A 117,896-nucleotide genomic window follows, 5' to 3' on the forward strand; every position below is an offset into this window, starting at 1 on the left:
CAAAAATCACTTATATGGTGAATCACTTCTCCATATAATCACTTTAGGTGGTTTTAAGTGATTTTATAGAGAAGCAGACGAGAGGTGTTTCTCCTCATAATCACTTAAAATCACTAAAGTGATTATACGGAGAAGCATGTGGGAAATGCATCTCCCCAAAAGTGATTCTGGCCTATCTAGAATCACCCCCAAACGAGCTAGTCTCATTTTTTGTCTGCTAATTAAGCAGTTCTCAAAGAACATATATATATATATGCTTTGTACCCTCCAATTAATATGATTTCCTTAAGCACATGAAACAAACCCCCTCAAAATCTTTATATGATTTCCTTAAGCACATGCATTAATTTAGAGACTCAATTATCTTATACAAATAATAAAGTTATTAATTTAATTTAATTAGCATGATAATATTGAGCTTCTAGTTCAATATTTACCAACTAAAAGGAAAAGAGAGGGACAAGCAAAGTTGGAACACAACTGGATTAGCTCCATCTAACTCAGCCGTATTATTATAAAAGAGAAAGAACAACACAACGCCTTGTCCCTAGTTATGGCTCTCTTACCACCATAGATATTAATTGGACGGTCCACAAACAAACAATCAGTGTACCCAATGAAACTTTATTATGTTTCTTCTTTTCTCCCTTCGTACTAACTCAATTAGTGTACCCTTCCATTGATCAATTGTTGTAAATGTCAACCAAGCTATGAATCACTAAAGCTAAGAGAAATTATATCCTATTAATCTTCTAAATAAGCACCGTTTGATTTTGAACTACGATGAAAAACACCGACAATCTGTAATTGTCGAGCGAGTATGAAATTCATTCTAAATTTTGTAACAATCATTGGGAAATAGCGTATGAACGATCGATGCTAGCAATTTATTAATTTTATAGTGGTGGGTTTGAAAGGAGGTTGGTACAAGTTGAATTGTTGAAGCAATTGATGGTGCAAGCACTGCAAGGCCCATAAGAGTGACGATGAGAGACTTCTTTACAGTTCATAATTCCATGCATGGATGACATCTTGCGGAGGTTTGTTGGGCGCAGAAAAAGCTGGAAACGCATACAAGAATATAAGTGAAGACAAGAGTTGGTACAAGTGGTCAGGAAAAAAGATGCTTATCTTGTTGTTTGTTTCCTTGCTTTTTCCCAAACACAAAAACTCACGGTTGGAAAATAGTAGGCTGCTTACCAACAAACAGCTTGATTTTGTTGCTGTTGATAAGTACCATGAACAACAACCACCAACAACGTTAACCTACCATCTATTAGTTACATGATTACCCATCCCATACTTAAAGTTTAATCAAAATACTCATTATATATGTCTATATTGCATAATTACTTTTGCATATTTGGTTCTAAGTAAATGAACATATCATATGGTATGTCTAATACTGTCTTGCATGCCATTAATTATAGCTTTGTTATTAATATACAAACCCACTAGGTTTTCATGCTTGCTAATAATGACTATATAAATGAAAATCTAATCGGGTGAGTGACTACATAAATTCTTCTGATTGCACAGTCTAATAAGATAACATGTTGACTTTGTCTAGAATATTTTCGTATATGTATGAACATAGCGTAGTATGTATGAACACGATTGGTACTAAAGTTGTTGAGAACTTTGAGATTTAAATGTGAATTAGTTGTTAACTAAGATTGTTTCATTATATTTCTAGAAAACATGAATGTTGTGAATGAAAGTTGTTTCTTTTTGGTCTTAAGCTGGATAGCTTGCAAGTTAAATACACATAAAAGTCTTAACTAATCAAATTAAATCATGCACCTACCATGGTCCCATATAAAAAAAAAAAAAAAAAAAAAAGAAAAAAAAAAAGACATGTATAAAGCATTCTCCTGTGTTGAGCTTCTAGCCTACTACTATTTTAAAATTAATGATGGGTTGGCAAGGGATATTTATGTAAATATCCCCCACAATAGAAATAATAAGAAAAAGGAAATAGAAAAGCTAATAAGCAGAGAAAAGATCCATCTGCCAAGCTAAGTGTAAGGCCCGCCAAATTACCAGCAACTGGTTTTGCACCCAAATATATTTCATTCTTAGCTGGTATTAAACAGTGGGCCATCCATGCAAGTGTCACACACTCTCTCTCTCTCTCTCCTCCGCAGTTTTATATATGAACCTTCCCTCACACTTTCCTCACACTTTTCTCTCAGACCCTCATCAAACACTTTGGTATCAAAAACCCAGCAAACCCTTTGAGCTTTAGAGAGATGGCAAAAGTGGGGAAGCTAACAAAGCTCAAGTCAGTCATAAAGAGATGGCCTTCATTCACCAAGCTCACCCGCACCACAAGCTCCATAGCTGCCGCAACAAGCGAATCAGATCATGACAGCAAGGTCTCCAAGGAGCTTCATGCTGTGTACGTGGGCAAGTCCAGGAGGAGATACTTGGTCAACTCAGACATCGTTGATCACCCCATCATCCAAGAGCTGGTGGACACGTCATCAGGTGAGGTGGTGGTGGCCTGTGAGGTGGTGCTGTTTGAGCACTTGCTGTGGATGCTGGAAAACTCCGAGACTCAGTTGGGCTCCATGGACGAGCTTGTTGAGTTCTACACTTGCTGAGTTCTGTGTGTTTTGACAAGAAATGAATTGAGTTAATTAGCTAATTTGTAAATTAAGACTATAATTAGGGAATTAATGTTTTGTTTTAGTTTTTGTGTGTGTGTGTGTGTGGCTGCTATTTGTGAATGCATGTCCATTTGGACGGTGAGGTTTGATTTAATTAACCCATTTCATTTAATTTTACTGCGAATGGAGATCGACCATGTTAAAGAACTTGGTTAATTATGTTATGAATTGTCATTTTATTTACCAATTGTTTATCATTAATCAAAATGATTGGGAGTATATTGAAATGAACTACAATTTTATTCTATTTTATTATTTATTTTAATTTTAATCTTCGATTATTTTCCACCTTTCACATATATATATTTTTTAAATCTGTTATGTGCCCCAATGCATCAACTTTGATATGAGGGATTGAAAAAAACTAATGATAATGTTAGGGTCTTCAGGATTTTGAGGGATTTGACTACAAGCTGGAATCAAGAATGAATGTATGCTCAATTCTTGCCCCAAAAGGGGAAGAAAAAAAAAATGTTAGCTGTGTGCAGACATCAAGTTCTTGTTAAATAAGAGAAAAAAGGTATGGAAATTGGGTATTATTGCTGATGTGCAAGTAGCTAGGAAAAATCCAGCCCACAGTACAAGGACGTCCTGCATTGGTCCCCTCTAATTTTGGTCCTACTACTACAATCTGAATCTCCCCTAGATTTTGCCTTTGCAAGTCTTGACTATGCCATAAAAAATAAAAATTAAAGGCACACCGTTTTCTTCTTTTCGTAGCCTTTATTTACTTGTATACTAAAGTTTTAATAGCGAAGGACCTACTAATGTAGTTGTTTAGAACAATTGCTCTTTGGAAAGGTTATGAGTTCGAGTTCTAATATTCGTCTATTGTGTATGAGTTTAGTATATTATCGCCCCTCTTAATAAAAAAAATCTCCTCTCAACGAAAAAGTTTTACCAAAGTTTATGGAGATTCAAAAGTGAGAATTAACTGTATAAGGTGGGGCAAATGTAAAGTACAATTGGTCATTAAATTTAATAGTTCGCTTAGAGCAGAAGAAATACATTGTTTATGTGCTGCAAATGATTGGGAATTATATAATATAAGTTAGAGATGCTTCTGTAACATACGCGCATCGAGTCCATTTTATTATATTATATTCTTAATCCTGTCTTACTTGCAATTGTGCAATTTGCAATCTTTTAGGAGGCATAGCTTTTCCATCTCTTGCGTGCTGCCAAAGGACCAATCAAATATTCTCAAAAGTTAATAGAGAAGAAATAGGTTGAGAAAAAAAAAAAAAAACACAGATCATCAGAATGAGTAATGTCACCACGGGAAATAATAGCTTACGCCCTCACGCTAATGGCATCACCAAACATATCTATACCATAGATACACCAAAAACTCAAAGGGTCTCACAAATTCTCTAAATTGTAAATTCTTCAATGACTTTTTAAAGAAAAAGGAAGTCTTAGCTACGATAATTATGTCATTGTGATTGAAGATACCATCACAATGAGATTCCCGTTGCATAGCACTATGTTGATTTTCCAAATTGTTATATGTGCCAATTCCACAGGCTATAAACCCCTCCAAGTTACAATAGGAAAAGTTACCTTATGCTTCAAGAAACAATAGGAAAACCGAATTCAACCAAAAATATGTGGTTTACCAAAACTTTCATATTTCCCCTCTTTACCCTAATGTCGCATGCCTAGGATGTACTATGAAGTAAAAAATTTGTTGTGTTTTGTCTCACCATAGATGCGGGATGAGGAATAAACAAAGAGCTTTGAAGATGGAACAGTAAGGAAGGAGAAGAAGTCGCAAAGAATGAGAAGTTGTGTTCAAGCGACCGGTCGCTTTGGCCGTTTCTTGGCCTAGAGCTTGGGTGCATTTATTGGCCGAGAGCTTGGCTTCGTGAATAGTGCAACGCGTGATTTCGACGTTTTGGCGTGTTTGATTTGGTTTTCCTATTATTCTAGAGTTTTAGCCTATTTTAATGGGGTTTTAGTTTCCTATACCTAATTAACTTGTAGCACAAATCCTATGCATTATAAATAGGACTCTTATGCCTAGGTTAATTTAAAGAGAGGAAAAATTCAAGAGTGAATTTTCAAGAGAGAGAGAGACACAAGAGAATTCAAGGGGGAATTCTAGGGTGTTTTTTCAAGGACATCAAAGGGTTTGAGCAAAAGGTGGGAGAAAAGAAAGCTAGGGATCTCGTGAGAGCTAAGGAGGTTCAAGTTATAACCAAAGTTGTTCTTACATACTAATGAATTTATTGGGTGGATCACGAAGAGGACATAGATAGGAGGCCGTACCTCTATAAATGTTTGTGTCTTAGTGTATTTGTTCTACTCTCTTTGTAATGTGTGTATTTTATTCTCAAAAAATTTGTGTATATGCCATCATATAATCTATCAACGAAAAAATATTAGAGTGTTTCCACACAACAAATTTGACAGGCAGATTTGACATCTCTAGATATACGCACTTAATTGCTAAGAGACGGAGAATAATAATCGCATCAATGGCTCAAGGCACAAATGGCCAATGCATGTTGGCGTAGGCCTACAAAGTCTACAAACTGAAATGTGTGCGTTACCATGGGCCTTGCCCACAGGATACAAAGATTGGGACAAAATTTCTTCAAATCAAGATATAGACAAGTTATTTAATTTGATTTTTTCAGAAAGAAAAGTAATGGGAATTGAAAATTTCCCATGGGATAATACATGCTTGTGACACATGTCGGAATATAAGAACAAAAGTGAAAGACTAAATTTAGTTAGCCAAAGTTATTAAATATACACTAATGGGGTGTTAGTTGAATTAGTCTATATTTTTAACGTGCTTTCAAGTGATCTTAAATTCAAACATCATGCATATACTTGTGAACATGTTGGAATATAAGAACAAAAGTGAAGGGCTAAATTTAGTTAGCCAAAGATATTAAATATACACTGGAAGGCATAATATAGAAGGAAGAATTGTTTTGGCCCACAGCAGAATGGGCAAAACAGATGCCGGACCCATGACTGGCAACAATCAGGACAAGTTGTGACAAGGCCAGAATGCGACATCAAATTGATGCTTGTGTAGAGAAAATTGCTCACGTATATCTTATACATTTTTGTGCTTCATTTCATGTATTTTGCTTATGTTGTCATAAAATTGTAGTCAACATGAATGATCCAATTCACACCCCAACTTCAATTTTATATGGTTCTAGAGTGAACACTTGGGTTCTCCCTTATCCTCACCATCCACCACTTGCGTGTATTGTATGAACATTTAAGTTAGAGCTAATCCATAATCAAATTCAGAAATCAAATCAAATCAAATCAAATAGTTAAAATGTGATGATTTTGGGAGAATTCATGCATGTATGCAACACTTTTCTTCTAATTATATATCTTTCTTAGCTTAATCACGTGACCTGTTATTAGTTCACATATAAATTGCGTGATTAGTTATTGTGAGAGAAATGTTGTATATACAGATGATATGTAAGAGTTTCTCCGTGATGCTAAGAGATCACCAGATGGAGCACAGGTAGATCCTACCTTACCAAAATCCAACTATGATGAACAACATAAGCAGGAAGTTGGAAGGAGGTGAAGGGGGCCTATGAAGTGTTTTTCTTTTGCTGCTGATGATATTGAGCTATAAGTTTGCTTGGGACACTGAATTTACTTTCCATCTTGAAATAAAATATCCCATTGGCTGTCACTCACTAAAGCATTGGCTTAAAGAACAAGCACCATTAAATTTCTTTCCACTCCTTATACACTGAAGATTATTCGACAGAGTCTGCAAGATTATATATTGTGCAGAGCCTGCAGATTATTGGGCAGAGTCTGCAGACCATCTAGATACAGAACACTCCAGCTCATTTAGAAATATTCTGACCATAAAGAACAGGCCTCCCACCTTACAGCTATAATTACTTTCTAACAATTAGGCAAAAAGAAATGCAGCCAATTAATAATTTTCATTTCACAAGCCAGAAGAACAGTGCAAATTGACACCAACAAATTGATCCCCGAGCTAAGATTGGCAAATGAACATCAAATTTTTCCTAGATAATTACATCTAACCAGGAAATGAACTGAAAAAACCCATGACTAATTAAACTGGTTCAGCCTTGTAGATCTTGGGTTTGGACCTCTTGATCATCCAATACTCCTCAAAATCCTTGGCCTCATATGGGATCCTCAAAACCCCATCATTGCAAAAACCATATTCCTCAGCTGATCTGTAAAGCAGCTCCAAGAACTCTGCATGGCCAAGCAACTTGGTATGCACCATGAAACGCCTAGTATCACCATCCACACCGACACAAACAGGCACATAACCTCTCGGTGCCACCGGAGGAGGGAATTTCAGTCTTTTAGCTCCTCGAGCGCCGATGAACTGGCTCAGCTTACTGCTTCTCACCCCCATTAGCAAATAAGAAAGTAGTCTCTTCATCTAGTTAACGTTGTGGATTAGTGATTCAATTAGTTCCAAATATATAACGCGGTACTCCCTAGCGGTACAAATTTAAGGCTGCCATGCGTACTCTGCGTCCTTGCTATGCTACCCTAGTACTATTTATGTCCCCATTAGGCGTTGATTAAAGATATTTTTCGCTGTCCTAAATTAATAACTTGATGATTGTGACATTAAAATCTTAATTAAATTGCAAATGTTGAAATGTACGTACTTGTTACTATTGAGGTGCATTGTCTTATGAGGAGGCAAGCAACATGCCGTGGCTACAAAGTTGAAAATAGCTTTAATAATTTATTTTTCCAGTTACTATTATTTTAGTCTGTAATTGTCGTGTAAATTCACCTTGAAGCTGCCTGATTAGCATATTTTATGTCTTTGCCATCTGAGACTTATGTGCAACCCGTGAATGAGTCAATGAGATATCACTAAATTAATTCAACCTTGCCGACCCTCAATCTAGAAATTTCGAAAGCTGACTAATTATAATCTTCCAAGGTTAATGAATATAAAATGATTCAGTCTGTTTCCTTTAATTTGTTGGCATTCATCATGTACAAGAAGGAAGCTTATTTGTACTGAAGGAAAGTTTGCTTTGGGACAAATCGTAACTTGACAAGTATTGGAGCCAGCTAGCCACTCACATGAGACAATTTGAAGGCTTTGCAAATGAATTTTTCCGGAGTGACGATGTGTGCAATGCAACTAATAATAACGTACCGTACTTACCAAAAGAATCTGGAACACCAAACACAGAACAGAAGATAGTTTGAAATGAAGGAAAATTGACAGCATTTCTAATTTATAATTCAGATTGGCTAGACTACTTTTATTCAATATGTTTTAGTTAAGTATATACGGTATCCAAAAACCAAAAATATTAAAATTAATAAAAGTAAAGGATATACTAGTGTATGGTTTGGAGCAATTGCTCCCCCAAGTAAAGTGCTGAATTCGAGTCTTAGTATCTGTGTAGTGTGTAGTTTAGTAAATTATCAACTCCTCTATAAAAAAGGTCCTAAAAAAATAAAAAAAATTAAAGCATTGGAAAGAAACAAATTAAAGCTAATGCAAACTACTACAAAGCGTACATCATGAAAATCAATTATGATCTCAACACAAGCTAAAACAAAACCCAAAACAACAAAAATTAAAAAAAAAACTCATATTTTTAAATAAAAACTATCACCACCACCTGAATTATTACCGTCGTAAAGTGAAAAAATAAAACTTGGTGTCCAAAGAGAAATATTTTGAGCTGGAATAAAACGATGCATTCTTGAAAGACTAGTAATTAATTTTGAGTGTCCAAATAAATAAAGGTAATCGGAAACAAAAATTGAGTGCAAACAAATTTCCTCCCATTTAAATTGGGATACTAGGGTGTAATAGGTTTCCCCTTCTATAGAGGATTATTGTGCAAAGGATTTAGGCTTAACGGGCTAGGAGAAACTTGAATCGGCAAATCATAAACCCACAATTGCTTATTCCTTTAACACTAATTAATTTTGTGCAAAAGGATTTAATCAACATGAGAAAGGTAAGTACGTAATTTTTGGGTGAGATTAAGTACTTTGCTTAAATTGAAGACAGGATAGTACATATATTTATGATAAAAGATTGTACAATCTCCATATCCATATTTTTAGCCTAAGCTTTAGAAATTAACTACCCAAAATCACACCTTAATCATATCCTTCACAACCAAGTCACTGGATCTTGCCATTGTATAAACCACCTACCTTCTTCATAAGCCAAAACTTAGAGCTTTACCTATATTGCTTGACAATATTTTAGGGTTTTCCATACCTTCCTTCTCGATCTCTAGGGTTTTCCATTAATATAACGAGTGCTAGTACGGCCATGGCTAAGACTAAGATTCCCAAGAGTGAGATCTCAGACAATAATAATACTAGTGATGGAAAAAAGAGAAGCAAAGGTCGAAGAAGAATTGAAATCAAGAGAATTGAAGAGAAGAACAAGCGCCACGTGACCTTCTCCAAGCGCAAAAAGGGTATCTTCAACAAAGCCGCCGAGCTCAGCGTTTTGAGCGGTGCAGAGATAGCGACGATGGTCGTGTCGAGCAACGGCAAGGTGTTCTGCTTCGGCACACCCAACTACGACGCGGTCATCAACTGCTACCTTGGCCACCACACTGCCTCCTTGGCTGCAGCAGGTCAACCAGATCATCGTGCTTTGCTGCAAGGTAAGACAATGCGAAGTAGTAATAAACAAGTTGAGAACTATGTGGAAGCTACGAGGCACCTCGAGGCAGAGAAGATATCAATCAAGGGTGAGGAGAATAATAATAATATTAATTTTGCTAATAATAATAATAATAATAATAATTATAATAGTGATTATGAGGGACGAGAAGGAGGTTGTGGTTATGGGTGGTGGGAGAGGCCGATCCCGATGGGGATGATGAGTAGTTTGGAGGAGTTAGAAGAGTACAAGGCAGCCTTGTACAAGTTGAAACACAATGTGGAGGTTCGAACCAATCAGATGATTAGGGGAAGTGCTCCTTCTAATTACTATTCATCGCTTTTGGTTATGGGTGATTAATTAGGAGCAAGGGTTATTGGTGATGTATAATAAACTAGTAGTACTATATATGTCATTTTATCTACCTTGATTATCTATGACATGAGGTTTGGGATGCTTCTTCTTTTATCTCTAACTTGTATATATATATGCGTAAAGAGAGCAGGCACTTCAAAATAGTCACAGTGCACTCTTCACTAGTGAACGAAGATAAAGAAAAGAGATAAGTGTAAGATGACTATTTTGAAGTGCTAATAATAATTTCATAAATAAATGTATAATGTTCTATCACTGCGTTATATATGCATGTTAGACTCAATATGAAGAGAAATTATTGAAGGGTTCGAGATGCTTAGTTGTTATTTGTTTTTCTTAAATCCTTAATTTTCTGATTAAAAAACTGGATATGTATAATTTCTCTATCTGTTCATTTTGTCCGGCCAATATATGTGATTGTTGATTGTTTGATGAACGAGTATATATATCATTGATCTCATAGTCATCTCTAATGTGTTGGTTATGCGAATAGTTATTATTATTACAAGTGTCCTCAAAATTGGTGTGCCCTCTTTTCTAAACACACAGTAGCTCTGCAACTCTCTTTGGTTCCAGGAGTTTTTCCCTAGAACCACCCACCCATTCGGCTAATAAATCAAGCCTCTATCTCCCCCTCATTATGTTGTGGAGAGTTTTCCCTCCCAACTTTATGTTGGATTTGTCTCTTCCTTGCTTTTGCAAGGGTACTGTCTTCTGTTGACTTAAGCCTCTGGTGCATGTGGCCACACAATTTCGATTTCAATTTCCTCCAATTTGTTAAACCTAATAGCATAATATATCTTAACTCATTGAGTTAAAGGAAGATGACAGAAGGCGCTTCCTAAAATAAAACAAAAATTGCACTTTTTAATGAAATATAATGGAATGCCTATGAATTGTAAACTTTGCAGTGATCAATTTAGCTAAAAAAATTTTTCGGTGACAAAAATAAATTTTCGTGTACACCCCAGTGACAAAAAAAGTATTTAACTCTATATTTTATAATTAAATTTTTTAAAAAAAGGGAGAATTTCACTTAAACCCCCTGAGGTTTGGTATAATTATAGTCACACCCCACAGGTTTCATTTATTACAATCACACCCCCTAAATCTAACAGAAATTAACTTAACAGTCCAGGGTAGGCCTGTCTTTTTACTTAGGCTGCATAAAATATGAATGAAAAAAATAAAATTAAAACTTATTAAAATTAAAAAATAAAACTTAAAAATTTCAATTTTCTCTCTCGGCAGCCAGCCAAACTCCAAACTTGAGGTGACTGATGGGGTTTACAAACAATATCACTCGATCCCAAGACGTGTTGATGCTCAATGGTGTGTCGGTCATTTTTCCGGAAGTGTATCACAATGGCTGGCTTTCGGTTCACGGAATCAGAGCGACTGTGGCTCCGTTTTGCTAGGGACAGAAGAACCCAGAAAAACTGCACATGTGCCTCATGTGTGCAAATTTGACGGCTTAGGCTGGATGGAATCTAGTCTAGGCAAAGTGAGACTGAAATTGAGTTACAGGGGCATTTCAATAATTTAGCCTCTTTTTTTTTATCAATTTTAATGGGTGACAGCTGTCGAAAGATCATTGGACTGAAATACTTGGCTGGATTGCTTACCCAAAACGACACCGTAGCCTTTATTTAAAACTCTTTGAAGGATTTTACAAGCTAGAACGGCTCCACGCCAACTGGGGATTCAATTCGGTGAGACTGAGAACGAACGGTGACTCAATTCGGTGATGCAGTCCAACTAGCTTGGTAAGCTCTCTATCCCCAACCACTTCAAACCACAAATTCTAATTCCATACAAATTTAACAGAAATGGGTCTTTTTTTATCTGTTTGTTTTTGTTGTTCTTGCTTCTGGGTTTATGCTGAATGGGTTTTTCTCAGGCAGCCAACCCAGAAAATGTAGGATGAGGTTGAAGATTCATTTGGTTTATTTATTGGGTAAACTATGTAAATGGGCCGTCGTTAATCTTTTGTTATATTGGCATTGGTTGAAAATATTTTAGCTCATAATAGGGGAATTTAAGTAAAATTTTGTTATGTTGAGCTGCATAGATCAAGATTTTGATGTTGAAGGTGAAATCAATAAGACACTAGACTTCAGTAGAATTACGCAGCTACTTAATGCTACTAGGCAAGCATTTCTTAGATGAAATGAAGGGCTTCGTCTTATGTGTGGTATTGCAAGTTTTAGGCTCCTTTGGGAAATTATTGTTACTAATGGGTTTTGGATTTGGACTATATTAAAGTGTTAAGGCCATGCCATCCCATCATTTTAGTCAAACAAATCACTTACAAATCCCATCATTTTGAAGTTGTTTCGTACCTCAAATTACTTCATCCAAACACACTTTTTATGTTGGAAAACAATGGGATATTTAATCTGCAATGAAACTTCAAACACACTGGTGAAGAGTGTTTCCTCTCCCATTAGAGACAGTTTCTATTTTGGTACATGCTAAAATGTCTAAAGCATTTGGCTTTTTTTGTTAATGTAGGAACTCTGAGGAAAGAGAAATGTCCAGGTTTCGAGGACTATTGCAAGCTTCCTTAAATGCAACCAAGAAAGGTACTATTGCCATATGTTCCTTTTTTTTCCATCTTTTTCCATGATACAGTAGAGAATCTCATGCATATAAAATGTGTGTAACTGCCTTACATTCTATATGACTTGTCCCTATTTTTACTTTTATTTTTTTCCGGCGGAGTCAAATTTGTTTGATTAGTTGTGATACTTTCATATATTTCTAGAATTTTGAAGAATATATAAGAATTCACTTACTATGTCCGAATATATTCAAGATCATGGTTAATGCCTTATGGTACATTAACAGTTTAGCACCAAAAGTTTATGATGGTCAAACATTTTTTCATTTGTGTTCTTCCAGTTTTATAGGAGTTTGAAGTCTACTTCTTGATTACGTATCAGTAAGTAAGCACAGATGTTTCGCTTTTTCCACATTAATAGATGAAGTTATGCAACTTGTGATACTCAAAGTTATCAATATTGAAACAATTTTGTTGTATTAACATTATCCTGGTTTCTTTTATATCGAATGTCAATTTTAGCACTTACATGGAATGTTGAAGACCTGGTGCCTCCAACTGAGAGATATATTTTCAATTTCAATTCGAAGGATGAGCTCAAGAAGTGGCATCTATATTCTGATTCTGAATATGGAGGTATGGAAGTACATAATTTTGATGTCTCCTTTTGTGAATACATCAGAAAAAACTAAAAGAAGTTAGGAGTTATTCTCTAGTTTATTAGTTCCTTGGATGTGAGTGCAGTTCTAATTTACAATGGAGTTTTTCCGTGCGTGCAACATTGCTCTGTATCAGTTGATGGAATTTGAACTTTCTTTTCTGAATTTGTTTCACTTTTTTTTTCCTCACTTTCATTTTAGATGTGCAGTAAATTGCAATGAATGTAATATACTTTTCAACACCTATTTCTTTTGCAGGTTTGTCCTCGGCATCTTTAGAGATCCCAGATACTGGAAATGGACCCAACGGTAATGGACAACACTTACCTTTAAATGGAAACATGTCAAATAGATTCTATAGTTACTGGTTTAATTTATCTTTGCTCTAAACACAACTTTCATGCATAAAAAGGTTAATCAGGGTCTTTCAAGAAATGAAGGGAAAGAAACTGCAATTAGAAAATTTTATTTCAAATATATGCTTTCTTGTAATAAAAGTTACATTTTCATGTTCTGATACTAAATAAAGTGAAATGGAGAACTACTGCTTAGGTGATAAGGCAGGTTAATGCCTTGGTGTGAAAGTAGTAGGATAGTGTCTATACTTTGAATGTAAGATTCAGATAAGATTAATCATTATTCTAACTTACGAAATTGCAAAGTTTGTGAATCCACATTATACTACTAGCTCACCTACACTCATTAGTTCTCTACTGTTACCAATAGTTTATTTATTACGCACTTACATTCTGAAACCATTCTCACTATAAATTTTTAGGAATTTTCTCGGGTAACCTTTCGTTGGATTTCATTGAGGGTTCAAAATTGAAGATAAACAGGAGTGGCTTTTGTGGAATGCGGTCCAAAAAGGTAAGCGGTGAACAGTGTTCCAACATTTTAGGGATATAGTTGAAATGTCAGAAATGAAGACAGAAAAGTTTTCTTAATGATATTTGAATATTTTATTACTATTCTGTATCGTCTTAAGATTGTCCCCTTATTGGTTTTAAATTATTAGCTCATTCACAGTAATTGTTATTCTTGTTGTTTGTTGATTTCAATTTCATGTGTGAATGTGTGTTACTCCAGTTTTTCTTGTTCATGAAAGACACAAGTTATTGATTCTATATTCCTGAAGATGAGAGCAGATCTGTTTTCCAATTTTCTGACACCAAATAGACATTATTGTTACTCATGTTTGTGATGACCACAATACAAATTTTAGATTTATGCTTCAAAATCAACACAAAATGATGGAATGATTTAGTTACAGCATATAAGTACCCACTTAAATATTGTTAGCCCACCAAAGACAGGGTTTAGTTGGCATCATTTCGATATTTATTTGTTTCTTCTGCAGTTTGACGGCTTCATTGATTTGGACCCATATGATACCGTAGCACTGAAAGTTAGAGGAGATGGAAGATGCTACATATCTACGGTGAGTATTTTTGTCTTTGATCAATATGTGAGAGGAGTTGGAATGTAAGGCTTGTACATCCATACTTCTTTGTTTGTCATGTTCTGAGGTTCTTGCATATGCAGATCTATACAGAAAATTGGGTAAATTCACCTGGGCAAGAAGAAGATAATTCGTGGCAAGCTTTTGTTTTTGTACCCAAAGACAACTGGTACATTGCAAAGGCAAGTTATACTTACCTCAACCTTTGTTGCTTAGAAACTTTGATATGATGAACCCGGCTCTCATAGGGAGCCAAGAATTTCATGTTTCTTGGGTTGTGTTTGAGATCCCAAGAAACATGAAATTTAATTTAACGGAATGTCTTTGGGTATGCCAACTGATAACCCTCATGATGGTTTGAGTCTGCGACGGCAATTTTCTGGAGCTCATAACTGAATGCATCATCTTTTTCTTTTATCCTATCTTGGGTTACCATTCAACATCTGACGTGATAGCACCAGGACGCTCTGAAAACACTCAAACTTTTGCATTTGTTGGTGCAGTCATAACTTTAAATAATTGATGTATATAAATCAATTTCCCTTCTGCTAATTTTGTATGGTCTTTCAGATTCCTCTTGCCCGGTATCTACCAACATGGAGAGGAAATGTTATAGATGCAGAAATGGAAATGAATCCTTCTCGCGTTGTTGGTATGTCTCTATCAGTCAATGCAGAAGGTGGTCTCCCAGGTGCTAGAGTTGGACCGGGTGATTTCAAGCTCGAAATTGATTGGATCAAGGCTTTAAGAACACAGTGAATCCTGTAAAATATTTTGGAGAATGAAATTCAGTTGTATTCAAGTTTTGTTTTACGGTGGTAACAAAGCATTGGAGGGCTTGACAATTCACAGAAAATGAATGCTCCTGCCGCTTTCCTGCTAATACAGTTGAAAATTTTGCTCCGTTTGTGGGTTACAGTGATAGCAAATTTGAGCTTTTGCAATAATAGTTGGCCTCCATTATCTGGAAGGTCTTGTATATGATACTGAGAACATTTTGCAGTGAAGAATTTGAGCAAAACAAAAAGAAAAAGTTTCTAAAATAGGATCGCTAAAAATTGTTCCATTTCCATTCCACCGGAATGGCTGTTTCCGGCACTTGGGAAGGATGTTAACGTTCACTTTGATGATTAATCCAATTATCAGTTCTGGAAAATATATATATATATATATATCCAGGAACTTGAGGGAAAAAAGTTGGAACAAAAAAATACTGAAATGGACCTAAAAGAGGCTTTTTCATCAGATTGTCCCCTCTATGATTGAAGTTGCAAATTGTAATGGTTTTTGGTTTCACTACACCTAATTTCCCATCCTTTACTGCCTCATGAAGTTAGAAAATCTAGTTAACTGAGTGCCATGGGACCCCTGCCATAGCCGGATCCACATCATCAATCATCCATTCAAGCCAAAATTTATGCATAAGGCAAAGCAGTTTAATCCTTTTCTCCGTTCTGGGCCTAATCTATTTTGCTTTTTTTTCAGACCAAAAATAAATAAATCTATTTTGCTTTTCTTCCCAAGGAGGGCATCTATTTATGCATTTGGATTGTCAGCATATCTATGAGAAAAGCTGCTTTTCATGTGAATGATAAGTCGTATATGACAAAGAAATGCAAGACGACCTGTCCTAATTAACATATTCAAAATGCATGGCCAGCCTTCCAACATGCACTTGATTTTGTAGAGAAAATTAAAGCAGTCATAATTCACATATGGAAAATGCATGACAAGCCTTTCTTTCTTTTCTTTTTTGGGGTGATTAATGTATTTATTTTGTACGGTTGAAAACATAATGCAGTCAGTGGAAACAAGATATTTCTTATACAAACAAATATAATATATAAAATACATAATGGAGCAAAATATTTCTTATGCTTATATTTTCCATCAACTATACCTTTAATTCTATTACTTTTTCTTCTGTTATTTAATTTCAGTGGGTTACATTAAGGTCTATAATTCCAAAAGGACTTTCATGAAACGAGAACAACACTATTTTGCTATTTATAATAAATAATATTGTGACACGTATAACAATACTTTCACGTGACATAGCAAAATAGTGCTATTTCTCCTATAATTCACACATTATTAGATGTATTTATAATTTAATGAATGATTTTGGTTTTTCCCAATTCATTACATTACACACAGTTTCTGATTCCAATAATTTAATGCATCTGGGATGATATGAACTGACCAGAAAATTCCAAATTAATTTCCCAAAGATCAGTATGGGGACCACATGTGCTTTGTAAGAATATCTGCATATTGTGGCCATAATTCATTGTCCAACCACATTGATCTTGAGAGCCCCAAGGAACTATATTATATATCTCTTTAGGGCAGAACATAACTTCCACAACAAAATATTGTCCTAGAGCCAATCCAACTCTGTTAATAGCTTATTAATTTGATCATGTTGTTGGAATAGTTTTTATTATTATTTTGAGTACATGCTGCTGAATGTCAATTTCTAGTACCCAAGGAAATATCATAGCAAATTACATGATGAAAGATTAACAAATGAAGTTTCTTTCTAGAAGAAGGCAATACTATTTTGTCAAAATTTTAATGAGATTCATTTAGACCAAATGAACTGAATTTTCAACCCCAAAAAAAAAAAACTGAATTCAATTCTCCTATAAAATAAATAGAGTAATAGAACCAATTATATTCCTTAGTAAAAGAAGTACAGCTAGTGACACAACAAAAGTGAAAAAGAATGAGATTATGTGTGTGTTTGAAACAAACATGGTAATTGGGTTATTGGGCAGGCACTGCTGCTGATCTAAAATGAGTACAATGGCTGGCAATTTCCAAATAGTATAGTCAATAGAAAAGTAGCTTATTGGGAAGACTAGACCAAAGACCAGCCTCAGATACCACACATGACTCTGCAGTTTTGTCTCTGAGAAGTCTGAACACAGAAAAGAGAAAAGTACAGAAATTTGTGAAGAGGAGAGCTCTTGAGTCTTCTTCTTGGGTCATCTTCCATTTCATCAAAGGAGTTCTTGATCTCTTCCAATGAACAACAAACCAAGCTCAGCCACACCACCATCATCAAAGCCCACATGGGTCCTGCCCTACAAGACCCAAAACCTCACTGACCTCTACACTTTGGGCAGGGTACTTGGCCAGGGTCAGTTTGGCACCACCTACCTCTGCACTGAAAGCTCCACAGGCCACCAATATGCCTGCAAATCCATCCCAAAGCGTAAGCTTCTTTGCATAGAGGACTATGAAGATGTGTGGAGGGAGATTCAGATGATGCACCACCTCTCTGAGCACCCCCATGTGGTGAGGATCAGAGGCACCTATGAGGACTCAGTTTCTGTGCACTTGGTGATGGAACTGTGCAAAGGAGGAGAGCTTTTTGATAGGATTGTGAAGAAGGGTCATTACAGTGAGAGAGAGGCTGCAAAGCTCTTGAAGACCATTGTTGGGGTTGTGGAGGCTTGCCATTCACTTGGGGTTATGCATAGAGATCTAAAGCCTGAGAATTTCTTGTTTGATAGTGAGGAGGAAGATGCTGCTCTTAAAGCCACAGACTTTGGCCTCTCTGTTTTCTATAAGCCAGGTGAGACCTTTTCTGATGTTGTTGGTAGTCCGTATTATGTTGCCCCTGAGGTGCTGAGAAAGCATTATGGACCAGAATCAGATGTGTGGAGTGCTGGAGTGATTTTGTACATTTTGTTAAGTGGGGTCCCTCCCTTTTGGGCTGAAACTGAGATTGGGATTTTTAGGCAGATTTTGCAAGCAAGATTGGATTTTGAATCTGAACCATGGCCTAGGATTTCAGAAAGTGCTAAGGATCTGCTTAGGAAAATGCTTGAAAGAAACCCAAAGAAAAGGGTAACTGCCCATGAGGTTCTTTGCCATCCATGGATCATAGATGACACCATGGCTCCAGATAAGCCTCTTGATTCTGCAGTGCTTTCTAGGCTGAAGCAGTTCTCAGCCATGAACAAGCTCAAGAAGATGGCTTTAAGGGTCATAGCTGAGAGGCTGTCTGAGGAAGAGATTGGTGGGTTGAAAGAGCTGTTCAAGATGATTGATGCAGATGACAGTGGAAGCATCACATTTGATGAACTCAAAGAGGGCTTAAGGAAAGTGGGATCTGAGCTTATGGAGTCTGAGATTAAGGATCTTATGGAGGCAGCTGACATTGACAACAGTGGAACAATTGACTATGGTGAATTTCTTGCAGCCACAGTGCACTTGAACAAGTTGGAGAGGGAAGAGAATTTGTTATCAGCCTTCTCCTTTTTTGACAAAGATGGTAGTGGTTTCATAACCATTGATGAGCTCAGGCAAGCCTGCAGGGAGTTTGGATTAGGCGAGCTCCATCTTGAGGACATGATCAAAGAAATTGATCAGGACAATGATGGGCAGATAGATTATGGAGAGTTTGCTGCAATGATGAGGAAGGGTAATGGAGGAGGCATTGGAAAGAGAACCATGAGAAGAACAATGAATTTGGGGGATGCTTTGGGGCTAGGACTTGCTGACAATGGGCTCCAACTAACTGATTAGAGTTCAACTAGGAGTGATCTCCTTTTTTGGCGATACAATCATATTTTCATGAATCATGGGGAGAAATCTATGGCTTAATCTTAATTTTCATCAATTACTAGCAAAAAGAAATTACTACCTATGTGTAGAGATTCAGATTGAAATCTTCCTGTAAGCAAAAATATTGTAGTTGGAGTTACATTGTTTTCATTTTTCGTTCTTTTTTTTTGGGGCACATATGAGGCCGAAAACCTGGATGGATTGAAGGGGGAACCTCCAATAAGTATTTAAGTTAAGGATTGATTATATATTTCTAATCTCGACTGTTGGATTGCATTCATTAGATATGTTGGTAGATTTAATATGCAACATACATGCAATCTAATGGTTTGAGATTAAAAATATGTAACTAATTCTTAACATAAAATACTTATCAGAGAATTTTCCGTATTGAAGGAGTTCAAAAATCAAACTTTCGTTGTAATTGTAGGGAACCGCTCTAGAGTTATGAGCTAGAATGCTTGACCAAACAAATGCCTTCAAATTCTGGAATTTGTGCTGAATTCTCTCTGGTGAAGGTGTGGGCTTTTAGTATAGCGCAAGGCAGATTCTGTGTCTTGTCTTAAGCCCAATGCCGAATAGATTTGGTTCTTTTTGTGGGGTTTCAATGTAGGCCGGCATTTCTCTCTTGTTTTAGCCCAACGCCACAATTACAACTTACTATCACACCATCAAATTTGTGTCTGTGTTGCCCGCGGGGGGCGCGCTTTAAAATAGGGGGTGGGCATCAAAATTGGAATACCGAAACTATTTAGAAATAGTGTCAAATCGTGTCAATTTTGTGCCGTCTTGTTTGGTGTTGACGTGTAAACAGGATGACACCGTGTCATCTTGTTACTGTTTGGCACGACATCGATTCCATATTTGTGATCCCGGTTGGTGTCATACCGTACCGAATAGTACATTATTTTTATTAATCCTAATTTAATTTTAGTTCCAACCCTACTCTTCTTCACAGATATTTTGTCGACTCTCTCTTTGTTTCTCTACGTGCGTCCCTTCCTTTCCTCTGTCAAATTCTTCTATTCTCCCAAATCCTCCACCATCAATTGGTCTCACCTTCTTCTTCTTCTCCTCCTCCTCCTCCTCCTCTCTCTCTCTCTCTCTCTCTCTCTCTCTCTCTCTCTCTCTCTCTCTCTCTCTCTGTGTACTTCTCCAAACCAGTGGAAAAGGAAAGCCCCAATCCAAAGTCTCTCTGAGTTTCTGTGTAGAAAAATCAGGGGGTTGTTGAAGATTGTATTGTTGGTTGTAGACTTCTTCAAACCTGTTTCCCTCTGCTACCAATTTCAATCCGATCTCAGAGTCTCTGGTATTCATTTGGTTTGCAATTATTTGTTTTCAAATTTAAGAAATTGTTTTGATTTTGGTCCCCAACATCATTGATTTGCTGGTATTGTTCTTGAGCATTTCTACTGGTGATTTGGGTGTTATATGGTTGTTTGCTTCAAAGGAACTTAAGGATTCCATATGAGAAGGAGGTGTGGATTGTGAAAAGGTACAACACATCCGTAAGATCTACCATTTTTAAAAATCGGCACTGGGGTTGTGTCATGAAAGCTTGTCCTAGTTGTTTTGCAATGAGGTATGTAAGATTTTAATTTCTTTTTTTGGTCTCCTTGTTTTTCCTTTTTCCTTTTTTATATATGCCTTGAGTTCCCTAATTTTGCATCATATAAACTATTCTAGTACGAACTATTGTCATCCACAAGTTTGTTAAGGCCATGTGTTTTTGTCCATTGACTAAATACTAAGTCTACAATAGTTAGTTTCGATAGCACAAGATTTTTGTATTGAAATTATGTCTGATTACCTAAATATTAAGTCTGCAATAGTTGACCACCATTGAAATTCTATCTGATTTTTGTATTGAAGAACCCTTGCTTTCTTGTGTGAGGCTGCAAATCTTAATTATTTTCCATCAGTATCTCAAGTTTTATTTGAAGCCATTTGATCATTAGTGAGTTTTGCTTTGAGACTATGGAATCTTATGTAACTTGATTCGTGAGTGTGTATGCAATTTGATTATGTAATGCGTTAAGAATCACTAATCAGGATCTAATGCTTAATTTGATTTTGAGAGTTTCCTATACTTGTACATTGCTAATCATTTTCTGTTGCTCTGGAAAACTTACATGCTTGTCTTATAGTTAGACACCTTACAACCTGCAACATGCTTGTCTTATAATTGTTTATTATTTTAAAATGTTGCATTTGTTTATAAAAACATGTGTGAATTTATTTTTTGCAGAATATGCAAGTACTGAAGCTGCTGCCACCAGTATAACACATTAGGGATTGATTCAAAGGGAAAGGGACAATGCCATTTAAGATTTCCACTTCTTGCTTTGAAGTTTGTACTTAATTTGGCTTCATTTGTTTTCTAAAAGCCTATGTGAGATTTCCATTTCTTGCTTTGTAATTTGGCATGTCTTGAACTTGAACTCTTGATTGATTGTTTGTTTTGTTTGTATTAGGCTTGATTTGATGTAAAAGCCTATATGAGATTTGATTTCCATTTCACTTGAATTTATATTAGGCTTGATTTGTTGTAAAAGCCTATATGAGATTTGATTTCCATTTCACTTGAACTTTGTATGAGATTTCCATTTCTTGGTTGGTCTTGAATCAAGACTCTTGAATCTTGATTGAGGGTTTTGTTGTATTACACTTGATTTATGAAATTTTGCAGATTTTTTATGGTATCAACATTGATACCGAATCATACCGATCCAGTTTGGGTTCGGTATGGTTTGAATGTGTTTTCAAAAACTCTCATCTCGTGTCATCCCATCCCTATTCCTCTATTCGGGATTGACACTGGGATGATCTCCATCATGTGTCATCTCATACTGTGCCCAGCCTTACTTTAAAATGCATTATGTGATCAATACAACCATAAAAAGAAGCCTCTTTCAAGAAAGTTGATGCTTAAGAATATTCATCCTTATAATTCATTGACCTAAAAAAGAGAGCATGATTGTTGTTAATTTGGGGTGGTCTTCTTGTATATGTGCAAATGTTTTAATATTTGTTAATTTAAGCTTACCCATAAAACTAATCATGCTGCGGTAAGTAACAGAGATGGAAGTAACCTCTCGTTCCCAATTTTAGATCATTTTCTCAAATCGTATAACTGTCAAAAGTGAGTGACTATCTGACTATCTGAATTGTATAATCGTATTTCTTCAAATTTCTTTCTGTAATTTCGGGCCACTTTGGGTTGGAGATGGTCTAATAGACAAATAGACTTAAAATTTATTTTAATAAACGTAGGATGAGGGATTCAAACATTATGTTTAGATGAGGAAAAATAACTCAGAATTTAGCTAAAAATCGAGAATTTAATATGAGAAATTGACAATTCCCTTATTTGGCAACTTAAATGTGGATTTTATTAAATGATGCGAGGAAAAAATCGTGAAAATTAGGGCATAAAATTCCCGAGTTTAATTTCTGTCAAAATAGGCGTCATTTCACAATTTTCATGGTACCATTTACAAAATTCGACATATATAAATTCAAACACTGAAATCTTCAATTGTTAGAAATTGAAATGATGAAAATTTAAATTCCGTCATTTTAAAATTCTATATAATTTTCAATTACTTCACCAAAGGGAGCGTAGAATCTAACTAATGAAAAAGCTGACTTTTCTTTGTTTATTCTTTTTTTGGAAGTTCATAAACACTACATGTTACGTATTGATAGCCATGCAATAATTTTTCATTTTTCTTGCAAATTTTTTTTCATATAATTGGGACAAGTGGATTCTCTCTCCCCAAACGAAAATGGCACATGAGTAAATTTGTCAGAAACATAACCCAATTCCAACCAGTGGCTACCGTTTTCCATGCCATTTGAGTACCAAGTTGTGACAGCAACCGTGGTGGTGGTGTGGGACCCAGTCTCAGTTTCATCTCACAATAGGTTTCGTTGACGTCAAAAAAGACTTTGAAAAACAGTGAAAAACAGAACCTTCTGGATTCACAACCAGCATAAATATCTACCCGGCGATGCAATCTCAGCCGTCCATCAGGACTTCTAAATAAAAGATCGTCTTTTAATTGATTAGAATAAAAGTCACAAATAACCTATTTAAATGGGGCTGGTTTCTGGAGTGTTCTTGCACCTATTGTGTATGGTTACGGGAGGCTGCGAATGTTTCTTTTTTCCTTTCCTAAGCCTGAAATCATGCTAAGGTTCCGTGTTCCAATCCATAAAGATGTAGGCCAAGTGTTGTAACATACGACTTCTTCTTCTTCTTCTCCTTTGTGTCTGTCTGTGTGTTCGTGTTCTGTTTTAGCTTTTTGGGTCCTATAATTTGTCGACAAGAGCAAAAAACAGAAATTAAGAGCGTTGTAGGGTTTGGATTTGATTTCGAGGAGTTGAAGAAGAATGGCTAAGAGGGAAGAGAAAGGCGGTGACGACTTCTACGCAGTTTTGGGGTTGAAAAAGGAATGCACAGGCTCGGAGCTCAGAAAAGCCTATAAGAAACTTGCACTGGTTAGAGTTTTTAACCATTTCTGCTCAATTGAACCTTTTGTTTTTTTTACAATTCATTCAAATGGGTCCTATTAAAATTGAAATCCAGAGCTAAAGAACTAGTCTTTTCCTCCATTTAGCTTCTGGGTCTTTGACAAATCATTGAAAAAATTGACCTTTCTTCTATTGTTTGTTGTTCACTACTGGTTCTAAGCATCACTGGGTCCTTCAATGAAACTTATGGGAAATGGGTTTCCCAAAAGAAATTGAAGTTGAAGCATTTAAATCCCGGGAATGGGTTTTCAGTGAATGATCAAACAGGTTAGAGAGATTGAAAAAGCATTGAGATTTCTGGGATTTAAGGGAAATCCAGGGAATTGTGTAATTTTTTTTCTTTTTCCTTTACTTTATTGTACGTTGCAGTTAATTTTATGTCTTTCTTTGTTGCTATAGAGATGGCATCCAGATCGTTGTTCAGCCCCCGGGAATTCTAAGTTTGTGGAAGAAGCCAAGAAGAAATTCCAAGACATTCAACAAGCCTATTCTGGTAATTCCACCCTCTCAATCACATGTTTATTATTTTATTAGTATTTTGAGTAAATTGGTCATGAGGCGCATGTGCTCTGTTTTGGTAAACAGTTCTATCTGACGCGAATAAGAGGTTTCTGTACGATGTAGGAGCCTATGACAGTGAGGATGATGACGAAAATAATGTAAGCTATCTTTCTGTTAGAGGTCCTCTGTGTGTAGAATTTACTGCTTCTCTTTTACCTCTAGCTTTTCAGTTATTGGAAACATGTTGTCGGTGCAGGGAATGGGTGAGTTTTTGGACGAGATGGCAATGATGATGAGCCAAACGAAGCCTAATGTATGCTTCAAATTCACTCACCTTTCTTCGTTTTTAATTTAAGTATTTGCACCTCTTTTTCGTACATGTGTTTTAAACATGTTGAAGCAAGCAGACCAAGAAAAAATGGGATGGAATTGCTTTCCGCTTTTTGGGAAAACCTACGTTGTTGGTTTACTTTTTGCTTTTTTTATTAAGGCCTTTATTCTTGCTACGCCACTTGAGAAGAGTCATAATGGAGTTATTTTAGAATTAGAACCGACAGTTGATGGGCCTCTTAAGGGTCAATAGTTCTATCTAAATAGATAGGCCCAATGACTTGATGTTTTTATGGTGATTTGATCACTTGTATTCAAATATTAGGAAGTACGGGTTGACCATAGGATGGTTTAGCTAACAAACCTAAATCTCTGTGTGCCCCACTAGACCATTATGTAATTTCATTTGTTTAACTACAAAGAAGAGGAGGCCAAGATTAAGGGAAAGGATGAGATGAGACTATTGATTGGTAAATCGATGGTTATGAGACGATTTGTTCTGTGTGCAAATGCACAAACTTGCATTGAGTGATTAGTGCATATTTGTAAGTGTCAGTCGCCATGTGCACGTGAACAACTGTGAGCTGTTGATTGGTGTGAGTCTCCCTATGAGGTCCACGTACATTTCTGGCGAGGCTTAGTGGGCCAGTAACTCTGACAAAAATAGTAGGACATGGAGAAGAATGCTGACTGTTGTGGATTGGTTATGGGGTCTTAACTATTTTGAATTTGTGTGCACTAGTCATAATCAGCCATGCAGTATGATTAAGAGATTACTTTGATGATATTGCATGTTCTTTCATCTTTTTTACTGGGTTTTAATGAAATTTCTGAGCTGAGCGTTGTAATTGTAATCATAAGTCTCCCTGGTTGCATTTGGAATAATCATGATGATAGTGTTTCTGAGTACTACTGACATCTGGAGATTGCGTAATTGACAGGAAAATGGGAAGGAGAGCTTTGAAGAACTACAAAATCTCTTTGATGAAATGTTTCAAGGGGATATTGGGAGTTTTGGCTCTGGCCCTCAGCCTGCTACTTCCTGTTCTACTTCTTCATATGTGTCGTATTGTGAAAGTTCTGGTTCCAATAACAAGCGTAATTCCTCTGAAATGAATTATGAGAAGGCAACCTTGGAAGATTCTTCTGGCTTCAACACTCATTTTCAGAGTTTTTGTTTCGGGGTCAGTTCCCTCCTCTTTATGCTTCTCAATGCTTTTAGGTTTTTGTGTTTTTAATATGAGGCATATGGGATGACTCTTTGATTTTTCCATGAGACCGAAGACAGGGCAATGTGAGACTCTTATACCAATAAGCCTACAAACCGCCTATACCATGAACCTATTATTTAAATAAGTCATGACCCCATTGCAATGTGGAACTATTATGTGGCTTTTTTAGTAAAGGCATTGCAATGGGAAAGCTCACATTCAATATTCCGTGCCGCTTATAATGTACAAGGCTCCGGAATTTAGTCTTGGGTATGGGCTTGCTTTGAAGTCTTAGACAGTTTATGAATCTATTTACCATTAAAGTTAGTTACCAAAGGAACCCAATAACTCAACAGAGTTTGTGCCAAGTTTGATCCTTATAGAAGCTACCTTATTGATGAGTGTCAATGTTTTGTGTGCCCATTGTCAACTTTTGAAGGTAGTGTCTTTTTAACTAAATTACAATTGAGGCAAACAATTGGACTATGAACAAAAGCATTAAGGTATGAAAAAACATATGGTAAGTGTGTGTTTGTCTCTTTGCATTATAAGTATGCTGCTGTTGCCGCTTCTTTGCTTCTTTCCTCCTCTCTTTTAGCACTAGTTCTTATTATGTACAAGCCTCATATTGTTGGTTTGTTTGGGATTGATGCTATGAAGACAGGTGGAAAGCCGGCAAGACATCGGGAAGGGGAAGGCAGTAAGAGAAGGGATTCAAGGAGAAGCCATCGGTAAACGAAGGCATGGCAGGAAACAAAAGGTTACATCTGGGCATGATGTTTCCTCAAATGATTATTCTGGTATATCAGCTAGATAATGTTATTGATTCAGTTAGTCATGAACTGTTGGGGACTTAGTTGGCAAAATTTTAGATCACCTTAGGTTTAGCAGGGGGTTGAGCCTCATTGTGGCATTCCTTCCATGCCATAATATTCAATGGCAATGGCATTGTCTTAAAGTCTTGAATTGTAATTCACTCATTCTCCGAATCTCATGTCATTACTTCATGTTAGTTGATGGGATTTCATTATTTACAATGACTTGCTTGCCAAGGAACAATAATAAAGAAAAGACCTTGAAATGTGTACGGGATGTGTTGCTTTAGTAATAAAAGTATTTGTTCACAGCAAGCATTCAAATCTTGTTTGAGTAGCAAGCAATTGAAGTGATTGCATTGAAATTGTTGAATGGTTGGCCTCTCTAAAGATTTGGGTTTTCAAATATCCTCCACCAACCGACCATGAGGCTGCATATATATGCCTACCAAACAAAGGAGGCTAATCCTATAATGGCAGAATTGTAGTTTTGTTATTTTTGATGGGCCAAGTAGACCCACAGTACGTGGGTGAAGGCCCCACATGTGTGTGATCCTAAAACCCTACTTCTAGGAAAAGCCTCTTTCGTCTGCTTTATGCTTTGCGATGGTGAAGGAAAGGCAATTTGGACCCACTAATTCCGGCAAATTATTGCCCATCCAATTCTAGACTTGAAACCTTTTTTGTTGTAGGACCCAAAAGCCCCATGCAAGTTGCCAATATTTCAATCCGTCCATCCAAAACAGATGGTCGCCCGTCTTTGTCAACATTTTCATCACTAAGCAAGTGTTTAAAACACGGGTTGGGCAAAGCGTGTCGAAAGTGGAGAAGGCAAAAGAAAAATCAAAAGGGATGTGAAAAATGATGTCTGGGAACACCAAGTCATGCTCTTTACTATATTGTGGGTGATTAGTGGTGACATTAAGTTGACATAGCATAAGATCAAGATCTTGATTAGGCCTATTAGATCATCTTGATCATCCTGACTTAGAAAATCTAATTATATTATTACTTGTTTTGCCTGCCATAATCCCCATTAGCAAAGCCAGCTTGTGCTCACTCTAGAAGCTGCACACAACTTGCATTTTTATTTATTTTCTGAATCAACTTGCACTTTTGGAGAGTTTTTTTTTTTTGTTATGAATCAACTTGCACTTTTCTTTCTGACTGTCTGTCTAGTGGATGTGCTCATACAGTCATAGATAGTTGCTATATTTTGTAATTAAATTATGATATTATTGCATAGTTGTGTTTGGAAAGCATTATGGTCAAAGTTGGATCCTTGATGGCCAATGTAGGAAGATATCAAGACTATAATTGTTGACCTTGTATAATCTAGGGTGCATGTTGTTGGATATGAATTCCGAATCCAGTACGAAATATCCAATTTTGGCGCACTCAAATTAAATCCAACATTTGAAAAATTCCAAAAAAAAAACTTTCTGATAAAATTTGGACCAAGACGGGAACCATCTTAAAATTATGAATTTTGAAATATATTGGGTTTTAATTTTGAACTAACCAAAATAACTAACTTTATGGTGGAATGAATGAGAAGTAATGATGATCAAAGAAATATAGACAAGTAGAAAAGTATCACATATAAAATCGGGTAGTTATCTTTAAACCCTCTCTTCCTCTCTTTAATTGTGGGGTGGTTATAGTTGGTGTTTTAGTTGTAAGGTGATTGGCTGCAATGTCGATGGTGTTCTTTGTCTTTAAGGAGGCGACGACGTCTATGGTGGCAGTGGCAACAACGGCAGTAGTGGCTCTGTTAGTTTTTGGTTGTTTGTTTGGAGTTTTCTTATTGTGTAATAATTGCATCAACTTCTTGTGAGTTGAGTGTTTGATTGTTTTCTAGTCTCTACTTTTATTTTGTACTTGTGAAAGTTAAAAGTTGTAGTTGTGTTGGTAGATTTGGGTGTTGTGATTCATGTCCGGTTTGTTCAGACATGCGGCTTTTATGCCGAAATTTCTCTAGCTTTTTGTGGCTTGTATTTGGATTAACCCTATATGATTACTATGCTTCCATATTTGTATTACCCTTTTATGGGCATTTGTATTTGTTCTTATGTCTAATTTATGAATACAATTATCGCATTTCTCTCAATAAGAAATAGAGGCGAGTTGTTGCATGAATAGTATAGGTGAGCACTAGTATATGATAGTTTGTTTAAGCTTTTCAATATTCAGCCCATTTTCACATTTAAAATCGTTGGGCATATTCAAAATTGAGAACCATGATTGAATTAATTTCCAATCATGGTCGTTGTGGATATATATATATATATATATATATATATATATTCCCCTTTTATTGAGGGATCCCTCAAATAAAATTATTTGAGGGACACTTTTTAGGGTCCCCTATGAATTTTTTTCCAACGATCGAAACCATCTATTTTTTAAGTCTATATTCATAGATCATCCTTGAAAAAAATTAGACAAATCGGAAACTGTTTCGATATCCAATTGTGTCCTACAAAATCAATGAACATGGTGCTTCAAGAAAGTACTAAAATTTCAATAATTCAATTGAATGGTCAAATGATATCGGATTCAAGTGATTTTTTGTAGAGATGATCTTTGAATGAGTATTTACAAAAGAGATAATTTGAATTAGTGAAATACAATACAGAGTGGGCCCTACAATGATATCCCTCAAATAAACTAATTTGAGGGATCCCTCAATGGAAACTATATATATATATATATATCTCTAAAAGTTTCGAGTTTTTCAAATTTGAAATGTGAAGTTTTCGGGAAAAAAAAAAAGGTAGAAAATATTCATTCCAAAGAAAAAACTTTGGGTTGGACTTGGATCTTCTGATCCCAAGCCCATCCCTTTGAAATCCAACGTGAGTAAAGTGGGTTGAGTCCCATTCCAACTCTAAAACATTCATCAAGGCCGGCAATTTTTTTGTACCGTTGACTGATTCCATATTGGGAAGAATTTCTAACACTCAGATTTAAAAAATTAAAAAGTTTGCCTAAATAAAAAATTAAAAAAATTAAAAGCTATCCAAATTATAAAGGCTGCCCTAACTTATGGTAAAAAAAACCTTTGTAACCACATATTTTTTTGCCTATTTAACAAACTTTGTAACCACATCTTTTCATCCTATTTAACAAACTTTGTAACCTAATGTTGATCGGAATTTCGTTTCTTATTTAGTGATTTTATTGAACTTTTCCCAGGAGACTAACCAACCATATTTTTTTGATCTCTCCCATCAGGCGGAGCCACATACAGGCCTGCTATTGTCATGACCCCAAAACTCCATGAAATACCTATAATTTCTTAAGCAGCTGTTGCAATTTTAGTTAAAATATAACTTTATATAACCTTGAAACTATAGTACTGAGGTTGGGAGACTATTGGCTGGTTAGTTGGTTTTGGAAAATTCAACATATCAGTTCGAGCTGTTGGCATCAACTATTCCGTTGTCATGTCATCTTTCGGCTTAGGGAGTAGTTTTTCTTTCTTTGTCGACCTTAATTTGGTTCATTGTGTCACGGACCTTGTTACTAGTTTTGCCCAAGTCTCTAAGTTTTGATTGGAATTTGGATGTTATTTTTGAGGAGCAGGTCACTTGCTGCTAAATACATTATTTTACAAAATTTTGATCTTTTGTGCTTTGTGATTAGAATTATGATGTTGCTTGCCTCATTGCCTGTAAGAAGATGCTCCTTTTTCATTCGAATCACAGTTTGACACATATGCAAAAATAATTCATCAAAAACACAAAAAGAAAAACATATACACACATGTCACATTGTTATTGGCTTTTATTCCTAATAGTCACATTTGGATTATAAATTTTCTATTCTGACTCTCCATTTTACATCTTATGCTATTTTATTAATAAAGTATCCCCAATATTAAAAGTTTATATGTGATATTTGTTTTGGTCATCCAGTTTTAGAAACATGATGATATTTCTTTCATTGTCATAGCACTACCTAAACCAACCAAACTGAATTATTGGAAACAATCGTCTAATTTGAACTACAAAGCCATAGGCTCTATGTTGTCTTTTAAGTCTTTGTGGTTACTTTAGTTAGTCTTTGTGTGGGGGCTAACAAAAATCAGAGGGATCGAAGTCACTGGGGCCATTTTGACACTGTTGAGACCCAAAAAATTCATGATTGGGCCCAAATAAATTACCAGCCCGAAACGCCGTTTCATTAAGAGAAGGCATAAAAAAGAGGTACTCGAAAGCTTGCCACATGCGAATTGAAATTCATGCGACATGCTAATTCACCATGCTAGCTCTACGAGCCCATTTAAAGCACGCCAAGCGACATGCCATGCCAAGCATGAAATCGTTGTTCCACACCCAAACACGCTACAAGCCTAAGTGGGCCCAAGCCACTCAAAATGCCCGGGGCTTACTTGAGTGGGTTGTGGTATGGATGGTAACAGGTCGTCATGAGGCCCATTGATGGGACGAGAAATGGAGGTTCCGGGTTACTTGGGAGCCTCGGGACCCAAGCCCATTTCTTAGGCCCAAATATATGGGTGAGCAAAAAGGGGAAAATAACTCAACCAAAATTAGCCTAGTCAAATTTTGGCCCAAACAAAAGCTCAATGTTTAAATAGCCCACTTATTCAATGAAGTACCTTAGCTCATACAAAATTTCACAATAAGCCATAAAAGCCTTAGCCCTTTGCTAGAAAAATAGAAGCCACGTAGAAGAGGTTTACAGGATCACCAAACAGTGCTGCTGGAAAATGCCAGCACATGGGAATGGATCAAGTTCCAAAACAAAACACCAAAGAAACCAGGGGATATTAGCATATAAGTTGTCAGGAAGGGGAGTACCCTTTCAAACCAGCATATATACCCAGTTGTTTTCCTTTATTAGTGCTGCCCCAGGAAAGAGAAGGAAAAAGGTAGCCAAGAGTGGAGCTTCCTACTGAAGCAGCCGCGGGAAAGGGGGTCTTGAGCCCCAAAACTCCTGATTTTGTGCAAATGGATAAGGGGAAATCTCACCCAGATAGGAAAGTCAAGAAATGATAGGAAAAAGGGATGGAAAGACTTGCCAAGATTGGGAGAAACCATTAGGGTTTCTTGGGAAAGGATAGTTTCCCGCAGCTATAAAAGGAGGTCCCCTCCACCTAGCAAAACCAACCCAGGCTGAGAGAGCAAGCTTCCTCTCTTACTAGCAAAGTCCAGTAACCTTATTCACCCTTCTTCTTCATTCTGCTCTGCTTGACAGATTGTTTTCAGGATCTGTCAAGCTGCCGGAAGAAGCAATGTTCATCTTTTACCTCCTTTCAGCCAAGATCACCCTGCAAATCTGGTTTCCCTCATTTTAAACACTCACATTTCTCCTTAAGAAGCCTTATTTTCCTCTTTGGTGCTCAACTCATGCTGACCCTGCTCCCATGCCACAAGCTCTTCATGCTAAGCCAAAATCTCATCTGAAAGCAAGCACAAAACACCTGTAAGCAGCTCTCATTTTCATTGGTGAAGGTAACCAGAACACTTCCTAAGGTTTTGCTGCCCTTTCGAAGTGCTTTTGGGGCTTAATTTTCGAACTCCAGCACAGGGGGCAATTTCAGTGATTTCCCTCTTCTGGCAGCCCAGCCCATTTACAGCTGCCGGGAGAAAAAAGACCCCCACAGACACTAACATGATACTTAATGGTGGAATCTCAACCAATCCATTTTTCTCTCCCAGAAGAAAGGAACAATACGTTTTGATTAGCTTATGGTAACCTGATTTTGGGTGATTAAACAATTGACTTTAGACCTATAAACGGACTATCATGAGATTGATATTTTCAAGCAATATTAATCGATCAATTGATCATGACGAAAGAAATAGATCAATTTAGAGGTTAATTTTTCGCGCGTCATTTAATAAATTCCTCTCTTAAGTTGCCAAATAAGGGAATTGTCCTCTAAAATTCCTGACTTTTAACTAAATTTTGAGTTATTTTTCCTTATTCAAACGAAGAATTATGGGTAAATTTTCCTGTTATTACATGAGGCCACAAAGGAATGTTATTCCAACTAATTTTAAGTTGGAGCACTGACACTGTCCTAGGAGTTTGTTGGTCGAGGATTAGGAGGCGCATGCATTATTAGTGTGTTGTGACCTTTTTGATATTTAGGCCTTTTAGGGTTTTGTTCTATGCTCTCCCATAAAAGAACATTCTTTTATCAATTCAGTCTATTAATTCATAATGAGAAAAAACATGTAATACTTCTAAAACTTTAAAACAACTCCTACTACGATTGTAAAAAGATTGAATTTCTCTCTTCCACAACAATCACTCATACACACGTCAAAATTTTTATAAACTTTAAAATAAATTACTAACCGATTAACGCTTAAGTAAAATAAATCTTAAAACAATCGCATTCCCCGTCCGAAAAGAAAATATATATCTTTAAAGTTTTTGTGGTTCAAAATATAATTACAATTATCCCAAGTTCTATGATCTAACAAGAAGAAACAAAAAGCATAATTATTGAACCCATCGACAGACAGGGCCAATAATGCTATATTATATATAATATAATTTAAAGTGAAGAGCAATACAAACAAGAGCTCTTCTGAACTGTGAAACACTGAAAATGGATCGAGGGAAGGCGATGCACCATCCTTGTCACGTGGCATTGGATGGGGGCCCACAAATCCAACCTCAACGTTGAGTGTTTGGTGGATCTAGATTGTCTTCAAGCTTATCCAGTGACGTATAAAACTATCTTTAAAAGTGGTGGGACACTTGTCGACCCACTTGACCCAGTCACTCTCCCTCCTGCTTCCTTTCTTATATTATTATGATCTCCAAGCCTTCTATATCTGGCTTGGCTTCCCTTCTATATCTGGCTTGGCTTCCCTAGATTTGGCTCACACCATGAGTGTCTTCTCTCCCATTCATTTGGGATTTTTTCATATACTATATTTCTGTTGGTGAGTGTTACGTAGTTAGAATTTTAGTTATTTATTCGTTTGTTTAGTCTTTTTGCAATTGAAATTTACTAGTTTTATTTCTTTTAGTATTAACATATCTTTGTACTTATTTATAAATACCTTCATATTGAAAAAGAATACATATATATATATGAAAATTCTCATATACTGCAGTCTCTTGTTTTGAGGTGCTTCATGCCCAGACCATTACACGTGGCCTTAGATTATTCTAAAATCAACCGTAAATCCTAATTCCCAAATTTGAAATCCTCATACCTTAAGCCCCAAATTGACATAAGTCATGTTGTAGGTTCCAAATTACATAGAGTGAAGACGATGATGTCTAGGATGTCTACAAATTGAAGATTCGAAGTGGGCCCGCCCATTTTTCGTTGTTGCAATCAATGTCCTATGACAACGTCGTGGACTGACGACAACCATGTGAGAAGATTTTGGGGCTGCCTCGATTATGGGGTAAGAAGAGGTTGTGCATTCTTTGAATGGTATGATCCACGAGTATGCAAAAGGTCGAAGATTGTGATACCTAGGTTGTTGAAATGATTATGCAAGGAGGAAGAGGAAAATTGAAAATTGAAAATGGAGGTTAGAGTTGCCTTAAAAGCACAGAGATTTCTATGAGCAAGTCTACTAAGTTTGTGGATTTTTTTGATTATGTTGTTGGGAATTAGTACTGGAATGGAGAGAGGTTGTATCATCCAAGAATGTGAACTTAGCACTTGAATTTTAGTTGAAATTTATAAGACTTAGGTGAATTTTGTGTGGGCATTGGTGGAACCTTTTGGAGCATCAAAGTGGTTAATGTGTATGAAAGTAGTCTCTGTAATCTCCCATGTCAATTTGTATGAAAGTTGTTTATGTATGAAATGTTAGGCGATTTCCAAATGTATAGACTGATTTTGCATTTGTGGCTTTAGTTGTACACATAAATCCATTTCCACATATGTACTCAAAACCTGTACTTCACAAGATATAAATCCATTTCCAGAATAACTTAAGTTGATATGGAAGAATTCTCCTTTACCTTTACTTTGTCTTGCAATTGCTTTGCCTTGACCCTATTTTTTAGGGTTTGCTCTTGTATTTTTGTTGCTATCTTTACTTTCCTATATTCGTTTTTTAACTTGTGGTTGATGAAAATACCTTGTTTATTGTTGGTTTGAATTTTCCCTGGCCATCCCTACATCACTAGTGCTAATGATGTCTCTTCTCCCGTCACCACTGAAGGTTCTAACGACACTTAACTAAAGAAAATTTGGAAAATGAGATTATTGGTGTTTCTTTTGTTAATTATGAAACCAGCTTGTAGATATTTTGATCAAGGCAATCTCGAGTATGATGTTCTATGACTCGCTTGACAAGTTGTGCATGCGAAACATCTTTTTGCCAACTTGAGGGGGAGTGTTGGTAAGTTAGGGTTTTGGTTACTTACTTGTTTGTTTAATTCTATTGTAATTGAGATTTATTTCCTATTTGATCTTTTTTAGGGTTATTAACACATCTTTGTACTTCTATATAAATACTTTTCATATTGAAGAAGAATACATATATGAAAATTCTCATATACTTTGTTTAGCAACTTCTCATTTTGAGATTAAGATGTTCACTTTTTCTAAATTAAAAATGACTTGCAATTTCAATATTATTCAAGGATGTGAACCTATTTGTCCCAATTCACCCACTAATTTAAATAAATAATGTTAGTGTTATTAAATTATCATAATAAAAGAAAGAACTCGCACATAGTATACATCTTCTACTATAGAAAATTAGTGTTTTCTTATAGTTATACATGAAGATTTTTCGTCCCGTACATCTATGATGCCCCTTCATCTTATGGAAGGGTGCATCTCTAGTTTTACTTTGTTAAAACGAGTCCAGTGGGAGCCAATGGGGTATAGCTTAGTTGGTTGAGCTCTTCCACCTCCACACATATGGGCAGAGGTACAAAATCTCATGCAAATTTGTGTGTAAATTTAACCCCTCTCCAATCACTTGTACTAAAAAAAGAGCATAGTGGGAGGCAGAATAGTCTATGTTTGAGGATTACACTTTAAATAGTTGTGTAGTGGTCAATCATCAGGATTAAAAGCATGGTTTAAATAGGTACGATTTTGGGTAGATGTACTTGGACAATTGGCATGTTTACGGTTTTGGCTTAATATATCTGGAACATAGGTAATAGTTTTGAGTGATTTGTAGATGGAGGCGTGATTTGTAGGATTACACCTGGCAAACAAGTAGTTTTAACGGGTTTCGGGTTGTGTTCGTGTTAACCCGTTAATTTAATGGGTTGACACGACACGACCCGTTACAATTCGCGAATGACCCGACACGACCCGTTAACAATAAACCAGAAAAAATATATATATCCCCCAAAACGAGCCAGCAACCCCCTATCCCTGCCCTTTTTTCTCCCAATTTTCATCTTTCATAAAGACCATCCAAAAATTTACAAGTTCAGGATTAGTCTTGCATAATGATAAAACAAGAGAAGCAAAATAGTTGGTTGATTATATTATTTATATATATATAATAAAATAAAAAGAAAATAGAGAGGGAGAGAAGAAGAGAAGAAAAAAATGGAGAGAAAAGAAAGAGATGGAGAGAATAAGAAGGAGAAGAAAGAAAAAAAAAAAAAGGGGGAGAGAAGAAGAGAAGGAAAAAAATGGAGGGGAGAGATGGACAATTTCCAAAAGGGAAGAAGAAAAGGAAAAAAGTGAGAGATTGAGAGATGTAGAGAAGAGAAAAAAAGAGAGGGGGAGATGAGAAAGTCGACGAAGAGAGGAGGTGGAATGAAGGTAAAACAATATTAGAGAGAGAGAGAGAGAGAGAGGAGGAAAAGAAGAAAGAATTAAAAAGAAGGCATGATGTTTGGGATATGAGATATTTAAAAATATATATTTAATAAAAGAGTAATGTTATTTGGACACACAACATTGACCATCTTAACTGATCATTTTATGTGACAACTGATGTGTCATGTCATGTCAATTAATAAATGCCGCCATGTCAATTAAAAAACCATAGCATTCCTAGTGAGTGGCCTCATGACAACATTCATTAATGGACATGACATGATACATTAGTTGCCACATAAGGTGGTCAGTTAAGGTGGTCAATGTTGTGTGTCTAAATAGCATTACTCTTTATAAAATTATAGAATGACCCTCCTTAACAGGTGGCTAATAGGTTCACCCGTTTTCAACCCAACCTATTAAGCTCAACCCAAATACTAATAATTTGATGCGAATTCATGTCATGTTAACGGGTCGTGTGCAATATTACCGGGTCTATGTAGGATATGTCTAGTGTATATACCTTTTGTGTTTTTATTATTATGGCAAAAATTAATTTCTTACTTTACTTATGTTTTAGGAGCATAATTGGTACAACAAATTAATTAAAAGCTGAAAAAAAGAATACTTAAACATCATAAAATATAAAAAAGGAATGTAATCATATATGGTACAAAAATTAAAGGACTTATATCAATAACAATAAATGTGTGAATTTCACCCAACTTATATTTCCGGTTTTGAACTTATCCCAAATTTTCTAAAGATAATTTCTTAAGATTACGTAATTACAGAATGAAGAAAAATATGAGAGGCGACAATGGCATCGTTCATTATTAATGGAAGTTTCTTGCACGTATAGTCTCTTTCGCCCCAACGATATATAGTTACTTAAATTACTAAAAAGGAGAAGCAGCAAAGTGGATGGCTCCAAAGCAATCAAGCCATTTTAGCCGCTCGCTCTTTTTACTGAATTTAGCTTAGCCATCACCACCTCAATCCTCTCTCTCTCTCTCTCTCTCTCTCTCTCAAAGCCAAGAAAGCTTTTGTTTTCTTATAAGAACCCTGAAACCTCTTGTGTTCATAGAAAGGACCTTCTTTCTACGCATTAATTTTCACATCTTCTCTCTCATTTGCTTCGTTTTCCCCATCTCTTTGTAACAGTCGTATAGCTTGCAACATTGTCCCATATTACACAGCCAGCTTCATCGGTTGTTACAGAGAGAATTTAAATTAGTTAATATAATTAGAATATAAAGTCAATATGGGTTTTCTTCACAAGCTTTGGGATGAAACACTCGCCGGCCCGGCACCTGAAACCGGCCTCGGCAAGCTCCGCAAGTTTGACTCCTTGTCTAGCCCGGCTTCGCCGACTATGGTCTGCGATGAGGTGCCCGTCACTCGGAGCATTACAATTCTCAGGACCACTTCTTCCACGTTTGGAAACCTGTCACCGAATTCCGGCTCCCCCTCGGAGTCCCCAACTACACCAGGCACTCCGAAAAGCCGTAAGTTAAAATTTATTTTTATATTGTCAGACTGTGAATAAAAATCAAAAATAAAATAATGTGACAACCCATTAAGTTTGCTATGGATAAAAGAATTTTATTTTTTAGAACAAGAAAATGTCCTCCTACCTTTGTATTTTTCTTGAAAGTGTTGCTTTTTGGCTATTAAGAAAACATTGTTGCATATAATCGATTTTATGTTTCTTGCAAGTTTTACTCTTAAGGTAAAGGTTATTATGAAAGAATTATTGCATGCAACGGGTGTATACAACACATCTCTCCCCATAACTACCTCACTCTCACTGGGTTATATTATTATATACTGGGAAGGAAGAAGCTTTATGCAAAGATTTCTTGTCTATGAATCTTAGATGCTATAATTTTTTTTATTTCCTTTTTTTTAAATTCATGTGTTCTTCTGGTTTTTTATGTGCAGCGGGAACACCAGGTGCAATGACCAAGAAATTAACAAGGAGGAAGTCGTCAGCTGATGCTTTGGAACGCGCCGAACCTAGAAGTCCGACTGGTTACGATTGGTTGTTTTGCTGTTTAGTGTGTTTAAAAATGATAATAGGATTAAACTTGAGAAAATATATATATATATATATATATATATATATCTTCATTTGGTTTAGATCATGTCTCACTAGATTAAGAACTGAACAAGTCAACCCCCAAATAAAAACTAGATTGAGAGACTGTCTATCTTGGATGCTTAAGATATTTGGCATACTAATGTAAGGTCTAGCTAGTTACTATAATTTGGTATGTTATATTATCAGACTATCAATCATTGTCGTTGAGAGGGTAGATTGAGTCTAATAACATAACATGTAAGACTTTCTGACAAAATTCACATTATAACACGTAGGTTCTTTCGTAGATTAGATGATCGATCCAATCGTGGAGAAAAATGTTTAGCAAGTACTAATTACTTTAACCTCTTTTATTAATTCTTATTCAATTAATTAGGATTGTTTGTATTGTAGGATGGTAATTGCTGCTTTGGATCGTTGAGAGAGGAAGTGATGAAGATTTTTCTGAAGTATCGGCCTGCGACTCCACACCATTGTACATAGAGAACCTTTGTGGGAACTTGATGCATATTAATATATCCATATGGTAAATAGAGATGTAATCTAAGTACTACATAAATAAGGTGGTTCTGTCGGGGAACAAGAGAAGAACCCAATGCTCCTTGGAGATTATGAGGGAGATAGCCATTTTGCCTATTTGATGTTTCCATGTGATCTTCAAGTTTCCGTTTGTATATTTGTATATATATGGTTTTGTGTGTTGAACTTCAATGAAACTCCTGATCATGAGTTTACATATCAGCCTTTTACATTTAAACTAGTTTTTGGTCTCTGTTTGATTCTGACTTTTACATATTAATTGCCTTGTACATTTTAACCTTCATGTGAAAAAACTCACTAGTATAGTAGTTTGGGGAAAGGTCTTGAGAAAATGTCATCCACAAAAAAAAAAAAAAAAAAAAACCCTCATGCACAAAAGGATACTTTGACTTATATGCACCACACACAATTATGCAATTGATGAAGAATTATATCTTGAAGCGTTCAAGGTGTTGCTGTCTGAGAGTCTCTAAGAAAGTCTATAGGTAAAAGTTTGATAAATTTATTTGTCATAATCCATTCCATATTCCAAACGAAAATTATAGGTCATGATCTCGTTCGAGTTGTGACATAATAATCTAAAGGGAAAAATTAGAAAACAAAACTTGACTGGAAAACAGCAAGGAATTAATTTCCTTCACATCGACTTAAGTTGAAGTTGATTTCACTTTCTCAATCAGATCAGCAGCATCTTGAACGGTTGAGATGTTCTCTGCTCCCCCTTCCCCAACGGACACTCCGAACTTCTCCTCCAAAGCCATCAAGATTTCAACCTGTTTCATTTTTTTTATTCCATTGATCATCAGATAATTATTGAACAAAGGTGATTTTAGTCAAATACATGAAGGTAAATGTGATTTATCATCATTTAATTAATATTTTCAATTCTTAATGTTTGCATTAATCGACGGCATTTTCTAGTATTTTGAATGTTTTACCATTTTTTGCCTTTTGCTTTATATACATAGATAACCTTTTATAAGTCACAACTAATCAATTTTTTTCTTGTTATACTAAAGTAAAAAGTATGAAGAGTAGCATACTGTGTCCAGAGAATCAGCCCCCAAATCGACAAACTTAGTTTCGGGAGTCACAGTGCTTTCATCAATGGAGAGTTGCTTGGCAATTGTGCTTTGGACAGTTAGCAGAGTCTCTGGTTGAGCCTGCACAAGGTAATGAAATCAGCATATATAAAAAATTGCTATCAAGTTACTAAAAACGCTTCTGGTAACATTTGATCGAGCTTGTTATACCGATAATAAAAGCGTTACTTAAGTAAAAACGGTTTATACAAAATACTCCCAAACATAATCAAAAGTGAAATAAGATATCTACTCACAATGGAACATGAGATTGCAGTCTTGAGGCAACTAGGGATTGGAAATGATCTTTCTGCTGCCCTAGTGATCTTGATCTTGGGCACAAGTCTTAGTCCCTTAACCATTGGACCTCCCTGCAAATATGAAACAATCAAGCATGTGAATTAGTAAAAAATACCACCTATGCATGCACCAAAATTTGAAGAAAAAAATTGCAATAACTATGGGCACTCTTACAATGCTAGATAGGCCATTAGCCTGGCAGGTTATGCTTCTGCCCTTGGTGCAAGGTAGAGTGGCAACAGTGATTGGGGAAACTGAAGCAAAAGAAGCCATGGCCAAAGATTGGAAAGAATTAGAAATATGTAAATTTAAACAACTTGTTCTTGTAATGCCCTGGACAGCAGGGCTTAAAGGGTTTGTTTCATTTATAATGCAGAGAATGCATAAAAAAGAAGGCCTAGGGTTGGTCGATGAGAACAATAAAATCAAATGGTAATGAGCCATGTCTTCGGCGGATTATACCATGTAGTGTGTCTCTTGTGCTTGTAAAGCTGGCGATAAGTAGACTTAGGAGAGAGAGAGAGCCCTTCGTCAAAGGCAAACTATTTGCTTTGACCAAAAAAAAAAAAGTCTAGTATTTGCAGGGCTTACCCCCTCACTAGAAGCTGTGTACTTTGTTATAAACTTGTAGTTGAGATCATTCAATCTGCCTTAATGGGAATGTCCAAGCATTTCTTCGTCCATCCATAAATCCTAGTTAAGTTTTGGGGTTGAGAGATAGACTTTCAATCTAGACTCTCATTTAAGTTTTGGACTCGGACCAATTGGGAATTTGGCCCAAGATTATGGTTGGATACATGTCAAATTGGGTTATCTTTTTCTTTAGTCCAAATGGAGAGGAAAAGTATTTGATGTAGGTAGGGTGTGTGTGGTTGGGTTAAGTTTGATTAAGATCTTAAATTATACACTAAATAAATGTGGTATGACAATTCAGATTGATTTGGTTTAGGTTTGAAACTAGTAGCGTAATCGAATCAAACCAATTTACTTGATGACTCTCTCAATCTTCAATAGTAAGAAGTTTTTTCAACGATTGTTCAATATACGCTATGAAGTCATTATATATATATATATATATATATATAGTCATTAGAAAAATATAAAATATTTACTTGATCGATAGAGTTATGCTACTAGTTTTGAGATCTAAATCGAATCAAACTTGACCGCGCGCCCACCCCTTCTTGGAGAAGCACGACCATCGCATTTGACGTATGTTCACTTGTGCGCTTCAAATGTCTCACAAATAGTTAGAGAAAGTTTAACTCATCTAGAAATGATCGCTTTCATATAGAATTCTTATTATTAGAAGAAGAAAAGTTTGATACTTTAATATTCAAAGACCTAAATTTAAAAGGCCACCTAATCGCGCGAGGGGGCTTGGGTTCGATACCTTTGCATCTACACTGGTGACTTCAAATTTAGCACACAGACGCTCGACTTCTGCCTGAAACAGATCATAGAGGTCCGTCCGTCGTCCGTGCTCCTGTCTCTTTCTTTATAACAAAAAAGTGAGTTTTGAGTTTTGGGCGCCAACCATGTGTTTGCGTTAATGCCGCTGAAGTAGATCATTATCAATCTTGATATCGAATTTCCTCCGAATTCATACGAACTACGCTTCATTTTCGTTTTCGATCTCATAAATGATAGTTTTTTGCTTTAAGGATAAGGATTGCATACATAATACATTCTACTTATCTGTGTCAAATACATTTTCTTTCTTTTTGGTTTATTGTAATACTTCATTTGTTCATGTTTCCTAGGTGCTTCTCAGCGGTTCCTGTGGACCATGTTTGTTTCTAGAGTATCCCGGTTCGGAACTCAGATGGTCAAGCGTCTCACAAAAGGTTTCAGTTTTGTGGAGAATTGTTTTTGGTTTATCTCACATTTAACGTTTACTGTTCCATGCTCGTTGCTCATCTTAATATCGTGCTAATTGCAGCTACAATGGTAGTTTTATTGAACTGTTCTCGGTTACCAAATAGCCGAACTTTGATTAATGTACAATAATGCACAAAATTGGTGGAACTGATATTTGTGTGGTAAATGCTATGGTCTGCTGCTCAAGGAATGAGCTTGTTTGGCATGGATCCTTTGGTATACATGTAAGACTAGTGCTTGAAAAGTTTTGTATGTAGCTAGATATGTGTGAAAGGAGAGTGATGTTGGGTGAAAACATATAAGTAGGATCATTGGCAGGAATGTTGGGTTGTTCAACGTTTCAAGTTTTTTACATGATAATAGTTTAGCTTATTTTTATGATTTTATCAATCTAAATCTAGAGATCTTCTTGGCTGTACCTTGCCCTAAATTGTTTTAATAGGTTGTAGTCCCTTTTCTTAGATTGTAGCCGTAGGTTCTTTGCAGATGTTTTCTTCTCTGAAGGTTTCAATGTAGTAGAAGTGTAATCCAAATAGGCATCGTGAGTCTGAGACTTATCTTGGAGTTTTATCTTGGAAGTCCTTTATTTTGGGTCTTATTAAAAAGTGGCACCCATCTACTTTTATTATTTTTAGTGATTTAAAGAAGTAATTTAAGTTGGTATAAAAACTAATTCAGAACTGTTTGACATGCCTTTTTCCAGGTACATTGACGTCTGCACCAAAGACAGGAAACTTACCTAAAGTTTACAATTATTTTTTCCATTCTCTGGTAAGCTTCTTGGTGATTTTTCGGCAATGGACCTTTGTCTGGTTTTCGTTTCTGGCTCTAAATTCTCCCTATATCTCTTTGTTTTAAGAAGCATCAAACTTTCTCTACAACAACTGCTCATGAGGAAGGGGATAAAGAAGTTGAAGAGTAAGTTGCTTTTTCGTATAACAGGAACTGTATTGGAGTTATAGAACCAAAGATTTACACATTGTTTCAGTCACCAGTGAATAGTTTGGAAAGAATTCCCTTAAATGGCTTATTTTATTGAACTGCGCCTATATCTACGTTATTGGACCACTCATATCTTTTTTGCTGACTTCTTTATTCTCCTTTTTAACTCTACAGAATTTCTGTGACGTTTGTTGACAAGGATGAAATGGAGACGCATATTAAGGTTCCCATTGGCATGTCCATGCTAGAAGCTGCTCATGAACATGACATAGAACTTGAAGGTAGCACTTTGGCATGCCAGTTGATGTTCTGTACCTCATTCCTTTCCTTTTTTTATTTCCTCTTAAGTATGACTCTAACTTTTATCAAATACTTTTCGGGGCTCTAGATATATTATAGACACTAATAACTCTTTGCAATTTTGTCTTGGTGGTATTGATGCCTGAACTTCCCCTTCAAGATTGTTTTATAAGAATGATAAAATGGTTATTAAAAATGGAATTGAATGTGCAAGAACTTTATAGTGTACCCCCTAACTAGTTTGTTTAAATGTGATTCTAGGAGCATGTGAAGGATCCTGCGCTTGTTCAACATGTCATGTGATTGTGAGAGTATGTACTTTGAAACTTGTCTACAGAAGAAGAAACATGATAGCAAGGCAACAATCACTGGATACAAGGAAACTGATGCAAATTAAACTGTTTTCTGTTTAGTTAGTAGCCGGTGAAAGTTGCCTTGAAAATTTTAGACTTCCGTTCCTCCAACTAAAATTTTCATCAAAGCTAACTCCTAGAACTCACGGTCAGGATATGGAGTACTACAATAAACTCGAAGATCCAACTGATGAGGAAAATGACATGCTGGACCTTGCTTTCGGGCTCACAGAGACGTAAGTCCCTTATATCTTGGAATTAGTCTGCAGGGAAGATTCTGTCAAACCAGTTGAAATATAAATTCTGAATTCTGTAAGATGAATTTTATTTATTTATTTTTTCCCCACAGGTCTCGACTGGGTTGTCAAATGACTGCAAAACCTGAACTTGATGGAATATGCCTTGAACTGCCCAGTGCAACACGAAACTTTGCTGTTGATAGGTATGCCAAGGCCACATAGAGTTCTCCTGAAAGGAGAGATTACCCCATCTTGACTGAGGAACCAAATGGAGCTTTGCCAATCTTGTAGCATGTCTTCCTTGGCAGTTTTTGGCTTAAGACAATGAGGTAGCGACTTGATGAAATTGGTTGCGCCAATAATTTGGTTGATTAATTCATTTGTCCCCACCATCACTTTGTTGAATATGATTATCATATTAATTTTCATAATTAGAATCACTAATGACATTTTTGGAATGGTGCATAGTCACACTGTAATAGTATATAAAAGACATAATCATCTTCGTATCAAAGGACTTGGAGATTGAATCCCTAATTCAGGGTCAATTGTCACGTACGCGTAAGTGACTTTCAGCCGTTTATATTTATCATGGTATCGTGAAACTCAAAAATAACTCTCAGTATAATTGGGCTAAAGATTCTATCAAATTAAATTATTCAAGGAAAATGAGCTTTCTAATAGGCTCAAAGGGTAGCATCTAGCATCTTCAAATGGTCATTCCAAGCAAAATTATACAGACATAAAACTTTGGCCGCAACCTATAATCATGCATGGTCCCTCATCCCCGTCCTCCATATATTATGCCCCAATTTCGAAGTCTTCCGGGAATTATAAAGCTGTGACCTGTGAGAGATTAGATAACCGGCTCACTGGCTTCCACGTCAGACGGGGCCAATCAGAGGAGGGCCTTGACCGTGCAACCCGTGACAGTCTGACGCCGTCCAAGTTTCGAACCACCTCCACCTATGACCTATGCGCGAGCCCGTTCCGTTTTCGTGGCGTGACCCTGCTTACCGACAACTGGCCGTTACCGTCGATAACGTTGTAGCGCCGAATACTTGGTTTGTGGACACGTAGACCATCGACAAGACAAGTCCAACTCCAACGACATTGGCTGCCGTGGAGACAATTACCCTTTCGTTGCCTTCAGTTCATAATAAATTACAGTTTCAAATTACTTTCTTACCCGCGTACCTGCGAAATTAAGAGTTTTATTTTATTTTATTTTCCAATAACTAAAATTATTAACAAAATAATCCTAAAGGTGCATAAAGTTGTATTGGCAAATTACCCAGAAAGGAATTATTTAGAGATGAAGCACCAGAATTCGGGGGAAGCCAGCGAGAAAGAGGTAAGGTTGGTGCACTGCCCCAAGCGGTAATTGCAGCGAAACACCATGGGGTTTTACGTCAATTCACCCGAACTCAGATATATACAGAGCCAGCAAGTCCCCAACGTTACCTACCAAGCCGGCTGTCCCAAGACGCCGGTGACGGGGAGTCCTTCCAACCACCAATCACTTAACGCCACCTCGATCACCGGGTCCCTCATCCCTCGCCACGTGTCCCAACCTTCTGTGCCCCTCGACGGACGCCGTCAAATCCCAATCTCTCTCTCTCTCCCTCCCTCTCTCCCTCAGTTTTTTCCGTCAACCGAGAAAACGCAACCCAACAAAAAAAAAAACACCACAACGCAAAATTAACGTTTTCCGTAAACGCGAAAAGCCGGTCAACCCAAAACACCCCCAACCCGGTCTCTCTCTCTCGTCTTCCCACACTTAAAGCTATACCCCAACCCCCAAAAACCTAAATTTTAACATCGCCGATATCTCCTATCCTACGGCCTCCGGCGCACGATAGCACCCACCACAATCCCTAGCTCTCTATCCCTCCGAAGCAGTCCCAGCTCTCAGATCGGCGCTATTGTACGCCTGGTGCGTTCTTCACCACCGAATTTCAGATCCAGACCGGACCGATCTCCGCCTTTCTCTGTTTTGAGATCGGCGCGCACCATAGCAAATCGAAGCGATGGAGGAGGATGACGAGATCCCATCACCGGCGTCGGGGCGAAGCGGATCGCCGGAGTCACCGAGGCAGAACGGTCGGATAACGGTGACGGTGGCGGTGCCGTCGGCTCAGATTCCTGCGCCGGCGTCGCAGCCCCAGAGCAAGAGCTTGACGCTGGCTCTGCCGTCGCAGGGGCGGAGCAGCGGCGGAGGAAGGGAGGACTGCTGGAGCGAAGGAGCGACAGCGGTGCTGATCGAGGCGTGGGGGGAGAGGTACTTGGAGCTGAGCAGAGGGAATTTGAAGCAGAAGCACTGGAAGGAAGTGGCGGACGTCGTCAGCAGCAGAGAGGACTATGGTAAGACACCCAAGACTGATATTCAGTGTAAGAATAGGATCGATACAGTCAAGAAGAAGTATAAGCTTGAGAAATCGAAGATGGCAGCGGGCGGAGGACCCAGTAAATGGCCTTTTTTTGAGAGACTCGATCATTTGATTGGGCCCTCCTCTGCTGCTAAGGTGGGTCCTGGCTCTGGTGGCGGTGGCGGGTTTTTGGCGCACAACCAGAAAGTGCCGATGGGAATGCCGGTCGGGGTTCGCCCTGGTCAGTATTTCGGGCAACGGGACTCGAAACGGGAGGTAAAGATTAGACCAAGGAGTTTGGTGGATTGGGACTCGGATGAGTCCGGGGAGCTGTCGCCTTTTTCGATTGATAACGAGGTTTTCGAGCGGAAGAGGCGGAGGAGGACGGTGCCGCCGGAGGCGAATGTGAACAATGCTGGTGGCGTGGGAAAGGGAGGGGTTGGAACAAAAGATGGAGGGGTGGGTAGAGAGAAAGGAGGAGGAGGGTGGGGGAGTTCAGTGAGGGAATTGACTCGGGCGATAATGAAATTTGGGGAGGCTTATGAGCATGCAGAGACAGCAAAGTTGCAGCAGGTGGTGGAGATGGAGAAGCAGAGGATGAAGTTTGCCAAGGAGCTGGAGCTGCAGAGAATGCAGTTCTTCATGAAGACCCAAGTGGAGATTTCTCAGCTCAAGCATGGAGGTGGGAGGAGGAGTGGGAATGGGAATGCTGGTAACCATCATAGCAACAACAATAACAGTGATTGTAGCAACTAGGAAAGGGGAAGAAAAAACCCAATCCATGTTGGCAAATTAGTATTCCAAAATGGTAGAATTTGAGTGTATGATCTGTTGTTCTTGTCTTGTCATCTAGTTTGTCAGTTTGTGAAATGATGTAGAAGACACTAGTCATCAGTAAATGCTTGTTTAGAATGTAGAGGTTGGATTATTGTTGGCAATGGTAAATGAATCTAGTCTATTGAAATGGTGCACTTGTTCCAATCGAATTTGAATATTGTTGCTTTTGTTTGTCAAGTGTAAAATCTTCTTGCATTTTCATGGCTGCTTATGAAATATTGTTGCCGTGAAGAATTAAATATTGTCATCGCTGGCTGTAGATTGGTTTTCAGATGACTGTTCTTTCAATGCTAATAGGTGCATCTTGAGAGAGAGAGAGAGAGAGTTTATGCTATGTGGATTCCCCGGCAGAGCCAAAGGAAATTGCAGATGGTAGGTGAGAGAGAAAGGAGAGTATTCGGGAGAGTATTCCGGTACGACATTTCTACTGGTTTTATACTCAGATACCAGAAACCAAAGCTTCTTTAAAATCATTTGATTTTTCGGCATGCTAGCTACTTTTTTTTAAAAAAAAGTGTGTATTTATTATATCATATTATAGCATTATGTAGATTAATAACATCATTTGCAAACGTGACAAAGCAGGTGTGTGGGCTTTGAGTAAAGTCACAAAGCAGGTGTGTGTTTGTTTTAGCCTAATACCCAATAAATTTGACTGACTTGACTCTCCGCGTATTGTAGGCTTTGAATATGGACAGGCATCTTTCTTTTCTAAGTTCAATAGCCTTTGATTTACAAAGCGTATGATTAATTAACTTATTTCTTGTAAGTAAGTAATGTGTGAAATCAGCGTCATCAGTTGACATGACATGCACACATATTGCTATATAATTTGGTTTCTCTAGTATTATGGGTTTTTGACTCAAATGATCTTTGAATTTGATCACGAGTTGCATTTTCGTTTCTTAACTAAATTCTTCGTTCAAATGGTCCATCAACTCTTTATTATAATACGGAATGGTCATACCATAACAATTTCGGTCAAATTAAATCATGTGAGGAGCACATGCTATATTTTTAAGAGTAAATATCACTTTTTATAGCTAAAAAAGTAAAAATAAAAATAAGCCATCTCTTCTCCCCCTCCCCAAGAATTCAAATTTCTTGGAATTAAGATAGATTATCAGAAAATTCACATGCCTCTGTGTGTCTCGCTCTCTTCTTTCACCAACTCTCAACAACACACAAATGTGAATTGGCTAATTTTTTTAATTCAAAGAGTTAAGTTCGATTGGAGCACTAGTTCAAGGGCGACTACATCAATTTGCTTTATATATATATATATATATATATATATATTTTTTTTTTCTTCCCCTTTTTGACTAAGATTAAGTAAATAGAGAAAGCAATGTAATTTGACTGAGTGTGCTCAATCACGCATTCGAGATCTTTTATTTAATTCTCTCGTTCCCAAATATTTGTTATATATATATATATTAAAAATCCCAAATTAACTATGAAAACAAAGTTTTGATAAATTATAAGGGACACAATTAGTCCCCATCCCCCTTGATTGTTAACTTGACATGGAGAGAGGGATTTTTCATACACACACTACTATGGTGTCATGAAAGTTTGAATTTGAGATCCAAATTCTGCAAGTTAAGGTCATTTTCAACTGAGCTAGATCTCGTTGGCTACTATTGCATATATATGGTTAAATTTCAGAAAGTTGGACATGCGGCCCACTACTAGCAACACTGATATTATCTCCAACTTAACCATTAGAAGTGAAACCACTTATTATAAGTTGTAATTTATTTAATCAAGTTTCTAATGCGAGATTTTATATTCTTCAACAAGTAATATATTTGGAGATCTGGTAACTTTCGTTATCAATTTAAATATGAAACTTTCTTGCTGGAAACTCGTTAGAGGTTTTGTAATTTGAAGTTTGTTTCATATGATAATAATACAAGTTAATGGGAACTATCATACAAGTCATGACCGTTGTTTTAGCTAAATTAAACAAAGGCATTTCACAAAAGAACAAAACGTGCACGCAAATGGACATAAATAGTTGATTTAAAAATCATTATTTGCAAGCACGAAGAATAAATTAAACAATTAAAAAAATAAAGTTAACCCAGGTAATTGGAAAACCAGAAAATTTACTATGAAAAATACTTTGAAAAAATAAAAAAAATAGTGGAAAAAAGGAAGAAGATAAGGACATAATTGGAAAAGAAAAATAGTTCTTATCTTCAATTTTTATCTAGATGGGTTCAAATTTCAAACCATTGGGTACAAGTTTTGTGGAGGATTCTTGATTGGATTAAAAGCTCAGATTTATTTTTACAAAAAACTGAAGTTGGATGAATTAATTACTGATTAAAAGGCAAAAAGAATGGCAACATGGTAATTTGGAGTCAACTACAGTCAAGACCATTTGTGTAATTACACATCAGCACCACCGATGAGTCTCTGTCTTCCAATCCTAGTTAAGATTTTTTTTTACAAATTACAAACCAAAATTTTGTCTGAAGTTCAAAGCACAGACACTTCCCCTCTCTCTCTCTCTCTACTGTGTATTTTTAAACAGAGAGAGTGTAGAGAGAGAAAGCAACACAAAGCAAAGCACTTGGGGGAAAAAGAGGGGCAAAGAAAAGGTGCATTTGAGGAATGAGTAAAGCGAAAACCAAATTCTCATTGCTGTTATTAGGGTTTTCTTAAAGCCTAAAGCCTAAAGCCTAAAGGAGAAAGAGAAGAAAAGCCCAATATTAATTTGAAAACAAAAAAACCATTTGGAAAATTTGGAAAAAAGAAAAGCTACTCTTAAAGAGCCAGAAGGAGGAGGGCACAATATATATAGAAAGAAAAAAACAGTGAACTGCTGCCACCAGCTTGAGCAAATCAGAGGATCCGATTGAAGCAATCGAAGATCTCCGAGAGGTTGAGCTCAGGTAAGCTTCTCATATTGACGATCGGTTTCACATTTGCCTTAAATTTTGGGTGCGATTGGTTTGGATTTTTGCATTTATTGCATGCAATTTTTAGCTGCTTGAGTGCTTATAAATGTTCCTATTTCAGTTTATGTATGCCGGTTGCGTCAGTTGTGGTTTCGCATTTGAATTTGTTTTTGTCGGTAAATTGGGCATTTGCCTATCTGGGTTTTGTTTGGTTTTGCATTTGAATTTGGATTTTGCAAACCCAGATCTGAGCAATATTTGAATTCCATATGTGAAGTATTGGTTTCTATTTTTGTACAAGAGCTAGACTTCAGGTGCATTTCGCTTTTGACAGGAGTTTTTAGATTGAGATCTGTTGGTGTATTAGTGGTAAGTATTTGGTCTAAAAGTAGTAGGTTTTAGCAACTGGGCTTGTGCTTCTTTCTTTGTACACATGCTTATTTCAAATAAACCGTTCTGATTTAGAATGTGGATTAGTTAACTGTGGGATTCTCATATTTCATTCGATTATAGAAAGTTTCATCCAGTCCTTAATAATTTCAAATTTTCGTTGCTTTATGAGTTTACACAATATTGTGTCACTTGGAAGAACTGGTATAATCAGTTTTATAATTTTTCTTTTCTTCCTTTGGTTCAGATTATGCATTGATAATGAACTAATCAGAATTGTGAGGATCTTTGGCATTTGGGGCTTAAAAGTTACATCTGTTATATGAAGAGGTCATTTGGGATAAAGGAGCTAGAGTGAAGGAGAAAATGAAATCTGATACGCCTCTTGATTATGCAGTATTCCAATTATCACCAAAGCACTCACGGTGAGTGTCACGAGTCTTTACATTTCCATGTTCTTTTATCGTTTCCACTTACAATTATCATTGTTCATATCTTGTTTTTTTTTTGCTTTCGCAGATGTGAATTGTTTGTTTCTAGTAATGGGAACACTGAGAAGCTTGCATCTGGTTCTGTCAAGCCATTTGTGACCCATTTAAAAGTTGCAGAGGAGCAGGTTGCACTTGCAGTTCAGTCAATTAAACTTGAGGTTGAGAAACGTAAATATGCTGAGACATGGTTCACAAAAGGAACACTTGAAAGGTTAGGTTGCCAATGGAGATAAATTTTAGTTATTTTAAGCCTGCTGGCCTTTTATGTTGTAATATTTCAGGTTTATTTGACTTCAGTAGCCAATATTGTTTATAGGTTTGTGCGGTTTGTTAGCACACCTGAAGTACTGGAACTGGTCAATACATTTGATGCAGAGATGTCGCAGTTGGAGGCAGCATGGAGAATATATTCTCAGGTTAGCCATTTGATCAGTTCAACAACTGTAATGGTAACTGCAAGCACATTTTCTGTTTTGATTAAATTTTGGAACTGTTTTATACCAGGGAGTGGGAGGTCAACATGCTGGTGCATTGGGTATGTTCATCAGTTCTAACTTCACTTTTGATAGTTGATTGTAATCTCGCACCTTGAATTGATTTGGATGCAACAAGACTTAATGGCTGGAATCTTGTCTAATATAAACTTAAATTTTATCTGAGAGGATTTATGTCCATATTGATCTTTCTTTGTTATAACTGATTGTGAATGTAGATTCTGTATGAGTGGTTGAGATCGGAGATGATTTAGGATTGATGATGGTGTAGAAGTGGGTCACCATTTTTTTGGTCTTAGTTTCTTTACTGTCATGCTAAGTTTCTTGTATGAATATAGATGTTCGTGGATTGTGTTTGTATATAAAATGCTAAGTAATGTCATACATTATTGGGAGTGCCTGCCCAATGTCTAAAGTAGATGTTAAAATTTGCTGCTGTTTTTAATTTCATTTGTGCTTAATTTTCAAAGTAATTCTGATCTAGGTCATCCATATATATTACTTATTTTTTCTGGTATTTCTTTTGCTATGTCAGATTGAATAGACTCTATAGATTAGTGAATGTGTAAAGGGAAAGCCACAAGCACTTAAATATCATGCCCTTCTAAATTTTCAAGATCAAGCTCCATATCCTTGAAGACTGTCTTCCACACTCTTTGCCTGTGCTATTGTACTTTTGACTGTAAAGTATTTAATATTGACATATCCAGTCAAATCTGGATATTGATCGAAGCATGAGTTTTATTACAGTGCTGACCTAAATTTTGAACAATTTGCTCAGGTGGGGGTGGAACAGGTATCACAGCAGCAGCAGATGCAACAAAGTAATGCTCTGTTAAATTTTGGTTTTTTATAATTTACTTATTATTGCCTTAGATTGCCGTGAATTTTTTGTTCATAAATGTGGTCAGATTTTCAAGTTATGGAAAAAATTATAGTTAAAGTGCAGCAATAGGAGCATATTTGAACTCATTAGGTTCCCCTCATTTTGCACTTTTCTTCGTGTTGGATCCATGAAGTCAGCAGTAGGGAAGGTTTTTCTGTGAGTTTATTTAAGATGATGGTCTCTTTGTAGTGACTACAACTTGACCATTACCAGGAGATGAGGTTACAGAACCTCTTTCATATGAAGTTATTGTGGTTTGAGATGTTTAGGAATGTAGTGCTCTCTATGCTGGACAAGGATATTGAATGTTGGTTTGCAAAAGTCCAAACTGAAAAGAAATCCAGTCATGATATCCCTATTGAAATCTACTACTAGGATGAAATTGGAAGTTAACAATAATGATTGGAGTTGACTACACATGTTAATGGAAACAGTTGGCCATAACTCTGCTGTCACCATTCAGGATGGCAGTACATAATCATTCTATGATGTATATTCTATTTTAAAGCATCCCACTCCCTTTCCCCTCTGGAAATTGGTCTCATTTTTTATTCTCTTAATGCAATTCATACAGGAAGGAGCTTTTGAGGGCTATCGATGTACGACTTGTTGCAGTTAGGCAGGATTTAACCACAGCTTGTGCTCGTGCATCTGCTGCTGGTTTCAACCCTGATACAGTCTCTCAACTACAACTCTTTGCAGATCAATTTGGTGCCCATTGCTTGAAGTAAGATTCTGGGAAATCCCCTCTCTGATTCTTGCTTCTTCAAGTTTTATTTAATCTTATCTCAACCCCACCCACTCCAAAAGAAAAGAAAAAGTCTTATTAATAGCCTATGCCCCTCCCATATCTCTTCCCCTCTGTGTGTATGCATGCTCTCACTTGCATTTACTCTTACCTCCATGTCTGCATGTGTGCATCATCAAACCTCGCCTTTTCTGGTGAACTTTTGCTGCATCTTGGTACTAGTGATGAGTCTGTCTGGTTGAATTGGTGGCAAACGCAAAAAAGATATAAACGTAGAGGAAAATGTCTCAAAACTTAATTTGGGCCAATTCTCTCCAGAATCACTGACATAAAGAATGCAAAATCAACTAATAGGTTGAACAGAATTTCCTTCATGGTAGATGATGATTCCTCCACATTGCCAATGTGTGTGGGGTTTCTGAGGCTCTACTTTGCCATTACTAGTTAGGCTTAACTATTGTCAGTGCCGATAGTCGAATCCAGATTCCCCAATTATATAAGCTGATGCATTATTGTGAAGGTGATATATTATCATGCCCCTTCGGAGACATCTGATAAATTGGAAAGTGAAATGCCATCATACTTTCCTGTACCTTGAAAATGTGCAACTCTTCAATCAAAATGCTTAACAGGGTGGCTTGATTGAAGCATGCCATCTGACATTTTAAGTGATTAAGATATGAAATTTCTGATGGGAGATTAACCAATCACAATGTGACTCCATGCTTTTCTTTGGCCGGAATGAGACTCCATGTTGCTTGTCTGCATATTACTGGTTGTTTCTAACCCTTCCGGGCCATAAAATAGCATATATTGTTCATGGTTTGACAAGGATTTTCGTAGCAGAATCAAATTTATTTATTTTCTACCTAATTTAATTTTTTATTCTTTTTTAAAAGTTGGGTCACCTCTGATTGCTAGTTTGCCAACTTGATCTTTCAATTTAGGAGCATGTAATAATCTTTCTAAGACGAGGGTTTCGTGTATGTTTGGTCTGTCTTTTTTATGAAGCACATTAAGTGGGCCATATAGGGCCCACTATGAATCCATAAATTATAATAGTTGCCAATTGGTCCAGACAGGGAAAAAAAAAAGTTGGTAGAACGTAGGAAAATAGTAAAGCAGCCTGTCGCAATTAGGCAGGTGTAGCAGTTGCAAGGCTTTTTTCCATTTCTCCAAATCTCAACTGCTCTGTACTTCTCACCTAAAAAAACATTTTAAATTTAGTTTTTGTAAATTTTATATCTGTACCAAAATACAATTTCGTAATTTATTATTTATTTTTCAAAATCTCAGCGAAGCTTGCACCAAATTTATCTCATTGTGCCAAAGAAGATCCGACGTGATCAACCCATGGAAGCCAAGTGTAGACGACAGAGCTGTCAGATCCTCGTGTGAGTCTGACATGTCAATTGATGACCCTACCGAAGACACATCTGGGCCCCACGTTAGGCCCCACAGACAACCCCAAAACAAGCAGGAGAAACTAGAAGACCCATCAAGACACTCCACGTGTCAACATCCCACGTCCCTCAACGCCAACTTCCCTACGCAACAACGTAAGAACGTAACTGAGAAAGACAGAGACGAAGACAAGGCCCGGGTGGAGAAGAAGGACGAGCCCCAGACCGAGTCGACGCCTTTGGGTGTGAGTCAACCCGCGAGGCGGCTCAGCGTGCAGGACCGCATCAGCCTCTTTGAGAATAAGCAGAAGGAGAGTTCGAGTAGTTCCAGTGGCGGCAAACCCGTTGTTGTTGCCAAACCTGTGGAACTCCGGAGGCTCTCCTCTGACGTCTCATCTGCGCCTGCTGTGCTGCGAAGATGGAGCGGTGCCAGTGACATGAGCATCGATTTGAGTGCAGAGAAGAAAGAGACGGAGAGCTCCTTGTGCACACCATCCTCTGTTTCCTCTGTTTCTCATACAATTTCTCATACGAAGGCGGGGACTAATATAGTTTCTGTTGTGGCCGAGGATAAGGACCGGAAGGGGTCGATTGACCCTACAGATTCTTGTAAGGTTGAGGGAAGGAGTGCTTCTGGTAGAATTGGTGATGTTGAGCTGAAAGATCAAACTGAGGCGCAGACAGGTGTCGGGGTTTTTGTAGGCAAGGAGGAGGAGGCGGGGTCAAAGGTGAAGAAGGAGCAAGTGGGTTCTCAAACCCAATCCAGGTCCTCTAGTGCAAGAACAGAGCAGGATGGGTTGAGTGATCAAGGCGTTTCTGTGGAGAAGCTGAAGATTTCTTCAGGTGGCGAAGAGAGAAGCAGAGGGTTTAAGGATCAATTGGGTTCTGATACACAGTCTAAAGGATTTTCAGGTCGTGCTGAGGTTGTTGGAGTGAAAAACCAGGTTGGGTGTGCTATATCTGGTGGTGGATTTGGGAATAGGGTTGAGGATTCTAGACTGAGAGAGCAGTCAACGACTCAGTTACGTTCTAGGGGTTACCAGGGTCATTCCCGATCTTTCTCTGGGCAGTTTGAGGGTGGTGTTGGACGCAAACTTGAAGAAGCCTCTTCAGCACAGATCAAAGGGATTGAGGTTGATCAACGGGCACCCCAGCATCACTGGAGATCTTTTTCTGGAAATCTTGGGGAGCAGTTGGGTAATGTTGACCTGACATCATCTGATAAGCAACACATTAAAGTGGAAGACTCTGGAGCTCAAAAAATGAAATTCCAGAAACCGGTTTCTGCCAGTCGTGAACAGATTAAGAAGTCACAGGGTAGGAGAGAAGAAACCAATAGTGTTTACGAAATTAGCAAGTTGGATTTTACAGGTGACAAGGTTTCAATTAATCAAGAGAGCTTGCCTACAATGCCAACAACGCCAGTCGAGCAAGTTCAGAGAGTAAGACAGACCAAAGGAAATCAGGAGCTAAATGATGAGCTTAAAATTAAGGCGAATGAGCTTGAAAAGCTTTTTGCAGAACACAAGCTTCGGATTCCAGCGGAGCAGTCTAGTTCTGCTCGCAGAAGCAAGCCCGTGGATGTGAAGAAGAAGGAACAGGCGGTAAGTTCTCAATACAGAAAACCTGCAGCAGAGGAGATTGCTCCTGCACAAGTTTGTAGCAGTAACACAGTGATGGAACCAATGGGTAGTTCTAGTGATATGGTCAAGTTCAATACTACTCCCCCATTGAAGATGGTAGGTCCCCAGGATTATGGTGATACTTTGAGGCAGAATTTCTCCGTGCCTGGTTTCTCCCTTGATTCTAAAGGAAAGTTCTATGAGAGGTACATGCAGAAAAGAGATGCTAAACTGAGAGAAGAATGGGGTTCTAAAAGAGAAGAAAAGGAAGCCAAGTTGAAGGCCATGGAAGATAGCCTTGAGCAAAGTAAGGCAGAGTTAAAGGCCAAGTTGTCAGGGTCAGCAGACAGACAGGATTCAGTATCTAGTGCTCAACGACGTGAAGACAAGCTGAGATCCTTTAATTTTAGATCTGGTATGAAGAGGGAGCAGGTATTGATTCTATTTAAATTATCATGATATTAGCAGTAAAATTGATGACTGGAAAAATTTGATTTGATATTTCTTTTTTCTGCCTAAATCTTTGAAGATATTTTTGTTGCTGATTGATATTTGTATCTTAGGATGATAATTTTCTGTTTTGACAACAGCCAATAGATTCCATTGATTGGGAGAAGGATGAGGACCTCTCTGATTTTCCAGGCCAGAAATTGTACAGAGAAGATCGATTTTCTAGCGAGGCATCTTTAGGAGATGGTGCTTCTAGAAGCATTCAAAATAAAAAGCTTTTTCCCAATAGAAATTTGTCTTCGCCCACCCACTGGACCCCAGCTGCACCAGTGCCACGGTCATCGTCCAAATTTTCCAACTTTAGTTCAGGGCGGCGAAGACCAGAGTTAGAAAATCCTCTTGCACAGTCAGTTCCCAACTTTTCTGATTTCAGGAAAGAAAACACAAAACCCTCTTCAGGAGTTAGCAAAACAGCTGTTAGCAAAATACCCGCTCGTTCACAGGTCAAAAGCTATTCCCGCAGCAAGAGCATTAGTGAAGAGATAATGTCTAAGGAAGAGAAGCCACGGCGTTCTCAGTCCTCGAGGAAAAGTTCTGCTAATCCTGTAGAATTCAACAACTTGTCTCCTCTGAACTCGGATGGGGTTGTCTTGGTGCCATTTGATAAAGAGCAAACTGAGCATTATGACAAATTTCCAAAATATGTGGAGTCGAAATCGTTTCTTAGGAAAGGTAATGGCATAGGTACTGGTTCTGGAGTTAGTATTTCCAAGTTGAAAGGGTCCATGGCATCTGAGACTTTAACAAATGAAGAATTTGATGAGATGACCTTTGAGGCAGAAGATTCAGTTGATATGGCGAAGGAAGAAGAAGAAGAGGAAGAGCTTGGGAATATGGCAGTTGAAGATGAGGTTGATATGGATAATGGGAAACCAAGACTGAGCCAGGAATCTGAAAAGTCTGGTAACTCTGGGTCTGATAATGTCGATTCCGTAAGATCTCTTTCTCAAGTGGACCCTGCTTCAGTTGCTGAATTGCCGACTGCTGTGCCTTCAACATTTCATGCTTTGGGGTCTCTACCAGACTCGCCAGGGGAAAGCCCCATGTCATGGAACTTGCACATGCATCATCCCTTTTCTTACCCACATGAGACCTCAGATGTTGATGCCTCTGTAGACTCTCCAATTGGGAGCCCTGCTTCATGGAATTCTCATGGTCTTACCCAAATAGATGTTGATGCCGCTCGAATGAGAAAGAAATGGGGAAGTGCTCAGAAGCCTGTTCTTGCTACCAATTCTGCTCAAAATCAGTCACGCAAGGATATGACAAAAGGATTTAAACGGTTGTTAAAGTTTGGAAGAAAAAGTCGTGGGATAGATAATACTGGGGACTGGATCTCTGCTACGACTTCTGAAGGAGATGATGATACAGAAGATGGGCGAGATCCTGCAAACCGATTGTCAGAAGATTTGAGGAAGTCAAGAATGGGATTCATGCAGGGCACTGATGACAGCTTCAATGAAAGCGAGTTCAATGAACAGGGTAAGATATCCTAATTTTCCAATTATATTCTCTTATATAACCTGTATATTGCCAATTGAAGGTTTTCTTCATGTAACTCCTGTGACTTAGAGCTTGTTGTATGTGGGGAAATATTTGAGTCCCAACCGTTTTCTTAGAGTGAAAAAATCAAAGTGGCCGAATGCTGCCAAGGTTTCCTAATGAACCTTGAAGAGCTCTAGGGACTAGAAACCCAACTCACCACTTTGCATTCGCAGCTACAGTTTCCATGCGTCCATTTCATAACTTCCTGAAATGCATCCATTTCACACGCACCACATTCTTTGGATTGTACTGGCGAAACAGAAAGCCCACTGAGTTTTCCAATAATCATCTATCTTTCAGTTTTAAAAATGTGTGGATTTAAATTACCTTAGAATCATATAGTTACCTTCATCAAAATGTTGACCCTATGCATTCTTGTCGAAACAGCAGGTAGTTTGCGAATACTTAAACAAATTATCCTGTTTGATATTTTTTTTCACTTATGTTTGAACTTCCTATGCATATATGCTACGAACTTGGCGAATCGATTTCTTTTTAAAGAAATTTATTTCTTGCATTTATCCTATCGGAAAAAAAAATGTAAAGCTAAATTTTCAAATTGACTACTCTGTGCAGTTGAAGCATTACGAAGCTCCATCCCAGCACCTCCAATGAACTTTAAACTGAGGGAGGATCATTTGTCAGGAAGCTCATTGAAAGGTGATTCTGTATTAACGTTTTCTTGTTTTGTAATTTCTTTTACTTTTCTTGGTTGAAATGCAAGGGTGAAGTTACTCTATTGGAGGCAAATCCGTGGATAACCCCCATAGTACACTGTACTTTGTTGCTTCAACCTAGGAAACAAAATTTCTGGTGTGGTGGTAGTAGCAACTTTTTGGCTGATGAATTTGAAGCTGTGAAGAGCCAAAAAAACATTCCATTTTATCCTGGACAGCTTCAGTTCACCAGTCGGAATGGGTTGTCAAGTTTTCTTTGGCCATGTGCCAGAGTCTTTTAGGATGGCAAGAAGGAAATGCTTATGTCTGTTTATGGAATTTGCTTAGAATCTTTCTGACAGTGATATGATCATGGTTCTGTGTTGCAGCTCCGCGGTCATTCTTCTCACTCTCATCATTCCGAAGCAAGGGAAGTGAGTCAAAGCTGAGATAATCACCACTTAGAGAATACCACATAGCAAGTGCTTGGATCATCTTCAGGGTAGGTTTAAAGAATGATCATATTATAAGATACGAACAATTGAGTAGGCACGACGCAGCCATCTTTATGAGATCTATGATGGGATTATGTATATGTCGGATTCACGAGGCTTTGTCATTTAGTTAGCTATATACGTAGTTGTGTTGAAATATGGTGTATATTCTATGGAACAATGAGTCGATCAGTTATTGGCGTAATGTAATTGTGATTTTGGTAGTTCCAGAGGCATTCTTTTTCTTGTTCATGCGGTTGGCCTTTGGGTGATGTATATCTCAACTTTGTTACGATCACCATTGTTGACAGTTTAAGGAGAGTGTTGTGATTATGCGGAATAATAGCTTGTAAGACACGACCATTTTTGTGTTGTTGCCGTCTCCCTATTTCTCCACTGTCATTTTACCTTTGTAGTGAGACTCTACTTGTCTCCAGCTAGCATATTCTGCCTATTATAGTTATTTGAATTACCTTTTTAAAGGCATTTCTGTTCTCTTAATTAGAATTTAAAATTTTTAAATAAACTTTAAACTTTAATTATGGGATGAACTCAGTTTTGAAAGCTAGACCCATTTGACTGGCAATTTATATGCAATTATTATCTGCTAAAAGAAATCAAATGTTGGATTATATTGCTGCTCAAGTTATGTTTATAATTTTTTTTCTGAGGTTCTAAGATTTAGATTATTTGGTGGGAGATTGTGGCTCTAGTTGTTCAGTCCGCAAGTTTGAATCCTCTCCATTTAATAATTTTTTTTTTTTTACTTGCCATTCGTTTGCTCAGTCAAAACAAAGATTTTCTCACACACGGTGAATGTGCCAAGGTTTGAATTGAATTTGAGATCACTAGTTTACAAGAGTTTGAAAATCAAAGTTCTTTTTCATTGGGCTAGACCCCGTTGGCCGATCAAAACAGAGGTTCAACTGGTAGTGAGGGGCTTCATTCAGAAACTGACCAACTATGGAATAACAATGTGTAAATCATGAGCTAATGACAGTTGGAGGAGAGACCTTGTTACAAGTTGAGATTGATGATATGTGAAAGAGGGAACCAAAGAAAGATGATTTGATTTGTAGCTTTGTTTGCGGTTTTTGGCCTGCATGATGTTTTCAAGTATTAAATAAGGCTCCATTACATGATAGGTGATATGTGTTTTCTTACCTAGATACTAACTAAGTGCGTGTCCAATTATAATCGTACAATCAATATTTTCCCATTGAATATGCCCTTTTAATTCACTTTCAAACTTTTTGGAGCAATTATTGCCCATTAAACAAAACAAAACGAAACGAAACAAACTTGCTAATTAATTAGGCTTGAGACAAATTATGGTTTTGAAGATAGTGGTGTGGTGTGGCTTTCACAGAAAAATCTAGATTTCTCATTCTCTCGCTCTCTGTCTCTCTCTCTCTGAGAATACTACTACAATAAACAGAGGCCCTCGTTCCACTCAAATATTTTCAGAATCTTCTCACCACAAATTTATATTTCATTTTCTCTGCTTCTTCTACTACTTTCCGACTCCCTCAGCAACTCGCTAAGAAACTGAGCACTAAAAATAGCACCGCCATTATCATTTTCATCAGAAGCATGTGCTTGATAGACGCAGAACAGCTTGGTCAAGAAATGGGGAACATGGAGAATAATAACATAAATACCAACAACAATAACAAGCAGTGGCCTTTGCAATGTGAAATCTTGCACAACCAGACGGAGAATTTGGACAAGGAAACTCCTTTGATGAGCTCCAGTCTTCAGAAAACCATGTTAAACTCATTTCAAGCAAAAATTCTTCTTCTTTGACTGCTTAGCTTTATTGGGGTTCTCTCAATTTCGTAGCTTTTTAGGATCGTTCGGTTGACTTCTGGGTCTTTGTTTTCTTATTGTGATTGATGATTGACAGAAACTTTCTTTTGCCGGTCTTTCTTTGTGATACGTTTTTTCTTTTATGATTGTTCTTTAATTGGCTTTTACGTGTGTAGTTGTCTTGGTTCAGTTTTTGCTCTTTATGTTTTTCTCTATCATTTGGCCTCTCGTGAATACAATTTCATTTTTGTATCTCTGCACTGTTCAATTAATTTTACTTATACTAGTTCAAATGCTCTGCTAATTTTCAGTTCATTTTGGGACACAGTTGTTTTGGAAATTGTTTTTCCTTTTTAGTAAGCTAAGCTGCAATTCTTTGTTTTACTTTCAATTTACAAAAATTATGTACAGCTGAATGGTGATACCTAACGTTCTTGTTTTTCAAGGGTTTGTTTTGATTGGATTGTGTTGTAGTGGATCTCCTCTTTTATTTTCTGCTCCTTGAGTTCTTTGTCTTGAATTACATTTTATGTTACACTTTATGTGTTGACTGATTTTGATATTTCACAAACATTATACAGTTTTTCATATCTCACAATTTTTTGGGAAACCCGATGATGCTGATGTTTCGATGCAATGTAACTTTTGTGATTGATTTTAGTTTCATTTTCTGGCTGGAGAACTTTTTTTTTTTGTCAAGGAGAGTGTTGAATGTTGATATTATACTTGGGAAAAAAAAAAAAAATCTTAATTTACTTGCTTGAGTCCTTGACCTGTTTACTTGAAATGCGTCATATTCTGATTCAAGTTCCAACATGTTGTTGGTCTTTTAGCTCGAAAGCTTATGTGAGAGGATACAGTGGTTGTAGACAGAAAACAGAGACTGCTGAACTTTTTCCCTTCTCCCTTCGGTCAGGAGAGTGGTCTCATATTGGGGGCCGAACCCATATGGAGTATACTCATATATGCGTTGGTGACTTAGCTAACAAGTTTGGTTATAATGTACTCAGTGAGGAAGCTATCTCCTTCTATGGTGTAAGTTTTTTCACCTTCTTCCGTTGTATAACAATTCAAAAACCATCCCAATACTTCTCGAGGTTTTCATTGTAAACCATGGTTACAATGAGAACGAGAATATGAAGAAAAGTTTTTTGGACAATTTCTAAATACTAAAATAAATTTTTTGGAACTTTAAGGGTACTTGTAACAGTTTAATGAAATCTCATGCATAACAATTCAGACATTTTTTATTTTACCAGATTTTGATGATGTAAATGGCAATTTGAAAAAAAAAAAAAAAAAACAGGTATTTGATGGTTACGGAGGAAAGGATGCAGCACAATTTGTTCGTGACAATTTGCCAAGAGTAGTTGTTGAGGATGCTGACTTTCCATTAGAACTTGAAAAGGTGATAACAAGGTCATTTATGGAGACGGACGCTGCATTTGCAAAAACGTGCTCTCTTTGAGTCTTCCCTTGCTTCTGGAACAACTGCACTCACTGCAATGATATGTGGGAGGTAAGGGTGTAAGTTCGTTGTTATCTGTAATAAGGGTGTTGACTTACAACAGTAAGGCTTGAATAATCATTACTGCAAGTCTGGGTAAGAGAAAACCTGATCAGCCAATTCATGCGGGTGTCACGCTGAAGAATGAATTGTCTGTTGCATGAGCAAAACAAGAAATAAAAATGGTAAAGAAAACTAACAAGAAATAAAAATGGTAAAGAAAACTGATGTTGTGTGACCAAATCTTGGTCGCAACTCGGGATTAGTGAGATTGAAGACTGAATTGATCATAGTGGCTCAGAATAACCACACCCTATATCTCCCCATTTGATTTAATTATCCTACATCTATGCACTTTTGGCTAATCTCGAGCCCCGTTCTTGAGACTGCTTAGTTTGTTTTTGTCAGACCTTTTCTGTGACAACTATTTTGGTTCAGCTTATAATTGTCCTTTTGGACAGGTCTTTGCTTGTGGCAAATGCCGGAGATTGGCTGGCTGTATTGTCACGATGTGGAGCGGCTGTAGAAATGTCAAAAGATCATAGACCCTGCTGCACAAAAGAAAGAATGCGGATTGAATCCTTGGTGGGATATATTGATGATGGTTATCTAAATGGTCAGTTAGGTGTCACCCGTGCATTAGGTGATTGGCATCTTGAAGGAATGAAGGATGTGGGTGAAAGGGGAGGACCCTTGAGTGCTCTGAACCAGAACTTAAATTGATGACACTGACCAAGGATGATGAGTTTTTGATAATTGGTAGTGATGGAATATGGGATGTGTTCACGAGCCAAAATGCTGTTGCTTTTGCTCGAAGGAGACCCCAAGAGGACAATGATGTGAAATTGTGCTGCAAGGAAATAATAGAGGAGGCAATAAAGCGTGGAGCAAGTGATAATTTGACACTAGTTATGGTGAGTTTCCACTTGGAGCCACCTCCGCATGTGGTGGTAGAGAGGTCTAGGGTCAGACGAAGCATTTCTGCTGAGGGACTTCAGAATCTCAAATTCTTCTTAGAAGGATAGAATTTCTTGTTTATTAGTTGATGTTCCCCTGATGGGCAAAGGTAGGGCTCGTCAATGGGCCGGGCCGGGTTGGGTTTTTTTAAGAAAATTCAAAGCCCAAGCCTGACTCATGGGCCGGACTTGAGAAAGCCCATCGGGCCGGGCCGAGCTAAACCCCACGGGCCAGGCTTAAACGGGCCTACTTCATTTAAAAAAAAATTATAAACTTAATCATAAGGGCATTTTAGTTAAAATTTGAGATTAAACTCACTTAATTTTAATATTTTTCATCAAACCAAATTCATAAAACACCCAATAAAGTCACACAACTTAATAAGATTTTTCACAAAAATAATAAAACCAAGTCTTATTTTTTAGGTTATTACATAATTAGACAGTAATATGTTTTAAAAATAATAAGTATCAAAAAAATATTTTTTTTAAAGAATGGTATGAATAAATATGCAAATATTTGGTGATGTGTTCAAGAAAAGCATGATTATATTTGGTGACGTGATATGTTTTTCATCTTATATATATAATTACTGAATTAATAATTGACACAAATTAATGTGCTAATCATCCAATTATAAATTAAGAATGAGTAAAGAAAAGTAAATGAAATGAAACAAATTATATATGTGATTTGAGTGATATAATCCTAAACTTAAACTCTTATTTATACATAATTATATATGTATGCGGGCCTAACGGGTCGAGTTTTTGTGGGCGGGTCGGGTCGGGTTTTCTTGGGCTTAATCGAGCTGGGCCGGGCTTCAAACACCCAAGCCCAAGCCTAGCCCAGCTCAAGGCGGGCCGAGCCATCTCAAAGCCCATAACAGGCCGGGCCGGGCTTTTTTTAGATGGACCTGGCGGGCCCCCATCGGCCCATGAGCCCGCAGGCCAAATGATGGGGCCTAGGCAAAGGTTCGAACCGGTAACAATACTACTTAAAAAATGGACGGGAGTTCGGCTTGTGTATATATATTCATCCAGAAAGGGACTGCCGCTTTGCTTCCTTCTATATCTGGTGCTCCAATCTGTTCCAGAGAAGATGGAACGATAAAGAAGACATTTGTATCATCACACTTAGGAATAACTACTGGTACCCTATTGGCAGACAATGGAGTTAAAATCTTATTCAAGGAAAGGAATGTGTTTTATAACTGAGGTAGCCAGGCAGGTCTGATTTTGTGAAGAGGTTGTTCTGTTATTGTACCTTTGTTTTTCGAGGTATATGCAGATATGTAGTGTACTTGCATTTATTTGTTAGAACTCCTTCCATGCCTTGTAATACTCTAATTGTTATCCAAAGTCAAAGGTTTAAGCTTCGCTTCGCTCTAAAACTGAGTGTGCGTTCCTTTGCCCTTGATGATCGGAATTGTTGGCCTTTGTGGAGTTTTCTGCTACTAGTTTTTGAATAGCGACGCATAAAATGCTTTTTATTTGGCTGCTCAAAAGCATCAAACATTTGTTTCTTCATGGGCTACCTCTGCAGCATGCAACTTGAATTTCACATAGTGGAACAGTTAATTTCGCTTCTTGAATGAATGAGCTACAAAACAATGAGATACAAACATAAACAAATGAGTCCACCAATACCCCCTCTCTGAATGAAATCTATTTTCTGGTATGACAAGAAAGACAAAAGAAATATATATATATGCCTTGAGAAAATCTCAATCATTGTGTGGCCTATGCTATACAAAGACCATTTTCCCTCATTCAAATTCCCTTTAATCTCCGTTCTCGCAATGCGAATCAAAAACAAAGTTGCCCAGAAAATAGCAAGAATTTGCATAAGAAATACATTATTCCACCCTGTCGTGGAAGTATACCCCGCTAAAAGTGGCCCAAGGGCCGCCCCAACAGAACCCTGTACCATCTATAATTGCAGTCACAGTAGCTAATGCACGGGAATTTCCTCTGATCACTGTCTGGGTACCAAGATCTGCAGCAACGGCTGTTGTAATAAGTGAATATGGGCCGTTCACCAGCAATCCAGAAAGAAACATCAAAAGAATATTGGCAACCATAGATAGGCTTCCATAAACCCGGTAGAAAACAAGGGCTGGAATTGAAAGCAACAAAAATGTAATTGACGTTACAGCTCGAGCTTCGATCGTATCAGATATCAATCCTGCTAAAATTCCACCAAAGACTCCTCCAATATCAAATGCGGCTGAAAGATTCCCAGCAGTTTTTTGTGACAAATGCATGCAAGGCCGAACAAAATTTACGATGAATACAAGAAGATAATCCCCCTAGGGTAATTATTTGGATTTTAAAGACATACACATACAAACATAGGCGCTTTCAAAGGTTATGAGTATAGAACTATCTTTATGTGGTAATCTTGAGTTTCTGATTTTGAATGCTCCAGATTGTTTGTGAATTGTGACAAGGATAGCCATTTTCATGATGGTGTGTATTTGAACAAAAAAACTCATGCATGGAATCCAAAGAAGCAGTTCAACCATATTGGGATATCATAAGACGAACCCAACAATTCAATTTCAAAATCATATACAAAAATCTGACTGGAGGAAGTACCTGTGTGCCTTACGTAAAAGGGCAACCAGTACAAGAAAGTGTAAGACACCAGCTTTGAAAAGAACAGGCAGAGAGCAAATGGTGCCACGCCCGGTAACCTCCATGCCTCCCAAAAGCCAACTGCAGCCAAAGTATCTGCGCTTGTATCGACATCTACATTCTCTGTTCCAAGAAGACCTGCTTCCTCTGATTCCACTTTTCCCTCCAAATTCTCTATCCCATTAACTTCCGTATTTATCTGAATCTCCTTTACCCGAGACTCAAATCCCAAGTCTTCTGGATTCACGGGGAGAAACAAAAACACTAAAATGCCGACCAAAATGACCAAAACCGAGGCACCACAAAGGACCAGCCCCATCCAAATTCCAAAACCCCAGACGCCACAACTGAATCAATAATGTTTCCAACTGAGGTATGTGAACTCCAGATCCCCATGATCAACCCCCTCTTTTCTTTCTCAAACCAGTTTCCCACCACTGCTACCACACAAGGCCACCCAATTGACTAACCAACCCAAGAACTTGAACAGCCATAAAGTACCCCAACAAATGAACATCAAACCAACATCAAACAAAGAATATAGTTAATATGCCACCAGACATCATCCCAAACACAAGAAACAAACTCAAATCAATCCGATCACCAACATGCCCTGCAAAGTACATTCCAATCGAATAGGCAGAAAGAAATGCAAGATCAAGCAGGAGCATCCATCTGTGATGTCAACATGGCACATTGAAATTAACCAAACATTTCTCAATTGAATTCTAAAGTGAAAAAAATAATTAGCAAGCAACATGATCAAAACCTCTTGGATTACAGAGAAGAACAATCTCACTGCAATGTTACTGGTTTTTTGGTTTTTGTACGGAATTATAACAAGGATACCAAAAATTATTTGGATACAACAGTCACGGTTATAGGACACCCGAAAGTTACAACATAAAAAATTTACTCTAGCGTCCACCCATTTCCATTTCGTTTTTGTCACGTGAATTTCAATTCTAAGCTCAACAACATCACAATACTTCTACTGGTTTTCATCGCATACTAAATTTTCCTACAATCTCCTCCCTAAACTTTGGATACTATGAAGCCGCCGCCATCATATCATTTGCTGATGAAGATCCGCTGCTTGCTGAGCCAGTTCCACCATCATGGCCTCGTCGAAAAATTTGTTGATGCTCACATCCTCACTCATTCCCTGCCATTTTCAACAAAATAAAGAAAATCAGCAAATTTATGCCTGGATATGGCTTTCTTCCGCATTTCATGAATTTCCAATATAGCAACAGTACAACTAGGGGAAAATTTTAGCATTCCTCAAACTTTGCCAGAAGGATACCAAAAGAGCGAGAGCGAGAGAGAGATGACGGAATGCTTTTACCTTTCTGCGCCTGGTTTTCACCATGAACTCACGGGCTAGGTGTTGAATTGGGGCAGGTTCCAGGGGTCGCAGAATGATACTCTTGTCAAGAGGATCCCCCGGAACTATAGCCCAATGATCAAAGACTGATAGGCAAAAAGCCTGTCCTTGGGTGTGGTACCTCAAGTCTGTTTCAAACCCGAAAGATTCGATAACTGGTAAAAATGCCTGAATTTATCCATTGAAACACTTGTCAGCAAGAGTCTCCTCCCTCATGATAAAACAAAGAACCAACAGAATGAAATTGGAACTCTACATAAACAAAGCTGAGCCAACAAACCTTAACAATATAAGCAGGGGTCCCAGGTTGAGGAACATCTGCCGTAACATGTCCACGCCTGCGAGATAGAACAGTGTAGATTGCAGAAATACAGTCGATTGGTGTTTGTATCTGAAACAACAGCATCAAAAATCAATCAGAAAATCAAATAAATAGATCATTGAAGTGACAGGATATTCATATTAAGCAATCTAAGTTCCTCGGGATCTCTATTTAAAAGGAAAATCAAATAAATAGATCATTTTTGTAGCTTCGAGAAATAACTTGTTTCGTTTCACCTATGTTTGGTAACACAAAAATATAAATAAATAAGAGAGCAAAACAACAAATTTACACATGAACTTTTTTACTTTGAAAGATTACATTTTGACTTCCAAAAGGATAAAATGTGTAATAGGATGGGGAATTCTAAACTGATTATTGCAACTAAAAGTGAGCAGCTTGTTCAGCTTTAATGTCCACACTTGTCACCTTAACCACCATGTTGGTCCTCATTTACATCAAAAGAAATAAGTACTTGAATATAACCTTCCTTGAAAATCAATCTCATTGTGATATAAACCAAAAAGGAAGAATTTACCTCCACATAATATACTGGCTCCATAAGCCGTGGGGTTGCCATTAAGAATGATGAATAGGCCACACGACGAGATGTGGGAATGATCTGACCAGATCCACGATGCAATGGCTCTTGTGCAATCCTTGCATCCACTATTTTGAACTTCACATTTCTGATGGGTTCATCACAAAGGGGTCCTTCTCGAGCACCCCACTGAAACCTGTCCCCCATAACATTATGGTAAGCAATAAACTGAAACAACAATATCAGGCAAAAGAACAAGAATTCATTTCAAATACCCTTGAACAATTGAATCCTTCACTGCATTCAGCAAGCTTTTGTCAACTTCAGTTGAAAGTGTATCGTCTAACAGAATGTTAGGTCCCTGCACATATACCCTTGTGTCAAACAAAAGCATGCAAGGCATGGAATGTATAACTAGAATTCAAGGAATGGAAGGAGAAAGGGTAATGAATAAAGGAAAGTTTTTATAGAAGATACATAAAGTTTATGTTAGGATTAAAAAGGTACAAAGGACATAAAAACTTTAAACATAATAATGCTACATGTTGCTTAACAGGTGAATTACCTGCTTATCAGGGCCAAATGCCCATATGGACCGTGCAGCGAGAACATCCCACTCATATCTAGTCTGGAAGAAATTGCCTATATCCTTCCGAGACCAATCAATGCTTACAACACCATTCTCAATGTCCTCCGCAAGTCCTCTCTCCAATGGCTCTGCAATCTACATATGGACAACGGCTTTTAGGTGATCATAATTTGAAAAAATATCTCATAAAAGTTCTGAAAATGAAGTTGCTTCCTACCATAGTTATTTTATTCTTCTTGTTGGGTGTTTCAGCAAAACATTTCATTGATGAGGACTCCACCACTGTTTCACAAAATGAAACAACAGGATCTGCAACCTATATTGTAAGGGAAACATACAAAACAAAAGAACATCCATCAACAAAAGAAGAAAATAAAATTTTGACATCTTTAAGAGGTGGAAAAGGTACATAATAAAAGTGAAGAAAATAAGAGAAGTGTGAGCTACAAATACCTTAACTTCTACTTCAGAATAGAGCTCTCTAAGGTCCTTCATTATTGAATCCAAATACAGTTCTCCCGTACCTAAGATTGTGTGCTCCCCAGACTCCTCAACTTTAGTGATTGCAAGTGGATAACTCTTGCTGATCTTTCTAAGACCCTCCACCATTTTTGGCAACTCACTTGGATTTAGAGGCTCAGTTGCCGTCTTCACAACTGGCAGCGTATTGAACTGAAGAGGACGGAATATGTAAGCATCCTCATCATAATACTCATCACAGAGGGTGGCAGTTTTCATAATAGAAGCATCTACACCTTCAATAAGAACCCAAGTACCAGGAGGAGCCTCGGCTATGGGTATCCTATCTCGAGCTTGATAAAGCCATAATTTTGTCACCTCTTTGACTGTCATGTCTTCCTCATCCTCTGGTGAATAGCCTTCTCCCAATACACGTACAGTCTGCCCTGTCTGAATCTTGCCACTATAAACTCTACCAAATGCATCAAACACACTACAGTCGGACTTGGGATACAATTTGGTTACATTGACCATTAAAGGACCATCAGGTTCACAATTTTTCATGGCCTTGTAAATCAAAGAGTCTTTTGGTCCAGTATATATGTGGTCAACTTTCCTAGTTGCGGCATCTTTAGGGGAAGGAATATGTTGAACCAGCATATCAGTGAAGCCTGAGGCAGATCCGAAAACTGAGCTACAAGCCAACCTCAGCAGAGGTCTAACATTCAATTTATAAGCTGCATTGCTAAGGGTGACACCAAATTCTGCAAGAGTTGCCTCCACGCTCTTTTTATGTTCTCCAATTACCTGGCTATAAATTTTATACAGGGGTTCAAGCACAAACTCGACAAATGATCTTTCTCCTCCATCAACAGGGGGTTTTCTCCTGAAAGTCCTGTCACCACTATGATAGTACATATCTCCCCAGAGACGAGAAGCAAGCTTATCTGCATCAAGGTTGACACCATGAAGTTTAATATATAGCTTTGCAAATGATTGCAACGTGAATGACCATCCTGCGGTAGCACTTGCAAAGCAAACATTCCCTGCCAAAGGATCAATAATTTGCACATTGCCAGCAGTTGAAGAGGCAGCAGTTATGTGGTTATTAATGACTTCCAAAGTATGCCTTAGCTTGAAGTAAGCATCCCTTGGGGGCAATTTAAGTTCTGTTATCAACCTGTCAACCTTTCACATGAAAATTCATGTTTGTAAGAATACCAGTACAGTTAATGGAAGTGCGCAACTTCATATTCTGACCAAATGGAAATAAAATTGAGAACTAAAGCAGCTCTAGATTATGGAAAAATTATACCTTGTTGATTACAACCACAATTGGTAGGCGATCTTGGATTGCATGGCGTATAGCCCTCTCGGTATTTACCTGTTCATCAAAATCATAAACTTTTTTAAGTAAGCAGTATACCATAATCAAGGACTCTCGTCCACATAATCTATAGAAAACTACAGATGAGTTGCTTACCATCATTCCTTCAGCGGCGTCCACAATTAAGACAGCACCATCAGCAAGCCTGAGGGCAGCAGTCATTTCATCAGAGAAATTGACATGACCAGGTGTATCCATAATGTTGCACAGGTACGATTTAGACTTGCTATCCTCAAGTACAAGGGACATAGGAACTGCTTTAATAGATATCCTTCTCTCTTGCTCATCAATCCTTGTATCCGTGTACCTCATGTGCTTATCACTATTTGCATCGAAAGTGGACATATGGTGTGTCTGCTCCACCAACATATCCATGAATATCGTCTTTCCGTGCTGCAAGTGCCCCACAAGAGCAACATTCCGAACAAGAGAAGGGTTTGACATGAGACCCAAAAGGAATTGGTTAGACACGTAGGTGGAAGAATCCTTGACGCCAACCTCAAACTTGACATTCCTAACAGGCTTGATAATGGGCTGTTCTAGGGGTTGTGCATCTTCGTCCATGACCAAAGTCTCAACATCTTCCCCAAAAACCTCTTCCGCTGTAGGATAATACTTTTTGTCCTCAGCAAGAACAACCTGATTGTCCATATCAACATCATTGGAGGTAGCAGCTAGCCACCCATTGGAAGCCGCTGCTGCATCATCACCATCAGACGCAGCCCCATCGTCTTGCCTATCTGGAAGCTCTCCATCTTCATCCTCTCTATCACTTTCTTGGTCAGACTCAATTTCAGGCCCTATATAGTTCCCGAACTCGTCGTACAGACTGTCATCCATATTATCTAATCTGCTATTTTATACAAGTGATTAGTTCACTCAGCACCAATACAGCCACTAAAATCAGAGAATAGAAGGATAAAGCAATAGAATTGAAGTTGGAACGAAGATAATTGAGTTCTAGGGCAAAATCCCAACAGAAACTCTATAGACTGTAATTGAGAAAATGGGAGATGGAAAACAAGTAGAGAATGAAATCTCTTAAGATACTTGATCTCAATAGTTGCTCTGAATTTGAATGCTACCCAGAAATCTTGAAGCCTATGGAAGATCCGCTATTACTCAGTTTAGAAGGGACATCAGAACTAACGTCCTCGACTCAAAATCTTTCTGGGCATAAAAGATTAAATATCAGTCGGTTCGAGCACCTTGAGATTGTCCCTAGTAGCTGTGGTATCTGTTTGAAACTTATAAGTTTGCGACCCTGCGCAAGACGGAGAGCGACAGAAGGAAAGAAGAAAATAAGAGAGGATGGAGACGGTGCAAGATGTTTAGGGTTAGTTTTATATTTTTAAGGGATGACGTCAGGATTTCGAAACCTGATGCCTCCTCCATTCCCTAATTATTATTTTTAATGACGCGGGGGGGGGGGGAAACCCAGATCATTAGAAAATTACATCAAGCCATAACCCATAAAGAAAATTACATCAGAGAACTTCTCACAAACAGCTAACAGGCACAAAAGGTTATTCAAATAACAAACCGCAAAATATTATAACAGCAATAATCAGAAAATTATGGGAGAAGGAGAGAGGCAGAGAGAGAGAGAGAGAGAGAGAGAGAGAGAGAGAGAGCTTACTTTAGCTGAAGCAGAAGTACAAGTGCGCGGTTCTGCGGGCTTCTTCTGAAGTTCTGATAGAAAAGAAAAGAGAGCCTTTTTCATTTCTTTTTTGTTTTTAGAGAACGGAGGCAACATTTTATTGGACCCATTTACGTCTATCCGCCCATTGGGCTTTGTTTCCAGCCCAACAATATTATTATTATATATAAATTGTTTAAATTGTTTTTTAAAATATATATAAATTAAAATTAAAACATGTTTTACCCAAAACATGTTTTCTTTTTTAATTTTATATATAAATAATACAATGAAAATATTAAAAGGCGTTGGGCTTTGGTATATCAATACATAAATCAAAAGTGTGTTTTGTTGTAACCTACCAATGTGATTGAATGGAACCTACCACTTATGGTAGTAAACTATGTACTTCCTATGCCTATAAATAGGCATCAAAGATGAATGACAAATATACAAGAGAAGAGAAGAAGCTATGGTTGAGCTCTTGAGCATTTGTCTTCCTCTAAATTTTCTTTCAAGTCAATTCCCTTAGTTTTGTAACATGTTTCATTATATTTGCTCTTGTGGTGTTTACACTGACAGAATTTCTTCTCAGATAGAACTTACTCACTCTTTTCTTATCTGACTCTGACTCTCTTCTCTTCTAATTGGTTGTGTATTTTACAACTTAAGAGGAAGCCTATTTGTAGGCAATTAGAATGGCCTCCCGTGGATGCATCTTCAACATTTTCTCCCAACATCATAATTTCATCTTTTGACTAATACCCCCTTACTTTTATTCACGTGGACTTCACTTCTTACTTTATAACAGAATACTATATTTTGCTTTATCTACTTCCCCAGCCTTTTGTATTGTCAACTTGAACAGTATGCCACAAAAGCTTGGTGTGATTTGTAGGTCAAGCATAATATTTTAGGACCTGCAAAAAAGCATGAATATTTTTCATCTTTTATTCATTTGATGTGCCTTTTAATATATTTTTTAACCTGCAAAAAAAATGATGCCATATCAATTTTCCCACCAAGGCACCTGGTTTTCTGTTCTTCAGTGCACTCACGAATGAGAATCAAATTCCTTGTCGACTTTCCTTGTTCATCAAGCAGACTCTTATATATTCTTTTCAACTGTGCATTATATGACTAACAAAATTACGCTTACAAAAGAGAAGGGAGGCAGACATTGTCTCCGGAGAAATGCGCTTATTAGTATGTAGTCAATTTTACTGGATGAGTATGATCTATTTTCAATTGTCACCAGTATAAGATTGTATATGATCTGTGTTCTTATTGATATGGGACTTGTCACAACAACATGTATCTCATCACTCCAAGTCAGGCTTCCGAAAAAGTATACTGTGTTCACTTTGTAGGTGGAAACTGCTATCGTGAAGGAGATTGTCTTAACTGTGGATTTGAAAACCAATCTCTCGGGTTTTACAGGCACTTTAATGCATGGCGGGGGATCTATTTGAGCTTTATATACTGAGTTGACATGACCAACTACATTGTAGTTTTGCACAAACTACATTGCAGTTTCAGCTGCTGTTTCTATTTAATTACAATTGGATTTTTGCTATTTCCTTGGCCTTCAACCTCACCAATTTGAAGAGTAGAGGTTACCCAGATGAGGAGTTGGATGGGCAATAGAAGAGATGATCACCTCGTAAGTTCTCTCTCTCTCTCTCTCTCTCTCTCTCTCTCTCTCTCTCTCTCTCTCTCTCTCTCTTTTATATTCATTCTATGTAGATTGATTGCTGAGAAATTGGTAGAGAAGGAAATGATGGATAATTTGGTATAAGGCTTAGTTGTGTCACATTTTGTATTAATTTCAGTTCATTTAAATATCTATTGTAAGTGTGGAATTCATATGGTTTTCATCAATATGATGATATATATTGCTATGTATTAACTGCCCTGTTGGCTAATTTTGCTGAAATTGGATTATGCAGCCGTTTACTATCTGGAGGTTTCTTGCGTTTCGTCTGCATATATCTCTTTTTGCTCTTTATTTCAAAATCACGAGCCAACTGATGCTTTCGTATGCATATATCTCTTTTTGCTCTTTGTAAAAAATGGAAACTACAAGGCAAAAAATGGAAACTACATTGCTGAAAGCAGAAAATCGAAAATTGCATTGCAGAAAACAGAAACATGAATAACCTATTTTACATTCTAGGTGATCTTCATTCTGATTCCCCCTCTCCCAACATGTCTTGAATTAAAAAATATATATTGCTTTGCTTTGTTTAACTCTAGAGCTGAGCATTTTTGCCCAGACTCAGAATTGCAGTTTCCATTTTTGTATTGCAATTTATGTTTATGCATTGCAGTTTCTGTTTCTGCATCGCAGTTTTCGTTTCTGCATCGCAGTTTTCATTTTAGTACTTTCATCTTGGTTCCTCCATTTTGCTTCTATACAATTAATTTTTGTTTTTGTTGCTGTTTTCATTTTTGTTTTTGTTTTTTTTTACATAACTGATGTCTACATTGTATTTTTGTTGCAGTTTCTGTTTTTATTTGCAGTTTTTGTGTGAATATGTGTTGAAATGATTTTTATTTTTCTTTAAAAAACCGTTGATTGTTTATATAAATATTTTATAACTGAATAAATATTACAAAATCAAGTTTAGTGTAATCGTTTGTGAGTGAGCTCTCCTCCTTTAAGGGTCAAGGTTCGAGTCTCTTCAATGACACAAAATTCTTGTTTAAAAAAAAAAAGAAAAAAAAGAAGGTGAATAAAGGGCAATAGAGTTGGTCTTCGGCGACATGTGGCGGTTGGCTGGACATGTACATGTGACATAGTATGCTTGCCTTAGAAGGAGCGGCATTGTGTGTAATTTTGATATTTTTTAAATGATATTTTTGTAAAATTAGATACTACATTTTGGTCTTTGGGCTTATGCTAATTAGATGAAATTGTATTCCTATCCTCCAAAGTAATAAACTATATTGTGTTTTAAAAGTAAGGCTCCCTTATATATATACGCACACACACACAATGATCTATACTATTTGTTCATTATGAATCAAAGTAGTTTGTGCTACTTGCATTCAATATGTTAGTTTTGCTCTACACAAATGGAATACTACAATTGTCAAGCTCCAATGAATATACTTATCTTATATGTGGTGTTTCATGTCTAAAAGGATTTTAGAATAAAAAGTTTAAATGAATTTTTCAAAATACATACGTACATAGAATATTTCTTTGGCCATGTGCCAGAGTCTTTTAGGATGGCAAGAAGGAAATGCTTATGTCTGTTTATGGAATTTGCTTAGAATCTTTCTGACAGTGATATGCTGGTGGTTGTGTGTTGCAGCTCCGCGGTCATTCTTCTCACTCTCATCATTCCGGAGCAAGGGGAGTGAGTCAAAGCTGAGATAATCACCACTTAGCAAGTGTGCTTGGATCATCTTCAAGGTAGGTTTAAAGAATGATCATAGAGACAAACAATTAAGTAGCACGATGCAGCTATCTATATAAGATCTACGATGGGATTATGGTAGTTAACTAAATGACAAAGCCTTATGAATCAGATCAGTTATTGGGAGAGGCATTCTTTTTCTTGTTCATGTACACAGTGGATGTATATCCCAACTTTGTTACAATCACCATTGTTGACAGTTTAAGAAGAGTGTTGTGACTATGCGGAATAATAGCTTGTAAGCCACGACCATTTTTGTGTTGTTGCCGTCTTCCTATTGCTCCACTGTCATTTTACCTTTGTAGGGCGACTCTACTTGTCTCCAGCTAGCATATTCTGCCTATTGTAGTTATTGGAATTACCTTCCAAAGGCATTTCTGTCTTCTTTTAGTTAAACTTCAAAAATTTTGAAATAAACTTTAAACTTTAATCATGGGATGAACTCAGATTTGAAAGCTAGCAACTTATATGCAATTATTATCTGCTAAAAGAAACCAACTATTGGATGATATTGCTGCTCAAGTTATGTTTATAAATATTTTTGAGGTTCTAAGATTTAGATTATTTAGTGAGAGATTGTGGCTCTAGCTGTTAAGTCCGAGCTATTTAATAATTTTGTGTGTGTGTAGGATTATGCATTATGATGTGTTCATTTGTTTGCTTGGTCGAAACATAGATTTTCTTACACACACTGCCAATATGCCAAGGTTCAAATTGAACTTGAGATCGCTAGTTTGTAAGTCAAGGTTCTTTTTCACTGAGTTAGACCCAGTTAGCCGGTCAAAACAGAGGTTCAGCTGCTAGTGATGGGATTCATTCAGAAACCGACCAACAATGGAAATAACAATTTGTAAATCATGAGCTAATGACAGTTGGAGGAGAAACTTTGTTACAAGTTGAGATTGATGACATGTGAAAGAGGGAACCAAAGAAAGACTGTTTGGTTTGTAGCTTTGTTTGCAGTTGAGAAAAGATCAACAAAGCAACCGACCAAGAACGTCAGTCAGATTACAACAGACAATGCATGTCATTAGGGTTTTCCTATTTTTAATTCCTATCAGCCGGCCTGGATTTGGCCTGCATGATGTTTTCAAGTACGAAATGAGGCTCCGTGACATAATAGATGATGTGTTTTCTTAGCTAGATACTAACGAAGTGCTTGTCCAATTATAATCGTACAAGTTGTTTTATATGTAAAGGACAAATATCAAATCCAAAATGATTGGTTTAAAGAAAGAAAAGAAAATCAACTGGGAAATTTTTTTTGATAAAGCAGCACATTTAATGCATGCATTTTTGTATTTCGTGGTTCATAAGATTTGAACTCGGAATTATAATAAAACAATCAAGTGAAAACTGTGTGTCACTAAATTCTAGATAAATCATTGACATGCACTGTAAATTTTTAATAAATAAACCATTAACATGCGCTGTAATTTTTTGAACTTTAAAAATAGAAAACAATGGAAAATGCTGATCTATCTTTACAAGAATTTAAATATTGGTCCATATAAGATGAACAATAGCATATTGATTTCACTGAAAAAGAGACGGATTCAACGAAGTCTTTTACTGCTTAATAAAAACCAACAAGACACATTTGGACAACCACCACCATCCTTGCACAAATAGCTAAAGCCTCCCTCCTACTCACCATTTACAAATTTCCTCCCACTGGCAAGCTGTATACCCAAAAAGTTGGGAAAAAAAACTCTTCTTTTCATTTTCCTTCCTTTCCCCCTCACTTTCCCACATAATTCCCTCCAACCAAACACCCCCACAATCATGGCTGGCATAGACTCCTCCTTGGAATTTGAACAGTCATCCTCCAGCCACCGCCACCCACGTCACCCCACGCCCGTCAGCTCCTACTCCCGGTCAACCCAAAACCGAACACCCAACAGCCGGAGGTCCCGCCCAACGACGCCGTTTGCGGCGGACAACGACGTGTCGTGGCAGAGCGAGATTTCGTGGCAGTTTGAGCCCACTGGGTGGAGTGACACTCGAAACTTGGGCTCAGCTTTGAGCCCATGGGCTGCCACCAGCACCTCCACAGAGGCCCAAATAACTCGCCGCTCAGCCAATTACTACTACCTCTCAAGAACCTCTACTGGGTTCAGAAGCTCTGCCCAAAATATCACAAATTACGATTCTACCCCTGATGGCAGGCTTGAGCTTCGAAGCTATATTGCTCCTCCTAGAGATGGCAATAACTATAATAACTATAATAACAGTGAGAGTTCTTTGGTTTTTGGGAAGAGTAATTGCAATGCTAATTATAAAAAGTCCCCAAAATTGGAGAAGATTAAGGAGCTGGGAAGTGGGAATTATAGTGGTCCTTTGGCTAAAAGAGATGTGCTTGGTCATTATGATGATGATGATGATGATGAATCTGAAGTTTTGGGTCATGGGTTGTCACATAATTTGGGTCATGACCCAGGTGGTCATTTTTATGGCACATCAAAAATTATAGGACATGGTGGCTATGGTCATGGGTTGTCACATGCAGGGCACGATCATCATCAGAATGGTTATGATGATCATGCATGGCAATCAACGGTTACTAATCGTCGTAACGATGGGGATGACCGGTACGGTGACAGTGATCAAGGTTCTGTTTTTGATGAGGATGGTGAGGATGAGGAGGATGCAGTGCCACCAAAGCAAGTAGGGTTGCTTAGCTTGTTCAAGTATTCAACAAAATGGGATTTGGTTCTTGTTTTTTTGGGTTGTGTGGGTGCTCTCATCAATGGAGGGTCTCTTCCTTGGTACTCTTTTCTTTTTGGACAGTTTGTGAACAAGATTGCTAAAGAATCAACATTCGCTGACAAGACTCCGATGATGAAGGATGTAGAGATGGTATGTATGTAAATATATTTTTACACAAGAAAAGATAGATCATGCTCATATGTTTTATTTTCTATGTTTATAGATTAAGACATTTTCTTCACTGTTGGTAAACTTTTTCTTACCATTGTTTTTCAATATTTACTGTAGGTTATATTTGGTTTGGATTAATAATGGAAGCTGATTTTCTTTTGAATCTAATTTCAGATATGCCTGTACATGGCTGGACTAGCTGCAATAGTGGTAGTTGGAGCATACATGGGTAAGATGGGCATACATCATGATGAACATTGCCTTTTAGCTCTTTGTTTCCTTTTGAATTCTTTTGTTTTTCCTTTGTGTCTAAATGTTTGTAACACATGGAATTTTGTCAAAGCCCATACGAATACATACCAACAGTGTTTTTTTATCACTAAATTGCAGAGATCACTTGCTGGAGAATGGTGGGAGAGAGATCTGCTCAAAGAATGAGAAGAGAATATCTAAGAGCAGTTCTACGGCAAGACGTTAGCTTTTTCGATACAGAAGTCGCTGCCGGTGATATTATGCACGGAATTTCCAGTGATGTTGCTCAAATTCAAGAAGTTATGGGAGAGAAGGTCTACTATTTTCTTTTATAAATTTGCCTTGAATAAAATTTTACGATTACGTAACAAATAGTCATTATTGTTCTGTTCTTGTATATTGAGAATCAGCTAGCATTGATACATTTTGAACTTTCTATATAACTGCAGATGGCACATTTCATTCACCACATATGCACTTTCATATGTGGATACGCAGTTGGATTTATAAGGTCAAGGAAATTATCTCTAGTAATCTTCTCAGTCATACCACTGATGATGTTCTGTGGTATTGCATACAAGGCTGTTTATGTTGGCCTAACTACAAAAGAAGAGGTAAAAACAAATAGAGAATGACATAACCAAGCATATTATAAACTTGACCTTAATTTTTATCAACACATTAGCATCTTTTTTATTCTTTTCTGGTGCATTTTTCAAAGGTTTCTTATAGGAAGGCCGGTACTGTAGCTGAGCAAGCTATCAGTTCAATCAGAACCGTATTTTCCTTTGTTGCGGAGGATAATTTGGCTGAAAGATACGCTAATTTATTGGCTGATTTGGTGCCTTTTGGAGCAAGGATTGGCTTTGCTAAGGGTGCAGGAGTGGGAGTTATCTATCTGGTTACTTATTCAACGTGGGCATTGGCTTTCTGGTATGGTGGTGTTTTGGTTGCAAGGGGAGAGATAAGTGGAGGCGATGCTATTGCTTGTTTCTTTGGTGTCAATGTTGGGGGGAGGTAATAAGCTTGTCTTTGTGGTGGTTAAGAAATTTCAGAAATTTTTGTGCAAAGAGATATATAAAACTAATTGTACATGACCTTTTCTATTTTCTTGACACATTTTACATGTGACTAAATTTTCATAGGGGCTTGGCATTGTCACTGTCATACTTTGCTCAGTTTTCACAAGGCACGGTAGCAGCAGGCCGGGTTTTTGAAATTATAGATAGAGTTCCAGAGATAGATCCCTACAGCTCAGTAGGCAGGACCCTGCCAAAGGCTCGAGGAAGGATTGAATTTAAAGGCGTTTCTTTCTCATACCCGTCTCGTCTTAATGCTCCAATTCTTCATTCTCTTAATCTGGTTATTCCATCTTCAAAGACACTAGCACTTGTTGGTTCTAGCGGAGGTGGAAAGTCCACCATTTTTGCTCTTATAGAGAGGTTCTATGACCCTAACCAAGGTATCATAAGCTTATGGTTTAACAATATAAAAAAGCGATTTATGATAAGTTGGAATAACTTTAGTTCCTGCTCTAATTTTGTTTTCAATTGTTTGTTTTGCAGGTATAGTTACATTAGATGGTCATGATTTGAGGACGCTGCAGGTCAAGTGGCTAAGAGATCAGATAGGTATGGTTGGCCAGGAGCCAGTGCTCTTTGCCACAAGCATATTAGAAAATGTATTGATGGGAAAGGAGAATGCCACCAAGAAGGAAGCAATTTCTGCCTGCATTGCTGCCAATGCTCACAGCTTCATCTCTGGCCTTCCACAAGGCTACGAAACTCAGGTTCAGTTACAAAAGCATTCTTACTGTTCTCTTGATGGGGAGATCCTTAGTATACTGACGGAAGTAGTGTTTAGAATATGCATGGCAACGTTCTTTTGGCAGATATCTAGCATGCTATGTTTCCAAACTGTGAATTTGGACCATACATTCAAACAAGAATTCACCTAATTAGTGATCCAGACTGACAGAGGGAAAAACATGTACCGGCTTGTCTGGCAGGAGGACGTTTATACACATGCACACACACATGTAAATGTTTACATCAATGATTATGTACTCATGGTCTAATGCTCATTCATTTCAAATGTCATTTGGCAGGTTGGAGACAGAGGAGCACTTCTTTCAGGAGGTCAAAAACAAAGAATCGCATTGGCTCGAGCTATGATCAAAGACCCTAGAATCCTTCTCTTGGATGAACCAACCAGTGCCCTAGACCCTGAATCTGAGTCTGTAGTCCAACAGGCTATTGACAAGATCTCCTCAGGCCGAACAGCGATTGTAATTGCTCACAGGCTATCAACAGTAAGAAATTCTCATACCATTGTTGTTCTTGACTCTGGCTCTGTCGTTGAGATTGGCAATCACCGCCAGCTCATGGAAAAAGCTGGGGCCTACTATAGCCTTGTTGAGCTTGCTGCTGATGGAGTAACAAAACCTTTGTCAAAGCAAAATGATACTGAAAAAGGCACTCAGCTTTTGGTGCCTGATAAATCAATTCATGATGCGCTAAGATCAAACCCTACCCAAGGGAAAACCCAAATAGAGGAGAAAGAGGTCCAAAAACCAAAACCAAGAAAAGTTCGACTTTCAGATATATGGTTGTTACTGAGACCAGAGCTTCCAATGCTTTTATTTGGATTAATCTTGGGTATGCATGCAGGTGCAATTTTGTCTATTTTCCCTTTTCTTCTCGGCGTAGCCCTTGAAATATATTTTGGTAAAGACCCATCCAAGATTAAAAGAAGCATTGAACCCCTTTGTTTAGTACTTGTTGGACTTGGCTTTGGGAACATAGTCTTTATGACAGGACAGCAAGGCTTGTGTGGCTGGGCTGGAACAAAACTCACAATGAGAGTGAGAAATCTCCTATTTCGTTCCATACTAAAACAAGAATCTGGTTGGTTTGATTCTGAAGAAAACTCCAAAGCAGTACTGGTCTCACGGCTCTCAATTGATTCTGTCAGTTTTCGATCAGTCCACATTGATCGATTATCAGTCTTGTTAATGGGTTTGAGTTCAGGTATGGTGGGACTTGGTCTATGTGTTTACCTTAACTGGAGGCTAGCTATTTTGGCTGCTGCTCTCACTCCTTTGACTCTTGGTGCAAGTTACTTAACCTTGATTATAAATTTAGGACCAAAACTTGACAATGAAGCTTATGCCAAAGCTAGCAATATCGCCTCTGGTGCAGTTTCAAACATAAGGACAGTCACAACATTTTCTGCTCAAGAGCAGTTGGTTAAGTCCTTTGAAAAAGCTTTATCAGGTCCAAAGAGCAAATCAGTAAGAAGGTCACAAATCATGGGCCTAGCACTGGGGTTCTCTCAAGGTGTTATGTATGGAGCATACACCGTAACTCTCTTGTTTGGTGCTTACCTTATCAAAGAAGGCAAAGCAAACTTCGGTGAGGTATACAAAATTTTTCTCATTCTTGTTTTGAGTTCATTTTCTGTTGGACAATTAGCCGGTCTTGCACCAGACACATCCATGGCTGCAACAGCAATTCCAGCAGTTTTTGATATCATTTCACGTAGGCCATTAATTGGCAGTAGCAACAGAGACAAAGAAAAGAAACTCGACCGGTCGAAACCATTGGATATTCAGTTCAAAATGGTCACATTTGCATACCCATCTAGGCCAGATGTGACTGTGTTGAGTGACTTTTGCTTGAAGATCAAAGGTGGTAGCACTGTGGCATTGGTGGGTGGAAGTGGGTCAGGAAAATCAACAGTTGTATGGTTAATACAAAGGTTTTATGATCCAATTCAAGGGAAGGTGATGATGGGAGGAGTGGATTTGAGAGATATTAACGTGAAGTGGTTGAGAAAGCAGATAGCTCTAGTGGGTCAAGAGCCTACATTGTTTTCTGGCACTATAAGAGAGAACATTGCTTTTGGTAACCCAAATGCTTCATGGGCTGAAATTGAAGATGCTGCAAGGGAAGCTTATATTCACAATTTCATCAGTAGCCTCCCTCAAGGCTATGAAACTCAGGTATTGTTCTATGATGCATATGTATCACCCAAGTTGTTCAACTTCATTTCACCATTTTTTGTTGTTGTTTCTTTTTCTAATATTTTTCCTATCATATATAGGTTGGTGAGAGTGGAGCCCAGCTATCAGGGGGCCAGAAACAAAGGATTGCGATAGCAAGGGCTATACTGAAGAGATCAAAGGTATTGCTGCTAGATGAAGCAAGTAGTGCATTGGATTTGGAATCAGAGAAACACATACAAGATGCACTTAGGAAGATTTCCAAAAGGGCTACAACCATCATAGTGGCTCACCGGCTTTTGACAATCAGAGGGGCTGATATGATAGCAGTTATGAGCAATGGTGCCATCACAGAATATGGGAGCCATGATGCACTTGTGGCTTCTCATCTTAATGGTGTGTATGCTAGCTTGGTGCGTGCAGAAACTGAAGCCAATGCATTTTAATCATATGAATATGTACCTAGTAAAGTTGCTAGATCTTAGATTCAAATTGTTTGTAAAGAAAATTGTTGGCTTGCCCTTTGATTTTCCGATGGGGGAAATCAATTAGCAGTTGCTTGTAGTTATAGAGAAGAGTCCATTTTAATATCGTTTGGTCCCCTTCCATTATTTTGTGATATTAGAGATTGGAATTGATGTACCAACATACATCGAAATGGTGAGTTTTGACTTTGCAAAGCATTTTATTCTTTGCTTGTTTGGGCTAGTTGGTAAACCAAATGACAAAGGTATATTTTTTTTTGGCCAAAGTTATTATTTTTATACAAGAGAGGGGAATCAATAACATTACCTCGAGTGCAAGAGTGAATGCTCTTAATCACTTGAGATATAAGTCTCTTGCCGAATGAGATGTATTTTGAGTTACACAATAAGGGTAACTCTCTTTTCTTAGCCTTGAACCTTTGATTTTCACAAATACACAGGTATGGGATTTATTCCTAGAATCTATTCTAGCGAAGTAGAACCAACTGATAAGTTGAATGTGATATTCCACTTGTTAATGTCCTTGATTAAGAGATGCCTTATGTTTACCCAAAGTAGGTATGCCTAATGAGTATTGCGTTTAATATGATTCACATGTACAAATTCTGGTCAATTCCTTTTAGAGGCTGCTCGATTGAAGTACAATTTCTGATCAAAACATTGGAAAGGTCCTTAAGTATCCACAAAGAGACCCACGACCTAACGAAGAAGCAAATTATAAGAAAAAAGGTTGATCAATCACAATAATCTCAATTAATGGTGGGTAGCCCCTTTTATAATCATTGCACATCACATAAAAAGGCCATAAAATTCTCACATGTATGCATTGTCACTTGGCTTTGAAGCCAAGAGAAGCTGATGGTTACGTGCCTTTCATGCAAAGCTAAAGCCTAAAGATGTTCTTTTGGTCAAGCCAAATGCCGCCACTTATCAAACACTGTTTGGTTCTCAAGTTGTATTCTATGCTTCATCTCTCTGCAAGATTCCTTCCCCACCTTGTTCTATCTTTCTAGTTCAACCTTCTTGGATCTTTGTGCTCCATATATCACCAGGTATTTACCATCTCTCTAATTCTTAGCATGTCTAGTCATTCATGTTATTGCATAATTTCCATCATTTTGACGCATACAGCTTATGCAGCTTACACAATTTCTTCAGAAAAGCAAGAATTTCATAATATTCTGACTGATGCTAGCTTAGTTTTCTTCATTGAAATTTACCTCAGAAATTTTGTTTTCTTGATTCTTGTTGTTTGAGTTTTAATATGCAGTGTTCATTAGTTTGTGTCTTTTCAATGCCTTTTCTTGTTAAGACATTGTGTTGCCAAAAACCAATAAAAAAGAAAAATTGCAGGACTTTATTATAGGTTGCCTGTCTTTGATTCTTGTTGCATATGGGATATGGTTTTTGCTTAGCAAAACGGTATCTGAAGTGAATAGTACCATGAAATGAATTCCAGTGCATCATCATCCAGGTAGACTTTCTCAAATTTGGATTTACCAGAACAAGAAGAAAAAGCAATGGCCTCCCTTACACCAGGAGTTCTACTAAAGCTCCTTCAGAGCATTAACTCCAACGTAAAGGTTCGTGGAGAATATCGATCGGTCCTGCTTCAAGTGATCAGCATTGTGCCTGCCTTAAGTGGGTCAGAGCTGTGGCCAAACCAAGGCTTCTTCATAAAAGTGTCGGATTCTTCTCATTCCAGTTATGTCTCACTGTCCAAGGAAGACAATGAGATTATATTGAATAACAAGTTGCAGCTTGGCCAGTTTTTCTATGTTGATAGAATGGAGGCAGGAACACCAGTTCCTATACTTATTGGGGTCAGACCAGTTCCAGGACGGCACCCTTTCGTGGGGAACCCGAAGGATTTGATGCAAATGTTAGAGCCATCAGAGAGTCCAGTTCAAGTTGATCAGGAAGGCAGCAATAGTTTGAAATCGAGGGAGTCCTTCGACGCAAAAGATGAAAACTCAAGACAAACGTTTGTTATTAAAGAGGAAAGGGCAGCTGTTGCATCTAGGTATATGCAAGGTGTTTTGACATCAAATTCAAAAGCTAGCGGGCCAGATTCTAATGGAGGTGGGAAGAACCATGACAATGAGAGTGGTGCTAGGAAGGTTTCCATGTTAAAAGGCAAGCAGCAAGAGCATAATGGTCAGGTACGATTCGTGCTAAACATAATTTCCATTTTTAAGACGGGTAGGATTATCTGTTTAAATTAGATGCCATAGTGATGACAGAATAAAAGCAAATGAGATTGGTGTTTTTTCTCTGTTTCAAGTCCTAAAGCATTCAGGCAATGTTACACATATAGGAGTGTTAGGCAACACATAACATACAACAAGAACAAGATTCAATAAATTGGAACAAAGTTATTGTGCAGTACACAAATTTTTCTTGGATCTTTAGAACCTTTTCCTAGATCCCTACACCAAATGATGCAACTGAGAATATAATCCTTTTATTTGAAACAAACAAATAAGTAGATGGTTCCCTTTTATGTAATCAAAGAACAGTTTTGTAACATGATCATTTGTTCTAGTGTTACAGGCACGCTCAATAACTCCTTCCCATAATCGACCTGGTGCACTTTCATCAAAGCCGGACTCAGTCGTATCTAACACCAAGGAGACTGCTGTGCCTTATAGAAGCACTTCTGCAAAACGAACTTCAAGCAAACAGGAAAACATGAACTCTAATTGTTTGTCAAGCCGAAAAGATAAAAGCCAGTCACCTGAGGCTGTTTTGTGGGCTTGTCTGCCGGCTAACTTTTTGAAGCTTGGAAAGGTACCTTTCCTTGTTTCCTTCGCATTTCTTTCCTTTTCAGTTTAACATGTCCGAAACTTAAGTTATGGCTACTGTTCCATCAGTCCAAACAGCCAATATAGAAAAAGGTTTGGCATTTTTGTTGAACAACTGTATTATTTTGATAATGCTAAATTCTGAACAGATATCAGTACTTTGTTGAGTTTATACTCAGATCATGACCAATTGAGCATGCATTCAATTGAAGGCAACAAGAAAAACTAAAAGGCCTTTTCATTGAATTAGATTGATGTTAGCTAGGCAACAATATCTTGAATAGAAAAATCTCACTAATTCTCGCATCCATTACACCGTTGCAATGTGACACTTCTTTCTTATCTTTCGTTAAAATTTTACAAGGGAATGCTCAGGAGGAGAAATTTAGCTTCTTTGGTAGCAGCAGAAGCTCAAAAAGAAGCATCTACAGCTGCAACTCTTGTCAAATGTCTCAGGTAACTATAATATCTATTAAAAGAATCCATGTCAATATCTTACATCTATAATCACATTAAAATTGTTAGTCTGTGAAACTTATTTCTTAAATCTTTTCTTTCAGCATGTTTGCCGATCTATGTTCATCTGCCTCACCGGACAATCCCCACCTTCCTCTCAACAAGTTTTTCATACTCCACCAGCTCATTGACCAACCAAACATTGCAGCTCCATTCAAGGATAATTCAATTCCTTTAACTACAAAACAATTAGTGCCTCCAGATGTTGAAAAGTTAAGCAAAAGGACAGGTCTAATTCATGGTAAAAGTACATTGAAGTCTCCAAAGGCCCCTGCTGAGTTAAGTGGAGCAGAAAAACTAGAATGGGCTAAAGGAGATAGTGCAAAAGAGATAGCAGAGCTGAAAGAAATTCTCATAAATGAAACAAGATCTTGGTTTTTGAAATTCTTGGAGGAAGCATTGGATACTGGCTTTCATCTGAAACCCCAAGAGAAGAAAGGTAAGGACAGTGCCGGGCGACGCAATGAGCCAGACAATCATATTGCTGTGACATTATCACAGCTTAAGAAAGCAAATGAGTGGTTGGATAAACTGAAGAACAATATGAGCTCGGGGAACAACGGATTGGTGGAGAATGTTGACAGGTTAAAACAAAAAGTATATGCTTGTTTACTTGTTCATGTGGAGTCTGCTGCTTCAGCTCTAGAAAACAGATCTGACCGTGGTTGATCCAGCCAAAAGGGTGATTTTAGAATTTTCATTGGCCTCTGGTATATATGAATAACTTATTACATTTAATTTAAGGTGGTGTTGATTTCCAACTAAGGTGATTTGAGCCAAGAATTGTTATTTAACTTGTGGATGATGAAATTATTTATGGATGTTGATTGTGTATAAAAATAATAAGGCAATTGAAGGTCTGCATCAAAATAAACTGATGAGATTTTGTACTCAATCTGTGAATGATCATCTGGTTCAATGAAAAGTGGCAAGACTGTGTAGCACTTAGATGATCTTAGGGAAGCAGCATTGCAGAAGTAGAATCAGCTCGATCGACATTACCGTCGGTTAAATGAGTTACCAATATGAGCTACTAAGAAACTGACCTTTATCATTGCCTTCAATCTTGTGCCTGAAAGGGAGAGAGTCCAAGCTGGAGAGCTAGAGCACATGCAAAATTCTCAGAACATTGAAGCTGATATATCTAGCATGTGCCCTGCTTCTCCAGCATGGATCATTCTCCCTATCCTCCACCTCTGCATACTGGTGGCTGAATGGAGAAGAACATTGGTTGAGCACTTTTATTGCTATAAGAATTAGAGCACATGCTATAAGAATAAAAGCATGGCTAATAAAATCTGAATAAGAAGCATGGTGATAATGGGATACACATGTGAGTGATTTATAAAGGATTTTTATATGTAAGAAAGAGTTTGTTGGTGGTAGGGTTGTTGCTCTTGTGGCTTTTGCTTCTAAAATAAGCATTTATTTTATTGTTCTTTAAGCGAAGCCAGAGAGGAATGTTGAACCAAAGTTGGACCAACACAAGTTTGCTTGAGTAACCGTTGAAGTTTGGCTGCCAAAAACAAATGGGATCTAGTACAACCGAAGTGCCAACTTAAAGTAGACCTTTGGCTATGGCAGACCACCCACCATGCCCAGGCACAACCCATGGACAATAATTAAGGCTAGCGAAAAACCCTATCCCTTTTTTTTTTTTCTTTTTTTTTTTTCAATATTTTAAAATTTATTTTTTTATACAAGCGATAATCTACATTAAAATAATCTAAACTATGAGGAGGGGAATTCAAACTCAGGTTCAGAGTAGGGAGCACACTGTACTAGCCAACTTGTCTAAGCCCATATCTACAAGGCTAGTAAAAAACCCTAAGACTGAAAAAATAGTTTTTTATTATTTTATATTTCTTTCATTCATTGAAAAACAGACACTTACCGATGCTTGGTGATTCAAGTGGTAAGGAGCTTGTTCCCCTTACCTACATGCTCGAGGGATTAGTCCTCGCCTACATGCGGGGGATACCCTGGATTCATCCAAAAAAATCAGAGACTTGAATTTCAGAGCTTTTATTTAGAGTGGTTTGAATACCAACTAAACTTCTTTTTATTTTTTGACGGTCAAAGAATGCCAACTAAACTACTGCAACCAATTAGTTACAAATTACAATATAGGCAAGGGAGCCTCTATTTACACCCTTTTTTCATTCATCACACCCAGTTTCCCAAAAAGTTTCTACGCCCCGTCTGAATAAACTGAACTCGTTCCAAAATGAAAGTGCTGAATTGCAACATAAACCATTTTCCATGATATCAACATAAACTGTCATTACATTATGAAGCTAGCATGTTACTTCATGTTAACTCTTAACTAGAGAAGACTACGACATATACACAAACACCGGGTTTTCAATATTGTCTAAAAGTAAGATTCAGACGGCCAGCCCGGATATTTGTTTTTTCCAGTAGGGTCCTAGGACCAGTATTTGGCTGTATAGACTCTACACCATGAAAGACAAGTCTTGATTTTCCACCAAATATCAAAACATCTCCAGATTCCAGTAAAACCTTATTTGCCCTCTCAACGTCCCTTTGATCGCCATACAAGAATTCTGCAGTATCTCCAATAGAAAAGGAGACAACAGGTAAACCTTTATTGAGACTTTGTTCACTTTCATCACGATCCTGTAGGAAGTATGGTCATAAGATGTTATCACGAAGTTAAAACACTCATGCTTAAATTCAGGAAAATGAGGTGCAGACAATCTATAAGTTTTTTAAGAGCCACAAAATAATATGGGACAAATTTGGTTATATGGGAAAGTTTTCTACCGTCTTCTAAAGAATCCATATGTGAGTGACGGGTTTAAGAATAGTTGTATTTTGCTTTGGAAAATTTGGAAGTGGTGCTGCAGCTGTTGATCAATGTAATGCAGTTCAAAGTACTAAATAAAAGTGTAGAAGAATACTGTGAAGCCAAAGAGGTTGGAAGCTATTACTATCATACAGCACAGAAGTGGCATGCTTAATAAAGGCTGACAGTCAGAGATGTGATGCTTAATAAAGTTCTATCAAGCGGGAGGGAGAGAAGGGGCAACATTCATTATATTAACTTCGGAAGAAAAAAAAAGAAGAAAAGATCGCTGAGAAAAATAACTGTTTAGCATTCAACCACTCAGATAATTTGGCTAAGGCTCTTTCATGACAAACCTGATGAAGACCAAGTCGCCCAGATGATGAGTAAAAATTCACTAGACAAATGTCTGGGGACATCCTTGGAAATATGTCTTCGGAATTGCTAACTTTAGAATCTTTTCTTATAAGGGAATGAGATTCTTTGATTACACCTTCAACCAACTGAAAGAATTCAACGGGAATAGTGGGCGGTTTAGCACCATCAATCGGTCGGTGATCTCCATATTTACTCGTCACAGGGTCCCAATTCTTACCGAGGCACATCATCTTCAAATTCAACTTCGCTCCATCACGGTAACCAGGTTGGTAGAAACCTCCAGGACCCAAACCCAAGTCTTGGCATAGCTTCACTATATTGATCTAGAAGAAATAAAACACAGAAAATCTTGCTATTAATCAACTTACTCTACAGCTTTCATGTGCTATTCACACAGGGAAGGTAACACTTATGTTGAAATGATAAATCCACAGGGAAAGAAAGCTCCTCCAAAAAGCTTCATTACCTTACTAATGAGGGTTCAAGGTCAATGTAGTTATCAGGGGGTATGATTAACAATACACTAATCAGTTATCAACTTATCACAGCAAATAGAGATAGTAAAAGAGCACAAAGCAGCACCTGCTCACTGAGGGAAAGGAAACCCTTTAAAAGAACCATTCCAGGCTGTAAAACACTTCCATTTTGCTTTTCCTTGGAGCGCTTCATTTCATTCCGCCTTTCTCTATTCTGTACTAGCAGAGGAGGGTTTAGGGTAACACAACTCCCAGATTTAGTTGGGCATAAATCAAAAGCCGGGTGTTCAGAAAGCTCTGGGTTCCGATGGCCGGTTGTGTTTACAAAACTGTTAATAGGAAAAGCCCCACTGCTGGCTTCAGATTTGGAGGGCAAAGAAGTTTCACCATCCCCTGTCATATGACTTGGGGTTTCTCTTATATGCATTCTCTCTAAACCCAAACGTGAATTCCGAGAATGATTCAGAGTAGATAATGAAGGAAAATCTCCTTCATCGCTTGAATCTGGAACAACTGAGCATGTTAAATCTTTTGGTTTAAGGCTTGCGGACTCAGTTGATTTATGTCCTTCTTTCAAACTCTCAACACAGGGAAGTGTGTCTTTTCTTCCAGACGGATGCCATTCCTGCCGATGTGCATTTCTGAAGGCAGACTTGCGCTCAGAATGATATGAGAAGCTACCGGGTGACATTTGCTGGGGACTTTCCATTTCACTGTTAGACCAGAGCTCTTTGCTACCAGGACAATCATTAGGAAAAGGTCCGCAAGTTCCAGCTCCAGCCTGCTGTTTATGTGATCAGTGTGAATAAAAACCAGTCAATCAACTCAACTCCACAATCATGTGCAAGATTAATTAAGACATGCAATAAAGTAATATAATTCATATAACTCATATAAACGTTGAACATGAAACTTTCTTCTCATCACTTTTCCACGCATGCTGCAAAGAGTCATTTAATACGTTCAAGAAAAAAAAAAAAAAAAACCAAATCCCACCAAAGTTGCCAATGAATGGAGCTGAAGTTAACACATCCAAACTCAAAAACCAGCCCTAGATTCATAACCCACTTCCAAGTCCCAACCTTCAATTCGTAAACCATCATCATTAAAATACAAAATAAAAAAAGAAACCACCTATGCTCAAATATCCACTTGTAAGACATGGATCATCAGAGGCTTGAATTTTCTCTTACTCCCACCCAATTTCTACAACAAAAACAAAACCCAAACCATTTCAAAGTGCAAAATAAACAAAAAGTTCCAAACTTTTCAACCAGCGCACACATTACATTCCATATAATTTCAAAAACCCAGAGCCGAAAATTGAATGCACGGTTATACAAAGCATGCAGGTAAGAGAAGAGTCTTTCACTTCACTTCAATGAAAGAAAAAACAAAATCCCATATAAAAGAAAAGATGAAAGAAGCCCAAAAAAACAGGTATTGTTGTAAATAGATTAGAGGAAATCTAAATAGGGGTGGTGATAAAGTTACAGGGCGGTGTCGATGGGGAGGGTGATCGCCGGTGCGTCGGCCACCTTGGGGGGTTCCTCGAGCTTGACCACGATTCTTGGAGAATCTTGCGCCTCTAGGGCTTCCTCGAGCTTGACCACGATTGTTCATGGAGTCTCTTCAGACCTAGCTGGCTCTTTGCTGATATACTTGGCTGGAAAATTACGCTTGGTTTTGACAGAAACGAAAAGAAACACCTGAGAAGTGAAGTGAGGAAATGAAAAGGTAGTTTATCGATCTATAAAGAAGACGATGGAATATTGGAATTTGTGGCTTTTTTATTATTTATAATTATTTTATTTATTGAGGGAGGGAATATTGGAAAGGTCTTCGGTGGAGTGTACCTTTTTGTTCTTTTTTATTATTTTAAATTTTAACTATTTGTGAAAAATACAATGACACAAAAAGTCATTGAATTTGTAACAAGAAATTTATAGCTCAAGTAATTAGAAGTAGTTGTCCCTTCATCGAGAAGTTGTTCGAATCCCCCAATATTATTTATATAAAAAAACTCATTAAATTTGTATAAATTTTCTTTTTGATTGAAATAGGTGATATTATAGCTCTTTTTTACCATATTTTTACAAGTAAGACAATTTAAAAAAGGATTTTGCATATTGTTAATCTCGACCATCTATACTAGAACCTTAAGCCAAGATGAGTCCTTGAATCAAATATTGAAAAATGCTAAAATATTTAATTTCAAATATAATAATTAATTTTAAAAAAATAACACAGAATTATTATTGACACTTCAAAAGAATCACGGCGCTGCACTCATTCCCAAGAAAGTTATAAAGCCTAGTAAAGAAGAACATAGCACTATTCTTGATACTTTAATTATTTGTTTATTGTAAATTAATTGGGTCAGCGAGTCAGGCCTGTTAATTGCGGAACAGGTCGGCCCATTTATTTAGTAAACACTCAACGGTTCGTCGTAAGGTGAACTATTGACCGACAGCGTTATTTAAATGGGCGGCCCGACGCGTTGTCGTTCACGAGCCTGACTGCATTTAGATGTTGTACCTTGGAAATTTCAAGCTTTGCTCTTCACGTACAACACCTATACCGCAGGAGATCGCAGATTAAACTCAAAGACCAACCCTCGTTTTCTCCTTTTGGTCCTCGCCAAGCCCTTCTTCACATCTTCGAATTCTTCTGCCTCCGATTGCACCATCGTCCTCACCGTTCCTCAGGTCAATGCTATAAGCAGGTACGTGTTCTGTGCTGTACAAATGTTCCATTGTTCAGATTCTCGTCTAATTTCTCGGATTTATCGAAAAGTTTTTGGAATTTTCGGCATTTGTGATGATTGAAGAGAACTTGTGTAAAATTGGTGTATTGGGGTTTTTTTAGGGACGAATGGTTTTAGATGGTTGAAGGGTTGAGTCTGATCTTTGATGCCTTGTGATCGATCAACTGGAATTTGAGAAGTGGGTGTTTATGATTTTTGTATGCAAACCCCAATTAATAATAAAAAAGCAAAATTGGGTATGTTTTGGGAATTAACTATGTTAGATACGGATTAGATCAACCGTAAAGTAGTTATTTTTTGCGGGATTAGATCTTTTCATATGCAGATGGATAGAAATTGTAAGGCTATCTGGCAATTTGGGGATATTATCATTGCATTTCTGAGTAGTTTGGTTTGTCCAACGTCTCCTGGATCTGTGATTTGACGATTAACATATCGCAGTCATTTTCGCATTGCTGGGAAGTTGTGAAGTGAAGATGGTGAAGCTGACAATGATCGCTCGTGTTACTGACGGTCTTCCACTAGCAGAGGGACTGGATGATGGCCGTGATATACAAGACTCGGAATTCTACAAACAACAAGTCAAGGCCCTATTCAAGAACTTGTCAAGGGGCCAAAATGAGCCTTCAAGGATGTCAGTCGAAACCGGACCTTATGTTTTCCAGTATCCTTCTGACTTCTCTCCCCTAGTATGCGTCCATATTGTCATCTTTTATTTCTTCTTCATGATATACTGAGTTTTTACAATTTGCTTTTGTTTTTTTAATAGGAGTTGATACAATTTACTAGAACAGGGTTTAGGTGCAATATGAAGAAATGATAGTTTATGGAACTTTGTTGATAAATACGTCTGTGCGGTTTTGTGCATGTCTTTTGACTTAATATAATAGTAGCCGATACTATGTTAGTACCATGTAGCTGCTGCTGTTATAAAAGTTAAGTTGATCATCTTTAGTGTGCACGAGATATGAGAGGCACTGAACTTTCAGTTTTCTTAACTTAGAGGATATGTCATCGCATGCATTATTCCACTGGCAAAGTTCGGTTTGGGGTTTGTGATTTTTTAGTATATCAATTCGACATATGGTCTTCTAGCATACTTGCATAATATTATAATAATCTTTTAGTATATCAATTAGACATGTGTGTCTTTGTGCACGCAGTTTGTTTTTCCTTTCACTTATGTTTAGTCATTTAGTAATTTGTTTTATCGATGTTGTGTCTTAGTGTTGTATTATTGATTCTTCTCATTAGAGGAAGAGCATACAAATGTTATTGCCTTGACCTTTGTTCTTAGCTATATCATAGAAGGACGTGTCTGTTACTTGACAATGTGTGACCGTGCCTATCCAAAGAAACTTGCCTTCCAATACCTTGAAGATCTCAAAAATGAATTTGAGCGTGTTAATGGGACCCAAATTGAAACTGCTGCAAGACCTTATGCGTTCATTAAATTTGGTAGGTCTATTTCTAGAAATTAGTGATCCAGATGTTATGTGGAATTATTCTGCACTTATTGTGTGCATATTGGTGCTCCGTTTGCTGGGTTTGATTTCCTTTTACTTTCTATGTTTAAAAGATACATTCATACAGAAAACAAAGAAATTGTACCAGGACACTCGCACTCAGCGGAATATTGCAAAGTTGAACGATGAGCTCTATGAAGTCCACCAAATAATGACTCGCAATGTTCAGGAAGTTCTTGGTGTTGGTGAAAAGTTGGACCGTAAGTTTCTATTTGCTTCTACGTGAAAGTTTTTGTTTGTGTATATAGGTCATAAATTTCCTCTTGAATTTCAATTTTGCAGAGGTCAGTCAAATGTCTAGCCGTTTAACATCAGAATCTCGCATATATGCTGATAAGGCGAGAGATTTGAATCGACAGGTTAGTCTCTTATCTCATGAGTAGCGATAGACTAAGTTTAAACTAATATTATATATGCTATCTAACTTAGAGATGTATGGCGTTTTCAAACACCTTGTCCTCAATACTCGTCTGAATGATGTAGTTTCCAATTGTTTCCATTACCATACTCTTGGATTGGACATATTTTGTGTGTCACAAGTTCAAATCAAGTAGTATTATCTTATGATCAGCATGAATACAACTGTGGATGAGGCATTTACATGATACCGTTTCTTTTTTTTAGTGGAATGCGTGTTCAAATTCTGTTAGTTATTCATGCCTCTGCGCTTATAAAATTCAATTAACTGTGGCTGATGGTGCTGTATGCTCATGATTGAATTGTTTTCATTTTATTTGTTTTTTTCCCTACTACCTGAAGCATGGTCCATGTTTTTCTTTTTGGTTATGAAACAGGTGTTTTCTTTTATAGCCGCATTTATTTCAATTAGGAAGAATTTCCAATCTGCCATGAGCTCTCTAGATTGAGCTGTTTCTGTCAAAGCATTTTGATCATAATTGAACTTTTATATTCTGAGTAGTATATATCGCTGATATTTACTTTCTCATCTCATCTCACACATTTTCATTGTAGGCTCTGATCCGAAAGTGGGCTCCTGTTGCCATTGTGCTAGGACTTGTTTTCCTCCTTTTCTGGGTAATAAAGCTCCGATGATCAAAGCTACTTCATCTTTGTTCTGAAACTGTGACGATTTTGACGGGCATCTGTTTGTTGCGGTGGACTGCTTCCATCTGGTATAATCAACAGGTTGGGAACTTCAGATTGGCTGGGTTATCCGCAGGAAAGATTTAATGATGTTTTGGGGTTACTTTTGTTGGTCACCGAGTTTGATTGAGAAATTGATCTGTAAGAACCTCTGCTGATGGGTACATATCCACCCTATGGAAGGGAGACCCTCAAGAACAGCTTGAGGAATCAGATCTTATCATACTACTAGTTAAGGGGAATAGATTTTGCTATTTATATATATATACATTCTCAATTTCATTCATTCCTGTCTATTATTGTTTGTTTTTATGCAGCCTGCTCTGTAGCTTTAGTCTTATCCTGTTTATGAACTTTGGTATTCTGATAGGCCATGTGAAATGAGCTTCCAGTTAAATTCGAAGTGCTTCAGTGACAACTCAAAACGTTTTCCTACTTCCGTTGAACGTTAATGTGGTCGAAGTTACTGCATTTCGCCTACATTGTCATACAAACAGTAAACAAATCACAAAGAGCATAGCATAAACCATCAAACACATGAAGCTCGATGACAGATACCGATTTATAAGCCAAAATGCTCTTCTGCATGGATTCATTTTCTTAAAATATGAGGTCTATACAAATTTATCATCATTCGTATTTTTTTCTTCTGATTAGAACCAGCAAGCTTTTTTCTAAAAGCAAAGGAAGTACAAGGGTATTATTCTAAAATTAAAAAATAAATAAATAAAAATGGGAGTACAAAGAGTTTGGTGAACTGGGAAGTGCAGCTAGTCTAGCATACTCATCAATATCTTGTTGTATAGTCATGGGGTGGAGTTTCCAAGTTTGAGATCTATACAAATTTATTAATTTCATTTGTAAGGTGCAAATAAGATAGAAGAGTTGTGTCCACCAAATCCGAGTGCGTTAGACATTGCAACTTTTATGTCCAATTTTTCCTTCTTGGGGCCAACAAGCACATTCATATCCTGCTCATATTCAGATGTGTTAGAAACAAAATAGCACCCTTTCCAGAATAAGGGACATAGATAATAAGCAAGTAGGTTTTGAGGGTCATCTCATGAGTGACAGAAAATGAATAAAACCCCCCAAACTTTAGTGGTCATTCAGGTGACAGTCTCACACCGAAATGATAACATTTGATTACAAACAAGTAGAGATGCGTACCACACTTTCATCTGGGTTCTCAAGATTGATGTTTGGATGGATGCATCCTGTCTGTATAGCCTACATTTGAAAAGAAACCATACGTCAACTTGTAATTCTTATTTGTAAGCCAAAAGAAACCAAAAGCTGTTCTTAAGAGCCAGGCCATAGTGTAAGTTGTGAAAAACTATTAATATCCATTTAGAAAACAAACTTCTTCTGTCTTCTGATTAATGTCTGATAACATCAAAGCTAGAAATTAAGGCTCTAACTTTTTTGAAAAACAACTTCTTTTACCAAGATGCAGCAAGGAAGCAGAAGCTAACTTACCTTGATTGTTGCAACAGCTTCCACAGCACCTGAGGCTCCTAGAAGGTGACCAATCATGGATTTTGTGGAGTTCACTCTTAGCTGCAATTGTTAGAAACATAAATGAGCACCACCGGAGTAGTTTGATAGCTTAGTGACTAATAATAATCTCTCACTTTACCTCTGGATTCTTTCCAAAACAGCGGATTATAGCTCGATATTCTTTCAGATCACCTGTTGGTGTCGATGCAGCATATGCGTTTATGTAATTCACATCTTCTCTGCAGACCCCAGATTGATCCAAGGCTTTCTCTATGCAAAGAGCAACACCTGTTCCTGATTTAAGACATAAATAAGTGATGGTTGGTAAGCAAACAATCACATGGACATTTACACAATAGCTCTTTTAAGCTTTGAAAAAGAACCTGTGGTTAGAATACTTGATACATACCATCAGGATGAGGCTCAGTCATGTGATATGCATCACAAGTGAAGCTTCCACCTAGAAACTCAGCATATATATTTGCACCTCTTCTCTGTGATATTATTGAGAGGGGGGAAGAGGGTTTGAGCCATAAATATGTGGGTGTATGAAACTTCAACAATCAATGGGAAAACTACAGAAATTGATTAGCAAACCTTGGCATGTTCTAGCTCTTCCAAGAGCAAAACCCCAGCTCCTTCTCCAATAACAAAACCATCACGATTCTTTTGGACAGAAAATTTCATCTCAAGTCAGGACTTCAAACATTAAGGGAATGAAAGATAAAAAGAAGGTGAACTATGAAACTAGTTTAAGGAAAAATTGTACAATATCCCAAGGGCATGAAGCTTTAGTTGGTTCACTATTCCTTTGCGACAGAACCTTGCATGCCGAAAAACCTCCCAAGCCTGCACGTTCATCAACCATGAAACTTGATTAAGTTCATATGTTGCAGAGATTGTAATTTGAATTACATGGAGTAAGAATGACAGGAATTGGACCTATGGGGATAATTGCTGCTTCAGATCCACCACAAAGCATCATGTCCTGCAAATTTAATCATGGTCACAACATATCATATATCGTTGATCCAAAGTGGAAATTATATCGATCTCATGTCTGTCTAAGACCGAGTAAAAATTAACTTACAGTTTCACCTCTCATAATATGATATGCAGCATTCAGTATACAAAAGTTGCTGGTGGCACAAGCTGTAGATATTGAGTAGTTAGGGCCCATCCAACCCTGAAAGTTGGAAACTTAGAAATGGCTACAAGGTTGGAAAGACATTACTATATGGCATTGAGCCTATCCTACAATCCCAACATTGCCTTTGAACTTTACCAAATCCATTGCTAGTATAGCTGAACCCATGTTAGTTGTTGCGAAAGGTATACAGAAAGGGTTCATCTTCTTGTACGAAATCCTCAATGCTTCTATTGCATCATTAAAAACCTGACAAAAAAATTTCATAAGTAGATAAACAGGGAGAAGAAAGTAAATACATAACTTGGTTCTTTAACAATTTGGAGTAACTGATACTGGACACGAAATTTACACTGTCCTTATTCGTTCCTTAAGCGAGATTCAATTAGAGGTTATATGATGTCCTCTTTAACCACAACGGATCTACTAAGCAGTGGCTTATAGAATTATTAACAGGATTTCAAAACTGAAATTTTTAGCCATTTTGCCCCCTAGCTAATTTATATGCAAAGCTCAACTTACTTTCATTCCTCCCAGTGCGGAGCCAATTATGACCCCGCATCTTCTTTTATCTAAATTGTCCATAACTTCTTCTGTAATCCCACCATCTGCCAATGCTTTTTTTCCTGCACTGATCAAGTAAAGCATAAATTTGTCTGCCTTCTTAGAAAGCTTTGGCGAGACCCATCCATCTGTTGAGAAAGACTTTATTTCTCCAGCAATTTTCTGTTTGAAAAGATACTAGAGTCAGCATATCTTTAGATGCAACAAAATGAAGCTGAGCCAAAGAAAATCTACCGTAGGAAATCGAGCACAGTCAAAAGCCCCTATCTCACTTATGCCACTGACACCTTCAAGAAGACTATTGTAGAAGACATCTGGATCATGTCCAAGAGGGGTTACCACACCCAATCCTGTCACAACAACCCGCCTTTGTTTCGTTAGAGGTTTTTTCTTTGTTGTGCCTTGTTCTGCTCTTTGCACAGGCACAGCCATAGTTATGCCTAACACCATGGGAAAGAAAAAACAGTTAAGCTTTAAATTGGTAGATTAAGACCATAAAGACACTAACTTCCATGTGTCTTAGGCATCATGCCATTTGGTTTTTTTGCTAACAAGTTATCAAGTCATTTGGGTACTTGTACAAACAACACAACAAATTTTTTTTTTGGACAGTCAACAAAGACTAAGTTGAACTATGTAAATGTCAGCTTCACAAGTCTAGAATAATTGAAATTGAGAAGAAGGAAAATTTGCTTATGAACTGGAACGAATTCTACAACAGTCAAGAAAAATAATCACTTTCTGAAATGAAACATTTACCAGAGTGAACAGCACCATTCATTTGCCTTTGCCTTCTACTCCTTGACCGCTTTGACCCAAAGAAAGCCAAAGATTCATACAGCACTTTAGAATCATAGCAGGGCTCAAAAGCCAGGAAAGAACTCATCAAGTTATGAATGCCAGATACAGAGAATGAGGAACTCAAATTGCTAGCAAAATCTGCCCCACCAACATAGCTGCATTTCGAAATGAGCTTCTTTCTTCTCGCCCACTGACTCAGTCTCTTCGGAGACTGAAATATAGAGGACCTCATAGGGTGGTCTTTCTCATATGGAGAAGATATGCAAGCAGCAAGTAGCCATGTACAGAATGGTGAGGCCGTAGACGAAGAAGCCATTGAAGACAATGAGAATTCACACAAACAAAACCCAAGAAGACACTGATGGAAATTCTGAAGCACTTTTGAAAGGGTTTCAATTTAAAAGAAGTAAGATTGAGAAGCCAAAGTAAGACCCCCTATAATATTAGCAAGAAACGAGACTAAGTCAGAACCAAAGGGTTTGCTGAGAAGCTAGCATGAAAAGAAAAAACAAGACAGAGTTTCCCTTAAAATGTAGTTTTTGCATGCCAACCAAGTCAGTCACTTTCAGTTAATTGATTTCAAAGACATCTAAATATGGGATATTTGATGTTAACTTCCCTCCTCACACAAATTTTCTTTTCGTAAAATTAGGAATTTTGGTGCTCTCATGAAGAAACGCAGGCATGTAGTGCCCCAAAACAAGTTTCTTTGTACTGGGAAGAATTTCAAACAACTTTAACTCTCCATGCATTAGAAATAAGATTAAATGGAATTGAAAACTTACACGTTTGCTTGACTTGTGCTTAACAATTAAGCCAGCAGAAGCAGCAAACAGGCGGTTTCTTTAATGCAATGAAGCAAATGGCTGCACTAGAAATCAAGGACTGCATATTTTATTTGTGTTCATGACCCCATGGATTGTTAATTTGTTGTTTTGCTTACGGCCCAGGGATTTATTTATTTACTTAAGAAGGATCCTTAAAAGATATGCTTTCGCATCTGAATATTCCAATGTAGGCATCATTTTCCAAGAATTATACACGGCATTGTGTCATCAAATCGCAATCTGAATTGACCAAATGAATATGCATAAATTGTTAAGCTTCCATGGCATTAGGATTCAAATGAAGGTGTTGTGTAACAGAGCACTTGTGACAAGTATGTCTAGTCAAATACAACATCTGGTTTCAATTCAAATATATGGCCGCTCTATTTAGATTTGAACAATGATATGTTTGATCATTGATTTGAACTTACGAACAACATAATATGTTAGACTAATATCAACATAATACAATATCAAACGAATAAAATAAACCAGAGAATCATTGGGAAAATACAAGAATAATATCCACATATTAAACATAAAAACAAAGAATCCTATGGGAAATGAAGGTTACCTAGCTAGATTTTATTGTTATAAGATAAATCAAACTTGACACCTACCCTCTCACCCTATCCCATCCATTTCAGTTGAATTTTATGATTTGTGGATTTGGGCACGAGAATCTCCAAGGAAAGAGGCAAAAGAGCTGGCAAACCTCATTTGCCTTGCCACATTATCATTTTCATGCTCCAAGAGAAAAGGCAAACGGATAGACAAAATATACCTGCTCTCCCCAACAAGGCAATATTGCCTATTTCAAAGTGAAGAGGTATATTGGGCCCCATGTCTAGCAAAAGAAAGTCTTGTGTAGTCCAATTCTCCTCTTAGGCCCCGTTTGGTTCACGGAACGAATTTGAGGGGAAATCATTTCTCATGTCATTTTCCAAGGGATGAGAAATGAAATATTTCTTTCCCACGTTTGGTAATGCTGGGAAAGTAACTGGGAAATATCACTTTATTTCATTTCACATGTTTGTTTTAAGTAGGAATGAAAAACAAAGTTTGTATAAATTTTCAATTATACCCATATTAAATCAAATAAAAAAAGAATGCATTTAATGATATATTGTAATTCTAAATTGTTAATGGGGACAAAATGGTCATGAAAAATGTTTATTTAATATTGGCTCATTTTCCCAAACTTAATATATGTAATTAAGTAATATGTTAGCCTTTTTGAATTGCTTTAATTAGTAATTATATTTCAATTATTATTTAATATATAAAAAATAAAGAAAAAGTCCACAAAATAATTAATTTCTATTTATTAAGTCTTTTGTGAAATCGTTTGGGTGTTTTAATTAAATTTCTTCATAGCCCAAGAGCCCTATCCATTACTATTAAGCCATTACCCGAGTATCTATTGTCCCTTTTTGATTTTTTACTTTTCTAGAGTTACTACTCGTATAAAGATTTTAGCACTTTCACGTTTAACAATGTATTATACACTTATGGACGTATTTCTCATGTTTAATACACATATCTTTTTAAAAAAATTTAATAAGACACACAAAATTAACGTCTTATACACATAATTCTCACATATTATTGAATAAAAATAATATATATTAAAAAAATGGTATAGCCGCGCTGCTCTACTCAATTGTTTCCTAATTATTACTATAATTAATTAACTAATCGAGTTTAATTTAAATCACATAGCCTAAGAGCCCCAAGGCCCAAGGCTAACCTGTTGATTAATTAAATATATATTACTTAACCATTACACCCCTGATTCTCACATATTATTGAATCAAAATAATATATACTAAAAAAGAAAATAGTATGGCCGCATGGCTATACTCAGTTTTTCCTAAATTGCTTTTAAAAATGATATAGCCGGGCGGCTATACACATTTTTCTATTTTTTTTTCCTAAAAATAGAATAGCCGCACAACCATACTCGTTCGACGCGTGGCGGATAGGCGGGCGGGTCTTTATAAATTCATATATAGTGTCACCGTTCGGCTATACTAGATTCTTTTTGAAATTTTTTAAGAAATAATATAGCCGTGCAGCTATACTCCCTTTCCCAATTTGTTTCTTTAAAAATAGTATAGTCGGGCAGCTTTACTGTTTTGACACATGGCACCTAGGCCATGGGCGCTTCCATTTTGTATATATAATTAGTATAGCCGTGCGGCTATACAAGAATGATGATATGAATAATGAAATTAAATATGGCGTTTGCTCCACTAGGATACAACTTTCTAAATCAAAGTCCTAGCACTAGGGCTTTGATTTCTAGCGAAATTTGTGTGTTTATCTATGCGGCTACTCAAGAATGATGATATGAATGCTCTTTGCAAATTTACAGGACAAACTCAATCAGACAAAAACATTATATGATATTTAAATTTTAAAAATAATTAAAATACTTAAAATAATTAATTAACTAATCGGGTTTAATTTAAATCACAGAGCCCAAGAACCCCAAGGCCCAAGGCTAACCTTTTGATTAATTAAATATATATTACTTAACCATTGCACGCATAATTCTCACATATTATTGAATAAAAATAATATATACTTTTAAAAAAATAGTATAGCCCGTCGACTATACTCTTTTTATTTTTTAAAAAAATAATATAGCCGACCGGCTGTACTCGTTTGACGCGTGGCTCATAGGCGCTAGGAGGGTCTTTATATATTCATATATAGTATAGCCGCCCAGCTATACTAGATTCTTCATGAAATTTTTTAAGAAATAGTATAGCCGTCATAGCCGTACGGCTATATGCTTTTTCCCAATTTTTTATTATAAAAAAATAGTATAACCGGGCGGCTTTATTGTTTTGACATGTGGCACCTAGTCTTGGGCGCATTGTAATAACCCAAACGAAAATATCTAAAAAGAAAGAAAATATCTAAAAAGTAAGGAAAATATCTTCTAGCGAAAAGACTATTTTGCCCTCGCATTATTTAATAGGGGAAAATTGACTTTTTGATCGAGAAAGAATTTGGGAATGCTGCTTGCGCCATTGCGTAGAGCGCGGCAAAACGAGTTCGTAGACACGGAGTAGACCCGAATCGGAGCCATAACGAAGAAGATATGGTCTAAAAACTGCGAAGGGCAAAATGGTAATTTGGCCAAAAAGTTAGACTCTCTCTTCTCCCCCGTCACTTTCTCTCTCTTCCCTCTCTCTCTCCCTCTCGTCGCACCCAGCCGTGCGCCCGTTCGACTTCCAGGCGACGGCCCGGCCACCACAGGCCGAGCCGATCTCCTCCGTGGGTACCATCGGGTCCGCCTCCGTCTCGCCATCAAGATCTGACCGACCTCCACCCCGGGGCCGCCTTGAATTGGCCGGAAAATCATGTTTTCCGACGGAGGTTCCTTCGAAGCCACCCGAAATTCTAGCTCAAAATTCTCCTTCGTTTCTCCACCAAATCGATCGAATAAGGTATGGTTTCTCAGCTATTTTTCGTGTTCTAGGTGATGGGTATATGAGTTTCGATCGATTTTAGCTCTAAGGGGTTCGAGTTTCGACTTGAAATCTGGCCGAAACTTCGGCCGCTCGGAACTACTGTTTCGGGTCACTTTTTGGGGTATGTCCAAGAACAAAAGTGACTCCAAATGGGGTGTTTTACCTAGGGTAGGAGTTTGGAGTCTTGGTTCCGAGATTTTTCGGCCACCCGAAATCGCTTTGGACACCCAAAGCTGCCCGCGCGTGCTGGAGCAAGTGGGCCAGGGTAGTGAGGTAATTCTGTGCAGTTTTGTGACCCTCGTGTTGTCACGAGCATGTGGGATTTCGCGGATCTCGATTCGGAGTCCGTTTGAGCCCTGAACGGATTTTCCATATCGCGCGATCCGTGGGTGCAGTGTCGTCAAATAATCGGATCGCGCTGAATTTCAGATATGTTGGTCTACATGATGTCAGGATCGTGTAGGATTCGACGGATTGCGAATCGGAGTCCCGGATACTCCGGAATCGCGAACCCTGGGGCTAGGGTTTGGATTTTAAGCGATAACGCGATTTTGGCTAATCCGACCGTCCGTTTAGGACCAAATTCGCGGAACATGGTTCCTTCTCTGTAAGGAACCTTCAGAGGAGCCTAGATTGGCCATCGGAGACCGTGGACCCACGGGTTCCCGGATCGGCCGATCTGGTAGCTTACCGCTTATTGAGGTTTCGGGTCTCTTAAGGCCGGTCTAACTGTCCAAAAAGCTAAGGTGGGCATAGGAGTAACCTGAAACGAGTGCACGTATTTCTAGGAGCCGGGGGCAGGATGTTTAGTTGAAATTCTTTTTATTCAGCAGTTTATTAATTTAATCTTTATGGGTAATCAGGCACCAGGAGCCCGACAGGATTGCAAAAGAGACATTCGAAGGGTCAAAGTAGCTCGGACCATCTGTGAGTGGACTTTCTTTCATGAAATATTTTATATAAATGAGTTATATAGAGGTTTTCCATAAATAAGATTTTATAAGTGATTTTACATTGATTTGATATAAAAGAGTTTTTATAAACGAGTTTATTTGACTAAATTCCTTATTTGATCTTGAGTAAGCTTTATTGTGTTTCCGAGCATGATTAATACATAAATAGTTCTATAAGTTGTGTGCTGCTTACTTTTACATGCTTAAGAGTTATAGAAAACAGATTTTGAGGCTTATGACAGAAGAAATAGCAGCACAACTTGAGATTTCAGTTATTATTCAGATTTTTTCTAAGGAATTTATTTTAAAACCACCTCGTACCCATTTATTTTTGGTGATTACCCAGAGTTGGACCGATGTCTACGGACATCCAGTCCGATTTCAGTTTATGTCAGTGCACTTGACTTTGCCTCACGAGTTTCGGGGACGCTCGGACCGTGAGTGCCAGGATTTGCGGCTCGGCAGACTTGGTGTCCCGAGACCTGCCAGGATTGCGGCTCGGCTGACTCTGTGTCCCCGAGACCTGCCAGGATTGCGGATCAGGCTGACTACGGTCCCCTGCATCCTGCCAGAGCGACTCGAGCTGACTTGGTGTCATCGAGGAATCTGCCGGCGGGACAGGCTGATCATAGTCCCCTGATTTCGCCAGTTTGCGGCTCGGGTAGCCTGCGTGACGCCCGAGACCTGCCAGGGAATTGACGGATAAGACAGGGGTACAATTAGGTGGTAATTTTTAAAGAATTTTAAGCTCTTTTATACAATTATGACTTTCAGCTATTTTATACTAGCTTCTCTGATTTTTCAGGCATTGATACATTTATATAGTTTTGTTCAGTTATACAAGGTTTGAGTACAGTACTTTTATACAAGTTTGGTTTCAGTGTTTTATACAAGCTTTGATTTCAGTGCTTGTGAATAAAATTTATTGAGCTTGAATATGATTTACATAGAATGCTTGAGTTTAGTATGCTTTAAATGAAGAGTACGTATTCAGCTTATTTAACAATTTTTTTTATAGTGGGGGTTATTATGATTGTTAAACTGTTTTCAAAAATTCTCATGTTTGGTCCACTCACATCTTCAAACTGTTTTCACCCCCAGGCCGTAGAAGTACGCGGGATCCACCACCGGGCCAATCATAGCCTCCGCGCCAAGGTAGAGTTTTGTAGAAAATCCTTGAAACCTTAAAAACTTTAGAGTATGCTCTGATATCTAGTATTAGTGGAAAAATGGAGTTGAGATCTGTTACTTGCGATATTCTGGCTGTTGGGATAGATGTACTGATTGTTTAACAGGTGGAAAATTTTGGAATTGGTCAAAATACAGGGAAGACTCTGCCGAAATTTCGGCAGAAGTCTAAGGGAATTTTAAAGAAAATTTGAAGCAAGAAGGGCAAAAAGGTCTTTTGTGCCCGACATTCGCCAGGTGTCGGACACGCACCGGACTTGGCTCGAATTCCAAAGCGGAAATTGGGTCGGGTCCTGTCACGCATCCTTTTTTGTATATATAAATAGTATAGCCGTGCGGCTATATTGTTTTAAATGAAAATTTAATCTGAAACTTTGTCGGCATAGACCTTTGCAGACGAACATTCGTCGGAACAGGTTTTTTATTTTTATTTTTATTTTTATTTTAAAATTTTAAAATATAACATTAGCTTCATTATTTTTGTTTTTTGGTCTACTTCTTTAATTTAATATATGTAATTAAGTAATATGTTAGCTTTGTTTAATTACATTGATTAGTAATTATATTTTAAACAACAAATAGAATTATGAAATTAAATATGGCGTTTGCTCTACTAGGATACAACTTTCTAAATCAAAGTCCTAGCACTAGGGCTTTGATTTCTAACGAAATTTTTGTGTTTATCTACGCGGCTATACAAGAATGATGATGTGAATGTTCTCTGCGAATTTACAGGATAAACTCAATCAGACAAAAACATTATATGATATTTGAATTTTAAAAATAATTTGAATAATTAATTAACTAATCGGGTTTAATTTGAATCACACAGCCCAAGATCCCCAAGGCCCAAGGCTAACCTTTTCATTAATTAAATATATATTACTTAACCATTACACACATAATTCTCACATATTATTGAATCAAAACAATATATATTAGAAAGAAAAAAATAGTATAGTCGTGGCTATACTCAGTTTTTCTTAACTGCTTTTAAAAATGGTATAGGCAGGCGACTATACTTGTTTTTCTATTTTTTTTTAAAGAATAGTATAGCCGCCCGACCGTATTCGTTTGACGCGCGGCGCATAGGTGCTGGGTTGGTCTAGTATAGCCGGTCGGCTATACGATATATGAAAAGGAATTAAAGTAATTAAAAACGGCTTAACATATTACTTAATTACATATATTACATTAAAGAAGTAGGCCAAAAAAACAAAAGTAAAGAAACTAATGTTATATTTTTAATTTTTTTTTAAAAAATAAAAACTTGTCTCGACGAATATTCATTGGCACAGGTCTATGCTGGCGAAATTTCAGAGATTAAATTTTCATTTTAAAAAGTATAGCCGCACGACTATACTATTTATATATACAAAAAAGGACGCGCCCAGGGGCTGGGTTCCACGTGTCATAAAAGTAAAGGGGGGCTATACTTTTTTTTTTAAAAGAAAAAAGAGTATAGTTGCGCAGCTATACTATCTCTTAAAAAATTTCAAAAGAATAGAAAAACTATTTGTAGAAAAAAATAGAAAAACGAGTCTATTTTCAAAAGCAATTCATGTGCCCCTTATTTCCACGTTATTTTTGTAACATGTGTCCTTTTACTTAACAGAAAGTTAACTCTTGATCTGTTAATTTCTTTAATTTTTACTAATAATAACAGGACTCAGGCTTGTGGGTAGGTTTGCATATACTCAATTTTAAATGGCTTAAATGTGAAAATGATCCCTGTGTTTTACACATTTGGCAAATTTAATCCCTGTGTTTTTAATTTGGTCAATTCAGTCCCCGTGTTTTACTCCGTTAGTCAATGTTGTCCATTATGTTAAATTACCTTTAAAAAAATTCATTAAAATTTAAAAATAAAAAAATTGTTAAGTTCAGTTTATAATATTAATACAAATAACAAAATAAAAAAATTAATAAGAAATTCTGGAAAACCAACAACCTGTGTCCTCCTCTCATGCTGATGCCGCCACCCAACCCAACACCACAACCATCAGTTGCTTGCCAATACTGATGTTGAATCTTTATTTCACTCATATTTTGTGGGGGTGGGTGGGATTGGAAAAAGGAAGAGAGAAAGAGAGATGGAGGAGTTGTGGGGAGGGAAGGGACGGCTCGGGCTAGGTTTCTTTATCCCTCCAAGGGTTTGTTGGTTCGTAAATTTGTGCCCCTTACCTGGGCTAGGGCCCGATTCTTTGATGGCTCCAAGAGATAACCCATCAAGGAAACCTCCAATTGTTGTACTCATGATATTGAAAGGTGAGGCACTTTACTGCAATGAATGTGGAGCAGAGCGAAAGAATCAGCGAAAAGAAACTGAAGAACTTGGTTGCCATGTTGGGATTCGCCAATTGAGAGAGAGAGAGAGAGAGAGAGAGAGAGAGAGAGAGAGAGAGAGAATAGGGTGGTGGTTGGGACTCCTCATGGTGGTTGTGGTGGCATGAGAACATAGAGGCTGTCGGGTTTCCAGATTGTTTTTTTAACATTTTTTTATTTTAATTCATATTTGTTTGCTTTGTAAACAGAACTTAATAATTTTTAAAATTTTAAGTGAATTTTTTAACGGCAATTTAACGAAATAGACAACATTGACTAACGGAGTAAAACACAAGGACTAAATTTGCCAATTGACTTAAACATAAGGACCATTTTAACATTTAAGCCATTTTAAATTGTTCTCTACATGATCCCAACAGTCGCATTTGATCAAACTTCCCTGTTTAGGCTTCTGTGCTGCGTGGTTTTCAAATTTCCCTTCTTTCAAATCCCTCTCACCCTAAAAAGATCCCACATTTCCCATCTAAATAGAAGTATAAAGCGACCTTCTTGGTGTTTAAGCGATAAACCCAGATTGAAACCCATCAATGGCTACCTCTGAACAATCTAAATATCATCAATATGAAGAAAAAGATGGAGATTTCTTGGAAAACGGAGAGTCCGACCCAGAATATGATTCGGATGATGCGATGAAGGACCCGAGTTATAGCAGTACTCTTGAAGAAACCCATGCCAACTTCTCAAAGCTCTCAATCAAGCGTAATTCAAAGACTCGGTTAGTGTCTGGTTTATCAGAGGGAAATTTATGCTAATGGGTTCTTTTCTTTTGCCTTTAAATTTTGATTTAATGCTAATAATCTATGATTAAGTTTTGGAATTGAAATGGGTTTTGTTACATTTGCAGTATTGCTACAGATATCGATCTTGGTAGTGAAGCGGACCTTGATGGGCAGGAGGTGGTTTTACCTGAGCTGGACCAGAAAGATGAGAAAAGCTTTGAACTGGTCCAAAAGATTATTGAAGGTTAGCCCAGAAATTTGAACTTTTTGGTTCTTCAGAAAGAAAAAATTGAAGAAAATACATGGCATTGGCAAACGTTCAGGAAATTTTGCCCTTTTAATCAATTTCAGTTTTGTATTATCTTCCCTAAACTAAGAAGCTGCTTTACCCTTTTTCATTAGGTTTATAGGCCATAAGTAATATCAATGTGATTCTGTGAATTGTGACCCAATTGAGGTCAAGAAGATGTCGATTTGGACCAACCGATCTCAAAAAATGTACACTAAACTGGTCATGTTCATCTTTTGTGTACTGATATAAGTTTGCTTTTTTCTGTCGTTGGGTGGCAGCTAGACAAATTGAGAAATTGAAAGTGGAGCAATGTAAGCTGTACCTGAGGAAGAATGGGTTGAGATTGACTGGCAATAAAGACACGCTCATTCAGCGGATTAAGGAGCATTTAGAGTAATTTCAGCCACTTTACTAGCTTTTTGGAGAGAGATGATTAATCCTCCCATTTTTGAAGTTCGTTTATGTTCCTCAGGATTTTGAATGGTGGAGGTGAGAAGAAGTACCCAGCATCTAGCTTTGTTTTGAATTGTAAAGGTATGCTTGCTAAGTTAATGCACATTGTTCTTATCGTCATTATTCTATTTTATCCTAGGCTATGTTACGAAAACACAGATTGTTCCCCCCTGCCTATAAACCCTCCCTCATCACTCGTTATAGAATCATAAGATAATCTTTGCAATCATATCATTCCTTGTGTATGTCTCAATTTTCTTCCACTAAGATGGTGTACTTAACATTTTTCATTCCTCTAGTGTTTAAAACCCACTAATACGATGACCTTATGCAGGGGATGCATGCACTAGCGATGTTGTCATGTTTGAACAAAATGTTTATGAAATGTAAGCTTTTATTTTTATTTGTGTTTTATTTTTACAGTTAGATGATTAAAGTAGTTATACCTCTAATTTTGATGTTTGCAGCCATGTACTACGTGTATTATTGCATATTACATTCAATGTCTTTGCTAGTTGATTAAAAAGCGCTTGGTTTATTTTCTTTATGATTCTCATGGAAATCGGAAATTAGGATCACAAGTACTGCTAACCCCCTCCCCAAATTTGTACCCTGGACTTTGACGTTCTATTGTTAATGTTCTTTTATCTTTGTAGATTTGACATAGCTTCTAGGAGTGGAAGAGGCCCTCCATGTGGCACAAGGATTGTTGCAGGCCGAATTGTTAAAGAAAGCTATGGCGCTGCTAAACAGCAGCACACATTTACAGTGAGTCCAAGAATCTTATGATTTTTATCAAAGAATAGAAGTGTTAAAAACAATTGCGCTGCATTTTAAACTTCATTTAGATTGAAATAATAATTTCATAAAATTGAAGTGGCTGTAAATTACCAATCAGCAGATTTAGCTTATTTTAGATGGAAAGCTATAACTCAACGAGCAAGTTAAGTCTTCATATTATTGCAGTTGATAAAATTGCTGCTCTTGGCTATTCTGACCAGATTGAGGTACTCTGGAGCAAGGGGGAGAAACCACTCCCTCCGCTTCATCCCCTTCTAATTAAGGGTCGGAACCTTTACAGGTTGAAAACTTTGAGACAGGTCTGTGCTAAGTAACTTTTGTTCCTTTGTCATCAGTTGAGAATCTTTTTTATGGTAATTAATTCTATTTGTCAACTTTAGAGATGGGAAGATGAAGGGGAGAGGCAGAAAGTTTTGATGGAAAAGCACTCAAGAGGATCTCTTGCTAGGACTGCTAAAGAAGCACGGGTCCAAGAGAAGGACATGAGAAAAATGCTCAAGAGAAATAGGTATTGGATATGATTGCAATGGAAACGAGTTGTTTTATATCTAGCTAGTCTGCTAATGAGGCTAGTTGTTTTACATCTAGTTAGTCTGCTAATGCTCATAGCACAATTTCAGTTATTTTATTTTTTCATAACAAGCTTAAGCTTTCTGTACTTCAGGGTTTCAAGAAAGGAGGAACCGAAAAAGAACCAGTCTCAGTTTAACTCAACCTCGGTGCTTAAAACATCAGTTCAACCTCAGCAATCTGTTTCACTTGTTAACTCAGCAAACCTACATCAACTAGTTGGTATATCAGTTCATTCAGGAAATACGAAAGTGTGTTCTCAGCAATTGGGATTGTTTACTGATTTATCAAGAGACCCTTCATTAAAACCAGCAACTCAAATTCACCAATCAGGGTTTGTTGTCTATTCACAAAATCCAGCAACTCAACCTCCAGCTCCAAAGTCAGGCTTTTTTGTTGATTCTGGAAAGGTGACAACTCAACCTCAACTGACAAAGAATACTACAATGCAAGATAGGTATTTCAACCAAGCTTCTCAGAAATTGAATGAGAGTAGGAATTCGAACAACACAGAAAGAGTGTACAATAAAAGACAGCCATTGACAAGTGTGAACCACTTTCTTCCGACAAGTCCACAAGGGCAAAAGCAGATGTGCAAATATTATGCTCAGGGTAGATGTTATTATGGAAACAACTGCAAATTTTCTCATGCAATGAGAGGGAATTACAATGAAAGGAGGGAAGAGAGGTGGCCTCATGAGCAAAGGAACTTGTGTCAACAGCAAATTTTCTTATGGAATGAGAGAGAACTACAGTCAAAGGAGTGAAGAGAGGTGGTCTCTTGAGCAAAGGAGGTCCTAGGTGGGAATGCTCGAGTTATATTAGTGGAGAAACATAGTGATTGAACATGTTTTTTATATTGTTTTGTTATTTGTGACAAGTGAACAACTTTTTAATGAAGCTCACATGTACCCCACTAATTTTTATATATAATCTCTTGGCATGTTTACTAATCCGTAATGGGAATCAAAATAAGGAGTTGAATTTCGATTATAGATTACTCCCGAATTTACTTCACATATAAGAATGGAAAAGTAAGTGGGGCTCACACAAAATTAGGAGTAAATTGGACTCTTATGTGGGAGGTGGTATTTTAATTTCTAGAAAACTAACCCATCATTAATTCATCTTTTTTACACATTAAATCCTCACACAAATTTTAAAATTCCCAATTTGCCATCCACTTTAACCCAATAATTTATTTATAGCAAATGCATTTTAGTAATCAAACTAGTTTCAATTCCGATTCATGAGAATTTAGTAAACAACTTATAAAGAATCGATAATATTCCTACCCCTATTCCGCATAGTTTAGTAAACAACTTTAATAAGAATCCGGATTCCAACTCCTCCTCAATTCAATTCCTCTTAACCCGATTACGGATTAGTAAACATGCCAAATAAATCTCTCAATCAATTTAGTCAGTCTCAGCCTTAAAATTGGTAAATGAAACTTGTAGAGACGCTGAAATAAGCAAATCAACATATGCCGAAATAGAAAAAAAAGTCTATTTGCACACACTCAAATAGCTTCTTTCACAAGTGTAGATAACATTTAAAATTCCTTAAATTACCCCAACTTAAGCAAAAATGCTGCTACAATCCAATTTAATAAAATAAGTATGAAGTAGTAGTAGTTGATTGAATACTTAACAAATTTGTAAATAAAAATTAAAAACACTCTTAACAATATTATCCCACTATTATCAATTATTATAAGTTCAGGGTTGTTTGATATCCATTTCAATTTTAGTTTTTAGATTTTATTCTTTGTGCTAGAGTATAGAGGAAAATGAGAATGAGAATGGGAGTGAGTGATGATGAGATTAAGAGGGAGGATGAGAGCTGCCCATGATTATAGGGTAAAAATGTAAAGAACTCATGGCTCAAATGATAAGAACATTTACTCGTGCACCTCAGGTCCTAATATTAATTCTCCCCTCCGTTTGTATTATAAAAAAAAAAAAAGAAAAAAAAAAAGGAAAGATAGAAACAACTTGCCAGAAAATGACTTGCTCACAAAACAGTCATGCAATGAGTAAATTAATGTCTAAATCAGTCGGCCTTGATAATTCTCTAATCTTTCTCGGGCCCCACATAAAGAAACAAAAGTAATAATTATTCCTAGAAACAGTCCAGTACGATTGTCTATTTCCCTGCAGTTCTTCAGGACAGCAAAATTTTGGGTTCTCCAAGTCTCAAGTCGAAGGTGTGTATCTTACTATTTGGTTTAAGATCAGCTTATTTGATTACCATGTGAGCTTGAATTTACATATTTTTAGTGGATCAACATGCTTTCTTTCTGATGTTTTTGATTCAAAGCTTTTGAGGCATTTTTTAGTTGTTTTAGTGCTAATTGTGAAGTAAGTTTTTGATGGGTTTCCCTCGTTAGTGGAGGAGAGAAAAAAGAAGGAAAATAAATATTAAAATAAAATAAAAGAAAGGATAGAAAAATTTGAAGAAAACGAACGGAAGAGAAAATGAGAAAAATTCTCTCGCATGCAAGGCCACTAATTTGTCAGGAACGTTGGCTATAAAAGCAGCTGCCTTCCTTCAGTTCAGATCATCCTTTAGAAAACCAAAACATAGAGAGTTTTGAGAGATAAGAAAACCTCACTTGTGTGTGAGAGAAAATCCTCTTGAGAGAAAAACTAAGAGAGAGTTTAGCCACCGGTGTTTGGAGAGATTATTATTGTACTCCCATTATTTTTTCTTAGTTGAAGATAGAGTGTTATTTTTGCCCATTTTATTTACACAAGGCTGGGAGAAGTCAGATCCTGAGAGTGCCATATTTATTTATTGGCTCTTTGATTTTCACAATCTTTCCCAACAAGTGGTATCAGAGCTTCGGCTCAAAAATTATATTCTTGTGTAATTTAAGATGGAGGAGTCATCGTCATCATCATCAGCAACAATGTTAAAATTGACTGCATCCAATTACTCCATTTGGAATCCAAGAATGGAGGACATCCTTTACTGCAAGGATTTGTATGAGCCCCTTCAATTGCTGGGACAAAAACCAGCAGGGAAGTCAGACGATGCATGGAGCATTCTGAATAGAAAAGTTGTCGGACAAATCCGACAATGGGTGGATCAAAGTGTGTTCCACCATGTGTCACAAGAGACGGATGCATACAAATTATGGACAAAATTGTCGTCCATGTACGAGCGGAAGACCGCTCAAAATAAAGCATCGGTTATCCGACGGTTGGTAAACCTTAAGTACAGAGATGGTCGAAGTGTTACCGAGCATCTCAGTGACTTCCAAGGTTTGATCAACCTGTTGACGAATATGAAGATGGTGCTTGATGATGAGTTACAAGCACTAGTGTTACTCAGCTCTTTGCCTGATAGCTGGGATACACTAGTAGTATCCTTAAGCAATTCAGCTCCTCAAGGTGTTCTTACATTGGACATAGTTAAAGATAGCATGTTCAATGAAGAAGCAAGGAGGAAAGAACAAGGTGTAGTAGCCGAGTCAGAAGCCCTCGTCTCAGAGTATCGTGGAAGAACTAACAATAGAAAATTCCACAGGCGAGACAAGTCAAAGGGCAGGTCAAGAGATGGCTCGAGAGGAAGGGCCAAGACAAGAAAGGACCTAGAATGTTACCATTGTGGCGGGATAGGCCACATGAAAAGAGAGTGCAGGTTGTTTAAACGAGAGCAAGATAGAGGTAACGAAAAGAGTGATGCCAGGCACACGACCGCAACTACCTCTGATGGAAATGAGGTAATTATTCTATGTGGTGATGGCTTCGTTAATTTGTCCTCTCAAGATACATGCTGGATAGTGGACTCTGGTGCATCATTTCATGTCACCTCACGGAGGGACTTCTTTACATCTTACACCAATGGAGATTTTGGTAATGTGAGGATGGGAAATGACAAATTTTCCAAGATCATGGGAAGATGAGATATTTCCCTTGAAACCAACACAAGTTGTCACTTGGTCCTCAAGGATGTGAGACATGTTCCAGACATGCGTCTTAATCTAATCTCCACTGGATTACTTGACGATGAAGGATACACTAATGTCTTTGCTGAAGGGAAATGGAAACTCAGCAAGAACTCTCTTGTCCTAGCACGAGGGAAGAAGGAGAACACCTTATACATGACACATGCAAAAGTTAGTAATGGGTACGTAAATGCTCTCGCAGAAGACTCAATCGAGCTATTGCATAAACGGCTCGGTCACATGAGCGAGAAAGGGCTGCAAATTCTAGCCAAAAGAGAGGCACTGACTGGGATGAAGAAAGGCATGCCTCTAAAATCATGCACGCATTGCTTGGCTGGAAAGCAGCATAGAGCTTCATTTCAACATGGTCATGCACAAAGAAAACCCAATGTATTGGATGTTGTGTACTCTGATGTTTGTGGTCCTATGACTACTAGTACTCTTGGTGGTGCAAGATATTTTGTTACCTTCATTGACGATCATTCCAGGAAGGTATGGGCTTACGCACTTAGAACAAAAGATCAAGTGTATGAAGTTTTCAAGCAGTTTCATGCTAGCGTTGAACGAGAGACTGGTAGAAGCTTCAAATGTATTCGCACCGATAATGGAGGAGAATATATGGGGGCGTTTAGAAACTACTGTAGAAGTAACGGAATCAGGTATGAAAGATCTGTTCGAAGACTCCTCAGCATAATGGCATAGCTGAGAGAATGAACAGAACAATTGTTGAAAGAATAAGAACAATGTTATCTCATGCCAAGCTGCCCAAAAGTTTTTGGGGTGAAGCCCTGATGACTGCGGTTGATCTAATCAACCTTTCTCCTTCAGCACCTTTGAATGGTGATGTCCCGAGCAAGTTCTGGTCGGGAAAAGACGTTTCCTACAATCATCTGAAAGTTTTTGGTTGTAGAGCTTTTGTTCATATTCCTAAAGACGAGAGATCCAAGCTCGACGCAAAGTCGAAAGAATGTATCTTCGTGGGATATGGGAATGAAGAATCGGTTATAGGTTATGGGATCCTATAGCTAGAAAGATTATTAGAAGTAGAGATGTTGTCTTCTTTGAAGATCAGAACATTGAAGACATTCGAAGAAGTGATAAACTTGATAATCCTAGAGAATATCCAACTAACTTGGATCCAGTTCCTCCTTCATTGGAGCACAGTGACGGGCGAGATGAATCCAATGATACTGAAGATCCAGCTAGTGATCCAATTATAAATGAACCAGTTGATGATGAAACGAGTGATGATCACACAACTGATGGTATAGTAGATGATGTAGCTGATGAGGGGCTAGAAGCACAATCCCATGAAGAGCCAGTGGGCAAATTCCAACCAAGAAGATCGACCAGGGTACGGAGACCTTCGAGTAGGTATTTTCTAGATGATTACGTTCTCCTAACAGACGGGGGAGAACCAGAATGCTATAAAGAAGCATTGACTCATGATCAACAAGATGAGTGGTTGAAAGCTATGCATGAAGAGATGCAATCTCTGCATGAGAGCCATACATATGATCTGGTGAACCTACCAAAAGGTAGAAGAGCACTCAAGAACAAATGGGTGTATCGACTGAAGACGGAAGAAAACAACTCTAAGCCCAGGTTTAAGGCAAGGCTAGTTGTGAAAGGTTTCAGTCAGAAGAAATGAATTGACTTTGAAGAGATTTTCTCACCCGTAGTGAAGATGTCATCCATACGGGTTGTACTTGGTTTGGCTGCAAGCCTGAATCTCGAGATCGAACAGCTAGATGTGAAGACAGCTTTTCTTCACGGAGATCTTGAAGAAGAAATCTACATGGAGCATCCAGAAGGATTCAAAGTCAAAGGAAAAGAACATTTGGTATGTCGGCTGAAAAAGAGCTTATATGGACTCAAGCAGGCGCCTCGACAATGGTATAAAAAGTTTGATTCCTTCATGATTGAACACAGATATCGAAGGACTACTTCAGACCATTGTGTATTTGTGAAAAGATTTGATGATGGTGAATTCATCATACTTCTTCTCTATGTCGATGACATGTTGATCGTAGGACAAAACAGTGACAAGATTAGCAAGCTGAAGAAAGAGTTGAGCAAGTCTTTTGCTATGAAAGACTTAGGACCCGCAAAACGAATCCTCGGTATGAGTATATCCCGTGATAGAAAAAATCGGAAGTTGAGGTTATCACAAGAAAGTTATATCGAGAAGGCACTAAAGCGGTTTAACATGGATAAAGCAAAATCAGTTTCTACTCCATTTCCTAGTCACTTTAAGCTTAGTTCAAAGCAGAGTCCCACATGTGAGAAAGAAAAAGAAAACATGGCTATGGTGCCATATTCCTCAGCTGTTGGTAGTTTGATGTATGCAATGATTTGCACGAGGCCAGACATAACGCACGCAGTTGGTGTTGTAAGCAGATTCCTGTCTAAACCAGGCAGAGAGCATTGGAATGCTGTGAAG

At 37.5% G+C, this 117,896-nt stretch overlaps 19 protein-coding genes and 1 pseudogene across 33 annotated transcripts; 14 read left to right on the forward strand and 6 right to left on the reverse strand.

Annotated features, from left to right (window-relative positions):
- The first annotated feature begins 2,168 nt into the window (after positions 1-2,168).
- Positions 2,169-2,855, forward strand: LOC117622459 (auxin-responsive protein SAUR78). Its single transcript, XM_034353126.1, has one exon. The coding sequence runs from the start codon at positions 2,253-2,255 to the stop codon at positions 2,604-2,606; it is 354 nt and encodes a 117-aa protein (XP_034209017.1). The 5' UTR covers positions 2,169-2,252; the 3' UTR covers positions 2,607-2,855.
- Positions 2,856-6,597: 3,742 nt separating this feature from the next.
- LOC117623085 (auxin-responsive protein SAUR41-like) lies at positions 6,598-7,082 on the reverse strand. The gene has a single exon (XM_034353940.1). The coding sequence runs from the start codon at positions 7,066-7,068 to the stop codon at positions 6,754-6,756; it is 315 nt and encodes a 104-aa protein (XP_034209831.1). The 5' UTR covers positions 7,069-7,082; the 3' UTR covers positions 6,598-6,753.
- Positions 7,083-8,965: 1,883 nt separating this feature from the next.
- LOC117620605 (agamous-like MADS-box protein AGL62) lies at positions 8,966-9,776 on the forward strand. The gene has a single exon (XM_034350724.1). The coding sequence runs from the start codon at positions 8,980-8,982 to the stop codon at positions 9,679-9,681; it is 702 nt and encodes a 233-aa protein (XP_034206615.1). The 5' UTR covers positions 8,966-8,979; the 3' UTR covers positions 9,682-9,776.
- A 1,543-nt stretch (positions 9,777-11,319) lies between these two features.
- On the forward strand, positions 11,320-15,361 carry LOC117621620 (probable complex I intermediate-associated protein 30). Of its 2 annotated transcripts, XM_034352187.1 has the most exons (8): positions 11,320-11,462; positions 12,211-12,281; positions 12,782-12,895; positions 13,177-13,227; positions 13,697-13,788; positions 14,279-14,359; positions 14,464-14,562; positions 14,951-15,361. In XM_034352187.1, the coding sequence occupies exons 2-8, from the start codon at positions 12,230-12,232 to the stop codon at positions 15,137-15,139; spliced, it is 678 nt and encodes a 225-aa protein (XP_034208078.1). In that variant the 5' UTR covers positions 11,320-11,462; positions 12,211-12,229; the 3' UTR covers positions 15,140-15,361. The 2 variants fall into 2 exon arrangements, with proteins under 2 accessions (XP_034208078.1, XP_034208079.1); XM_034352188.1 differs by lacking the exon at positions 14,464-14,562 and having other exon boundaries at positions 11,361-11,462.
- A 1,787-nt stretch (positions 15,362-17,148) lies between these two features.
- On the forward strand, positions 17,149-19,126 carry LOC117620683 (calcium-dependent protein kinase SK5-like). The gene has a single exon (XM_034350829.1). It carries the CDS (start codon positions 17,411-17,413, stop codon positions 18,917-18,919), a length of 1,509 nt encoding a protein of 502 aa, XP_034206720.1. The 5' UTR covers positions 17,149-17,410; the 3' UTR covers positions 18,920-19,126.
- A 3,829-nt stretch (positions 19,127-22,955) lies between these two features.
- On the forward strand, positions 22,956-26,621 carry LOC117620684 (dnaJ homolog subfamily B member 6). 7 transcript variants are annotated; one of them, XR_004584833.1, is made up of 7 exons: positions 23,038-23,461; positions 23,894-23,987; positions 24,080-24,153; positions 24,252-24,308; positions 25,267-25,509; positions 25,976-26,056; positions 26,197-26,308. XR_004584833.1 is itself a non-coding variant. In XM_034350836.1 (7 exons), exons 1-6 carry the CDS (start codon positions 23,354-23,356, stop codon positions 25,988-25,990), a joined length of 591 nt encoding a protein of 196 aa, XP_034206727.1. In that variant the 5' UTR covers positions 23,038-23,353; the 3' UTR covers positions 25,991-26,039; positions 26,197-26,307. The 7 variants fall into 7 exon arrangements, 6 of the variants coding, with proteins under 6 accessions (XP_034206724.1, XP_034206722.1, XP_034206727.1 ...); XM_034350836.1 differs by having other exon boundaries at positions 25,976-26,039; positions 26,197-26,307; XM_034350833.1 differs by lacking the exon at positions 25,976-26,056 and having other exon boundaries at positions 22,956-23,461; positions 26,197-26,621.
- A 10,446-nt stretch (positions 26,622-37,067) lies between these two features.
- On the forward strand, positions 37,068-38,905 carry LOC117621501 (dormancy-associated protein homolog 4). 3 transcript variants are annotated; one of them, XM_034352023.1, is made up of 3 exons: positions 37,068-37,604; positions 38,041-38,140; positions 38,594-38,905. In XM_034352023.1, exons 1-3 carry the CDS (start codon positions 37,361-37,363, stop codon positions 38,619-38,621), a joined length of 372 nt encoding a protein of 123 aa, XP_034207914.1. In that variant the 5' UTR covers positions 37,068-37,360; the 3' UTR covers positions 38,622-38,905. The 3 variants fall into 3 exon arrangements, with proteins under 3 accessions (XP_034207914.1, XP_034207915.1, XP_034207917.1); XM_034352024.1 differs by having other exon boundaries at positions 37,071-37,604; positions 38,041-38,130; XM_034352026.1 differs by having other exon boundaries at positions 37,075-37,604; positions 38,041-38,121.
- A 372-nt stretch (positions 38,906-39,277) lies between these two features.
- Positions 39,278-40,395, reverse strand: LOC117621500 (acyl carrier protein 1, chloroplastic-like). Its single transcript, XM_034352022.1, has 4 exons — positions 40,297-40,395; positions 40,080-40,193; positions 39,784-39,903; positions 39,278-39,513 (listed from the first exon to the last, which is right to left on the reverse strand). Exons 1-4 carry the CDS (start codon positions 40,393-40,395, stop codon positions 39,388-39,390), a joined length of 459 nt encoding a protein of 152 aa, XP_034207913.1. The 3' UTR covers positions 39,278-39,387.
- A 1,007-nt stretch (positions 40,396-41,402) lies between these two features.
- On the forward strand, positions 41,403-44,374 carry LOC117621499 (2Fe-2S ferredoxin-like). 3 transcript variants are annotated; one of them, XM_034352019.1, is made up of 8 exons: positions 41,403-41,633; positions 41,886-41,969; positions 42,707-42,774; positions 42,863-42,921; positions 43,120-43,226; positions 43,507-43,556; positions 43,752-43,834; positions 43,948-44,374. In XM_034352019.1, the coding sequence occupies exons 2-8, from the start codon at positions 41,912-41,914 to the stop codon at positions 44,057-44,059; spliced, it is 537 nt and encodes a 178-aa protein (XP_034207910.1). In that variant the 5' UTR covers positions 41,403-41,633; positions 41,886-41,911; the 3' UTR covers positions 44,060-44,374. The 3 variants fall into 3 exon arrangements, with proteins under 3 accessions (XP_034207910.1, XP_034207912.1, XP_034207911.1); XM_034352021.1 differs by having other exon boundaries at positions 42,866-42,921; XM_034352020.1 differs by having other exon boundaries at positions 41,403-41,587.
- Positions 44,375-45,165: 791 nt separating this feature from the next.
- Positions 45,166-47,220, forward strand: LOC117621498 (trihelix transcription factor ASIL2). The gene has a single exon (XM_034352018.1). The coding sequence runs from the start codon at positions 45,868-45,870 to the stop codon at positions 46,960-46,962; it is 1,095 nt and encodes a 364-aa protein (XP_034207909.1). The 5' UTR covers positions 45,166-45,867; the 3' UTR covers positions 46,963-47,220.
- Positions 47,221-49,551: 2,331 nt separating this feature from the next.
- On the forward strand, positions 49,552-59,573 carry LOC117621497. Of its 2 annotated transcripts, XM_034352015.1 has the most exons (11): positions 49,552-49,946; positions 50,590-50,767; positions 50,862-51,044; positions 51,150-51,249; positions 51,338-51,368; positions 52,109-52,151; positions 52,788-52,940; positions 54,258-56,418; positions 56,577-57,978; positions 58,618-58,701; positions 59,087-59,573. In XM_034352015.1, exons 2-11 carry the CDS (start codon positions 50,709-50,711, stop codon positions 59,149-59,151), a joined length of 4,281 nt encoding a protein of 1,426 aa, XP_034207906.1. In that variant the 5' UTR covers positions 49,552-49,946; positions 50,590-50,708; the 3' UTR covers positions 59,152-59,573. The 2 variants fall into 2 exon arrangements, with proteins under 2 accessions (XP_034207906.1, XP_034207908.1); XM_034352017.1 differs by lacking the exons at positions 49,552-49,946; positions 50,590-50,767; positions 51,338-51,368; positions 52,109-52,151 and having other exon boundaries at positions 50,870-51,044.
- Positions 59,574-60,784: 1,211 nt separating this feature from the next.
- Positions 60,785-63,532, forward strand: LOC117623044 (annotated as a pseudogene).
- Positions 63,533-65,282: 1,750 nt separating this feature from the next.
- On the reverse strand, positions 65,283-66,754 carry LOC117621281 (putative glycerol-3-phosphate transporter 5). Its single transcript, XM_034351661.1, has 2 exons — positions 66,065-66,754; positions 65,283-65,693 (listed from the first exon to the last, which is right to left on the reverse strand). Exons 1-2 carry the CDS (start codon positions 66,420-66,422, stop codon positions 65,323-65,325), a joined length of 729 nt encoding a protein of 242 aa, XP_034207552.1. The 5' UTR covers positions 66,423-66,754; the 3' UTR covers positions 65,283-65,322.
- Positions 66,755-66,862: 108 nt separating this feature from the next.
- LOC117621280 (110 kDa U5 small nuclear ribonucleoprotein component CLO) lies at positions 66,863-72,502 on the reverse strand. The gene is made up of 11 exons (XM_034351660.1): positions 72,428-72,502; positions 70,885-71,638; positions 70,717-70,785; positions 69,396-70,589; positions 69,160-69,258; positions 68,919-69,077; positions 68,629-68,714; positions 68,351-68,549; positions 67,771-67,881; positions 67,452-67,658; positions 66,863-67,268 (listed from the first exon to the last, which is right to left on the reverse strand). The coding sequence occupies exons 2-11, from the start codon at positions 71,626-71,628 to the stop codon at positions 67,170-67,172; spliced, it is 2,967 nt and encodes a 988-aa protein (XP_034207551.1). The 5' UTR covers positions 71,629-71,638; positions 72,428-72,502; the 3' UTR covers positions 66,863-67,169.
- Positions 72,503-77,637: 5,135 nt separating this feature from the next.
- On the forward strand, positions 77,638-83,433 carry LOC117622971 (ABC transporter B family member 19-like). The gene is made up of 9 exons (XM_034353789.1): positions 77,638-78,711; positions 78,907-78,961; positions 79,123-79,298; positions 79,434-79,598; positions 79,706-80,001; positions 80,130-80,446; positions 80,550-80,773; positions 81,092-82,987; positions 83,089-83,433. The coding sequence occupies exons 1-9, from the start codon at positions 77,638-77,640 to the stop codon at positions 83,431-83,433; spliced, it is 4,548 nt and encodes a 1,515-aa protein (XP_034209680.1).
- Positions 83,434-84,411: 978 nt separating this feature from the next.
- On the forward strand, positions 84,412-87,635 carry LOC117622569. 2 transcript variants are annotated; one of them, XM_034353299.1, is made up of 5 exons: positions 84,412-84,524; positions 84,932-85,634; positions 86,026-86,262; positions 86,641-86,732; positions 86,837-87,635. In XM_034353299.1, the coding sequence occupies exons 2-5, from the start codon at positions 84,993-84,995 to the stop codon at positions 87,459-87,461; spliced, it is 1,596 nt and encodes a 531-aa protein (XP_034209190.1). In that variant the 5' UTR covers positions 84,412-84,524; positions 84,932-84,992; the 3' UTR covers positions 87,462-87,635. The 2 variants fall into 2 exon arrangements, with proteins under 2 accessions (XP_034209190.1, XP_034209191.1); XM_034353300.1 differs by having other exon boundaries at positions 84,420-84,524; positions 84,947-85,634.
- A 1,360-nt stretch (positions 87,636-88,995) lies between these two features.
- LOC117623233 lies at positions 88,996-92,217 on the reverse strand. Of its 2 annotated transcripts, none has more exons than XM_034354139.1 (4): positions 91,950-92,217; positions 90,562-91,236; positions 89,958-90,302; positions 88,996-89,432 (listed from the first exon to the last, which is right to left on the reverse strand). In XM_034354139.1, the coding sequence occupies exons 1-4, from the start codon at positions 92,076-92,078 to the stop codon at positions 89,157-89,159; spliced, it is 1,425 nt and encodes a 474-aa protein (XP_034210030.1). In that variant the 5' UTR covers positions 92,079-92,217; the 3' UTR covers positions 88,996-89,156. The 2 variants fall into 2 exon arrangements, with proteins under 2 accessions (XP_034210030.1, XP_034210029.1); XM_034354138.1 differs by having other exon boundaries at positions 90,562-91,239.
- A 759-nt stretch (positions 92,218-92,976) lies between these two features.
- LOC117623019 (25.3 kDa vesicle transport protein) lies at positions 92,977-96,255 on the forward strand. The gene is made up of 6 exons (XM_034353853.1): positions 92,977-93,180; positions 93,664-93,886; positions 94,520-94,680; positions 94,802-94,948; positions 95,031-95,107; positions 95,721-96,255. Exons 2-6 carry the CDS (start codon positions 93,699-93,701, stop codon positions 95,799-95,801), a joined length of 654 nt encoding a protein of 217 aa, XP_034209744.1. The 5' UTR covers positions 92,977-93,180; positions 93,664-93,698; the 3' UTR covers positions 95,802-96,255.
- A 308-nt stretch (positions 96,256-96,563) lies between these two features.
- Positions 96,564-100,180, reverse strand: LOC117622766 (3-oxoacyl-[acyl-carrier-protein] synthase II, chloroplastic-like). Its single transcript, XM_034353540.1, has 13 exons — positions 99,823-100,180; positions 99,298-99,503; positions 99,022-99,225; positions 98,638-98,748; positions 98,443-98,538; positions 98,295-98,340; positions 98,122-98,201; positions 97,950-98,018; positions 97,762-97,846; positions 97,492-97,646; positions 97,332-97,412; positions 97,023-97,082; positions 96,564-96,823 (listed from the first exon to the last, which is right to left on the reverse strand). The coding sequence occupies exons 1-13, from the start codon at positions 100,178-100,180 to the stop codon at positions 96,707-96,709; spliced, it is 1,668 nt and encodes a 555-aa protein (XP_034209431.1). The 3' UTR covers positions 96,564-96,706.
- An 8,841-nt stretch (positions 100,181-109,021) lies between these two features.
- Positions 109,022-112,451, forward strand: LOC117622032 (zinc finger CCCH domain-containing protein 62-like). Its single transcript, XM_034352539.1, has 9 exons — positions 109,022-109,378; positions 109,508-109,626; positions 109,953-110,067; positions 110,147-110,208; positions 110,462-110,513; positions 110,784-110,895; positions 111,129-111,227; positions 111,309-111,436; positions 111,593-112,451. The coding sequence occupies exons 1-9, from the start codon at positions 109,191-109,193 to the stop codon at positions 112,263-112,265; spliced, it is 1,548 nt and encodes a 515-aa protein (XP_034208430.1). The 5' UTR covers positions 109,022-109,190; the 3' UTR covers positions 112,266-112,451.
- The last annotated feature ends 5,445 nt before the right edge of the window (positions 112,452-117,896 follow it).

The sequence above is a fragment of the Prunus dulcis genome, chromosome 3, assembly GCF_902201215.1.
Source record: "Prunus dulcis chromosome 3, ALMONDv2, whole genome shotgun sequence".
In the NCBI taxonomy this organism is placed as follows: Eukaryota; Viridiplantae; Streptophyta; class Magnoliopsida; order Rosales; family Rosaceae; genus Prunus; species Prunus dulcis.

Bases quoted from the DNA above. Each gene is read 5' to 3' on its own strand.
- LOC117622459 (XM_034353126.1), top strand. From the start codon at position 2,253: ATGGCAAAAGTGGGGAAGCTAACAAAGCTCAAGTCAGTCATAAAGAGA.
- LOC117623085 (XM_034353940.1), bottom strand. From the start codon at position 7,068: ATGGGGGTGAGAAGCAGTAAGCTGAGCCAGTTCATCGGCGCTCGAGGA.
- LOC117620605 (XM_034350724.1), top strand. From the start codon at position 8,980: ATGGCTAAGACTAAGATTCCCAAGAGTGAGATCTCAGACAATAATAAT.
- LOC117621620 (XM_034352187.1), top strand. From the start codon at position 12,230: ATGTCCAGGTTTCGAGGACTATTGCAAGCTTCCTTAAATGCAACCAAG. The intron at 12,896-13,176 runs GTATGGAAGTAC...TTTCTTTTGCAG, and splicing joins TTCTGATTCTGAATATGGAG to GTTTGTCCTCGGCATCTTTA. The intron at 14,360-14,463 runs GTGAGTATTTTT...TTGCATATGCAG, and splicing joins GAAGATGCTACATATCTACG to ATCTATACAGAAAATTGGGT.
- LOC117620683 (XM_034350829.1), top strand. From the start codon at position 17,411: ATGAACAACAAACCAAGCTCAGCCACACCACCATCATCAAAGCCCACA.
- LOC117620684 (XM_034350830.1), top strand. From the start codon at position 23,354: ATGGCTAAGAGGGAAGAGAAAGGCGGTGACGACTTCTACGCAGTTTTG. The intron at 23,462-23,893 runs GTTAGAGTTTTT...TTGTTGCTATAG, and splicing joins CCTATAAGAAACTTGCACTG to AGATGGCATCCAGATCGTTG. The intron at 24,309-25,266 runs GTATGCTTCAAA...CGTAATTGACAG, and splicing joins TGAGCCAAACGAAGCCTAAT to GAAAATGGGAAGGAGAGCTT.
- LOC117621501 (XM_034352023.1), top strand. From the start codon at position 37,361: ATGGGTTTTCTTCACAAGCTTTGGGATGAAACACTCGCCGGCCCGGCA. The intron at 37,605-38,040 runs GTAAGTTAAAAT...TTTTATGTGCAG, and splicing joins ACCAGGCACTCCGAAAAGCC to CGGGAACACCAGGTGCAATG. The intron at 38,141-38,593 runs GTTGTTTTGCTG...TTTGTATTGTAG, and splicing joins AGTCCGACTGGTTACGATTG to GATGGTAATTGCTGCTTTGG.
- LOC117621500 (XM_034352022.1), bottom strand. From the start codon at position 40,395: ATGGCTTCTTTTGCTTCAGTTTCCCCAATCACTGTTGCCACTCTACCT. The intron at 40,194-40,296 runs GTAAGAGTGCCC...TCATATTTGCAG, and splicing joins CTAATGGCCTATCTAGCATT to GGAGGTCCAATGGTTAAGGG. The intron at 39,514-39,783 runs GTATGCTACTCT...AAAATGAAACAG, and splicing joins GGGCTGATTCTCTGGACACA to GTTGAAATCTTGATGGCTTT.
- LOC117621499 (XM_034352019.1), top strand. From the start codon at position 41,912: ATGTTTGTTTCTAGAGTATCCCGGTTCGGAACTCAGATGGTCAAGCGT. The intron at 42,922-43,119 runs GTAAGTTGCTTT...TTAACTCTACAG, and splicing joins GGGGATAAAGAAGTTGAAGA to AATTTCTGTGACGTTTGTTG. The intron at 43,557-43,751 runs GTATGTACTTTG...ACTCACGGTCAG, and splicing joins CATGTCATGTGATTGTGAGA to GATATGGAGTACTACAATAA.
- LOC117621498 (XM_034352018.1), top strand. From the start codon at position 45,868: ATGGAGGAGGATGACGAGATCCCATCACCGGCGTCGGGGCGAAGCGGA.
- LOC117621497 (XM_034352015.1), top strand. From the start codon at position 50,709: ATGAAATCTGATACGCCTCTTGATTATGCAGTATTCCAATTATCACCA. The intron at 51,369-52,108 runs GTATGTTCATCA...CAATTTGCTCAG, and splicing joins TCAACATGCTGGTGCATTGG to GTGGGGGTGGAACAGGTATC. The intron at 57,979-58,617 runs GTAAGATATCCT...TACTCTGTGCAG, and splicing joins AAGCGAGTTCAATGAACAGG to TTGAAGCATTACGAAGCTCC.
- LOC117621281 (XM_034351661.1), bottom strand. From the start codon at position 66,422: ATGGGGCTGGTCCTTTGTGGTGCCTCGGTTTTGGTCATTTTGGTCGGC. The intron at 65,694-66,064 runs GTACTTCCTCCA...GGAATCTTTCAG, and splicing joins CTTTTACGTAAGGCACACAG to CCGCATTTGATATTGGAGGA.
- LOC117621280 (XM_034351660.1), bottom strand. From the start codon at position 71,628: ATGGATGACAGTCTGTACGACGAGTTCGGGAACTATATAGGGCCTGAA. The intron at 70,590-70,716 runs GTATAATTTTTC...TTCATGTGAAAG, and splicing joins TTGTGGTTGTAATCAACAAG to GTTGACAGGTTGATAACAGA. The intron at 69,259-69,395 runs GTATTTGTAGCT...CTTACAATATAG, and splicing joins ATTCTGAAGTAGAAGTTAAG to GTTGCAGATCCTGTTGTTTC.
- LOC117622971 (XM_034353789.1), top strand. From the start codon at position 77,638: ATGGCTGGCATAGACTCCTCCTTGGAATTTGAACAGTCATCCTCCAGC. The intron at 78,712-78,906 runs GTATGTATGTAA...ATCTAATTTCAG, and splicing joins TGATGAAGGATGTAGAGATG to ATATGCCTGTACATGGCTGG. The intron at 79,599-79,705 runs GTAAAAACAAAT...CATTTTTCAAAG, and splicing joins GCCTAACTACAAAAGAAGAG to GTTTCTTATAGGAAGGCCGG.
- LOC117622569 (XM_034353299.1), top strand. From the start codon at position 84,993: ATGGCCTCCCTTACACCAGGAGTTCTACTAAAGCTCCTTCAGAGCATT. The intron at 85,635-86,025 runs GTACGATTCGTG...CTAGTGTTACAG, and splicing joins AGCAAGAGCATAATGGTCAG to GCACGCTCAATAACTCCTTC. The intron at 86,263-86,640 runs GTACCTTTCCTT...AAATTTTACAAG, and splicing joins ACTTTTTGAAGCTTGGAAAG to GGAATGCTCAGGAGGAGAAA.
- LOC117623233 (XM_034354138.1), bottom strand. From the start codon at position 92,078: ATGAACAATCGTGGTCAAGCTCGAGGAAGCCCTAGAGGCGCAAGATTC. The intron at 91,240-91,949 runs GTAACTTTATCA...TCACATAAACAG, and splicing joins CTCCCCATCGACACCGCCCT to CAGGCTGGAGCTGGAACTTG. The intron at 89,433-89,957 runs GTTTGTCATGAA...TACTTCCTACAG, and splicing joins GGCGACTTGGTCTTCATCAG to GATCGTGATGAAAGTGAACA.
- LOC117623019 (XM_034353853.1), top strand. From the start codon at position 93,699: ATGGTGAAGCTGACAATGATCGCTCGTGTTACTGACGGTCTTCCACTA. The intron at 94,681-94,801 runs GTAGGTCTATTT...TATGTTTAAAAG, and splicing joins TTATGCGTTCATTAAATTTG to ATACATTCATACAGAAAACA. The intron at 94,949-95,030 runs GTAAGTTTCTAT...TCAATTTTGCAG, and splicing joins TGTTGGTGAAAAGTTGGACC to AGGTCAGTCAAATGTCTAGC.
- LOC117622766 (XM_034353540.1), bottom strand. From the start codon at position 100,180: ATGGCTTCTTCGTCTACGGCCTCACCATTCTGTACATGGCTACTTGCT. The intron at 98,539-98,637 runs GTAAAGTTCAAA...TCCAACTTTCAG, and splicing joins CTATACTAGCAATGGATTTG to GGTTGGATGGGCCCTAACTA. The intron at 98,019-98,121 runs GTACAATTTTTC...TCTGTCCAAAAG, and splicing joins CTTCATGCCCTTGGGATATT to AATCGTGATGGTTTTGTTAT.
- LOC117622032 (XM_034352539.1), top strand. From the start codon at position 109,191: ATGGCTACCTCTGAACAATCTAAATATCATCAATATGAAGAAAAAGAT. The intron at 110,514-110,783 runs GTAAGCTTTTAT...TTATCTTTGTAG, and splicing joins GAACAAAATGTTTATGAAAT to ATTTGACATAGCTTCTAGGA. The intron at 111,228-111,308 runs GTCTGTGCTAAG...TGTCAACTTTAG, and splicing joins GGTTGAAAACTTTGAGACAG to AGATGGGAAGATGAAGGGGA.